Source organism: Castor canadensis, chromosome 12, assembly GCF_047511655.1.
Source record: "Castor canadensis chromosome 12, mCasCan1.hap1v2, whole genome shotgun sequence".
NCBI lineage: Eukaryota > Metazoa > Chordata > Mammalia > Rodentia > Castoridae > Castor > Castor canadensis.
Window position 1 is genome coordinate 107012951 of NC_133397.1, and position 143720 is coordinate 107156670.

The following is a 143720-nucleotide window of genomic DNA, read 5'->3' on the forward strand; positions in this document are numbered from 1 at the left end:
ACTTGCCAAGCAGGCACTGTATTGCTTGAACCATGTCTCCAGTCCACTTTTGCTTGGGTTATTTTGGAGATGGGCATCTTACAAACTATTTGCCCACCTGACCTCAAACCATGATCCTCCCAATCTCAGCCTCCCAAGTAGCTAGGATTACAGACATGAGCCATAGATACCTGACTATTCTCTCAGTTTATTTTTTTATTTTTTAATTTTTTTTATTTTTGGCAGTATTGGGGTTTGAACTCAGGTTCTCATGCTTGCTAGGCACATGCTCTTGTCACTTGAGCTACTCCACCAGCCCATTTTTATAATGGGTTTTTCAAGATAGGGTCTCCCGAACTATTTTCCCAGGGCTGGCTTCAAACCACAATTTTTCTGATCTCTGCCTCCTGAGTAGCTAAGAGCCACCAGCACCTGGCTTCTCTCAATCTGTATTTGATGCAATTGTCTTTAGACTTCTACCTGGGCTAAAGTGAGGAGACCAGCACAACATAGCAGAGTGCACACATGTGCCAGGCTGCGTCATTCTTTCAAAAAGATCACCTGGGCAAATGCTGTGCCTTCCTGCTGTGCCTCCTTCCTTTCCCCTCCCCTTCTCCTCTTCCTTATTCTCTCTCCCATCTTTCTCCTCCCCTCCCCTCCTTCTCCCCATCTCCTTCCTTTATTTTCTTTTCTGCCCTCTCTGTCTTCCCACCAGTGATCTCAAATGCCAGAAGCATTTAAGTGACCTTGGTTCCTGCCCTCCAGCCCTGCATAGCCTAGATAAGACTGAGCAGAAGCTAGGAGAAGCCAGGCTCTATCCTGTAGGTAACCAACATACCATGCATGACCCCCTGAAGCATGAATGAGAGAGGACAGCCAGACTAACAGACACCTTTATTTTATCACATCACAGACTGTATTTGGGACAGGGAGGCGCTCTGGATTATGAAAGGCTTCGTCTGGACTGTCTGATAAAATGCAAATTAGGCTAAGTGCACAAGGCAGGGCTGTCTGGCAGAGTTTTTAGAAGGCAGGTCCTTGCTGCTTCCAGTCTGGGGCCAGCAGTGGGCAGCCTCACTGGCAAGGGGCCTTTGCCCTGTGAAGTGCCAGGCCTGGCTGTGCCCTTGTCCAGATTCCTGGGCCTCTGTGGTATTTGACCATCTTGTGAATTCATTCCCCAGTTTCCTCTAGCATGCTGCTTGGTCTCACACAGGCTCAAGCTGGGACCCCATCTCACCCCACCCCACTGGGTGCTGCCTAAAATTTAGGACAGTCAGGCCTGAATTATTCACTAGGCACAGTAGGCAAGAAGCTTACATTGAAGGGCCCCCAAAAATGCTTCAACTTCTTTTAATGTCAGGGGACAAATAATGAACTTTTGGGGACAAAAGTTAAATTCTTCCCGAATACAATGAAGTCACAAAATATAATTTGAATATTTTTATGAACCAAGCCACACTTACTCCCCTTTCCAACTCCAGGACAAAGTGCCTAGGGTGAAAAGCCACGTGTGTGTTAGGGACAGGTTTTGGCTCTGCTCCCCTCTTCCCAAAACGAAGGGTACTTAGAACTTTAACCCCAGGGGGCAAAATTAAGGCCTGATGTCCCAGGACCTCTGCCCACATTCCTTTCATTCATTGAGGCCTTTCTCAGCTTCTTCCCATCACATTCTCCGGCTCACCCATTCAGGAATCCATAGCAAAATGAGTAAATTCAATATGGTGTGTTCTTCACAAAGCTACATTTACACCAATTAAAGGGCAGCTCGTGTTTCCTGAGATTATGACTTTTTTTTGTTTTGTTTTTCTTCCTTTCTTTTCTTTTTTCGTGCTGCTAAAATAAAATTTACATGAGGACATTGTTTTTCAGTAAGCTCCTCCATGAGGTCTCAACAGACTGGGCTAAAAATAAAAATGGAGTCACTTAGAACTCAAGTTCCAGCCACCAAACTGAAACTAAGCTGTTTATCTGAACTTCTCAGAAATCAGGAGAGAGATAATAGCCAAATTTCCTAAACAGGCCAGTTTGAGCCGGCTGATAATGAAATTTTATCTGCTTTAATCCTTACCAAAAAAAAAAGTAACCTGACGTTAACCACTCAGTTATTTTTCTATTGTTCTGTAATGTTTGTCCATCTCTCTCCTCCTTACAAGGAAAGTAACTTTGCATCAACCAGTGTGCTGTTTTGTTCTTCGTTTCTGCTTTCTTAAGCCTTTCTCTGACTGTAAAACCAACCTCCTCTGCTCAGCCCACTGCTGCCCAATTCTAGAATCACAAATACAGCCACAACACCTTTACATTTGTTGTCATTTTGTCTTTTGAAAACACTAAGTGTCCTTTCTATTATTAAATAGTTCCTGATCATTTGAATGAACGTTACATCACAAAATGTAAAAGTTGGTCATGACCATCCTGTCCCCAATTTCATGGGCAATTTCCTGCTTGGTGAAGTCCCCCACTCTGACAAGCACTGGTATAGACAAGTCACCTGTCTTGAGTCATCTTCTTGGAAGCTCTCTCACCTCTGCTCTAGGCTCTCCCCGCTCTCCCCACCCCACTCCACCCCACCCCCCACCGCACCCCACCCCACCCCCACCCCACCCCACCCCACTCCACCCCACCCCCACCTCCACCCCACCCCACCCCTGCACTACTTCCACCATGATACAGCACTCACTTCCTGTGGGCTCCTTGGTATTTTCTCCTCCATCTCCTCCCCTACACCTCTTCTGGAAGCCAGGATTGCATCTTCCTTCCTTGTGTCTCCTCACTTGGCACAGTAACTGCTCAATCAATCTCGGATGAATGAATAAAGAAATACATTAATTCCCAGAAAAAATTAAGTTAATGGATAGAATTTCTTCAGCTTTTAGCTTTTTTCCTCTCTACATTTTTATTAAATCTTTGGCACCTGTTATTGCTTATTCACTGGCCAGTGCTAGCAGATGACAGAACGAATTAGCAAGTAGCAAATAAATATTAATGGAACCAGACAGAGCGGACGGTGCTGAGTTTGACAGATTGGGTTTTTTTTTTTTTTTTGGACAGGTGTTTGGGCTTATGGTTGTGGTTTTATATTGTATGTTAGTGTCTATAAATTTAATTAAATCTAACATTTTTAAGCGACTTAAGCATAAAGGCGCTAAATATGTAATTTGGTGCTAATTCATTGTCTGTATTTTGGATTTAAATATATCAATATTGCATAGTGTTCTGTACAGGGTTTCAGAATTGATTGAAGGAACTCCATGCTATGAAAATGCTTGTACCTGGAGGAGAGAGAACCACCATCCGGGTGCAAGTTTGGGCTCTGGGGGCAGATTCTTATTGGAATGGGGGCTCTCTGTGGTTGCAGAGAACCTTAAAGAAGCCTGTAGGATATAGAGAAAAGGGTCAGGACGTTTGTATGAAGTCAAGGCAGATTTTCTGCCCTCCTTGCTCCCTTCCACAGTGTGAGAATATAACTGTCTCTTGTTTATTCTTACTGAGGCTTTAGGTGGATCTATCTTAGACATCTGTGCATATTGAGGGTGTGACAAATGTCTAAAACAATTAGTTATTGTTGGATAAGAAAGAGTTATCTTCCATTCTCCCACTAAATACGAGTTTTCCCATGCTCAACTCTGATCATATTACTTAGCTATTAAAAGATGTCTCCAGGCGCCACCATTTCCAACCTAAGCCAACCCTGATTTCTTGGCCTAGTCTCTCGGGTCTCTCAAATCCTGACTCAGTATAACTCTCCGTAGCATTATTTCCCCTTCTTCCTTACACATAGGCTGTGAATCTGTCAAATTGAACTATCACCTGATTTCCAATTGCCTCTACGTTTGTTATTACTATTCCCTAATTTCTAGAACTTGCTTCCTTGATGGAGACACCCCAATTCCCCCAGATGGATGTCTCACTATCTGCTTTGACCTCCTACATCTCTTTCAAGGCACTTAATGCATTCTACCCTCTATCATAGTAATTTCTATATTTTATTATCCTTGGGTTGCAATATAGACACACATATATTTATTGTAAGATATTCATGGTAAGGGAGTTTTATTCATCTGTGTCTAATACGTTGTTCTCATGTTACCCATATTGCTTTCAATTTAATTTGTGTCCTTGATAATGCTAAACTGAATCCTGCATTTATCGTACTGTTGTTTTATGTATCACTCTTCTTCCCATTGCAAATCACAGATGAGACAACACAGAAGGGCACCGTCAATGAGAAAAATATATAACCGTATCTCACATACAGAGAAGCTTGGAGATAGGGAGGCTCCAGGGTTGAGCTGGTGATCAGGAACATCATTAAAGACTGCCTCCTTTAGCCCAGAGGCTAGCCTTGGTCCTGGTCACACTGTGGCTGCTGCAGGTCCTGTTTTGCCACCCAACAGTAGCAAGCAAAAAAAAAAAAAAGAAACCATTCCTTTTATGATTCTCTTTTTTCATCATAAAGGAAAATCTTTACCAGCAGATCGCCTCTCATCTATTATTGGTCAGAATTGCAACACAGGTTTCTGCCTAAAACAATCACTGGCAAAGGAAATGGAACTCTCCTGATTGGCTTACATTAATCAAGATTAACAGCGTGGTTAGGGAGAAAGACTCCGATTGCCCAAGTACCTGACCATCACATGTCTGAACAAAACTGGGTTCTGTGTCAAAGAGGAAGTAAGAAATTACTTTGTTTAGGCAGGAGACTACCAGCTACAATCAATCTGTATTATAGGCTATCAAACCTGGCCGGTCATGAACTGTTGAACATTAGTGAGTAGGATGGCAGACTTTGCCCCTTCCAGGGACACAACAGTGGATACTATTAGTTTCTAGACAAAAATGTCATATCTACTTTCTCCTCAACCTTCTAACATACCCTCACTCATTCTCAAGCTCAGCCAATGACTACTGAGAAAACATAAGCAAAGAAAGTCCATATTCTTCTACCAAATCTACCACGAACTAGTATTTGTGCACATACTCTGCCTTTCTGTGTCTGATCTATCCTTGCTCCAGCTAAGATCCATGTCCTCACTGACCCAGAGGTCCCACCCCCCTCACCTGCCCAGCCAGTCCCCTTTCTGTCTCCTCACCACTTGATGTTCCTAGCTCTACTAGCTCCTTTCCAAAAACTTACAACAACTCTCTTAACTGCATGTCCTTCCACCACTATGGATGGTTTCTCTGTTTTTTCTTTACACCAGAACTCCTCAGGAGGGTTATTTGTAGTTGTGATTCCATTCATTTCTTTCCATTCTCTCCTTCCAAACTTACAGCTCCACTAAAACTGCTTCCTCTTAAGTAGCCAAAGACATTCAAAGGCTGAGTCTAATGGTCAATTCTTGGTCCTCATCATATTTGATTAATGAGCGTATTCAACAGTTGATTTTTTCTTTCTTCCAGAAACACATTCTATACTTGGTCACCACATAGACCTAGGTTTTTGCCTATTGTACTGGCTGGTCTGTCTTTATCACACTTGCAGAGTCACCAGCACTCTGCCCTAGGACTTCTCTACCTATGTTACCTTCTGTGATACTCCCTTTCAAGGGGTTTTGTGTTTGTTTGTTTGGTAGTACTGGGGATTGAACTCAAGGCCTCACACTCAAATCTCATGGTTTATCATCCATACATGATGACTCCCAGTGTCTTTTTTTTTTGGTGATAATTGGGTTTGAATTTGGTGCTTCATGCTTGCTAGGCAGGTGTTCTACCACTTGAGCCATCTATCAGCCTTTTCTTGTGCATGTTGAGTATTTTCAAGATAGGCTGCCCAGGCTGGCTTCAAACTGTGATCCTCCTGAAGTCTGCCTCCCAAGTATCGAGGATTATAGGTGTGAGCCACCAGAACCTGGTTCTTACAGTGTCTTTTCACCTTGAATTCTAAATTCAGACACCCAACTCTCTGCTTGGCATCCTAATTTGAATGTGCACAGGGCATCTCAAGTTTAACATGATTGTACCAATTATCTTTGCTGCATAACAAAGTGAACCTTACTGCCAATTTGGCTGGGCTCAGCTAGATGGTTCTGATCTTGCCTGTGGTCACTGAAGCAGCTGAGGTCCTTGAAGCTGTACCGAGATTGGTTTATGATGTCCTCATGTCCATTTGGCCATTAGCTGAGCCTATTGGCCAGGGCACTTTGTTGTCCTCCATATGATGGTCCACAGAATGGTTTGGGGTCCTCATATGGCTAAAGCAGCATCCTAAGAAAGTAAGCCCCAGTGTGCAAGTCTCAATACATAACTCATTAGGAGATATCAAGGTAATACTCTCTCACAATGTCTAAAACAGAATGCACAGCACCTACCATCCTCTACCCGAGTCTCTCCCCCAAACCTGCTCTACCTACAGTCTTTCTCATGTCAGTAAATGGCTGTTCTATCCTTTCAGCTACTCAGGCCCCAAACCTCTGAGACCTTCTTGAATCCCTCCCTTATTTCCACACTTCCTATTAAATCCATCATCAATCTCTGTCAGCTCTTCCTTAAAAAAAAAACAAACCAAATATCCTGAATCCAATCACGTCTCACCAACTCCTTTTTTACCACCTGGTCCAAGCCACCAACATCTTTAACCTGGATCATTACCTTGACCTTCAACTGGTTTTCCTATTTCTACACTTGACCTCCACAGACTACTGTCAACACAGCAGCCTGAAAAATCCTATTAAAACATTACTCAGATTCTATCACTCTTATTACCTCACTTCCTCCTGTCCATCCTCTTTCACTGAGCTCCAGCTACACCTGGACTGAGCCTCTAGATGTTTCTGTCATATCTGGTGCACTCCTGGCTCAAGATGCTCTTCCCTCAACATACATGGCTTCCTCACCAACTTCAGGTCTATATTCAAAGGTCACATTTGTAGGAAGTCTCTGGCAGCTTTTTAAATTAAAGCACCAGTCCATCTTCCCTCCACTCTCCTTGGTTTTTGTTTTATAGCATTTTCATCATCTGAAATCTCTATTGTCTTTATTTTTGTTGATGTGTTTTCTTTGGTGCGCTGTATATTTTGCTGTTTGATATCGTTTGTTTCTCCCTCGTAGAAAACTGTTCACTCCATGAAATCAGGATTTTCTTTTCATTTCTTTTGTTCTCGTGCTCTGGAACATGACACGTAGTAGGCATCTAGTCATAGTTGTTAAGTGACTGAATTTTCTGAGTATTTACTTCATCTATGTATTTTACCCTGTGTGTTATCCCTGTGTCCCCAGGGGAAAAAAAAAAGCACCACAACAACTCCTCATATAAAGCAGGTGCAATTATTTCCATTTTGCAATGAGGAAAATGAGACTAGATGATTAAAAAATTAACTGAGATCACATAACCAGTGTTGGGAAGCCAGAAAATGACTCCTCAAAGACTTTGACATGCTTAGAGACCTTAGACTCTGCCTCCCAATCAAGATCCCACTAACCTTGTCTTCCTCTCCCCTCTCCACCATGTGCAGGGAGGCACTCTCTGGAATTCCCTTGTCTACCTAAGGAACATTTCTTTCACAAGAAAGGCATTATCTTAAGCCCCTTCCCTGGAAATGTCATCAAATTACCAGGAAAGATTAAACACACAAAGAAAGAAAACTCCAAGCCCAGGACACCGTGCCTAGAAAAATTTTCCACTGAGGATGACTCAGAGAGATGACACAAGAAACTTTATCTATATAATAAGACAACCTTTCTTCCACCTTGCATTCTAGCCCAGAAGTTATTTTAGCCTTGACCATATGGGTCTTGGGGAGACTCATACTTTGTGTGTGACTCCATGCTGTGATTTTTTTTTCCTTCTATGCACGGTAATGAAATTTTATGCTTTTTCTCCTACTAATCTGCCTATTGTTGACTCATTTTGGTGTATCTTTAAGGAGGAAAAGAAGTCTTCTCTTTGTCCCTCCACCTGTGAAAGAGGAAGTATGGAATTTGAGCTCTGATTTACTGGCAAGCAGAAGTCATTTGTCATCCTTATGTTCCCTCATGTCTTGGGTGGTAGAACTTCCATCTCTGGGACCCTCCAATAAACATATTTGTATGGTGTGACCTCTGACAGCCTTGCTGTGTTTCCATTGAGGATGAAAATCAGCTTTTATGAAAAAAAATAAGGAAAAGGAAGAAAAGAAGGAAGAGGAAGAGAAAGAGAAGAAGAAAGAACCAGAAGAGAAAAAAGATGGAGGAGGTGGTGGAGGATGGGGTAGGGAACCATGCAGATCCTAGCCAACAGTAGAGGAAGGACCACACAGCGGGCGCCCTCCACACCCTTCACGCCCTGGCATTACATACGATGTCCTCTTTTTCCCAGGTGGTACACACTGGACTCCCTGGCTGAAAACCAGCTTTTAATAGCAGCTTTTGCTGAGCTTTTGGCACAGTCTCTCTCACCCCAGCCCCACTCCCAGCTCCCAGGTGGCTCTGCCCTTCCCCGGCCCCCACAGCTGGCCTCAGGCAAGAGCAGGCCTCACTCAGATCTGGGGTGGGGCTCAGCAACGCCTGTGAACCCTACCACCACGCAGCTGAAATGGCTCTGCGGTGGGTGAGGATGAAAGGAACCGCTGGCTCTCTGACATCTGGTGGCCAGGAGTGGCTGGGGGAGTTCCTGTCGAATTCCACAGGCTGGACATTGTTGCAACAAAGGCTACTTTGGTCCTGTCATTGACACACACACAAACACATTTAAAGAAAAAAAATGTTTTTCAACAGTCCAGGACCAAGACAGATGGCTGTGGTTGATAGAGTCTGGAGAAAAATAGCAACTCTTGCAATTGGGTTATCATATGAGAAGTCACAAAGAAAGGGGCTTTGTTCTGTTCTGTGTAAGAGCTGCCATGAGGTCCCAGCTGGGTAAGTAGAACTATTTCAGACACATGTGTGAATACTAAAAGGTCTTCTCTCTCTCTCTTTCTCTCTCCCCCTTTATTTTTCCCTTCTTTCCTTCCTTTCTTCCTCCCTCCCTCTCTCCCTTCCCTCCCTCTCTCCCTTCCTTCCTTCCTTCCTTCCTTCCTCCCTCCCTCCTTCTTTCATTCCTTCAGTTTTGAGACAGGTTCTCACTATGAAGCCCAGTTTAGCCTGGAACTCACAATCTTCCCACATCTTTCTCCCAAGTGCTGGGCTTACAGACATGTGCCATGTCTCTTCTTTTCCTTTCTTCTTCTCTCTCTCTGTCTCTTTCCTTTATCTTTTCTTTCCCTTCTGCTCTTTCTCTTCCCTTTGTTTCCCCCTCTTTGGTTCACCCTTTCTTTTCCTAGCTCTTCCCCCTCTGTGCCTCCCTGTCTCTTGGTCTATAAATAGCAAACTTAAGTAAAGGGGAAAAGGGAAAAATGATAGGTCATAGAATATTGTAGAAATTACAAGTGACTTTAGGAAAAGCATGTTGGCATCCATATTTGGTAGTTTACACTGTGAACTTAAAGCCTATGGGCTCCTATTTCCCTTCTATGTCATCAGAAGCCAGAGGAGGCACTGCCACTGGTTAAGACCCAAGGCCCTGGGGAATGGGCTGGGTGTGGGGTTCGAAGATCCCAGGCAGATGGTCTGTGCCAGCTTTTGTGGATGGAACTAAAGAGAGTGATCAGTAATTGTGGTTCTTGGTACAAGTTGAAACAAAAAGTTTGATCTACCTGTTTGGATGACTCACCTACCCAAAGCAGCTAAGGAGAGAGGCAGATGTGGTGGACAGTCTCCCAGATGAAATCTACAAAATGTCCCCAGCAAATGGCTGCTGAAGCTCCCTAGAGCCCCAGGGCTGGAGCCACTCTGCGGGCTTAAGGACATAGTCATCACTTCTGTATCCATTTATTCCATCACCCTAGAATACATCTTATGTTACCCGCTCTGCGCCAGGCACAGTGTGGGGAGATGAACACAGCCATGTCAGGCAGTCTGTGACCTTGAGAATCCAGTTGGTAAAATGTGCATTGAACAGTGAGCCGAAATCAGTGGAGTATTGCCCTGGAGGTCTGTACCAAGCACAGAGCTCTCCTAGACAATTCCTGAAGAATGGGAGGAGAGATACTTCCTGTTATTCCTGCAGGAAGGGGGACTTCCCTAGTTATTGGGCAGTAGGAGGGGGCTTGCCTAGGTAGATACCTGTATATATTTCGAGTCCCATCCAGGAAACCACGTACAACTGGCAACACCAGATCAAAGGAAGAATTAAGACCATAGGGAACTTGGAGAAAGTTCAAGGGGGAAGGGGTGAGAGGGCTTTGTAACATGTTCTAAGAAGTCTGAACCTTATAGACGCAATTGACAGTCTTGGAAGGGTACCAGCTACACTTTAGAAAGGTATACAAGGTTCAAGGGAAGATGGGAGGGAAGGAGATGACCTAAGAGAGTAAGCCAGAAACCATGACAATAGTCTAGAGAAAGGTGACACAGAATTGGTAGGCCACAGGTATGGGAAACGGAAAAGTCTAAAATTAATCCAAAGCCTCTAGCTTATGTGATTGGGTGAAAAGTGATATCTTTAACTGACAGGAAATTAAGGGGGAAAACCCACAGTTTAGGATGAGCTGAGTTTGGAACATGTTTACTCTAAGGTCTGGCACCATCCACATGGAACGAACACTTTAGAAGGGACTGAGCTGAAAATGTCTGCTGATGGAAATAGAAAGCTATGAGCTGAGGGGACAATGGGCCATCCAGAAAGTATGTCACATCACTGTCACCTTAGTCCAAGCCTCCATCATCTCTCACCTGGACCATGCGATCTTTGACTTCTATTTTGCTTCTTTATAGTCTATTTCCTATATAAAAGCTGGATTGACTTTCCTAAAATGTGAAGTAAGCCATGTCACTTTATTCTCCAAGGCATCCAATGGTTTCCCTTGACACAGAATGAAACCCAAGTACCCCTAAGATCCACGTGATCTCGTCTTCTTCTCTGAACTCACCTTCCACCTCTCTCTCTTGCCACACTGACTTTCTTTCTCTCTCTAATGTGCCAAGCTTGCTCCTGCCTCAGGGCCTTTGCACTTGTCCCCTTAGTCTGCAAAGCTCTTCCCTAGCTCTTGATATGATTTTGAGTTTCTGCCAACATTTTCAAGTTTCAACATTATTTCTTTATGATTATTAAGTCTAGTTGTTCTATTGGCTGGCCATCAAGTAATTCCAGTCTCTCAAGGTTTTGTGGGCCTGTTTCAGTTTTCTTTTGTCTCTGCTTCTTCTCACTCATATTGTACTATTTCCTGAGTACATCTGACTTTCGATAGAAATTTCATTTTGGAGTCATTTGAGATTTGGGTGATAGAGTCTTCTTCCTGAAAGGATTGTCCTTGGCTTCTGTCAGGTACCTGGTACTGCTTCCAGTCTGGAACCTCTTTAACCCACATTTTAGGTTCAAGGTCTCTAGGTCTGAAACCTGAGGATGGACTGATTTACTTCTGGTTCCCATTAGCCTCTGTGAGGACCGAAGATCATCCTGGTTTTTCAGAATTTGATTCCAATGCCCTGGTCCTCAGGGAAGCAATGACTTTAAGGGATGGTCCTCTTCTTCAATTTTTTTGTCTGATAGTTCCTCACCATCTTAATTACTTTTTCCACTTGAATAATTTATTAATCTATGCTGACCATGGTGGCACATGCCTTCAATCCCAACACTCAGGAGGTGGAGGCAGGAGGATGGGGAAATCAAGGCCAATCTGAGTTACATAGCAAGACCACAATATTTAAATCTCACCCAGGTATTCTAGTTAACTTTAATGGGAAAGTTCGTCCAATTTCCTGGTGTCACCAAAAATGGGATTCTTTCTTCTCGCAGATCTTCCATGACTTTAGCTTTCACTCATCTCTGTGCATCTGTCCTTTCTTTCTTTTGTGATGCTGGGGACTGAACCCAGGGTGTTGCACATGCCGGGCAAACGCTCTACCACTGAGCGACACCCCCACCCCAAATGTCGTTTCGTCGAAGAAGCCTTTCCTGACCACCCAATAGAAAACAGCCTCTATCTCTGTACTCTGCTTTCTTTTTCTTTTTGGCAGCACTGGGTTAAACTCAGGGTCTCATGCTTGTTAGGCAGCTGCTCTACCACTTGAGCTACTCCACCAGCCCTTTTTTATGATAGATTTTTTTTCAAGATAGGGTCTCATGAACTATTTGCCCTGGAGCTGGCTTCAAACCCCAGTTTTCCTCATCTCTGCCTCCTGAGTAGCTAGGATTATAAGAGTGAGCCACTGGCACCCAGCTACTTTATTTTTCTTCATAGTCCTTGTCACCATCTGACATTTGATTGTATACTTATTTGTTTGTTGTCTGTCTCCCCAACTAGATTTTATTGATCGTTCTTTCAAGCAGTCTTTATTGAGCACATGGTATGTGTTAGACTTTATTCTAAACCATTGAGTACACTCTAGAGAACAAGACAGACCAGATTCCAGCCCACAAGTAACTTAGCTACTCCTGGAGAAGACAGAGACAATACCAGAGAAACAAATCCCATGAGGATAGGAAACTTGCTTACTTTCTTTCTTACCACTTCTGGACATAAAATAATGCTTTAAGTTAACTGAATATTTGTTCATTGTCTTTTCTGAAAAAACAAAAAAAGACTAATGTCTTGTTCCATTGTTATTTTTCAGTATCATTGAATCCCTGGTATTTCAATTATATTGTTGGTTTGCTTTTTTCCTCTCCTCTTAAATATGTAGCATTTCAGGCATGTTAAGGGTTAAGCACACTTCTGTGTCAGCCTGGAAATATAATCAGCATTTATTATAAGACCATTATGGGAAAATATGTTCTGAGTTCCAAATAATTAACTTGCAAGTGAACTTTTGAAACTGTCAGCCAGGCTCGTGTATGTTGGGGTGAGATCTGCCAGTATCTTTGCACTGTTTTATGGGGAGGAGGCACCATGCCAGACAGATCAGGCCAGACAGCCCTGGCGATCGGTGGGGTAACAGATGTCTCAGAAAAAGCACCCCATCTAGAAGCCTCTGTTCTGCTTTAAGCTCACGATAGTTGAGATTCTTAGACTCTTAAATGTGTGGTGACACACCTCTCTCTGTGCAAGGACAGACACTCCGTGATCAAACTCACTTTTCTTTGTTTCTTTCTTTTTTTATTTTTAAGAGGGGCTGAGACAAATTCTTAAAAGTCCTCCACCTGGCCCACAGCATGGTTGAAAGTGGCAGCCAGCCTGGGCCCACAGCCCAGGTGCCCTGGGGCATTGAAAGGAAGAAAGATTGGGGATCAGCCAGTCTAACTCAGAGAAGTCACTCCAACGTGACAGGCACATGGCAGTCAGCCTACTCACAGTTTCTGCCCTTTTTTTTTTTTTTTTTTTTTCCTTCAACATTTAAGCAAAGGGAAGGGGCTCCTAGAAGGAGCCATGAGCGAGAGCTGGGTGTAAGAGAAGGCAGATCCAAGGCTAAATATTTTGGTTAAAAAAAATTAGGATTTGCTAAGAATGGGAACAAAGAACAATTAAATGCTGATGGTCCAGGGCTGGGAAGAATGAACAGCTTCTTGACCATGGTCAAGGCCAAGTTTAGCATCAGCTCATCTGATTCTTTTGATTTAGGTGACCATTGTGTTCTTGTGTAGTTTTACAATCAACCTCAGAAAGGGACTTGGGCAAGGGGGATGCAATCATGAATTTGTGAAGATCTTATTTCAGACTGTTTTCTGTAGCAGTAATGTAACACCGAAGACTGGATGATTTATAAATGAAAGGTTTATTTGGCTCACAGTTCTGAGGCTCAAGAGCACACACCAGTGTCCACTCAGCTCTAGCTGAGCTATATGAGCTATGGTGGAAAGGTGGAAAGGAAGCAGCCACATGCAAAAGACCACATGTGAGAGAGGTTAAGCAAGAGAGCAAGCCAAGGAAGCCAGACTCACTTTGTAAAAAGTGATCTTAAGCCCTTACGAGGGTGGGGCCCCATGACCTAATTACCTCTTAAAGGTCTTACCACCTCTGTTATGCTGGCAAACAAATTTCAACATGAGTTTTGGTGAAGACAAGCTACATTAAAATCATAGCAGAGCCAGGTGCCAGTGGCTCACACCTGAAATCCTAGCTACTCAGGTGGGAAAGATCAGGAGGATCTCAGTTCAAACCACCCTGGGCAAATAGTTACTGAGACCCTATCTTGAAAAAACCCATCACAAAAAGGGGCTGATGGAGTAGATCAAGGGTATAAGCCCTGAGTTCAAACCCTAGTAACTGCAAACAAACAAACAAACAAAAACCCACCGTAGCAGATATAAAAGTTTGGGGTGGAAGAGGTTCTTAAGAGTCACCTGAAGCCAGGTGGTGGCTCACGCCTGTAATCCTAGTTATTCAGAAGGCAGAGATCAGGAGGATTTCGTTACAAACCCAGCCTGGGCAAAGAGTTTGTGAAACCCTATCTCGAAAATACCCAAAACAGAAAAAGACTGGAGATGTGGCTCAAGTGGTAGAGCACCTACCTAGCAAGCATTGAGGTCCTGAGTTCAGACCCCAGTACCACCATCAGCATCACCCTCCCCAAAAAAACCCAGTACTGAAAAAATAAAAAGTCACCTGAGTCCAGTCTCACACAGATATTCAGAAATAGATTCTTCTGGAAACTGCATTTTAAATACTTCCACAGTAACTCATGCACAGCTAGTTTAGGGCTTTCTCATTTTACAGAAGGAACTTGGTAGAGAAGTTAGAAGACCGCATAAGCAGCAGAACTTGCACTGGAACCTGGAATTTCTGACCACTGGTCCCTAGCTCCTTGGTACAATTAGTAATGAGAACAGCCAATGGGTCCTAAAACTAAGTACCAGTCTAAGTCCTTTCCATTTATCACATTATTTAATCCTTACAACCTCTTTTGAGGACAGGTGCTACTTTTTTTTTGCTGTTGTTTTGTTTTTTGGTGGGACCGGGGTTTGAACTCAGGGCCTCACTCTTGCTAGGCAGGTCCTCCACCACTTGAGCCACTCCACCAGCCCTTTTTTTGGTTGGGTATTTTTTGAGCTAGGGCCTCTTGAACTATTTGCCCTGGCTGGTTTCTAACCAGCATCCTCCTGATCTCTGCCTCCTGAGTAGCTAGGATTACAGGCATGGGCAACTGGTGGTAGGCAGGCGCTATTTTAACTCCCTTTTGCGAACGAGGAAGCTCAGGCAAGAGCTTGACCAGAATTAAGTGTCAAAAAGGAAAGCACAGATCTGGGACACAAACCCAGGAATCCTCCTTCAGATCCATTGTTCTCTGTCAGTAAGAAAAGAAGTGAGCACAGCTCTGGGGTATTGTGGAGAAAGGAGAATGTTAGTTGAATCGAATTTTATTTTTCCCTCTGGGATAAATCAGTGCTCTGAGCTCCCTCGGGGCAAACCTAGTCACTTTTCTAACGCTAGATGGCGTCCCCACATCTGAGTACCCACCTGTGGATAAAGTCTTTGGGGACTACCTGCCACTCTGGTCTCAAGATGTAATAGTCACCTCTGTTTTTTTTAAAGACAGATGGTATCCTGTCTAAATATTCCTAGTCTCCAGCTCTGGGGATCCTTGCCTGCGTAGGAGGGCAATCGTCAAGAAGAAAGCTGGCTGTTAGGAGAACAATTGGGCACACACTTTTAGCTTGCTTTTGTCTTGGCTGTTCTTGGAGGTAGGTAGCATTTCAGAGTGTGTGAAGGGCAGTTAGCACCCATTGCTTTTGAGTTGCCCATCTTTTGCTGTCCTTACAGGTGACAAGGGAGAACATGGATGGTACTCTTTTTTTTTCCTTAAAAGTGTAACTGTATGGTCTTCGTGGTTTATAAATTAGTCTCTTGATTATACACACACTGGTGGATCTGGAGCCCGATAGAGCCACTTGGTTGTAGCTTAACCACAAGCAAATTTTGTCCTGGTCCCCATAGCATTTCATTTAAACCCTAGTTCCCAATGAACAGAATTAGGAGGATTAAAAGAAAAATCTGAATTTCCTAGTTCTCTTGAAAAAGAAGGAAAATCAGGCAGCAGGGACCTTCACACTCAGCAGTAGCCTTTGGTTGACAAGGTGCAGTCTTCATGAGGCTGGGCACTCAGCCCACCAAGCTCCCCACGGGGCTCCCTGTCCCTGTGTCATCTGCCTGGCCTCTGCAGGTTTCTGAGTTTAACTTACTGGCAGAGAAGATTTAAGAAGGCTTCAAGACATGCAAAATATCCTTCTGATTCCAGGCCAAAATTCATATGTCAAATGTTTTGTTTGTTTGAGACAGAGTCTGACCCGGCCAGGTAGCCCAGGCTGGCCTCAACTTGGTGATCCTCCTGCCTTTGCCTCCTCAGTGCCGGGATTGCAGGTATGTGCCACCTGGCCTAGCCAAATGTAAAATGTTCTGAAGCAGGCTCCTAACGTTTGGCTGGGGCAGCAGACAGATTTGCTGACTGGGGACTCCTACACCCTACACTCCTTTGATGTCTCTCCTTCCCTTACCACTCTTTCCAATTAAATTGTCCACCTGCTGCCAACCCCTACAGGGACCACCATCAATGCCTCGCTCACACTTACTGCCTTTAATCCTTTCTATGTCTGGAAGTCAGAGGCATTCTTTTAATTGTGCTTTTCTCTCCCTACCCAACAGTTAGCATGGTTCTTTGCATATTGTAGATGTTCCCTAAATATGGAAATTAGAAAGAACAGCTATGCTGGGAATCAGCTGTAACAAATCTGGATGGTGACACATGCCAAAGTTTGGAAGATGTTGTTTTGGCCTTGGGGACATGATTCAAGTACAGAGCACTTGCTAACAAGCTCAAAGCCCTGAGTTCAAGCCCCAGTACGACCACAGAAAGAAGAAAAGAAAGGAAGAAAGGAAGGAAAAAGAAATAAAGCTTGATGTCTCATTGTTTGTGGTTTCCACTAGAATGTAAGCTCCAAGAGAGCAGAGATTTTTCATGACACCAGAAATAAAATGAAGGCGTCAGCAGACAAAAGCTGAGAGAATCATGATTGTCTGGGGAAAAAGAGGTAATATTTAATATGCCAGAGGAGACTTTCAGTACAATAACTTAAATATGTGATAAGTATTCAATTCAATTCAATTTAACTATATATATACGCATACATGTATATATACACATACATACATATATATACATACATATATACATATATATAGTGCAATTATGTATGCAGATCTAACACCAAGAGTTATTTGGGGATAAATGATAATTATAGGGTAGACCCTGCCTTCAAGAAATTTACAGTCAAGGAAGAGGGGAAGAGGACTGTCCATTTATCTTTGTGTCCCTATAACATGCTCTTCATTGCCCTGTATACTGGGACGTTAATTTCTTTTATGCATAAGCGAATTATCAGTGTAGCCTTCCCTCAAATTCTTTTGTTGTCCTACGTCCAGTTGGATAAAAGTCACTTTACAAACCCATATCCCTTTCTGAGTTCTGAAATCCAATTCCCCTTCCCCTTTTGTTTCTTTGGACATCTCAAACTCAAGACATCCAACCTGAGCCTCCTATTTTTGGTTGTTAAGGCTGAAACAGCGTTTTCTGCCTTATTCCTTGTGCTCAACTGGGCATTCCATGGACATCATTCCTCTCTATTCCTGTTGCTGCTCTTGGGTCCTGATCACGTCTTGTTTTCTGGAGTGTTAGCATAGCAACCCCATACCATACCCACACCCAGCCTCCTGGATAACTTCCCCTTCCATCTTCCACATTTAGGCTGAGTGGTGTTTCTAAACTGCACTTAGGAGGAGTGAATCCCCTGCTCCAAACCTTCAGGGCTTCCCCATGGCTCTGGGCTGAAGGTCAAACCCTTCAACACACCATGAAAAGCTCTCCAGCTTCTGGTACCCAATTTCTTCTCAACTCACTTCCTGCCACTTCTTCCTTACAGTCTGGTTTGGACACCACAGAGTTTTCCTGGTCATCTACCTTGGCTACTCTCTCTCCTCTGGGCCTGCAAATGTGTGCTTCGCCTCCCCCCATTCTCTTCCTCTGCTACCTTCTGCTCCTGAATTCTAACTTGGTTTCCCTTTGAGAAGCCTTCCAGGACTTGACCTGACCAACTTCCCCAGGAACACAGGGTTGGGGACCTCACATGTTTCTTCAACACTTCTTGTCCTGCTTGTTTTATCGTGTGTCCCCACTGGACTGCAAACTCCCTGAAGGTGGCACTCAGCCTCAGTGTCTACCCAGCACGTTGTGTGTTTGGTAATAGGGAAAGAATGAAAAAGCACTTGTACGTCTAGGACTGTGAGTTATAAAATCATCGCAGTTTATATCTACGGAGTGTTTTACTGTTTTAAGTGGTTTACTATATGACATGGACGTGCCACATGACCCACATAACAGATGAAGGAAACTGAGGCACAGAGAGGTGAAGTAACAGGACTAACAAGGTCCACAGGCAGGAAGTGGAGGAAGCGGGGTCAAAACCCAGGCTGTTTCCATATTCTACCCTAGAGTGAAGCTCTCTGTGTGTGTGTGTGTGTGTGTGTGTGTGTGTGTGTGTGGCGGGGGGGGGGGGGCGGGGGGGGGGTTTCGCTATATGAACAGATTCCGGTCTTCAGCGAAGGGCTTTGCGTTTGTCCCTTGTCCTTTGCTGACCTTTGGGAAGATACCTGTGCATATTGCCAGCAGGCGAGGATTAACTTTGCATCCGCCAGTTCTTCCCAGACCCTCCAACAGCCGCTCCCGGATGCACAGAGCCTGGGGGTCTCTGGGCGGAGGGAGTGGGCGAGTCGTGGGCGGGACCGAAGGCGTGTCCTGTCGGGAGGGGCGTGTCCTACCAGGGAAGGGGGCGTGTCCTCTCGCCGAGGCCGCGCCCTCGGCCCGCGCTCGCCACGCCGGGTGCAGCGGGCCGGGCAGGAGCTGGAGGGCGGGGCCTCGGGAGGGGCCGGAGCGCGGCTGCCGGAGCCGCTGTGGGAGGAGAAGAGGAAGCCGCGCGTCCCCGGAGGTGTGCGCGCCAGACCCACCGACCGACGGACAGACACGCGGAGGGAGAGGGACCGGGCGAGGTCAGGCTCCGGCGCGACGGGAGGGCGGGCGGGTAGGGGGGGCGGCAGGGGGACCGGGAGCCTGGCCGGGGAGGCGGGGACGGTGGCAGCGAGCTCCAGGTCGGGCCCGGGCCCCAGACCCTTCCCCTGGCCGGTCTGGCGCGTGGTGAGCGCGCTCCGGCAGCGGAAAGTGGAGCCCCAGGCTCCCTTCTTCCCGGGTCTCTTTTCTTTCCAATCAGCGAAAAATAAACACCCGGGAAGGTAAAACAATAGCGGGGCCACCTGGGACGCGGCGCGCTCCGCGCTCCCACGGCTGGGGCGGGGGCTCCCCCGCAAGTCCCTTCCCGATTTGCCCCGGCGGAGGGTGGGGCTCCCCACCCGGACGCCCGGCTCGGTAGGAGGCGACGGGCAATACCAGGAGTGGAGCATTAGGTGAAAGTATTTCAGCAACAATCGAGCTTCCCACCATTGCTTTGCTCGGGGCGGGGAAACTGAGGCGGACGGAAAGGGAGCGACTTGCCCAAGGTCAGAATTGCAAAGACTGGCTGTCCTAGCGCAGGGAAGGGACCCAGGTGTTTGCAGCAGCTCAGCGTTCAGTCCCTCTAGGTTTCGTGGAGGTTGTGTTTGCCTTTGATAAATCCCTCTTGTATTTGTTTTAGAGATCTGCCCACCGCTCCTGGCTGCCCAACTGCCACCCTGCTTCGTGCGTCCTGGGCAGATCTGGGGCAAGTGACAGTTCCGTGACCCACCACCATGGATGGAGACGGACTTTTTGATGAAGAAACCCAAACAGTCGATACCAGCCAGCGTGATATGGCTGTCCAAGGTTTTGACAAAACCCGCCCTGTTCCCGATGGGGAATCCGAATGAGGAGATCACAAACACCTTCACTGGGAAGCCAAGGACATTTCTGTATAATCAGTGGATGAAAGGATTTTCTCAGACCCCGTTTCCCCCCTTTTCTTGAGGATTAATCCACCACGGGCTACAGTTCCAGTGGAAACCACCAGGCACACAATGTAGCAGAAGCCTAGGGCGCCTTCAGAATTGCTTTGGACTCTTCCTTTAGCATAGGGGACCTTTCACACACGCCACTCCTCCCCTGTCCCCAGCTCTGTCCTTCTGATGGCTCCTCTTGAGCCAATTCTCATTTTCTGAGTTAAGTTCTATTTCCAAAACTGTTCTCCGGAGCTATAAATGGGTTGCCAGAAATGAGAGATTAGGTGCTGGGAGAAGAGGAAGCGAGTGTCCTGTGCTGTGCCCCCGTGCTGCCGACATGAAGTGCTTTTTCCCAGTGCTGAGCTGTCTGGCTGTGCTGGGTAAGTGGCGCTGCATATCAGCTCAATCGATGTGAAAGTTTAACCTGCTCGTGGTTCCTGTAATTCTTGTGATTCTTTCCCATCAACGCTAGGCTTTGGGAGACACCGGGAGGCAGCTGGTGTGTGACACATTGGAATACAGAACCAAGAGGCCCATTTCTTAACCAGGGATTTTGTCTTTTCTTAAAGGGAAGCATTTGTTGGCCTGGGCCTTGGGGCGAGGCCCCTCATTTGCATATCTGTGGTCTAGGGACTGAAAGTGGGTTATGGGGTCTGACCAACATGGATGCACCAGTGTTTTCACATTTTTGTTGGTTTGTCTTGATTTCTCATTAGTGACAGGACTCTGACTCTGTGGGTAGAAGTGCACTGATGATGATGTGTTTTTGTTTGTTTTGAAGGGGAAGTGGGAGTGGGTGGGATGGGAATTGAAGAGATGCTTTGTTCTACCTAAGAGGTCAGTAGGCTAAAAGTGTTTGGGGAATGCTAGTTCTCTGTCTCCACACCAAAGAAGCTAACTAAGCTCGTGGTCCTGGAAGGAGGAGAGACTAGAAAAATTGAAACTGCTTGGGAAGGGGTGTGTTAGGATTGATTTCTGTACCCTCAATATCTGAATACTCAGTAGGAGGAAGAAACTGTGGCCCCCAGAAGTGAGCCCTTGCCTCTTTTCTTAAGGATCTTTCATCTCCCCCCATTCTTTTCAGACCACTGAGCCCACCAGAAGTGTGGCACCTTACAACACATCTGAGGTCTGGAATAAACTCACTAGCCAGGATCTGTTGCCTTCTCTTCCCCTATCTCCTCAAATCTCAGGAATGGACACACCCCCTACCGGCTCTGTAGGGGTTATCGTTGCTGAAATGGTGCCTGCATTTCCAAATCTTGGTGTCTTGCACTTAGGGATTTATTCATGCTCTGTTGGCCTGGAGATTGCTTCCTGGCATTGTCCACACCCTTGCAAGAGTTAACAGGTGTGTGGAATGTGGATGGACTTTGGAGTTAGAGGACCTGGACCTGAGTTCCAACCTCAGCCTCACCACGATTGATATAAAACATCTAAGGCTGTTGTAGCAATTAAAGGGTATAAGATGTTCCAGACATCTTGATTGTCTTGTGTAATGTTTGAAACACATAATAAATGCGTTCTGTCAGTGCCTCTCAAGCTTGGGTTACATGCTGGTGTCATTGAGTGAACTTTAAAAAATCTTGATATTGAGGAAATGACTCCAAGCCATTGAAATCAGAATTTCTGGAGTGCAACCCAGGTTATCAATCTTTGGGCTGTCCTAGGTTGCTCCCACGCATGGCTGAGCCAGGGAACGAGTGTGTGAGTTGTAGGCAAGTAGTCCTCCACTTGTGTTTGTATTTGTTATACTGTGTTTGCCATTCACATAGTATCTGGGTTTGAATCAGCTATTAGTGATTCATGTGAATTCAGATGCACACAGAGGACTTTCCTAAGAGGGTTGGGTGTGCAGTAGGGGGGAGTGGCTGACTCAGGAAAGAGGCCTGAATGGAAGGGTGGGGCCCAGGGCAGGAAGGAGCCACCATTAGGAAAAACAGGGAATGTGACATTTCTGTCTTTTGTTTGTTTGGGCTGCTCAAGAAATGTAAGACTGCCTGCTGGTGCCTTGCTGCTCGCTCTGTGGAGTGGGACCAGGCACTGGGCGGGTGCTGCTGTCTCCTGTGCCCCCACCCTCATGTGGAGAGGTACTGTGGAGGAGAGTGAGCATCAAGATATTTTAAAGGAGAGCAGTGGCAGAGGCCAGGCATGGTGGAAGTGGGACATTTGGAACCGTGGACAGGCGTGCTAACGTCTGCTAGGTTCTGAGCCCCACTGGAGGGACCTCCTCTCCTGGTGGCTGTCAGCACAGCAGGGGAGGAGGCCTGGCTACTACTGTCTTTACCTGGGAGGAGAAGGCGTTTGGGGAGGGAACAAAACCCACCTTATTTCCTGCCTGCAGTCTGGTGTGGTCTGATTCATGTGTCAGCATTCTTGCTGTGTAATGTGAACTAATATGTACTGAGAATTTAAAACAGTAAAGAATTCCAAGGTTTCCAGCCCACGTGGGTTACGTGTCTGGAATAAAATTTTGTTTGTAAAAAGTTGGGTAGGGCTAAGTGCTCTGCCAAGTTAGACCGATATATAGATACCAGTCTCCAGAAATGGTAATTTGAGTTAGAAAATCTGTGGCTGTGTGTGGTGGGACACACGGGTGAATCTCTGAGATGTGTGTGACTCTCCCCATCACCATCCCTGGGCTGCTCTTCTACTCCCTTCCCTTGCTAGTGTCTAGGATTTAGGTCTGGTTCCTCTTTTCATTGTCTGCTGGAGTCCTGATCCTGCATGTATCTTTGTCCTGCTCTAGCTACTTGGCTTCGTGCTTGCCCTCTTGTCTTGTTTTCTTCTGTCACAGCTCTGAGTGCTCCACCCAGCTTGGTGCCATTGACTGCTATCACAACTCTTGTTCCAATTCCAAAGCCACTAGGACAGTAATGGATGAAGCCAGGGGGGCAGAAGATGAGTGAGTGAGAGAGAGAGAGAGAGAGAGAGAGAGAGAGAGAGAAAGGGCTGGTCTGAGTGTAAGGAAAGAGAGAGGGAGAGGGTGCCTGCGGCTGTGTCTGTGCCTGGAAATAGCCTGTGTGACATGGAAAGATGACAACAGTGTGGGAGAAGTGAGTGGGATTTGTGTCTGCATGAACAGGAAGAGAATGAGGCGAGATGAATGTAGGCTTTAGACATGGAAAGCTCACTTCAATTTTGTGTGCATGAAGAGTTGGACCTCCCAGACCAGTGCTGATATGGTAAGCAAGATGAAATAGCTTTACAAGTGAGAACTGCAGGAGGTGTGCCGTCTCCAGATCAACACAGGTGAGCCTGTGGATAACCAATGATCCTCTGAGTTCATTCCCCATGGGAGAGAAGTTTATTTCCAGTCTTGGGGAGGTCTCTTGCTTGAACAGATGGGACTAAGTGATCACTCGCTCCCCACCTAGGGGAGAGGCCAGAGGGTGCTTCCAAAAGAGATTGAAGGGAACTTTGATGTACTGATGGGCACAAGCTCAGCGTCAGGACAGTGGTGATGAAAGGCAGAAGAGAAGGAAGAGGCCGAGGAGAGAAGTGAGATGGTTTAAAGCATCAAGGGGAAGTGTCCTGAAGAAAAGGGATGGGCTCGTGATTTATGGATGAATAAACACCGCTGTCCTAGCATTTCCAGAGGTGGCAGGACACTTTCCACTAGGGACCATCTGCTGGATGCTGGAGAAGGGAATTCTCAGAACTAGATTGGCTAGGGTGCCTTTTGCGTTAGTAAGCTTTCTATCACTCTAACAAAATATCTGACATAATTAACTTATAAAGAGAAAAGGTTTATTTTGGCTCCTAATTTAGAGGTTCCAGTCTATGATCCTCTGGCTTTTGGGCCTGTAATGAGGCAGGTCATTATGGTGGAACATATCCTTATTGCCAGGAAGTGAAGGAGAACCTGAGGGCTTCCCAGTACCCCATCTCTTAAAGGTTCCATCACTTGCCACTACCTGTGTGGTGGTGGCTACTGGTGTCCCTGGGGACCTAGCCTTCAATACATAGGCCTGTGTGGGACATTTAAGTTCCAAACAATGGAATCTTTCAACTGTGAGAATCATTGAGTTCCCTCTGGGCACCCAGGGCTGTGTTAAGCTGCACCATCTGATACATTTTTTATGACAGCAAGATTACTATTATTACTACAACAGCGGTAATACCAGCTCTCCTAACTCTTTTGTCCTATCATTCAGTCCTCCAAACTACCCTGGGGTTATTGAAGCTCAAAAGATTAGTGCTTCAGTGTTAGGGACCCAGACTCCTTCTGTCTCGTTCTGTGTGCATGGCCTCCACTCCAAAGACCTTTCAATCAGTGAGGCTGTGCCAGCCCCAGAAATCAGGAAGAAAGAAAGGGCTGGTGAAGGGCAGGCCCTCTTAAATTAAGGACACCTCCTGCACATCACTCTGCTTACATCCCCATTGGCTAGAACTTGGCCAGATGGACATTCTTAGCTGCAAGGGATGCTGGCAAGCATTGTCTTTAGCCTGAGTGTCCATGTGCTGTGCTTGAAACTTGGGGTTCTATTGCTTTAAGGAAAGAAAAGAGAATAGATTGGGAGAACACTTCGTAGCCTCTGCCATAACCATAAAGATTGCAAGTGGCAGAGTGAGGTTTTAAAGCCAAGACCATTTGTTTCCCAAACTCAAGTTCTTTTATCTAAGCAACAGAACCCATTGTATGAGGCCCAAACTCTGGCCTTTAAGAAGCCCTATTGGGAAGGCAAAATGAACCAATAGTTGTTACCTGTGAAGCGACATAAGTCAGCACGTGATGAAACACTACCTGTGTGGTGGTGGCAGTGAGTACTGTGATGTGTATAGACTGTTTGTGTGACAGTCACTTTACTTAGCATAACCTTGGTGTAAAGTGCCTAGGGACTATCTGTCAAGTTTGCTACTGGTGTCCCAGAATTCAGCCTTGATCTTGACACAAAGTAAGTTGGTGTTCGGTTAATTTTTTGGTGAGTGAATGGCTTCACAGGGTAAACACATGTTTTTTGTTCTGTTTCGCGGTGCTGGGGGTTGAACCCAGGCCCTCGAACATGCTAGGCATGGCTCTACCATTGAGCTATATCCCCGGCCCTCGAAAAGTTAATGTTGTTTTCAGATTGGCTTCCTTGATTGCGATGAGGAAACTCAAGGCTAAAGGATATTAAGTAATTTTGCTTAGAGGGAAAGAGCTGGAAGTTAATAGAATCTGATTTTGAGTCCCAGGTTTTTGTAATTGAAGAATTGGAGCCTTTATTCTACCAAACAGAAGTTCTTAACCATTTTTGTGCCATGCATCAATTCTTTTGGCAGTCTGTGGAAGCCCATGGATGTAATCTGAGCATAACATTTTAGAATGGATAAATAAAAATACATAGAATAACAAAGGCAATCAACTATATGAAATATAGCTATCAAAATACTAAAAACAAATTTATGATATAGCAGTATGCCTCCTTAACAATACATCAAGTTAAATAACATCTAACAGTAGTTCTAACAATTATTGTAATTTTGGTATAGTGATGAGTGTAAATGGTATTTTGAGGTATATGTTTCAACTGTGATTTGATATGAAGGTGTGTGATTTCTCTTGTGACGAACCAGGTACTGGAGATACTACTGTGTTGATCACCTGTGTTCATAATTCAAAGGAATGGTTCAAGTTCACTTAGAGGTTAGTGACAATCAAGATATAATTTTTTTCCCATTCAGTTTCACATACCTCCTGAATTCTTTCCACCGACTCTGGCATAGTTCAAAGTCAAGTTCAATGTGGGTGATGTTTGTTGGGGGAGGTACTGCATTAGAGGACTTGGGTTGAGCATTCAGAACGGGCAGATTTTGGATGGGGAAGGCATTGTGTTCCCAATGGAGTCCTGGCAAGGCAGCAGTCACAATGGCAGTGGAGTGACTTTTTAGGGACTGAAGAAGTTGAGGTAGAAACTTTCAGTTTAGGTTGGGATGATGCTGGGCAGGAGAACTGGTTTAGATTATAGTGAATTTGGAATTTGGGTTTAGAATGGGTTCCTAGAACCCAGACTCCTTCCATGGAGCTCAGGCCTGGGAACTGGACTGCAGTGTTCCCCTATAGATGCTGAACAATGACTCCTTTTGACTAGTGTTTTTAGGATCCTTTGGGAGTTCCTCATTTTCTATGAGCAGACACCTGTTTCTTGGCTGTTTCAAAGTAAGCGCAGCTACTTCTTATAAAAGGTTGGTTTTTAATTTAAGGAAATTTAGGACACCTGTGTATGAATGTCCCCTGATTTTCAAAGAAATGAGCAGTTGCATCAAAATCAAGCTCATAGTTGTAGAAAATCACAGGTTGCCAAATTCCCTCATTAAGAACCCTTTATTAAGTGACTAATCGTGATCCATGAAGGCAGGCCTGTAACAAAGACCCTCGCAGTGGACCTCCCTTAGCTGGAATCCTCAGTTAAGTGGAGTTTTGTTTTTATTTTTCAACTCTATCTTCTAAAGGGCAAAAGTCACAGGATGTAGTAGGAAGGATTTGTTCTTGAAATTGGCTTCCGAGCAATCCTCTGCCCAGTCTCTATATCTTCTGCATCTATAATTACAGTAACAGGAGAGAATGGTGAGGGCCTGGGGCCCTGTAAGATCCTAAATCAAAGATTAAATTATATTAACTCTACCCAGGCTGGAAAGTGGTTAGATGCATTTTTAAAAGCTTTGCTATCGGCTTTATAACAATGAGAGTTCAAGCACAGTTTCTGCCTAACCCCGTAATTAAATTCACTGGATGGATACCCTCTTCCCCACCATCCAGGGCATGAGGCTTTGCTGAAACCGCCCTGTCCCTCTAGGAGGTGGAAATCTAAGGCCACCTGAGAAATAAACAGTAAACTGATTTGCAAGTGGCCTGGCAGAGACAGGCATCCTGTGCTCTGAGCATGGGTGTGTATTGGAGGAAAGGAGGCAAGTGTGTTCGTTTTCTGCTCAGCAGGCTGGGTGAAGGGAAATTACTGTCCAGGAGAGGGGTGAGGTGGAGGAATTTGTGAGTGGTCATTTGGGAAAGGCTTTCTGGAAGAGCTGGAATTTGAGGCATTTTTTTAAATACTAGGAGAGTGAGTTTCTGGCAGGATTGTGGGGTAGAGGGCAGTCTGGGCCCAGAGGGTGCTGCTTTGGAAAGATTTCTAGAACCCTAACATCAGTTGGCCTGAGGCTGTAAAGATCCTACTTGTTAAGAATTGGAGCAGTCAGTTCACACGAGGACTAGGATTTTGGGGTGAAAGATTCCAGAAAGCTGGAGGACCATAGATGTCGCTGGACGTGGGGAGTCCAGTGGTAGAGAGGAAGTGTGGCTGCTTGCTCCTGTACAGAAGGCAGAGCTTTTGTGTGACTGTCATAAGGTAACCAGAGCAAAGGTGTTCCCACAAAACTGAGAACTCAGAAAAATTAGCCCAGTCTCCTAGTCCTCTGCTCATCAACTTTCAGACCCCCAGGCTCCTTTTATTAAAGCAGGAAAAAAACAATCTGACTCCAGTTGTGGGCCGTTCCTCACAATACTTCTCTGACTACTGAGTGTGCCAGGCTGGGCTTGTGCTGGTGTTATTTTTGGGTATCAAATCCATTTTTGTTTGTATCAGCCATTGTTTGTATCTGTAGTCTGCTGCTGTTGCTTGCAGGGGAACCTCTGAAAACAGCATCCCTGCTCCACCTGTGGCATTGCTGGGAGCAGTGCTGTGGCAAGAGGCAGGCTTCCAGTCGCCACTTCTCAAGGCTTCTCTGCCCCCAGGAGTCCCACAGTTTGAAATCTTCTGGTTTTTTTTCAAGAGACAGCATTTACTAAATAGTAATTAATCTACTTTTTGTAGGCGATAACTGGTCTGATTGCTCACACATGCCAAACTAGGCTTGCACTCTGTGTGTTAGCTTCTCAGCCCTGCAGCTGTAGCCTGGGACAAGTTGTGTCACTCACTGCCACCTGGTTTGAAATCTTCCAAACCCAAGTGCTGGGTCTTAGAGACTTGGGGTGTCCTAGGTAGTGTTTGCTTTTCAATTGTTTGCATCAGTGACCTCATTTGACTTCTCCAGGAAACACTTTCAGCAGGGAGAGGGAAAGGAGACTGGCGTTGAGCAACCGCCTGTACAGAAGATCAAAACACATCTACCCTGCTCTCGCCTGGGATAGTTCCTTATTTATTTATTTATTTTTAAAGACTTCTAGAGAATGTGTGCATTGTGTAATCAAAACACCATGTTGTACCCCATAAAAAAAGTGCAAGTATCATATCAATCTAAAGAGAGGAAGAGGGGGGTAGAGAAACTTCTAGAGTATGAAAATTTATAACCCCTTAAACATCCCAACAGGAAATCTAGATTTTTTTTACTGGATATTTGATTTGGATTAAGTCATAATTTAAAACAACTAATAAAATGCTTCAGGGTAAAGTGTTATGTAAAAGTGTTATGATGAGGTTGGGTGCAGAGACTCACACTTGTAATACCAGCAGAGAGATGAGGAATATTGTTTGAGGCCAGCCTGGGCAAAAAGTTAGCAAGACCCCATTTCAGCAAACAAGCCAGGCATAGTGGTACATAACTACAACCCCGGCTACACAGGAGGCCTAGTATAGGAGGGTCATGGTCCATGGCTGGCCCCTGCAAAAAGCTCAAGACTTGGTCTGAAAAACAACTAAAGCAGCAAGGGCTAGGGATATGACTCAAGTGGTACAGCATCTGCCTCGAAAGTATGAGGTTCTGAGTTCAAAACCCTAATACACTAAAAAAAAAAGGTAAGATGATGACATATTGGTTTTGATTTAGACAGTAGCTAATATATTTTTTTAAATCTTTCACCAGGCAATAGTAAAGGTAATTCTGGTGTAAGATACGCAGGAAGTAGGCATTGGGTAGCTCAGTGGTGGAGTGCTTGCCTAGCATGCGTTAAGCCTTGGGTTCAATTTCCAGCACTGAAAAAAAAAAGCCAGAGAACCAGAAAGTAAAATTTCAGAGTTTTCCTCTTTGTCCTGTGCCTCTTAATAGAACTTGATATCTATCCTTTAAGGCTTACTATCTGTTCTTCCACACGCTTGCTTCTCTGTGCATATATTCAAGCAATAGACTTGAATATATGCACAGAGGGTTGTACAGGACATAGCGTTAAACATGATTTTAAAGGGGGTGACTTTCCTACTGTTTTTCTAGGCTGATTTGGTTATTTTATAGCTAGATGGAGCTGTGATTTGTGAGCTCACTGGGGAGTGGTCAACCTCACTCAATAGTTATATAACAGAGTAATTTTGTCTGGCTGTATCAGGAGAACAACAGACATAATAAAAAGACTATCCTTACATTTTAATGTATTTAATGAGAACAGTTGACTTGTTTATTCTAAATATTTTCTTTGAAAAAAACACAAATTTGACAAATGGAGCACATTCATATTGTACTGACCATTTTGTCACAATGGTGAAATTAAAATGAAGCCTATTTAAAACTTGTTAAGAGGATAGCCATAAATACTGGGTTTTGTGTCTGACTCAATCAAGTGTTCTTGTTTGTTCATGAGACCGGAAAAACTGAGATTTTCTAGATTTTCAGCTTCCCCTTAGATTGAAGGGGAGTGGTGTAACCTTTCCAGCTGCTTGCTACCAGCTTGACACGCAAGATTTTGATCTTGCCCTGCAGATCAACCACTGCTGAAGAGATTATCATTTGAAAGTGATGGGTTACTTCTTTAGGTTTGCTGCTTTGACTTTCCTAAAATCCCGGAGCTGAAGCATCCTCCTTGGAAGGTTCACCTTGACACTTGAGTTTTTAAATAGCTGCATTTTGGATTCACGTCTCACAGTCAAAGCTCTCAAAACATCAAGTTTGACCTGTCATCCTTTCCGAGACCACTGACGTTATCCCCACTTCTGCTAGAATCTTTCCTAAAGAGACATTTTATCTGTTCACTCAGCAAATGTTTGAGCGCTACAGAATTAAAAGTTAAAAGCATGATGAACATTTTAAGTAAGTATTTTAAATCTTTAATAAAATAGAAGGATTAATTAAAAACACTCGGACACTGGAGCTCTCTCTCATCCCTAAGGTAGGTCTTTTTTTCTTGCTGTCACTTCATCCTTTCTTCCTGTTTTGTTCTCAGCTCTTGAATTGCCAGTACCCTGGGCTGCCCCGGTGGAGGGGCTTTTAGGAGTAAGACCATGAATATCAATGATGGGAAGATGGAGGTGAAGGGAAAATTCCTTCTCTTGAAATTTCAAAAATATCCTGAGTGTGTCCTGTATGTGAGATATGCAAAATGTCCTTGTTAACTTCTGGGATGTTGACTGTCTATGGCAATTGGGCATTTTATACTTAGCTCTGAATTTCTGGAAGCCAGAACAAAAGAGAAATAGACAAATTACACACTTCCCCTCAGATAGGAGACAGAATCCATTCCAGGCTCTCACGGTACTGGGGTTGTGGTGGTAGTGAGGTTTGGCTCATCTTGTACCCTCCCCCAACCTGCCTCACTTCTGTCTGACTCCTCTCAGGGACATATGGGAAGGAGACTGTGAGGACATAGCCCAGGGCTCCCACTATGGCTGGGCTCCTTTTCCAAAGCTGCTATATCACCTCAGTGGGATCCCACTTTTGCCAGGTGCTGTCTGGGCCTGCAAACCTGGGGTTAAACCAGAGAAGGCTTTGATCTTTACTTTCTCATGCGTCACTGTTGATCTCCCAGGAGCTCCTTTCCTCCTCGGGTCCCTAGGTCCCCAGGCTTAAGCTGTATAATGTTCCTGTCTCTCTGTGGGGCCTTCTGTTTCCCTACAAACGCGATTCTCACAGGCCTTTCTGGTTCTCCTCATCGGTTTTGTTTGGCAGTGGTTTTGCTCTTGGTTTGGAGAGGGCTGGTCTGTTGGGAATTCTGCCTCCCAGATGGACCCATTGGTTATCGTATTAGAGGAGTGATTGTGCACATAGATTTGTTTCAGCTTCACCCCCAAACTAGACAATCCTTTATGACACTGTTTAGTGATGATTTGCTGAACAGTTTCATAATGTCTTCTCGTGTTTCAGTACAAAAAGGATAGCTTGCTGAACAGTTTTGCAATCTGTATTCTGGTGTTTCATTAAAGAAAAGCAAGATCCATTCTGAGCACCCTGCCTGCCTCTTTCTTCTTCCCTCTGTCAGAATGGATGAGGGCCTCCAGCTGGGAGCCCTCTGAGCAGTGGGCTTGGGGTGTGTGTGTGTGGGGGAATGTAGACCTAATGTGCCTCTAGACTTGAATTTATTTTGGAAGAATCCTTAAAGGTCTCATGTTTAACTCTCTTATTTTAAAGGTGAATTTATCTAGATGTGAAGGAAAGACTGGTGGTTTTGTGGGGAGAGGAGGAATGAGGGGAAAGACTGGGAAATGCCCCTCACAGAGACTGTGGTGCATGTCATCTTTGTTTTAATTAAAACATTGCATGTTACAGACATTGCCTTTCTTCTCTTCCCCTCACCACAGAGGAGCTGTAATTTCCCATATTTGGAATGTGGGGAGAGCAAGGCCTCATCTGAGGATAAGGCCAGATTCGGCGTCTGCTTTGGGGGAGGTGAGTGCGTATGAGGGCCTGAGGGCCATAGCATTTAGGATGGGAAAATGATTCTTCCATGTGCCTCCTTGGCTCGTTATTCAGCCATCACTCCTCTCTTAGAGCTGGCGCTGTGTCCATCAGGGATCTGACTCTTGTTTTCTCCTGCATGTGTCCCCTTCTGCAGACTTAGAGGCATTCGGCTTTAATCAAGTAGGCTTTTTACTTTGTGATGTAGCTGGGATGACTGAAGTCATGTGGAGGATTTTAAGTAACTAATCTCTTAAGACACTCAGAGCATAAACTCCCCAAGCCCATGGTCATCTTGCCTGCATCTGGGAGATTTGTGAGGCTTTGCAGAAGAGGCTGGATGGGGACTGGCATCCTTCAGAGACACCGGGTGTCCTTCTGGCTGGCGACAGGTTTTTGTTTGCTTTTGGCGTGAGGACAAGGCCTGCTGTTCATTTGCCATGTCAAGAGCATTTAAGATGCTCTGTGAGTGCGACCAGTGTGTTACTAAACCTCCATGCTGGTACCAGAACAATGACAGACCAGACTTGCAAGAAAATCCCATCCAAGCCTGTTCATGTCTCTGCAGGGTGTCCAGGGCCGGCTTCTGTGGAGGGGCTGCAAAGTAGATTGGGGTGTCAAAAGATTGGGGGTCCAGGATCTGAAAGTTTTACATGATTTGCATATATATATATATGCAAATATCTATAAATATATTTATATATATAGGGGGACAGTACTGTTAGAATTCAGGGCCTTGTACTTGCTAGGCAGGTGCTCTACCACTTGAACCACACCCACAGCCCTTTTTGCTTTGGTAAGTTTTTTTTGCGGTATTGGGATTTGAACTCAGGACGTATACCTTGAGTCACTCCACAGGCTTATTTTATTGATGGGTTTTTTTGAGATAGGGTCTCTCTGGACTGATTTTGAACTGTGGTCCTCCTGATCTCTACCTGCTGGATTATAGGCATGAGCCACCAGTACCTGACTTGCTTTGATTATTTTTAAGACAGGGTCTCACTTTTATACCCAGGCTAGCCTGGACCGAGATCTTCCTGTTTATGTTTCCCTTATAGCTGGGATGACAGGCCGAGCCACCACACCTAGCTTTTATTGATTGAGATTGGGGTCTTGCAAACTTTTTGTCTGGGTTTTGATTCACTTGACCTCTACTTCCTGAGTTGCTAGGATTATAGGCGTGAGGTACTATGCCTGGCCTTCTTTGCTTCTAATTTAAATGTGACTTCATATGTCTGTTGTCTGTTGGCCTAAATTGGGTTACACTTGCTCTTCATGTTGTTGTGTTGTTTATTTTTCTATTTCTACCCACTTCTGTTAACTCAGGTTCCTGCTACCAAAGTTATTCTTCCAAAGAACTTAGTATTACTCCAACTGCAGCCTTTGTGACTTTCTCTTGATAGGATGATAAAATCTCTAACAATGTCGACTAATGAGGAAGATTAGTTCAAATTACTAAAATGCCTGAATTGCCAAGTATTTTTCAGGAACTTCACTGTTACTACTTTTACGTAAATACTGTAACTCAAACCAGGCTAATCGAGTGCCTAATAAAGGTCCTTGGGGGACTCGCTTTAGGAGAGAAATAAGAATGATTTGCAAATTAGCCTACCAATTGTTTATGTAAATGGGGTTTCTGAAATCGTAGATTGTGCTTGAAAACTATTTGTTCTCTTAAGCATTTTAAATAGTCCCGATGAAACCTCTGGTCCGCTGATAGTCGATATGCCCAGTAAAGACCTGTTTTGTGAAGACCTAACTCAAACACATCAGCAATGTCAGAAATCCCAAATTAGTGATGCTCGTGATCCTTACCTCCCAAGGCTAGGTTGGCTTTCTCTGCCAGGTACTTCCACAGCACCTGCATTTGTATGATATAACACAAATCACTAAATTTAATGGCTGTGTAATGTGTTCTCTTGTGTGCTTGCTTGGCGTGTCTGATAGGGACGAGACAACCATCTTTGCTAGCCTGGAATCTGTTAATCCTTGGTGTAGTGAGATGTCCACGAAGATGTAGTTTACAAGCTATAGGATGTAGCTTACAAGCAAGCCGTGGTGTCTGTGTGGTTAGTTACAGTGGTGAAGCTAGCCTGTGCATTGCTTTTGTAATGGTTTAATTCACTAGACCGTATGTTTGGTCAGGACAGGCATTCTCTTTGTTTTGTTAGTGATGGTGTCCTGCGTCCCCTCCTCAGCCCTTGCCTAACATAGAGTCAGTGCTAGGTTGAACTGTGTGACATTACCACTTTCCTTTGTCAGATATCAGCAGTGTCATAGGGTTTGGTCTAATAGCTGCTCAGTTAATATGCATTAAACATTGAATCATTGTAATCAGTGAGGTCTTAGCATTTAATACAGTTTTCTCTAGCTAAGAAAATGCCAGCTATAGTATTTGAAAAGAGATTCTGAAACTTCAAATAGCTAGAACCTGTGGTTCTCTGATGCAGACAGGGTGGAAAGCAATCAGTGGGGCCAGGCCCTGTGTAAGGTATATCTCCTATGCCATTCTTAGTACCTTTCCCAGCCCCAGGTGGAAGCATGTGTTTTGGAGACTGGAATGCTGTCAATAGCCCAGAGAACCTGAGAGAGTGTGCTGGAAGGCCCAGGTAGGGCCCTGAAGAGAAAAGAGGGAGAGGGAGGATTGGGACAGCAGAAGGGTCTGTCTCTTTAAGCCTGAGTGATGGGAACACTTACTTTGTCACACAAGTGCTTGCACATTCACATATGCATTTGACAAATTGGTGTGTGCCCACAGAGCTGTGGCTTGAATCTTGAGTGTTTCCCGAAGGCCTGGGTGCTGAAGGTTTAGTTGCTGGCCTGTAGTGCTGTGGGAGGTGGTGAAACCATTAGGAGGCGGGGCCTAGTGGGAGGAAGTTAGGTCTCTGAGGTTGTGCTCTTGGGATATTGGGACCCTAGCTACTTCCTGTTTCTCTTTGCTTTCTGGCCTTCATGAAGCAAGCAGCTTAGCTTCTCCATGCCTTCCCCACCCTGATGTTCTGCCTCACCATAGGCCATGGGGCCACGTGACCATGGACTGAAACCTCTGAAGCCGTGAGCCAGATAACCCTTTCCTTCTTTAAGTTGACTATCTCAGGTATTTTGTCATAGTCATGGAAAGCTCAGTTACTTGCTGGGCACTAACATTCCTCACCGTGAGCCTCCTATGGTCCTGGAACTTCTGTGTGATGAGTTGTAGGCTGTATTGGAGCCCCATGGGAGGCAAGAGGTGAGCTGAGGAGAATCCCCAGCTGGCCTGCTGGAGAAGCCCAGTCTCTGGCTTGAGTCCTGCTCCCTATCTGGGGAAATGGGAGTTGGGCCCAGGCTAGGGCTTGGACCAGAACCACCCAAACCTTCTCTGCTCAGAACTCTTTTGCATCTGTTTGGATTTCATGGCTCCCTTTCTAGTTTGCGTACACAAATGTCCAATTGTGCCACTATATTACAATGCTCAGTATTTTCTCACACCCACGGGATAATTTCTAGTTCAGCTCAATTCCATAGCTATTTGTTGAGCATCCTCACGTGCCAGCACAGGATGGGGGTGGCACATGAAGGGAAATGCAAATACGTGACCTGGCCCCTGCTGGTGCCAGACACAATGGATTGTCTATGCAGTAGCCATTTTTTTTTCCCTCTTCTTCCTGGCAGAGCCAATTAGGTTTGAAGGCACCCTCTACCCTCAACACACACCAGGAAAGGTGACCCTGCTTCTAGCTCTAGGGTACATGCTGACTGATCCAAGCCATCTCATAGCTGAGACAAAGGCCTGTGACATAGGACTGGCCAATGGGATATGATGAGTCTGCTGGGAAGGACCTCTTTTTTCTTTAAAAACAGCGCAGAATAAGGGAAAGCTCCTTCCAACAGATTCTTGGAAATGAGACAGCCCTGTTGTCACCCATGAGGATAGCAAGTTTGCTGGCTATCAGGAAAACAAGGAAAGAACCAGGGTCATTGGTAGCTTAGCCCCTGGAGACTGAGCAGTTCAACCTTCAAACTTTTTGTCCTCTTGATTAGCTGACTGTGTTGGTATTTTTTACTACTTACGGTTGAAGGCAACCTATACTATACATACCTCCCTCAAAAGAGTGTGAAATGAAATTTCTTCTTATAAAACAGTACGATTCAAATTATCATCTAAAACCAGGCTACTCAGGACCAGTGCTTAGTCCTGGGGTAAGCCCAACAGGAGAGAGGAGAGTGTATTGGGGAGAAAGACTCGAGGGAGGCGATGGTTTCTGGAGTGGATCCTGAAGTAGGATTAGGGTTTGCGTAGGCAGAGTAGAAGGGCTTTCTGAGAAGGGGAATTGCATGAGTGAACGTGGCACCCTATGGGAACACCGACATTACGTACTGTTTCCACAGGTAGATTCTAGAGCACCTCAAATTGCCAGTGTAGAAGTTGGCATCTGATTTGTGCAGTGGGAGAAGGATTGTAGGCCCTTGGGCAGGGGAGACAACTAATAAAGCAGACCTTGGGGATAGGAGAAGGATTAAGTTGCTGTCTGTGTACCAACCAGGTTGACTGGAAAGAGAAGAAAGTCAAAGCCTGGTGAGCAGTGTAAGCTGCTGGAGTAATTGAGTTGTAGCCGGTGAGATTTCAATTGGTGTCAGTAGGAGATGGGGCACGGGGTGTGACGAAGGCAAAGGAAGATTATAAAGGGATAAAGTTGCAGGTGGAATAGGTTGGTTGCATGTTGAGGTGGGAAGTGGGGCAAAGCCCCACTGCTGACTCCAAGCACATAAGTGTGATGACTTGGAAAATGACATGCAGTAGAAATTTGGGAGAGGAGGTGGATCTTAGGCATATGTTGTTTGTTTCTTGCCATTGGGGTTTTGAGATAATGACAGAAGATCTAAGTCATGCAACCTTGAACTTACTGAAAATATGGGCTAGGCTTTGGAAATGAGAGGCCAGGGTTTACGACAATGTGGTATAGGCCACAGCTCACGAGACAAGCAGGCACCAAAGTGGGCTGTGCCCTGGTGGTTTTTGTGAGCGTCTGGGTGGCATGTCATCTCTACTCCATGGTCGTCTTCCTTCTCACTTTATTTTCTTCAGTGAGCAGGCTAGAGCTGGCTGGCCAAATTCATTCTGTCTCTAGGACTGGTAGGGTTTTGGAGGCAGGTGTACATCCTGCCTCCCAAGACCCTCAACTTTCCAGGGGAGTGAACCCTATTCATTAGTGAGACAGCTGCTCTCTTCATGGGTCAGCAGCGTGTCAAGTGGCTTGTGGAGGGGAGTGTTTCAGTGGTCGGTGACCACGCCGAGAGTCTCAGTCATCCAGCTAATATGGAGCTCAGGAAAAGCACCAGGTCCCTGACTAGATGAGGAATGAGGTGTCAACCCTATCTTTCATTTTTTCCTACTCTCAGAAGATCCAGAATGTGGCTTTTCTTAAAGACCCAGATGTCTGGAGCTAGGCACTGACTATCCGCACATTCTTTGTTACGGTGGAGTGTCATTTTGTCTGTCTGACTCATACTATTTTTCCTTAGGGCAGAGGACCTATGAGTGCCAGGAGGTATTTGGCATCTGGTTTTCATCAGGCAGCGAGTAGAGTGTGTTTGTGGGTCAGTTTTAAACAAAGCAGAGTTGGAGGCATGGGAAAGGTGTCCTGGACCCTCTCCTGCTGTGAGTGTGAAACCGCACAGCATCCTGTTCTCCAGCTGATACCTTGACTCCACAAATACCCCTCTGATTTGAGACACAGTCCCAGTGTGTGTGCGGGGGGTTGTTGCTTTCTGAGCTTGAAAATTTCGAGACGGAGATGATGGCACCATTTCTCTTTCTAATGGAGAGTTTGAGGTTTTTTTTTTTTTTGTCTCCACTTTTAACAAAACTGGGGTGTTCAGTATTTGTCCCTATTCTGTTCATTTACACACTGTTCACTGTTCACCCTTCTTCCTGCCAGGCCTGGAAGGTCTGGGCTTAATCCCAGGGAGAAGATGATACTGGAGCCATCTGTCAGCCTAGCCTTTCATTTGTCTGTCTGTCTTCCTGGTCATCCATCCATCTGTCCACCCAGCTAACATTCAATAAACAGTTGTTGCTGAGCCAGTGATATGATTTCTCCATCTGCAAGGTCACAGGAGGTGCTCATTGGGGTCACTGGGAGAATGATTTGGAGCCCAGGAAAGCCCTGGGCACAGGGCCGGGCACACGGCACATGCTCAGTAAATGATAGGTGTCATTATTGTTGCCACCCTGCTCGGCTGGCTCCCTACAGGTTGTCAGACCTGGCGTGACCATTTGGAGATTGGATTTATGCCATAGTATATAGTCTCAAGCCTGAAGGCATGACCTTTGGATCACATTGTCACCTCCCTTAGGATTTCTTGCTGTTCATGTTTCAGTCTTGATGAGACCATTGTAATTGGACTCCAGAAATTTTCAGGCCATTGGCCATAATCAGTTCACCACGCCTTGGATGTCTTTGAATGCAAGCACCTTCAGAGCCCTGGCTCTCCCACCACCCTTCAGCTGCACTTTTTTTTGTTAACTGCTGTACACCGTTCCTCTAAGTGTCTCCTCAACTTCAACCCATTTTATTTCCACCCTCCTCTGTGTGCTCAGGTTCTGGTTTTTATCAGTAACGCTCTTCTCTGGTCTGCTTGTAGGAGTTCCTTTGTTTGGCTTTCTCCCTGTACATACAGAGAGCAGCGCTGACGTCATCCCACATCCGGTGCTGTGTCTGAGGTGTCCTGGGGAAAAGCCTTCTTTATCACTGGGTGGTGGGCAGGGGGGACCATTTGGAGGGATGGTTATGTTACCTGAGTTAATGTCCCTTGAAACACAGATATTTAACAAGCAAGAACAGTGTCAGCCAGCAAGATGTCCTGGTTGGATGCTGGCCCAGCCTGGAGGGACCTGAACTTGCTCCCTCAGCTGCCTGTGTCACCTCAGCTGAGCTTTCTGCCTTCCTCGTCATCTCACCATTAATGACTCTCTTGCCTCTGCCTCTGGCAGTCTTGGTCACCTCGATGGTCTTCAAGGCCACCTTCTGCCTTGTTTCAGCTCTCTTACAGTGAGTTGAGGAAATTCTCCTTTCTGTCTCTGAGCCAAGATCTATGGCTGTCTTGGCTGGCAAGTTGCATTGTGCTAAGAGGAACTTTTGCAGTAAAATTAGACATATCCAAGAAGTGGCACCATGAACTCCCAGCCTTTTCAAGTTCCTGGAAGTATTTTGGATTCATCCTCTTTTTTGGCCTCTCCCCCAGAAGTCTCTGCCTTCCCCCTAAACAGAATGAAAATAGCATTTCACCCAAGCAAGTACAGGCAAAGAAAGGTTCTGTCTGTCCCCATGCCTGTGGGAAGTGACAGAGAACTGCTGAAGCTTGTGTTCCATGTCATAGAGCCCCAAGGCTCAAACGTCAGGGGAGCAGATCACAGTGAGTCATAAAAAGGAGACTTTGTCCTGCTTGGGCTGTGCTCTGTGTTTGAGCCCAAGTGTGTGGGAGATGCTGCAGTTGGGAGAAGACACTTGTATGGCCCCTTGTTACGGTGGAGAAAAAGTGGGGCCAAGGCTACATGGGGCTGGCCTTGAGCAGAATGGGCAGGTGAGTACAGTTGCAGTCCTTTTCCCCCAACTTTGTGCTGACCCTGGTCTCGTGTCTGCCCCGCCCAGGCTTCCCTTCAGGTCTGATTGTGCTCAGTCTTTGTTCCTGGTGCTCCTGGGATGTCAGGGCTTTACTGAGTCCTTCAGCTCATCCTGACTCTACTGGCTGGAAGGTTGATGGATCACTAGGATCACTAACTTACGTTGAGGAAGGGACAGATGTGAAGTTATTGAACCCCCCACCCCCACCCCGCACTGCTCCGGGCTTATACTCATTTCCAGCCTCCATTTCATCCTTACAGAAACCCGGTCAACCTTGTGACGCAGCCCCCTGTGCAAATGAGGTAGTTGAGACTTAGCAAGTTCTGGTGATTTCACTGAGTGTTAGCCAGCAGGGCCATGTCTTTAAGCAGAAGCAAAAAGGAACTCAGGATGCTAAGGAAAAGAAATCCAGTACTTTTTTTTTTTTAGCACTGGATTTTGAACTCAGGGCCTCACACTTGCTAGGCAGGCACTTTTACCCCTCGAGCCACTCCACCAGCCCTTTTTTGCAATAGGGTCTCATGGATGGACTATTTGCCTGGGCTAGCTTTGAACCATGATCCTCCTGATCTCTGCTTCTGCCTCCAAAGTAGCTAGGATTGCAGGTGTGAACCACTGGTGTCTGGCAGAAACCCAATATTTTTTAATCTGATTTATTGTGATGTAATTTTTTTTCTTTTTTTTTTTTTGTAGTACTGGGGCTTAAACTCAGGACTTACACCTTGAGTCACTCTACCAGCCCTTTTTTGTGTTGGGTATTTTTGAGATAGGGTCTCACACACTATTTCCCTGGGCTGACTTTGAACCTCGATCCTCCTGATATCTGCCTCCTGAGTAGCTAGGATTATAGACGTGAGCCACCAGCACTTGGCTGTCTCTTTTATTTAAAAGGCTGCCACATGAAGCTGGAAGAGGAACATTAGTAAAGATACAAAGTCAAAATTAGTGAAACAGGAAAACAGATCAGAGCAAATATAAAACAAAAAGCTGGTCTTGTAGGTATTCAGATCTGGCTTCTCTCCCTCACCGCAGTGCTTCTGAGGTTCCTTCCTGTGGCTGTGCATCCAGTTCACTACTTTTCATTGCTGAGTAGTGTTCTACTGAATGGATATACCGCATGTTTTCCATTCATTTTCATTATTTATTTCTATTTCCATTTATTCCATGAATAAAGCTGATGTGACACCTGTGTGTTTAGTGAACATAGGTTTTCATTTCTCTTGGGTAAACAGAAGTGGGATTGTTGGGTTACTTGATCACCAAAGTGGCCTATCTCACTCTCCCACCAGTCGTGTATGAAGGGGACCTGGAACTTTTGACTTCTAACCCAGGGCCTTTCCTTGTGTTACAGTGTCACTAGTGGCTGAGTGTTAGTATGCCCTGAATCTGTCCTTTAACACAGGATATCTGGGAAGGTGTGACCCCTGGGAGTCAGTTGGTGGTGGAGGAGGCTTTTAGGCACACAGAGCTGCCTTTCCCTGAGGGCCACAGTCCACCCATACGTCCTCCTTTGCTAGTCTCATCATTGCTGTCACCTTGGTGCCTTGTCAAGGCATCTGTGGAGTTCCACTGCTGCTGTAAGAGGGCCACTTGTAGCCTGTGGAACACTGGGACAACCCATTCCTGTGTGGCACACTTTCCTAGCTTTCATTGGCTCCTAGCCAGAACTGGCCTTAAGAGACACCTTCTCCCAAGTGACACTGAGTGCAGAAGCCATGCGGCGGTGGGGATGTGTTTGCTGGTGTTCAGGACTGTGTGTGAGGGGGAACATGCTTCATGGCCTGGAGTCCCCTGCTCAGGGCTCTCCTTGATGGACAGCCAGACTGCAGTTTCCTGCCTTGCCTTCCATTTAGGTCCCTTGTGTTTTGAAAGAGCCCAAAGCAGACAGAGGCGCTGCTATCAGGTTACAGTTCTGCCCCTTGTGGAGTCTGAAATGGAGAGAAAGCTGAGGAACACGTGGTGGGATGTACTTTTTTTTCTTTATTTGTGGCAGCATTTCCTGAGTGGGGTCCAGTGGTAATATTAGGTGTTGTTTTGGACGAGGGGCTGGGATGAAGGGGAGCACAGCCCCTTTTTCTAAAGGACTGTTGTCACAACCGAAGTGCTGAGTATAGAAGTTCGTTCTGCAGCATGCATCCTGGGAACAGCCTCTCTCCGAGGGCACACACAGCCTGGGGAATTCACCTGCTGGGCTGGAGATCCTGGCCTTGGAATTGGAATCTCCCCCCCTTCCCCCCATGTCCTGACTTTTCTGTGACTCCTGCTAACTTGATGACCTTGTCCTCATCATGTTAATAGCAATCGTGCAGTATTGGATCAGAAGATTTTCAAATTCTTTGTGTCTCACACAGAAGAATCCATGGCAGGACACGTGGGTATAAATGGAGTTTATTAAAATTTAGGGAAGGAAATTTCAAAAGGATGCATGGTGGGACCAGCTGGAAGCAGAGAGCGCAAGCAGTTCTCTTTCCCGGGTTTGTTTAAAACCTATGCTAACCTATGGGAAGGGAAGAACCTGGTGATTCCCACCCAATAATCAATGAGTGGGGAGAGCATGGGCGATCCCTGGGCTAGGTGAAGAAAGCAACAGTTGTCCTTAAGCTCAGGTGTGGATAACCTACACATGAAAAGAAGGCTCAGAGAAAGAGAGGAATGTTCAACCGGAAATGCCATATTAAGTCATATACTTTCTAAGCGTCCCAAACTTTCTCCAATTCTAGCCTGCCTCAATTTGGCCTGTCTGGACTTCCCATGTAACCTATGTGACAAGCTGTGACCTGGCTGCAGCCACCTGCCTGAGCATGTGCTTGGCTTGGGATGCAAAGCTAGCACTCAGGAAGTCAGTCCCCTGCTGTTCCTCTTCTTATCCTGTCAGTCACTTGTCTGCATCTCCAGGAAGGTCCACGTGGAGAGCATCTCAGGCAGGCCGTCCCCCGACTGGCCTCCTGAGCACTGGTGTGGAAATTTCCCGCTGGCTCCTCAGGCTGACAGTAATAAGTGCAAGGAGAGTTCAGAACTGCCTGCAGTTCAGAAGCCTGCAGCCCAGGACATGGACCATCTCGGGAGTGAGGTCTCTTAAGTGACCCTTCTAAATTGGTTACTCAGTGACCTGGAGGTGGGAATGGAAAAGTAACTGAGCAGGTTCCTTTGGGAGGATCTTTAGAGGAAGGGAAGGACCTGAGGCAAGCATGGATTTAGGAATCACACTTGGATTTTCCAAGCCACTGTTAGGAACTAGCCTTATGAACTTGCACAGGTTGACCTCAGTTTCCCTTTCTGTAAGATGAGGGGACTGAACAGGTAGGTATTAACTCCGGAGCTGTTGGTAGCTTTCACATTGCCCTGGGGAGTGAGGCTCCAGGGAGAAGCTGGTGCACACTGTGCTTTTTGGATGAGAAGTGCAGGCACAGATGGCGCCTTGCAGCCTCTTTGTTCCTGGATGGTAAATCCCTGTGGTTGGTGAATAATTGCTTCAGGAGCAGAGAGGTGGGGGAGTGAGGATCTCAAGTGAAGATGGCTTTGGGACAGATAGGTTCCAGGTGGGAAGATGTTCTCAGGAGACACTATGCAAGGTACCGGAGAATGACCTCGCTAAGCAGTTTTGCCTGGGGCTTGCTGGCAGGCGGTCCCCCTACTGACATCTGCCACCAAAGTTCCCAAGTCCCAGCATGGAGTGTGATGGATGATACTGCAGCAAAACTGCTAGCCCAGAGTAGCTCTGCGCCTGCCGCCTGCCTGATGCCCTTGGGTTCAGGACACCAGCTGACAGCCGTGTGTTCCCAGCTCCAAACCACTGATTTAAATTCTTGTTGAGGATTTTCCTTGTTCTCATTCTCTTACCCTGTTGAGCCAATGTGCTTTTCGCATGACAGAAAGTTTTGTTTGCTGTGTCCCAGATCCTGCTCTGTATTTGCTTTTTTTCCAGGATATCTTTCACTCTGGGGGAACCCTGACCAGCTTCACACCTGCACCCCAATACCTTAAGCAAAGATTCCTCCTTGGCTCCTGTTCTCACTGCCTGGAGGCTTCTGGAATTCTCCTGTTATTAAATCATAATTGCACTTTCACCTGAAAGCATGCAGTTTGACTTACTAAATCATCCCAGATTTATCTCCGCAAATCCCAGTGAACCCCAAGTGACTATTTTTCCCAACTAAAAAAACTTCAGTGTTTTTTTTTTTTTAAATAGGTAGTTTGTTTAAGCAAACAAGTGAGGTGTATGAAAACAAATGAAACGTTCTGTATTTCTTAATAAGCTTTTAGGAGTAAAAACTTACAGATTCTTTAATGGTAATTATTATACCACTAACACTTTGAACAGCTCTAAACATTTTGTTGGGTGCTGCAGTGTTGGATGGGGTCACTGGAAATATGAGGGTTCCAAATTCTTCTGCCTAAAACCAGAACATAGTTCAGAAGCTCTTCTCCCCATCTCCTTTGCCTGGTTTTTCTTTTATCACCTACTGGTCCTGCCTTCTACCTGCGGCCCTTTGCAATCACTGTTGATCTTCTTTGGACATTTTTTTTGCTCTGGACACTTTGCAGCCGTTTTTATTTGAGGTGGGGATTGAATTCAAGGCCTTACCATTTGAGCCACACCCCCAGCCCTTTTTGCTTTAGTTTATTTTAACGGATACAATCTCTCACTTTTGACAGGGGCTGGCCTCAGACCATGACCTTCCTACCTCTGCCTCTTGAGTAGCTGGGACCACAGGCATACGCCACTATGCCTGCCCCCTTCTTTTAATTTTCTTTTATTTTCGCAGCACTGGGGTTTGAACTCAGGGCCTCACTCTTGTGAGGCAGGTGCTGTTACCGCGTGAGCCACTCTGTCAGCCCTTTTAGTGATAGGTTTTATCCAGGTGGGGTCTTTTGTGAACTATTTGCCTGGGGCTGGCTTCAAACCATGATCTTCTTGGTCTCTGCCTCCTGAGTGGTTAGGATTATAGGCGTGAGCCACTGGTGCTCAGATTCTCTTAATTTTCTACTGTAGAGAATTTCAAATGTCTTCAAAAGGGGAAGGAATAAGGAATGAACACCACACACCGTATCGCCCAGATCCAGCAATTATCAGTCCATGTCCCAGCTTGCTTTATCTTAGCTCACTTACTTCCCTACCCTCCTTCCTGTAGTATTTCCAAGCAAATCTAAGGAATGCTTTCTATATTCCCATGTGTTGCTGAAAACTCTTGTCTGTTAAGCAAGAGTTGTTGGTCATTTATTTGCCCAGTTATAATTAATTTTGCAGATAGTGGGAAGGTAACATTTTATCCTCATCAGATTGGTAGAAATACCATCCTCAAGCTACCAGGAGTTGATGAAGAGTTGGGGAATATAAATTGGTACAATAACATTGCAGAGCTATTTGAATACTGCCTGGTGTAGGTGAAGATACCCCTGGGTGACCATGGATAAGAATATCTCAGTGAAAAGTAGTTGGACACAACTTAGAAGTTCATCCACTAGGAAAATGAATAAATTGTGCCACACATGTTGAATAGTTATACAGGGAGCTCTGACATACAGCAGTGGAAATGACACATGCCAATGAGAATTACTCTCAAAAATGTTTTGTCATGTCAAAAAAAAAAAAAGCTGCAAAATGGTACATACGGTGTGATGCCATTTTAAACATTTATAAAATGTGGAACTATATTATTTATGGCTACATCCCCACATAGTAAAGGTATAAAAGTGTGAGAGTGATAACCACCGAGTTGAAGTGCTGTTGTTTTGGGATGGGTTGGGCTGACAGGGCTGGGAAGGGAGTGAAATAGGAACTTGAGCAGAGTTTATAATGCTTTAGCAAGATGTAGGGGAATGTTAGGATTTGGCAAACAAGAATGTGTACAAGTATTTGTTATTTATAGTTTTTTGGATGTTTTAAATGTTTCCTTATTAAAAATTAATTTATGATCAAGATGGTATGTACCTGTAGTCCCAGCTACTCAGGAGGTTGAGGCAGACATTCAAGGCCAGCCTGGGCAACATAGCAACACCCTGTCTCAAAAACAAAAATAAATAAAAAGTGGATAACAATCAGTGTTCATCTTCTAAAGAACTTGAGATGGCCAGTATGGTTAGGTAAGGTGGTGTACCCTTGTAGTCTCAGCAACCCGGGACAGGAGAATTTCAAGTTGAAGGTCATCCTAGATAACATAGTAAGAACCTGTCTTCAAAAAAAAAAAAAGCCTCTGTGTCATCTGATGTTATTGACTTGACTGACGCTCAGAAACCTGGCATCGTTTGTTATCCAAGCCTGAGAAGATGCATATTATCTGCCATCTATGACAGTAGCCCAGTGGACTACTGTCCACTATGACAGTGGACCCTCTAAACTAATGAGTTCCTAGAGATGATCTAGACACATATGATTAGCTAGAAACAGCAAAGTAGCGAAGCCCTAATGGTTTCCCTTAACAAATCTGGGGAGGAAGCATTGCTGCTGCATTTTCTTTTTCCTTTTGGAGAAGGTAAGACAGTGGAAGGGAGAGGGCAGAGCGGGGGAGCCTTCATTGCCTCTGTGTGGACCCCTTCGAGATACAGATTACCTCTGACCCCTGCAGTTGGAGCACACTGGTCTCCATACCTGTGGTTCACACAGAAGTAGGGAGAATGGGTATGGGGCAGACAGAGCTTAAGCTGAGCCTTGCAAAGGAACAGCAAGATTTAGATGGATGAGTGATTGAATAGGTGTTGCAGGATTAAGAGCCCTTCTTTAGCAGGACACAAATGCTGTCCATCCATCCTCACCTCTGCTGCTCCCTCTCTGTTCACGTCCCTTCAGCAGACCCCACAACCCCTCTCTCGGTAAACTCCCATTGTCCTCTGGCTTTGCAGGCACCTGACCTCTCATGTGGAACAGAATGGGTGATGCTCCTTACCTTCCGGACTCCGGTCAAGGTGATTGCCCAGGTGATGCCTGCCCTGACTCCTCATCCACTAGCACCTTAGATGCTTTTGTCTTTAATCTCATACTTGTCTCCCTATCTAGGACTTCTCTGGCTGTTACGCAAGTAGAATGGTTCAGAGTTCAGTGGGCAGTTACTTAAGCCATACGTCTGTGCCACGCTGACCTGCAGATGGGGCTGAGAGAGCTGCCTGCCTCTGATGGCTGTTGTGGAGCTAAGTGTTGTCACATGTGTAAAGTGCTTAGTGGAGGGGCTGGCATGAGTTAGTGGGCATAGCCAGCTGCTGTGGCACTCGGCCCCCCTCAGTCCCCGGTTTTTCCTTCCTCTCTTCCTTTCTGCATTCTTTTTCCTTTCTTTTTCGTTTTCACTTTTCCCTCATCAGTACAGAACGGGTGGATGACACTGTAGGAAACATCTAGAAGTGTGAATGACTAATGGTAAACTTGGGGGCAGTGGCATCAATCTGTCAGACCACAGGGGCTAGCAGGGACCATGCAGCAGAGGTGGAGTGGGGCCAGAGAGTAGAAGCCTTCTGAACTGGCAGGAATACCTGGTATGATTGGTGGTGAGGAGTCACCCTGCTGTTGTTCACTTGGTGATCAACCACTGGGAGCAACTACAAACACATGCCACCTTACCCATCTTTTTTCTTTGGCTGTACTGGGGTTTGAACTTGGGGTCTTGTGCTTGCTAGGCAAGTGGTCTGCCACCTGGGCCACACTCTGTCCCAGTCCAGCTTTCTTTTTAAGAGTATGAATGGGATGGTTTAGGATTTGGCCTAAATTTGTCGCTTTTATTGAGCCTGCCTACTGTGGATACCATCAAGAGGGACTTCCATCTGATATTTTACAGGCAGGACAAGAGCAGCCCAAGTCCATTAGCAGAGAAAGAATGTACCTGAGTTTGTCTTTAGAGCCTTCTTGCTGCATTGGGATCTTGTGGGATTCTGGCCTTGACCTTCCACATTTTCCTAGTGAATTTGATGAAGGTAGGGGTCATGTACATCTGAGTTATTTAAAGTCATCTGTGCGATTTTATTTTGTAGGATGGAACCCAGGGCCTTGCACACATGGAAGGCATGTGCTCTGCCACTGAGCCACCCCCACTCCCAGCATGAATGTGTCTGATTGTCAAGTGAAAAGGGACATTGGTGGGTGTAAATTGGCAAATAATGTGAAAGACTGATGGCCTGGATCTGTTAGAATCTGAATCCTGCTGCACAGGTGAAGGTGGAGGCTGTGGGGAAGTGTGGCGAGTTGTAGTTGACAGACATCAGCCATGCTATAGAGCTACGAATCAAAGCTGTGTCGTCAGCCCTGGAAGAAGGTGTTCTGTTGGTTCCATCCTGGTGAGACCACCGGAGAGGAGCAGCTGTGTGCAGCTCTGGCCAGCATACTTTGAGGGACAGAGACAGATGGGAGCCTGTTTATAAGAAGTGGAGATTGGAACTGACCCATTGAACACAAACTTGTTGAGAGTGCAGGTTCTGTGCATCTCTCTGGAGTTTTGGAGTCAGTGCTAGTGTCCCTTTCCTAGTATGTGCTCAGCCGCTGTCCACTGAGTACATAAATAAGATTATACTTGAACTTCATCAGGACCCTGGAGGCCACTTTCATCTCAAAGAAGGGCTTTCTAGTAGAGCTTCCCATATGACAGTCATCACTGAGGCCATGTGTCTGCAGGTGGGGTGCACGGGGACAAGCTCAGGTGGGTGATTAGGTTTGTAGACCCTGTGAATTCGCTTTCCTCCACAAGATCAGGGCTTTTTGGTGGGGGAGAATAAAAGCGAGTGGGCAAAAATCTGTGATTGGTGAGGTCAGTGGGAGCAAATCTATTTGTAAATGAATCTGCCTACAAACTAAGAGTGCACCCCCACCCCCAAACAATGTTTTTTTATAATTTCTAGATGAAATGCCCTAATTTGAAACCGCATTGAGTAGAATTTCAGTTAATGGTGTGAATTGCAGTCCCATCTGCTCGGCTCCATGGCCCAGTAGATCCGTGGAGCCATTTGTCACAATTTGTTTTAATCCCTGGAAGAAAAATACTCCTGGATGCTGTCCAGAACCTCTCCCAGAGAGGCTGCCTTTGGAATGTGGAGGGAGAGGGTGAGAATGCCAAGGATGGGCAGAGGTGGGGCCTGGGCAGCATGGTGGAAGACAGGGCTCCAGTCTTCCCTCACCAGCTTGCTGGTGACCTTGGGTGAGCCATGCAGCCTGGCAGCCATGGTGCCTGGTGAAGAGGGGACCAGTAGACCCTGTGCCTCTCCAAGGCAATGAGACCGTTTAGTTTTTCATTCTTTCCGCTCATTTTTTGAGCTCCTGTTATATGCCACACTCCATCCTAGCCATCCAGCAGTGCCATTGGTTTTTCTAGCTTCAACATCTAGGATGTCAAGATGGACATCACTGATGTCCATCCATCAGTGTTACTGGAGAGTAGCATTTCTTCAGACATAAGGACCGTGTGTGTGAAAACTGTCCTGCAATCAGAAGTTGCTAGCCTTTGTTGTTGTTGTGCTTGGGCCTGAAATGGGAAAGAAGGCCAATTCAGAGGGCTTGAAGAGCAAGGCAGGAGGGTGTGGACAGCTGACGAGATTCGAGATGCGTACAAAGCACCTTTGATGAGTGAGGGAATGTAAAGCAGCTGGGGCGAATTCTTCCCAGCCAAGGTGGTGGTGCAGCCAGGACTCTGAGGAGATGGCTTTGTTTAATGAGAGGCTGAGGAAGGCCTACAGGGAGAGCCTGGGCTCTGTGGTATGAGGCACCATTGTGTGAGGGGAGCACTGTTCTGTTAAGTGGAGGTGCACTGGGAAAGGGGGTTCCAAGATAGTAGCCAGTTGATTCAACTCACAAGCATTTATTAGACACCTACTGTCTGAAGCACAGAGGGGCACACAAAGATGAGTGGAAGTAAGGTTCTGACTGAAGGTAGCCTAAGTCTAGTGGTGCTAGAAGCTGTGGAAATAAATTTCAGTGTGGTACAGGTACAGAGCTCAAAGTGAGAGGTGCTGAGGAGGGTTGCCTAGTAGAGATGACAGATGACCAACGGGCCTTATCATATGACTGGGCATGGGGTTGGTGCAGGGTGGAGGAAAGGTCTTCCCAAGTAAGAGCTTTGGAATACTTCATGTGGTCGCCTTCTTGTCCTGGTGCAGGTCAGAGAGCCCAGAGCCAGGTGTTCATTTGACTCTTGGAACAATGGGGCTGTATTTCAGTGTCCCCAAAAGATGGTCATTATAGTGTTTGAGGAGAAGAATTCTTGTGCTCCAGCTGCCTTAAGTCTTTTCTGGAACAAAAAGGTGGATGAGCTGTGACTGTGTGAAAGAGAGACCAGGGCTAACAGGTGTTAGGAGTCAGAGGACACAGGGGCAACTCTGTGAGTGAGCATCAAATGAGGGAAGAACACAGACTCCTGTGCACCAGGAGGAGAACTAGGGAGGCCAGCCACAGGGGGGTAGGGGAGGAGCAGGCAGTCTGGACAGACATGGTGTCTTTCTTTAAATGACTGTCTGGAATTGCGGCTCTCGGCCTTGGTCGAGCCCGAAGCCTTAAAACCAATAAGAAATAGGAAGTGAAGTGAGTGAGAGAAGGGGCCTAGACATTTAGGGCTCTGTTGTTTAAAGACAAGTATTCCAGTTATCTCGTGCTGTGTAACAAATTGTCCAAAATCTTAGTGGCTTAAAATGAATCATTATATTCTCTTTCATGAATTCTGTAGATCAGGACTTCAGGAAGGGATTGGCAGGTGGTTCTGGCTCAGTTTCATAGTCAACCGCGGTCAAGTGGTAGCTGGAGTGGTGATGTTGGAGATCTGGAGTTCTGGGGGCATGTTCTCCTCACAGGGTCTCTCCCCAGAACTGGATCTGGGCTTCCTCATAGTATGGTGGAAGCAGCCAGGTGGCTTAGGCAGCAGCACAGGGCTCCGAGTGAAATTCTCAGAGAGCTTGTGGAAGCTGGATGGCTTTTTGTGACCTAGGCTTGAGGTCCCAGAGTGTCACTTCTGCCAGAGTCATAGCCCAGTGCGATTCAAGGGAAGGAAGCACAGAGCCCACCTCTCCATGGGAGGAGGGTCAAAGTCAGTGTCAACAGAGCAGGGAAGGGAGGTGCCACTGCAGTTAGCGTTGGCGAAGACACTTTGGCTGAGGTGAGAAAATAGTATGAGCAGGTGAGCTAGCTGTCTCATGGTGTGACTGTGGGTGGAGGAAAGTGGCGGGCACCACCTAAGGTTTTGTAGACAACCTGAGACCCAGGCAGGAGGCAGGAGAGGAGGCAGCAAATGACTAGCCCAGGCCCCCCGCGGGGATGGAGGAGGAAAAGCAGGAGGTGTTTCTGGGCATGAAGCCAGGCTTGCTGTGGGTGCTTACGGGCAGATGTGAGTGAGTGAAGACAGCACTGGCCAAGACCACGTGTTCTTGGTTGTTTCCTCCACCAGCTTGAGCCACCCCCTCACCCCTGTTCTTTCTTTTTAGATTTTTAAAAACATTTTATTAAGAGAAATTTAAAATTATCTCTGTCTTTTTATACTGTCTCCCTGTTTTACTTTGGCATGTATTTTTATTCATTTATTTTTGAATAGGCAATGCATGCACATGCGTTTAATTGAACATGATAGCAAAGGAAATGTAGACATTGTGAATTAAGTGTGCCTCTTACCCCAGTCTCTCCAGAGATCAGCACTGCTGTGGTTCACGTGTTTCTTTTGAAAATGGTTTTCCACCATTTTTACCTCTTTGGTGTGGACTGCACACACCAGCAGAGCTGATCCTCCTGTTGTTGGCCTCTGACTTCAGGCTCCCTCGCAGGCAGTCCCCTCCAGGCCTATCCACCCACCTCCAGGAGAAGGCAGGGCTGGCAGTCTCAGGGCTAAACCTCAGCCCTGAATTCTGCTCAGAGCTTTTCTGAACCTGTAATTTTAAGTGCTGCTTCTAATTCAAGTCTGATTCATCCCAGATTGTTCTTCAGTTTTGTTTTTTTATGTTCTTTAACCCTGAGATCATGAGTCTGAATTTGTTTTTGTTTCAACTCACACTCACACACAGACACACAATCTTGTGTGTCTGGCACAGGGGAATATATATAGCTAGGTGCTTTGAATACTGTATCACAGAATTAGACAATCTTAGAGCTGAAAGGAGTTTTTTTTTTTTTTTTGGCAGCACTGGGGTTTGAACTTGGCCTCATGCTTGGTAGGCAGGTGCTCTACCACTTGAGTTACTCTGCCAGCCATTTTTTTTGTGATGAATTTTTTTAGAGATAGGTTCTCCCAAACTGTTTGCCCAGGGCTGGCTTTAAACCATGAGCCTCCTGATCTCTGCCTCCTGAGTAGCTAGATTACAGGTGTGAGCCACTGGCACCCAGACAAAAGGGATTTTAAGGATCGTCCATTTTTCTTTAAAAAAAAAAAACAAAACAAAACTTTGGGGGGCATGTAGGTAATTTGGCCCTAGCAAAGAAATGAAAAGATTATCTCCCCCATTCCCCCAAATACCAGCAAACCTAAACCAACTCTGCTGAGCTTTCTGGGGTGGGAAATTGGCCTCCTGAGACTTCAGTTCCCTGAAGCAGGGAGGTGGAGACACACCTGATCCAGCCAAGACAGGAAATCTTGAACCCAGGATGTCCTGGGTGGCTTGGAGTGGGGACAGCAGTGCCATGCCCAGGCCTGGGGCTAACTTCACAGGGACATATTGCAGCTGAACTCTGCGTAATACCCAAACGCAGCTCGTGGAAGGCGAAGGCTTCGTCTCTGCAGTGCCCATCATTGATCTATAGCAGTGGAAGCTATTTTTCTCTGTGAGCAGCCACAAAATTCATTGCTCTACAATGAGCCTGGCAGGGGTGGCTGCAGTGGGGAAGCTCTTACCAGGTCCTAGGCTCTCTTAACTTCTGGAATTTTGCCTTAGCAAAAATAAATCAGTTGCTTAGTAAACACGGCCATGTCGCCAGTCCCTCGCCATGGAGATTTAGGGCTTTTGTAAAGTCCCCCTCTATCTGTTGCCTTTTTTGTTCCTCTGGCATCGTTTTGGTTGTTTTGGGGAGTTGGCCTGCAGCCCTGCTGTGCACTGGGGCAAGGCTCTGTGGGCCTTACAAGTAAGGCAGGTTAATCCTGCCAGACAAGGTCAGCTACAGTTAATGAGGACAGTCTCTTTTTACCCCCTAGAGCATGGACTGCCTTTAATGCCCTCCTTAAGTTTGGAGAGGCAGCAATAATGCCTGCAAAAGTATTGCTGGAAAGAATTAAAACCTAATCTTTCAGCGTTTTCTTGCACACTTGCTCTCTTCTCTGCCTCTGAGGGCTCCTCGTTTCCTATGCTGTGCATAGTTCCACGTTATCTTGAAAGTGGTTTCTGGGATGCTGCTTAAATCCTGGAGAATATGTCACCGTCCATGGCAGTCTGCTGCTTAGGGATGCTGGCCCCTAACCCCAAATCCCTATCTCATGTGACAGTTCTGGTCAGGGGGTAGATCAGTGATGGGCACCGTTTCCAGGTTTGATTACCATGTAGTATTTCATATGTGCAGCTGCAGTGCAGTGCCAGCTGTCAGGGCCCTCACTAATGAGATCATTTTCTTCTTCCCTCTTTTTATTGGGGGCGTGTGCGTGTGTGGTGCTGGGGATGGAGGCCACGCTGTGCCACTGAGCTTTCCCCCAACCCCAGCGGGATTGTTTGCTAACGTGAATGTCTTGTTTGTCCTTCCTCTCTTTTCTCAGTCAGCTGCTCAGTCTTCCTTGTTGGGCTGTGTAAGTTCGAAGTCCCTTGCTTTCCAGGAATGGGCTCTGTCTGTCTCAGTGACTTTTGCTATGTCTTGACCTTTGTGGTATGCGAAGCTCATTGGGAATTTTGGGGTCTATAGCCGATGGTGACTGAGGAGGATTGAATGCCAGGTATTTTAAAGTGGCCTTGAATTAACCGTCTCCTGGCATCTTTCTCAAATCGATAGATAGATTGTCATGGCTGATGGAGGCACCTCCTATCTGAATGCTTCCTATCTATCAGCTGTGTGACCATTGGTCTCTGTCCCCTCCATCCCACCTAGGGTTAGCTGCAAGAGATGACGGTTTTTAGGGGTATATGGCAGGGTGGTCTAAAGGGTTGGATGGACCTGGGGAGTAGGTCTGTGTTGCGCAGTGACCTCATCAGCTTATCTCAGCTGTCACCAAAACCTGGGGCTAGTTTTGGACCACTCCCTGGGCACCCCCAGGTATTCTTGGCTGGTGTCTGTATCTCTTAGCATCTCTTCCACCAGGCAGCCCTCCCTACCCTCCCTGATTGCTATAGTTGAGGTCCTCAGCAGACCTCACCTGGGTCGCTGTAGTGTACTTCTGCCAGGACCCCTTTCCCATCACTCGTTCTAGAACCTTCTTTCCAGTACACAATTTGGAATATATGCTCTGCTATTCATGCTTCTCAGTGGCTCTCTACTGCTTAGGAGCTGAAGCCCAAGCTCTTCAGCACAATCCCTGCACCCTGTCCTGATCTGGTCTCCTTGCCACTGCACTTCTCCACCTCCTATGGAGCCCATCTTGCCCTCACAACTCTGCTCTCCACTGAGATCTTGGATAACCCCCTGTCCCCACCAAGTGGAAATACCCATTCCTCTGAATATATCTCATTGAATCTTTTGTCTTCCTCCAAAGAAGGCACCTCAAATCTTGGCCCAAAATAGAAAGGTGTACCTTGGAAGCCCTTTGCAGAATCTGAGCTGGATCTGCCACCAGGGGGCAGAGGCCTTGAACCCTGGCTGCTTTGTGAGATCCCCCCCACAGCAAATGTTCAAAGCCCCAGGCCTGGATGTGAGGGCAATCTGACTGCGACATCTGTCACCCCATTGATCGCCAGGGTTGATTCGGCTGATCTGGCTGGCTAGGCGGGTGTCCCCTTCCTCCCTCACCGCTCCATGTGCCTCCCTCCCGAAGCTGCGCGCTCGGTCGAAGAGGACAACCATCCCCGACAGAGGAGGACCGTTCTTCGGTCAAGGGTATACGAGTAGCTGTGCTCCCCTGCTAGAACCTCCAAACAAGCTCTCAAAGCCCCAGGCCTGACATCTCTGTTGCTGCAGGGCACTCAGGCTGGATGGGGACTTAGAAACAGCCCTGCACTGTGTGTTGCATCCTTGGTCCCATGTAAGTCAGCAGAAGCTTGCAAACTTCTGCTTTCTCAGGATTACTCAGCCCATCTGTCATTCAGGTGCCTTCTTTGTACCCTGGAAGGATGATTTTCATCAGGGTGCATAGTATCTGTTAATGCCAATTGGAAGAAGTGAGAGAAGTGTTTGAAGACTCAGAGGGGATCAACCTGGAATTGAAAATTCAGTAACTTGGAAAATAAGGAGTTTTTCAGAAAGTGATTAAACAGCTTAAAAAACATAGCCAAATGAGGTCAGACCCATTCAACCAGGCCTCTAAGCAGTTAGAGTCTCAAGTAGAGGGCAACTGAGTAGCCACCTGACATCACCCACCTGTAAAGGTCACCTGGCCAGGCCGGCTCCAGCCAATTTCTGTCTGAACCCCTTCATACAGCTCCCAGTCCCACCTCAGTCCCTTGGCCACATGTCCTACTCCATTTATACCACCTTGGGGTCATTTGCACCAAAGCCTGGCCTCTGACTCCTTTTTGAGTTCTGCAAGGCTGGTGATCTGAGAAACAGACTATGATCCTTTGCCCTAATTGGGCAGGCATCAAGAGTGCAGAATACTCAGAAAACACAAAGTGTAGGGAAAAATCAATCCCTACCACTCAGCCTCCCTTTAGCATTTTCTTACAGACGCTGAGAAAGCCCAGCACTTTTCTGCACATGGGTACAAGTATGTGAGGGTGTTTTTCCTTGCAAAAACGTTTTTGGGACTGAGGTATGTGACTCAAGTGGTGGAGTACCTGCCTAGCTATGATAAAGCCCAGTGTTCAAGCCCGAATACTGCCCCCTCCAACAAAAAGAGAGGAAAAAGAAAACGTTTTAAACTCCCTCAAACTGGAGTTTGACAGCAAGTCACACCCCTAGCCCTTTTTGCTTTTAGTTTTGTTTTTAGAGAGGGTCTTGTTTTTCCTTCAGACTTTCATTTTCCTTCCTTTGCCTCCTAACTAGCTGGGATTACAGTATGCACAACCATGCCTTTTCTTTCTTAGTGGATTTTGTCTTTTTTGGGGGGGTGTGGGGGCTGTACTGGGGTTTGAATTCAGGGCCTCCCGCTTGCTAGGCAGACTCTTTACTACTTGAACCACTCCACTAGCCTTATTTTGTATTGGGTTTATTTGAAATAGGGTCTGAGAGCTATTTGCCTGGGGCTGACTTCTGAACACTATCCTCCTGATCTCTGCCTCCTGTATAGCTAGAGTTACAGGAGTGAGCCACAAGGCTGGCAGTGAACTTTGTCTTACTTTTATGAACTACCCCCATGGTGTATTTCTCATTCTGTCACCTCCTTTTGGAAGGCCCTCCATGCCCCTGCCTGGCTTTGCCCTAGACATCGCTTGGTACTATGTTCCCCAGTTCTCTTGTCTGTGCATCTGTGGAATTAAAATCTCCCTGAGGGGCCGTTGTGTGTGTCTATAATGCACTGAAGTCATCAGTGCACCTGGTAAGAATAAACAGGGGCCCGTTGCCCACTTCCTGTTCAACTGTCCTGTTCAAAGCGTATGCAACCCCAGGACAGCCCACAGATAAGTGCAATATGCCAGAGACTGGCCCGCCCACAATGAAGGTCAAAACCAAGGGGGAAGGAATAGCTGTGGGTTGTTATCGTAAGTATCAGGTGTATGGGAAAAGTCCCAGGAATTTTCAGTGCTCCGCTCTTTATTTGTACTTGAGTATAGACAGCGTGCTCTGTGAGAGACTTTGGCATCTTTTAAGGTGCTTGACCATCCGTAGTCACAGCAGCAGGAGGCCTCACAGTCCCTGCTACTCTATGTGGTTGTATGTTGGGTGACAGTAGATGTCCATCTGCCAGTTGGACCTGGGGGGAGTGAAATGCATATAAAAAATGGCCCCCAAGTCTACAACTTTGGGGAGTGGTTATAAAAAAAAGTTGCTCAGACTTTGAGATTGCTGCCTGGAGAATTTTGCACCACGGGTGACAGGTGTGGGAGGCGCAGCAGCGGAAGGGTGGGGGAAGGGAGCAGGTGTGAGTGGAGCTCAGAAACTGGCCAGGTGAGGGAAGCACATTTGTGGAGACGGAGCAGGGAGGGTCTCCTGAGGAGGGTGGTCCATGCTACACGGCCTTCTGGTTCTGGTCTTTCCCAGGCTTAGTCGTGCAGTGATCCATGCCCTTGGACCGTTCCAAAATCCTACTAGGGGGTCTTTTTGCATTCCTTCTCCATTCCTACCCCACCCCACCCCAACCCCACCACACTCAGCTAGTTGCTGGGGTTCTGCCTTCTGTGCTTCTGCAGTAAACATCCTGTGGGCTCATCCCTGCTTGTTCCACCACTGAGGCCCACTGCAGCACTTCCCAGAGAGGCATCACCAAGAAGGGGGACCATGGTGGTCCCTCCATGGAGTGCGGAGGAAAGTAAGCACAAATGTTTTGCAGTAGGGGCTTTTGAGGGTGGGGCTGCCCCCCATGGGAAACTGCCCTGAGGCTGCTCTGAAGATCCTAACTCAAAGCCTGTGTGTCGCTTAGAAGGTCGGCATCCTGTTTTGCTTTTTATAAAACACAGCCTGGGTGTTGGGAGATAGGGTGGAGGGACGCTGTGTTGAATGGTGTGAGCAGTAGACTGACTTTTCCTGTAGAGTGGCCACACCTTCATCACCAGGTCTCCTTCTTGAAGCCACTTGAGAAGCCCCTTGGGCTCTCTGCCCTCCTCTGCTGCCCAGGGGGGTGACATCCCGAGGCTGCCTGGGGAAGACCCTCTGGCCTGTTTTCTGGAAGGGCTGGGCTTACCGCCTCTTCCCCAGGCTGCTTGGGCATCAAGGGTGCATGAATGGAGCTGAGCCTGTTCCCAGGGGAAGCACCAGGACAGGTGTGCCAGGAGCTGAGCAGTTGTGGGTTATTCTGGACCTCCTGCAGGGAGGGCAGCAGGGAGCTGGGACAGAGACCGTTCTGAAATCCAGCAGCTACCTTCCCACCAGACTACAGATCTGGAAAATCCAGAAATGACCCTTAAAATAGCAGCAGCAGCAGCGGTAGCTTTTGTGGGATGGGTGTGGAGAAGGGGTGAGGTCAGTGCTGGTTCCCATCCATGGTCCCTTACTGGAACCTGTGCTCAGCTGGCGGCTCAGGAAGCAGGACGGGCGGTGCCATGAGGCTGCCCTCTGCAGAAGCAGCCCATTGGCGTTATCTCCGATACCGGATGGAGGAAGAGTGGTCAGGGTAATTACAGGGAGAGCATTTACAGGCAAGTAATATGATCCCACTTTTAATTTCTTTTCCCTCTAGAAAGCAGAAGCAAATATGGGCACTTCTGTTTAGCTAGAAACAGTTTGATTGGCTGCTGCTGTGAATCCAGAGAAAAGGGTCTGTTCTGTGACTGTGGCCGTGGCCTTGGCTCCCCAGGCTGCCTGTCCTCTGAGATGCTTCTTCCATGCCACCCTTGGCATGAAGGGGAATCCTCTGGGTGCAGGAGAGGAGCATGGAGGGAGGCAGGGCACTGGGCATCGCCCCACCTTGTCTGGAGAGGTGTGGAGGGTGATGGCAAACAGTATGTGACAGCAGAGGTGGGACAGAGCTAAACAGCTGGAGGTGTAGTGTTTGGAGCCATCCTGGTGCCCCACATGTCATGGAATGAAAGAGCCAGGGACTTTCTGGATGTGATGTGTGAGTGGGAATACAGCACTTGTTACTTTTGAGTGACAGTTTCCCTCCCTCCCTCCCTCCCTCCCTCCCTCCCTCCCTTCCTTCCTTCCTTCCTTCCTTCCTTCTCACTCCAAGCTTGTGGTGCACAGAGATATGAAACAATTGGTTTGAATGGTGATGGAGAGAGAAGCTGGGGAATTGCCTCAAGTTAAGTGAGGAAAAGACAAGAGATAGGCCTGTAAAAGGAGAAGGACTTACTGAATGTAGCAGAGAGAGAGGGAGGAGAGGGAGAGGGAAAGAGAGATTGAGATAGATCCTATATATCTATTGAGATACACTAATCCTGTGGTGGAATACTATATAGCTGTATAAAAGGAAAGAACTAGAACTGTATTTGACCAAAAACATTGAGGAGAAAAACCAAGGAATACAAATCAGTATAAGAGATGATAATATTCATGTAAAAAGTGTTGCACAATAGCCAGGTGCTGGTGACTCATGATTGTAATCCTAGCTACGCAGGAGGCAGAGATCTGGAGGATTGCAATTTGAAGCCAGCCTCAGGCAAATAGTTCTAGCCCATCACTAGAAAGGGTTTGCTCAAGTAGCAGAGCATGCCTGCCTAGTAAGTGTGAGGCCCTGAGTTCTAATCCAGTGCTGCCATAAAAAATGCTGAATAATACTATATATTTCAATGGTTTATATATATATATATATATATATATATATATATATATATATATACATATACATATACATATATGTGTGTTGTCTAGGGTTAAGAGCCTTGCATTTGCAGGCCCTGGGTTCGATCCCCCCCCAAACCCCAAAAAAGTTCTGGAGGATATATCCCTAAGTTAGCATGCTACTCTCTGAGAAAATGAAGAGGAAGCTGGATTAGTACTAGTGACAGAAGAATTTGAAGGCTTGTAATAATTGTAATTTTAACAAAATTAAGTAAATACTGTAACCTCGATATATATTGTAGTGTTCAAGATGTTTTGAAGTCCTAGCTTGGCCGTCCTCAGGCAGTGTCACCATTTACCAGTAGTGGGTACAAGAGGCAGCGGCTGAGAAGTGGGGACCCGGCCCAGGCTCAGAGCTGCATGCCATGGTCTAGGACAGCCTGGTCTGGCCACTCAGCCATGCAGGTGGTAGAGAGATTGCAGTCGGGGTGGGGTGGGGGGATGTGAAGCATTGGTACTCACACCTTCTTAGAAGTCACATTAATAATTTAGCAATTAATCATCATCTTTAGGCCAGCTCTATTTAGGAGATTCAGAGGAAAGACTAAAAAGATGAATGGATGATATTTTTGCCCTTGGATGTCACACCAGACCAGGCCTCATCTCATCTCCCCTGACGATGAACTTGGTCTCCCTGCTTCAGCCTTGCCCTCTGCTCTGTCCTCCACCTGCCCCAGAGTGATGATTCAGAAGCATGCATCTGATCTGTCTCTGCGTTTACCTCTGGTGGCCTCTTTCTCAACTCCCCGGTCCCAGAGGGAGGGCTTGCCTTTACTAACATGCCCTTCCAGTGCCCTCTTCCACCTGGAACCAATGTGTCCTGCAGTCACGTGGCAGACCTGGGCAAACTCCTTGCTAATCCCTGAATGTGTGGCATGTATGTCCCCTTATTTGATGTCACTACTTCTATGAAGCCTTTTGGGGTCTATTTTCTCCTCCTGAGAGGGCTTAACCTTACACTTTGCACATCTCTGCTGCCATTTCTGTTATGTAATAATAATTAGTTATGTCTTTTTCTGTTGGGAATATCAGATTAGGTTAACACTTCATTTTATTCATCTCTCCCTCAGTTTCTTTCCTGGTATCTGTCACATCATAGCTTCTGGGAAAATGTCAATTGTAAGTGTAGCATATGTATCAGTTATCTTGGCTATGTAACAAATCGTTCCAAAACTCAGTACCCTTAAACAACCATTCTGTAATGCTCACAGAATCCCTGGCCTGGGAATTTGGGTGGAGCACAGCAGGCAAGGCTGGGAGGTGGCTTGCAGGGGAGAATCCATCACTTGTGTGGCCAGCAGGTGGTGTTGCCTGTTGTCTAGGTGCTCTGCTGCCATTCTGGACATGACCTTGGGCTCCCTCACATCATGGCAGCCTCAGCACCACCAGGGCACCAGCTGCAAAATGGAAGCCTCATCACTCTTCATAACCTAGCCTTGCTAGTCACACAGAATCATAATATGCCCAGATCCAAAGGGAAAGGAACTAAACTCTACCTGCCCACTGGGTTAGATACCAGTGCTGGAATCTAACCCAGGGCCTCATTCATGCTAGACAAGTGCTCTACCACTGAACTATTTTCCCTCTTTCTTTTTGGTTTTTGTTTTGAGATAGGGTCTTGGCTAAGTCGTTTAGGCTGGCCTTGACCTTACAATTGTTCTGCTTCAGCCTCCCAAGTGCTGGGATTACAAGCATGTTACCATGCCTGGCAAAACAGTACTTGCTGATGGGAGTGTGGCATAGTCACATTCCAGAAGCAACTGTGAGACAGGAGATAACTGTTACTGTTATGTTTCTGACCCCCCCACTTCCCCTGGTTCCCTTCCTCTTCTCAAGGGACATGTTTGATGAAAATAAGGACCCAGATACAGGTCCTTGTGCCTGTAGTTTGGGAAGCTGAGCCTCAAGTTGTCTTGGCTTTGTGGCTCCTCCTGGATGCTGACCCTGGGTGGGGGTGACATTGACCTAGCCATGGCCTCCTTCGAGGATGTGCTTTCCAGAGGGCTTTGTTTTTCGCTGGGCCAGGCCTTGGTTCTGTGTCTGTAACTTGGAGTCACTAAGAGCGTATGGCTCATAGTTGCTGGGATGGCTAACCTCTTACCACGTGGAGCAGAGCCAGATACAGGGTCGGGTTCAGTAATACTGGCTGTTGCTTGGTGGGACCCAAGCTTTGTGCTCTACCCTGGAACGGGGTCATAAAAGGACCTTTCATCCCATGCTTTCTTGCCTTCCCTTGGCAGAACGCTAACAAATGGAACCCCCGGGTGCTATCACTAATGTGTGGACTGAAGTAACTTCCCGACTGCACTCTCTCCAGAGCTCCTAAGTTTTATGAAGCACTTAGCGTGGTCTTTACTATCCAGCGGTCCCCCTTTTTAACTTGGGGCTATCCAGACTCATCATGGGCCTTCAGGACCAGTTGGGCAAGAAGATCCAGTGGGTGCTTCGTCGCCTGTCACTCATACATTGAGCACTAGGAAAACCGTTAGTCATGTTGCATGTCGTGGAGAAGGTTACTTAACCTTGAAGACTGATTCCTCTGCTGAAAAATGCAGCTGCAAGGCAGTCTACCTCATCTGTGCAGTCAGAATTCCACAAGCAGAGGGATGCAGAACTGTAAGGACAGCGCCCGGCACACTGAAGTGCTAATCACTTCAGTTTTGAAGGTACTGGAGTTTGAACTCAGGGCCTAACAACTGCCAGGCAGGCGCTTTACCACTTGAGCGGCTCAATCACTATAATCGTTTGTTTTCATTTGAAATTACCAGATCCCTACTTATTTTAAAAGTGGGAAAAGTGAGAAAAATGAGGAGACGTTGTTACTCCCGTAACAGGTGAGCGGGAAGTCACTCAGCCGTGCAGCCCAATATCCGTAGTGTTTCATTTGATCATTTTCTAGGCACAGGATTTTTTTTTTTTGTGTGTGTGCCTATTTTACTGCATATACAATTTTATGTATGTGTCTTTAACCCAAAGTCAAAATTAATGTTCCTTTTAATACTCTTGTACTTGCAAAGATTTCTTTCCCCATTTTCAGATTGCTAGTTCACATTGGTAGCGATGAGATGACATCTTCAAATATTCATCTGTTGGTTTTCACAGGATTATTTGATCTCTTTCTCTGTGAGATTGATACTTGGCGCATTACATTTTTCCCACGTCGTAGATAAAGGGCTACGCTGGCATGGCTGAGTCACGTGTGGAATTTGGAACAGAAGGGCGTGCGTGAGCTTTGATGATTATAGCACTGGAAGAGTAGAAGTGAAACTGTGAGGTGGAGCTTTCTGACACTTTGACGTGCTCAGTCACGCATCTTGAGTATAGAAATTGGATCCTGTGACTACAGATGTAGGACTCTGAGCCCAGGCATGTTCCAGAAAATGCACTCACTAACTGCTGAATCATTAGCACCCCTAAAGCCAAGGTGGGGGCATTTTGGACAAGCAGTATCTTGAAAAAGTAGTTAAGTGATACCACGTGTTTACGTGGCCAGGGACCTTCAAACTCCATCTAGACTGACACTGGCCAGGACTTTTATCTTCTTTTGGGGTGTATGAACCTTTTTCCTAGAACACACATGTACACGTGATACAGTTTTTACATTTATCATAAGACCTGAAGGAATCTTTGCTAGTTCTGTATTGGTGCAAAATAATGAATTACCCCCAAACTTACAAACCGAGGAACATTTGTCATCTCACACAGTCTCTGTGACTCAGGAATAGCACCTTAACTGGGTAGTTCTGGCCTCTGGCCTCCCTGGAGGTTGCAGTCCAGATGTTCTGTGGGACTGCTGTCATCTGAAGGCTTGACTGGGGCTGGAGCCCCCAGGGTGGCTCTTGTCACATGCTGGCATGTTAGTGCTGGCTATGGCAAGAGGCCTCATGTGGATCTCTACGTTATTGGGGGAGACGGGACACTTTGTCTTCACAACAGCATTTGGTTTTCCTCAGAGTTCATGATCTGAGAGTGCAAGGCAGAAGTCTCAGTGCCTTATTTTTGATTCACTCTTGGAAGTCACACACCACTGTTCCTGCACCACCACCACCCCACCACCCCCCTCCCCACCCCCGCCCAGTGGCCACACAAGTCAACCCTGTTCAGTGCATAGGGCAAGGTATGGGGCGGGTAGTGCAGAGCTCCATGTTCTGCACTGCACCACCTCTTTTACACCTGTGTGTTCACTCACCTGGAAAGCATCCTGAAAAACCCACTGCTGAGGCTTTTTTTGTGTGTGTGGGGTCTCAGTACATGGGTTTGATTGATTAAGTCATTGTTCATTGGTGATTGAACTCAGTCTCCAGGCCCCACCTGTCCCCAAAGGTCTGGCTGAAATGACCAACCTGTTAAGCAGGGCCAGCCTTCCCTTGAAACTCTCTTGAGTCACGTCATTAGCATAAACTAGCATGGCTTACAGAAGTTCATTGTGCATATCAAAATGTAACATGACGCAGTGAGTTCTCCTCTTGGGGGTGGGATGCCAATAAGCATACCTGAAGATAAAATCAAGGAGAAGAGTTTATAACCTGCAGCAGGTAAGGAGAGTACTGGCTTTAATTCCAGAGCAGTGCCCTCCTCCAACAAATGAAGCTTGGGATTTTTGCAGGGAGCCCATGCATATTCTTATCAGAATGCACTTTGGAGACAGGCACATTCCCCAGCATGGCATGCTTAGCTCCAGGTCAAGGAGCATGTTTGAAAGGTGAAAATGGCTGATGGGAACACTTCTGTTGGTCATAAGGATGGTGGATAAGGAATACTTCTGGGCACACTTAGCTCATTTTTCCCAAAAAAGATTTTAGCTAAAACCAAAGGAAAGGACATTTCAAAGGTACAGTAATATAGGAGTTTGCCCCTAAGGTTGCCTGCCTTTTCTAAAAGACTCATCCAGGAAATTTCAAGGTGTTTAGGAGCTCAGGGCGAAGGGTTGGGGACAAAGAGCAATACAGATGAGTGTGTGCACGCACACACACACACTGTAATGAACACAGAAGAAATTTTATATTGCAATCATGCATTAGTTTTATTTTGGTTATTTATTTATTTACTTATTTTAGTCATGAAACTAGTCCATACTCATTGCGGAGGACTGGAGTAGGAGGAAAATATAAAGAAAATAAAACCCTGGGCATCCTTAGTGCCCGGTATTCTTTCCTAGTCCTTTTTATATAGTTATATATAACACTTGCCCTTTCTTTTTTCATTACAGAAGCAGCATTTGCTTATTGCAAAGCAACCCAAAGAGTACAGAATATCTGAAGTTATTATTTTTTAAAATGATGCTTGCTTGGGAGGAACCTTCTGTTGTAGACTAAGAGGGAAGATGGAAGGGGTCTGGGGACAGCAGGGCAGACAATGTGACAGTGGGGCGTGGAGGGAGAATTAAACTGTTGAGGTTAATTTTAAGTTCTGGGTCAAGATTCACTTCTTAAGAACAGCACTTTTCTGGGATCAAAGGCAGTTTGTTGGGTGGGAGAAAAATTAAGGAGATTATTTCATACACAGGTACAGCTGAAGATGTGTAAAGTATAATCCCCATCGTTACTTGTCAGGGTTATTTATAACTTGCTTCCAGCCTGGACAAGTTGTCTTAACCCTGGTGCCCTGTGTCATTCAGGCCACTTAACACTGTTTACCTTTGTGTGTGTGTTGGGGGGATTTGGGGGAGGAGTTGCGTAAGATCCACTGGCCAATTGCTTTTGAAGATCTGTAAAGAGAATGCACCAGTGGCTCACGCCTGTAATCCTAGCTACTCCGGAGGCAGAGATCAAAAGGATCTCAGTTCGAAGCCAATCTGGGCAAATAGTTCAAGAGATCCTATCTTGAAAATACCCAACACAAAACAGGGCTGAGTAAGTGGCTCAAGTGGTAGAGCACCTGCCTAGCAAGCATGGGGCTATGAGTTCAAACCCCAGTACCTCCAAAAAAAAGAAAAAGAAAAAAGAGAGAGAATGCACCCTGGTTAAACTCATTTTGTACTATAGTGGGCAGTATCTGGTGGGGTTCCACTGCTTTTTTTGGAAGGTGAAAGATAAGCTGAGAATGAAACTTTCTTGACCGAATAATTGTAGACCCTTTAAAAGAGAAGAGCTTCAAGGTGTTGAGCCTTTGTTAGGATGTGTTCTTTCTTTTGAGCTCCTGGCTGGCACCATGTACATAGAGCCATCTTAATGCAACAATTCTTCATCTTGGTCTGCACCTGGCTACAATCACCTGGGAGCTTTTAAAAGTCCCAATGCCAAAGTGGCATCCTCTGTGAGGGGGAGGTGTCCAGGCATTGTTATTTCCTAAAGCTCCCCCTCCCCCAGTGCTCCTGTGGCACCAGGATTGAGATGTAGTTCTTAGGGAGGATGCTGGGTGTCTTACTTGCCACCAGCCTTCTTTGCAACAAATGGGGCATGGTTGTCCCTGTGCTGACTGAATGCTGAAGTGCAGAGGAAATGTGAATGTTATGATTGTAGTTAAATTGTTTTCAAAGTGTTCTGCATTTCAGGAGTACTGCAAACATTTGATTCAACTGTCACAATGTGTGTGTATGTGTGTGTGTATTTAAATTGTCATAAAAAGAGTACACAGAACTAGTGTTATCCGCCAAATTAGAACATACTGAAAATTACTAATGAGTTGTCTTTTCCATGACTTTAAATATAGTAATGAATATCATCAACCAGATTGTGTTAGACTCACAGGCCACGGTGTTCTGTTGATGTATCCCCTCCCCCTGCCCTTTCGATTATTTTTCTGCTTCTGCTGCAAGCCAGGATGGGGTTCTGTGTAAGACTTTGGCAGAAAAGTTTCTGCATAAATAAAGGTTTGTAAGCCGCGGGTCTTTTGAGGTTTGTTATCTTGTAGGTTAGATCAGCTTACTTTGAGGTACAACCTTTCCCTGGACTGGGCTGGGGTGGGTGGGGTGACTCCCACTAGGATTTGAGCTGTGGGCCTGTTAAACCAGGTAGATCTGCTTCAGACAGATGTATGCTGGACCAGACTCCCTTGTCTTGGGGTCAGAAAAGAAGGCTTGGGGTACAGCTGTGGGTGGAGGTAGGCAGCCTAGAGATAGTCATTGTCAGGAAACCAATGAAATGTCATCGAGCAGGGAGTGACCAAGGCCTGTCCTCTGATTACCAGACCACAGAATGTCCAGCCAGTTTGGGTCTCAGACGCTTTTTATGGAGCACTAATTATGAGCTAGCTCTGTGCTAGTTCATGATGTTTTATAGACATTATCTTGTGTCTTTTCCATAACTCCAGGAAGCACAAGTTATTCCCGTCTTGCATAAGAGGAAACCAAGGCTTGGAGATACCCGTTGACTTATCCAACAAGGTCACAGCTAATAAGTGACGAAGTCAGGATTGGAACACATGCAAGTTCCCTCCAAAGCTGCTGTAGGGATTATTTTATAGATTAGGAGATCTTGGTCTGGAGAGGAAACGCAACATGTTCGAGATGACACAGCCAGTTGTGGTCTGACGCATGGTTGCGTCTAAGACTAGAACTCACATGCTTGTAGTACATGGCTGTGCCTGGTCTTCTGCTGCACCTGCTGCTGCTAACGGGAACCACAAAGTTCCCACTCCTCCCACCTTGGAGTGGCTCAGACACAGTCAGTGTTACACTGGTACATTAGTTCGTTTTCCATTTCCGTAACAAATTACTTGAGACAGTGTACTTTATTTTAAGGAGGTTTATTTAGCTCATAGTTTTAGAGGCTAAAATTCCAAGATGGTTGGCTCCATATTTCTGCCTCTGGTGAGGGCCCACCTGACTGTGTCACAGCATGGTGGCATTGTGGTGGAACATGTACAGGAGGAAGGGATCACATGGTGAGCCAGGGAGTGACACTGTGGAGGGGCTGTTCTTGCTCTTTTTATAACAATGCACCCTTTTGGAAGGTAACTCACTTCAGATGTCAGTATTAATCTCTTTCCTAGGCCCTACCCCTTAAAGGCTCCACCACCTCTCACATAGCCACACGGAGGCTTGAGCTTCCAACATGGAAGGAACCCTCGGGGAACACGCTTAAACCAGGCTCAAATAGCAGCAGTTGACATGGAATGAGAAATTAAACTAACTACATTTTATGTTCGTCCCACAAGGGGTGCCATGTGCAGAACACAGAGGAGGTACAGAGAAGTGTCCTTGGAGAACCAGATGTCAGCCGGAAGGTGGGGACATAGGTGAATCAGAGCCCAGAGCTCCCAGTGGCCAGGCTGTCCCTGCTGGTACTGTCCAGTTCCCTACTTTGTCACTTGAGAACCTGGTCAGCTTGGATCTGCCTTTCCCATTCCTCTTTGCCTGTGCTCAGCTTATGCTAGCCTCAGCTCACTCGCAGAAGCTCTGCTCTGCTTCCATTTGCAGAGGGAAGGGGAACATGGAATGCCCCTGGGCGTGGAGCTGGGGAGGGGTTACCATTAGAAAATGAAGAGTGCAGCCCCCAAATAAGGGCCTGACGCCTCTCTCTGGCCATTCCTCTAAGGAAGGAATGTTTATTTCAGCCAGAGGGCAAGACAGTTGCTTTTATGTGTTTTCATCTGAATTTGTGCCAAGGATTCAACTTTTTCTGTTCATTTTATTAAAAACTTTGTAAACAGCATTAATAAATAGATATAAAACTGCCACATAAATGACAAGCAGAGGAACTAAAATGAAATTCACAAGGGTCAGCCATGGAGTAAGTAAGGAAACCATGTCCTTGTGCGATCAAATTCCCATATATGCAAAGGAGACAGTGCTGTACCACAGAGTGTTTTAATTAAAATTTATAAATCACAGAGTGCCTCTGAAAGGGCTAGTAAGCTATTTATATTATTGTCATGTCACACAAATAACAGAGCCTCTGGAGCTCATCACTGCCCGTTTTGCATTTACTCTGAGAAGTAAGCCTGTCCTGTGTGTCTGTCTCCCTCCCCAGGTGTGGTGTCAGCGCAGCGGCAGGTCACCGTCCAGGAAGGACCCTTGTACCGCACAGAGGGCTCCCACATTACCATCTGGTGCAACGTGAGTGGCTACCAGGGACCCTCTGAGCAGAACTTCCAGTGGTCCATTTACCTGCCCTCGGCCCCAGAGCGCGAGGTGCAGATCGTCAGCACAATGGATTCCTCCTTCCCTTACGCCATCTACACCCAGCGTGTCCGAGGTGGGAAGATCCACGTGGAGAGGATCCAGGGGAACTCAGCCTTACTGCACATCACGGATCTCCAGGCCCGGGACGCTGGGGAGTATGAATGTCACACGCCCAACACCGACAAGCAATACTTCGGGAGTTACAGTGCAAAGATGAACCTAGTCGGTAAGGAGACACCGTTTTTGCTTGGCCAGTGTCAGGCTTGAGTCACTTCAGTTTCATACCGTGCATTTGACTTTGCATGGAAAAAAAAACACCAAGACTCTCCAAAGATTTTAAAACATAGCAGGGAGCAGGAGGGAACAAAATATCTAGGTTCACTTGTGAAAAGTAGAAAAGATCTAAAGAAAGTGTTAAGGTTGGGCTAGTGGAGTGGCTTGAATGACAGAGCGCCTGCCTCATAGCCCTGAGTTCAAACCCCAGTATTGCCCCCAAAAAAAGAAAAGAAAAAAACTTTCAGAGGTTAACTTTCTAGGTGATTTAGGGATTTAGGGGATTTGAAAATACAAGGCCAGGGTGTGTTTGGGTGGTGATCTGGAAAAATGACCTGGAAGATAAAGTGTATGACATCAGCTGTAGGGGGTAAGGTAGAAGGTCTCCCCCCACCAAAAAAATGCTGGAATTCAATGGTAATAGATTAATGAGAGAATTGTTACCCAAATGTGTTAATGTCCGTGGGAACATGCTACGGGCATAGGAGAGAGGGAGACAGGAATGAGACTGCTGTGAGGGTCCATAAGTGATTTCACGCTGGTGACAATCATAGTAAATGGTTCTCTTTGGGACTTGAATGGGCTGGGAGAGGGACAATAGCTTGTGACAGAATCTGTCCAGGTGTGGTTACAGTCTTTAATCTTCCTCCCTATAGATAGGAGTTTAGTTAATGAAAACCCAAGCCAGGGACCAAAGGTAATTGCTTTCCTCCCGGGCAGGTTTGGTCTTTGGCAGACCAGGCAATGTCAGAGCATAGTCTCTTCTGGCATCTGTTGCTATCCAAAGGCCTCATTTAAAATAAGCAGCATTCAGGGTGCCCTATATTGGGGTGAAATTTCCTGGACTCCATTGTCCCCTTGAGAGGACGGCCTTTGGACAGGCTCTGAATGCATGGGCCTGCTGAGTCAGGAGAGTGTGGCCGCAGCCCTTGCTCAGACCTCCCCTGCTGGGTGTAAGAACTTGTGAGCCACCAGTCTCCCCTGACACCCCCTGAATGCTGGAGGGGGCATGAGGAAGAGGAGCGGGGAACTCTTCAGTGGGGATGGCCCTGGCCACTGTGGTGCCAATGTGAAAGGGTTTACAATATCAGGGTCGTTCTGTTTTCCTACGCAAGTCTTAATTTCTAGTTTTTATTATTACAATTAAGCAGGGAGTGTTGATAGTCCTTTTATTAACAAAACACTGACCTCGCTTATTTTTTCCTTTCTCTAATAAGTCTGTAGGAGTATGTTAAGAGCCAGAGAGAAAACATTACCCAGTCCTGGTTATAACTGGGGTGCCCTCATCAGACCTGGGGAAAGTTTGGCCTCCAGAAAGACATAAGGGTCAGGGTAAAATTCCAACCACAAGATTGCAGGGCAGTGTCTTTGCTTATCTGAGTCATCCCCATGCTATGCCTGTGGCTTCCTTCCAGTGTGGACCACTTTGATAAATTATGTGAAAATTAAGTTATTAAAAATAGAGGAGGAGGAGGATTTTCTGTACCAAAAAAATACAAAAAAAAAAAAAAAAAAAAAAAAGCCTTCCAAGCTGGATATCGTGGTGCTGCTTATAATCCCAGCGCTGGTAGAATTGTGAGTTTGAGGCCAGCCTGGGCTATATAGTGAGACCCTGCTTCAAAAAACAAATAAACCAACCAACCAACCAACCAACCAACCAAGGCACAGCATTGCAGAAACAAATTAGGGAATGGAAGGAGAGGAGGCGGAGGGGAGGGGAGCATGGGGACACTGTACAGAATGTAAAACTGGAAGTTCTAGGAGCCTTTGCCACCTGAAGGTCATTCCGAGTGAATAAAAGTATCTTGGAGCAATACCACGAGCAATAATAAATCTTAGATCTAAAAGAAAATGATTTTTACACGGTATTTTCAGGGAGTTCATTTATGTTAAACTTTGAAAATACAACCCATGTTTGATCTGAGTGCTATTAAAATTCCAAACAACTAAATGTAAATACCAAAAAAACCCCAAAAACAAGCATTCTTTTACATAGCACAACAGAAAACTGTTTCTGCGTGTGTGCCTTTTGGGGTAGTCTGTGGCCTCGAGTGGCTCCTAAGAGGCTGGCTCTGTTGGGGACACGGTGGCAGTAGTGCCTGCATAAAGTGCAAATCCTGCCCCTGGTGAGGGGAGGCTCAGACTCTGTGGCTCTGTAACCGTGCACTATTGGGACATTCTGTATTACAGTGATCCCAGACACCCTTCAGACCACCGCCATGCCCCAGACACTGCACAAAGTGGAACAGGACCCACTGGAGCTCAGTTGCGAAGTGTCCTCAGAGACAGTCCAGCACAGCCACCTGTCTGTGACCTGGCTGCGGCAGAAAGGTGGCGAGAAGCCAGTGGAGGTCATTTCTCTGAGCCGAGACTTCGTGCTGCACTCCAGCAGCGAATACGCGCAGAGGCAGAGCCTGGGGGAGGTGCGCCTGGACAAGCTGGGGAGGACCACCTTCCGCCTCACCATCTTCCATCTGCAGCCTTCCGACCAGGGCGAGTTCTACTGCGAAGCTGCTGAGTGGATCCAGGATCCAGATGGCTCGTGGTATGCCATGACCCGGAAGCGCTCCGAGGGTGCTGTGGTCAACATCCAGCCTACGGGTCAGTCTCTCTTGAGCCTCCTGTCCCTGTGTTTCACTGGTAGGAGGGTGTGAGGTGCCTTTTTTGGTGTCCATGTGAAGTTAGAGCTGGTCCTGCCTGTGACCAGAGGACACTGAGGACCTATGTACGGAACATAGGTCTGTCTCCTAGACCTGACCTTTTAGGGTCACAGACAGGTACTGCCCAGACTGAATCCTGTTTATTGTCTTGTTTTTATTATCTAGTGTTGTACATTTTTTTTTCAGACAAGAGATTCATTAAAAAACTTGAGACATTTCACAGAAAGCATTGGTAGTTGTATGGCTCTGGTCCATTCCTGCTAGCCACTGTCACTTCTCTGTTTGATGATGTCATTGCCTTCCTCAGGTGCCAACCTGGTTTCATTTGTAGAAGACATTAGAACTTATGAGCCTTCCATGAGAGGTGGTGGAATTTTGAACTATACAGTTTGACTTACATCATTTTTATATTAATATTTCTTTAGTATCTTATCATTTTCAAGATGCTTCATTCCCATATTGCCACAGTCCCTCAGACTTTCTGTGAGGTGAGTGGGGGTGGCCTTCCCAGTTCATAGGTGAACATGCTAAATGCTGAGTATCCTCTGGTGGGGCTCCAGGAACAGTAGGGTGTGTGTTAAAGAGGCCACTCTAGAAAGTTCCAGGTCCTACCATAGATGTTTGCTCAAGGGAAGACCTGGGTAAGGTCCCTGAGGAGATTAGGAGATTTGTGTAGGGCTGGAGCAATGATGATGACCTGGCAAGCTGCAGTCCCTCCTGGCCTCTTTTGGTGTCTCCCATGACCCCAGACTCTACTCACGACTCCTGAGCCTGTCAGGCTTCGAATCAGAGCTGACAGTTGCTACTGACTGCCCTCTGCTGGGCTGGTGGCCAGTGTTCGTGTGGGAACTTGGTTACCTGGCTTTGGCTGGAAGATGGTCACTGAGGTACACTGAGTGCTGGCGAGCCATTGTGCTGTTGGTCCTCTCTGGTGAGGCCTGTGGAGGAGAGGGGAAGAATAGGGTGGGAGGGAGCCTCTGGCTATCTAGTGGATGTGAGAACTTTTTCCAGAGGTTTGGTTCCTGGGCAGAGAGCACTAGATCTGCTCTGTAGGACGCAGGGTTTTTAGAAGCTTCTGGACCTTCCAATATTAAGTCTATTGAAGAGACTTTGGTTCCTATTTATCATGTTTTTTCCCTTCCTGGATGGTTTAAGACCAACTTCAAAAGTCTGGGCCAAATTTTGAGTCTTAATTCTTTAAAATTAGGTTGCATCAATTAATCTTCTTTATTTTAATCTGACCAATTTGGAAGTAGGACTTTTTGAATTTGCCTTGCAAATGTATCCAGACTAAGCCAACAGAGGGAAATTTCAACAAAAAAAAAGTAATTGTCAATGACAAACGGAAGGGCTGAGGTTTAGGCCCTGTGTTCCTGTTCAGGCTCAGTGGTTGCTTCTCCAACTCTGCCCTTCTTTGAGTTCATTTCCGTAAACATTAGTCAGTCCCTATAGCTCTGAAGGTGTGGCAGGAGGCATCAGGAGAGGCAAAGATAAATTACAACATGGGCTGTGCACTTAGGTACTTGCAGCACTGAGAACCAGTGGCCAAGTGGACGGTGCTAAGTGCCGTGAGAGCATCTGTTGAGAGTGTTCTGGAATACGGTACAGATGCAGGTTCTTACTATAGTGAGTTATCCCTTATAGGGACTGTTGTTAAGGCAAGTCCAGAAAATTCAGTAAGTGTGGTGACTTGAGGTATCTCATGTCTCGAGGAGATAGCAGGAAACAAAGCATTAGAGGCACAAAATTATTTGGTTGTTGGAAAGCAGGGAAAAGTCAAGAATGGCAAAATGGTGACTTTTGGATTGAGTGATGGGACAAAGAAGGAAAGGTAGCCTGAAGTCCACGTGCTATGAGATGGAGAAGGAGCCTAATTCTGTGCGCCAGAAGTTTTCCACCTGCTTTCTTGGAACCTTAGCTGCCCCTTGGTGCCTCAGGGTGGCACCTGGGCACGAACATGTGTTCATGCGTACACTGTAAGGGGCACAGCCAAGGCACACAAGGGCCTGGGTGCTTCCCTCTGGCTTCAACCAAATAGTGGGCAGCCAAAGATTTTATACTAAGAAAGGAGAGCTCCTCCCTCCACTCCTCTTGGTGACGTTTGAATACCCCTGCTGCATGCAGATTGGAGCTGGGGGAGAGATTTTTAAGCAGGGGTGATAATCGGATCAGGGATTTAGAAGGAAAGACACAAGGTTGGGTCTGAAGTCAAGAGACCAGGTGGAATATGACCAGCCCGGGCAGTGGCAGTAGCCTGGACGGGAGGCCATGGTTTGGGAGGCAGAGGATGGAAGGAGGAAGCTAACAGGTCCCAGGAGCCCTGGGCTAAGCTGGAGCTGAGGCTCCTGTGGATCTTAGTTGTGGGAGGGTGGGGGCGGGGAGAATGGTAATGAGGACATACAGAGTCCTGCTGGAAAGTCTCAGCCTCCCCACTCATGGTAGCACTGGTTGTCTTTTGTTTTGTTTTAATTTAATCAGGAGTCCATCCTGCAAGCCAGCTCTCAGAGACACTCAAAACATGAAGCATCCAGGGTGTCACAGAACATGGGTGTCTGGAGCTTGGTGCGACACCAAGCTGGATTAAGTGAGGAGGGCCCAGGAAAAGCCCACTGAGCAAAAGCAGGAGTAGACTTGGGGTAGTGGCAGCAGTAAGAGGTGACCAGGAGAGCAGTCCCCAGCAAGAGTGGACAGAGTGTTCAGACATGCAAGAGCAGAGGCAGGAAGGAGGCATCAGGGAAGCCACATGGGGAGGGCGGTCTGGAGGCCGCAGCTGCTCCCTTGCTTATAGTGGAGGTGGAGTAGGATGAACTCCTGGTGCCATTTGCTAGGTCAGTGGCTTGTGGAAGAAGGACCAGAAGCCAAATTTGAGTGAGCTAAAGAGTTAGGGGTACTAGAAAAAGCAAATCGAATTCCAGAGATTTAATTGGGCATAACCAAGAGATTACTGCTCTGCAGAAATGGTGTGGTTTGTATCTTCAACCTGGGAATGTGAAGGTTTCATGGAGCCCTGGGTGGGTTGCGGGGGGGGGGGGGGATTCCCATGGGAAAAGAATCCTCTTTGGCTGCCAAATAGAAGAAAGCCAGAATTGCAGCCTGCCTAGCCTGGGACAAATGGAAGGGCTGAGGTTTAGGCCCCCACACATCCACGGTGGCCTTCAAATGGCTTTTTTAGCATTCATGTCCAGTTATGAATACTGTACTTTGGTTGACTAAAGGGCTAATAACAGAGAACAGATAACATAGGGTACAGTCCCATCTGGGTGTTCACCCAGCAGGCAGCAACGGCAGCAGCTGATATATCAGAGGAGAATCCTGGAGTTGTTGAGTGTGTTTTGCTCTGGCAGGAAGTTTGGGTGATACAGGAAGAAGCAAGGTCACTTGAGAGAACCAGTGTTTGGGACAGGACACTAGCTTGGGTAGGGTGGGGGAAATGATGAACAGAGGGTTATAAAATTGAGCTGGGGTTGAATAAGAGAAACACTGAAATAGCGCAAATGTGACACCTGTGTTTCCTGAGGGACCCAGCGTTCCCACCTGTTGAAAGAGTGGGATCAGGATGGATGAGGCGCAGGTCCTGAAGGTGGTGGTAAAGGCAGAGGGAGGGTAGGTCAAAGGTGATGAATGGGCAGGGGGTTCACACATGCAGTGATCTGATTCTCACCACCATGATCTTAGCGACAGAACCAAAAGAGAGAGGATTCAGGCAGGTAGTGGTCAACACAGGCAGTGGTCACAGCTGCAGCCTCCCACAGCTAGGGCAAAAGTTTCCTCAACCCTCCACTCCTTTACCTTTCCCCTCACTTCTACAATGGGTGCCTCTCAGATGGGGTGACTGTCTCATGAGTTGACGGTCACTATGTACCATTACGTGGAGTGTCATGACACTGTTCTCAGCAACTAGCCCTGCTGAGGAGGGTCTCTACCTCATGCCTGGTTAGACACCAGCTCTTTGAAGACAGCCAGGGTTTCTCAGCCATTTCAGGGACATCTGGCTGTCAATGGAAGTGGATACTTTTCCACTGTGTTGCCTAAAGGCTTGATCTGACAATGAAAACACTGGTTTTCATTTTCCTACGTAATGTTAGAGTTTGTCTTACCCATGTCTTCTTTCCCACCTTCACATGGGGGTAGAGAGAATTTCAGTATATTCATCTTTAAGTATTTATTAGGGTTGGGGTCAGCACCTTGGCTACTCTGTAATTTTGTCACACAGCCTGATAAGAATATTTATAATTGTGTTGCTTCGATAGAGTTCTATGTATCAAGCTAGATCTTTGTGGACTACCATTTAAGTGATATTAGGAGTTCCTACTGGGCTTTGATGGTCACTGGTAGAAAAGCATAAGCTTCAAACAGAGCCCTATTGGTCTAAACTGGGGTAACAAACTCCTTAGACTGTCTGGGTCTAACTGGGACTCTGTGACATTCAAGGGTTGCCTTGGGTCTCAGATAACCTTGGTCTGAGTTGGGTTTTCTCTCAAGGTATGTGCTGTGATGCCTCCCCTGTAGCAGCATCATAGGTAGGGATTTGCTGATGCAGTTTGGTGAGCTGCAGTCCTTTTCCTCCAGTTTTGTTATGTTTTGTTATTTGCTTTCTCAGACAAAGAGTTCACCGTTCGGCTGGAAACGGACAAGCGACTGCACACGGTGGGTGAGCCGGTGGAGTTTAGGTGCATCTTGGAGGCTCAGAGCATTCCCGACCGTTACTTTGCCGTCTCCTGGGCCTTCAATAGCTCACTCATTGCCAGCATGGGACCCAACGCTGTGCCAGTTCTCAATGGTGAATTCGCCCATCGGGAAGCCAGGGGACAGCTTAAAGTAGCTAAAGAGAGCGACAGTGTCTTTGTGCTGAAAATCTACCACCTCCGCCAGGAGGACAGTGGGAAGTACAACTGTCGTGTGACCGAGCGAGAGAAGACTGTCACTGGGGAATTCATCGACAAGGAGAGCAAGCGTCCCAAAAACATCCCCATCATTGTCCTGCCCCTCAGTAAGTAGAAGCTGCTTGTTTGCCATCCCTTGGTTCCTGGTGCAGTGGCCATTGTCACTTAGGAAGAGAAGAGAGAGAATAGCTGCGGGGAGGGTGGGTAGAACTCAGAGGTAAAGCAGAGCTGGAGAGAGCCTCGTACCTCTGCCTTCTCTACCTCCTCTAGCCCATGGCCCACCCTCAGCAGCTGCAGGTCTGCAGAGAATTGGGGTGTGTCTCTGGCAGGAGATGGTTACCACACACCTGAACTTGAGCAGCTTGGGGTGGACCACCAGGAAGTGGTTCACTCCTCTGTGGGAATTAAGTCCCAGAAGTGGGCAGAGGCCCATCTTGAAATCTCACTTAAGGAGAGTTGATATGTAACAGAGGGGACTTTAAATCATAAAGTGAATTATTAGGGATTGGCTTCCTGGGTTTTTCCAGGCATGAAGGTGGGCCTGTCCTTAATTGTCTCTTGCGTATTGAAATTACATTATTAAAAGTCGGTGGGTGTTACAGCACTTGTCTAGTATGTATCAGGCTCTCAGCCGATCCTGGTACCACAAAATAAAGTGAAATCCGGTGGATGGGATCTCTCAGTGTTCCTGGAGGATGCCTTTGAAAGCTTTGGTGTCTCCAGAGCTGCTTGGGTGTTGTTTGGGAGGGTGGGAGCCCTAGCTGGCACCAGTGTTTGAGCATGTTGTATTTCAGTTTTTGTAGTGTCAAGATGTCTTTATTAATCTCTTCTCTCTCATAGTTCTGTTTTTAGTAAAAAGATAATAAAACTTACAATGCTCTGATTTTAAACAAGTTGGAAAGTTTTAAAACTAACCTTTAACCTTTTCTCAGCTGCCAAGACTGTTCTTTCTCTTAGCCTTGAAATGATTCCCTGTATACTTTTATTTACACTTTTATATATGTTTAAGATAATTTCTCTTTAAGTGTGAAGTCAAAAATAGACACAGCAGGCTTGCCACTATTCTTTCTTTTTCTCATAGCAGGATTATTTCCTATGATGCATATTATTTTTTGAACACACACACACACACACACACACATACATACACACACACACCCCACCTTGTGATCTTGAACTTTTGTTTCTTTCACCGTTCCCCTTAATGCCGAGCATGATGCCTTGCACAGAGTAGTGCTTGCTAAGTATTTGTACAATTGAAATAGTCGAGTTGGATGCCCCGTTCTTTATTGTCTTCCTGTCAATCTGTGCTTGCCTTAACCACGGATTCTCTACTTTTAAGTCTGCAACTAATTCCTCCTTGTTTTGTAAGGACAGAGTGAAGGGCAGCTATGCTGTTTGCTTCCCTCTATCTTTTGTACTAAAAGATTTCCCCCAGCCCCTTCCAAGAACTTGTTTGATGATCTGTGGCCTGCTATATTGCTTTTCCAGCAGATAACTGGGTAGTTAAAGTCCCCCAGCACCACCAGATCCTGCCCCAAGGCCACTTGGGTAAGTCTACCAAAGATCGACAATAGTCACATCGGTAATGATGATTATACCTTGGGTTTTAATGGCGCCTTTCCTCCCAAGTGCCCAACGTGCTTCTGCATAAATTATATTCGTCTCTGCTCCTACCTCTCCAGTCCCTGAGAGGCCAACGTCACATCTGTCCTATGAATGAAGATCTCAGAGTAGCGCAGAGACACTACTGAGCCTGCTGTCCAGTTACGGGTCGAGCTCGTGTTGCATTTAGAAATGTTTGCTTCTAACTCCAAATCCATTGCTCTGCGCTTAGCCTGTGCTCCACCGTCAGCCTCCTGATTTGAAATTTCCTTTGTGAGCATCCACTCAGATTCTCATTAGTTCTGTCCCAGTTTTCATGTAATCCAGAGAATCTTACCTTGTTGGCTGCCCTTGTACAGACCTGAGAACCCTTGTAAAGAGTCATACATGCAGTGCAGCACCAGGTTTGTGCCTGTGCCTTGGCTTTTTCCAGGTTTGCTCCAAAGGGCTTCCCTTATGATAAACAAGCCAGAACTTCGTAAGAGTCCCTTGGGGTGAGAGTAGGAGATAGGAGTATTGTCCTACTTCTGCTTAAGACAAGCAAAAGGATTTTCTCCCTTGATGCTGAAGTTGCCCTTTTAAACCTTTTTTTTTTAAAAATTGGTGACAGATGGGATGAGTCTTTACCTAATGAGGAATATCATTAATGATACTGAAAAATAAATACTTCGTCTGATCCTCTCAGTGGCCCGCTCCCGAGAAGCAGGCACTAGTCCTATTTCCATTGTGCATGCACAAAATTGAAGTTTGGACAGATTAAAGAAGAATCCAAAATGACAGAGTTAGTAAGTAATGAACTGGACTCCACAACTGTTCTTTTAACCATGAGTGCTAGAGACCATGGCTCTGCCAGAGCCTCCATGAACCATCTTGGTAGGACTCCTGGGGCAGGTTGCCCTCCTGGAAAATTGTCCGCCACCCCCCCACCACACTTATCCAGACTTTTTTTTTGTGAAACAAGCAAATCCAGACTGATAGCAAGCACACTCTCTACACCAAGAGCTAAATGCTGAGGCTTGGCGCTTGTCTGTGTCTGATTCTGCCTATGGGGAAAATAAAGGGGAGAAAAGATTGATTCAAAGCTTTGTTATGTGTATGTGTGTGCTTCCCTCAGTAATTGGGTGCGCATCTTAATTTGGGATTTGATTGAATTGATTGGTTTAAGGTTACTGTACATGTTTCATGAGTTAAGTGGTGCCCAGAAAATTGGAGCCAAATTAGTTGTGGCACTATACCTTGTGTTGTTTAATACTTATGGGTCTTTTGAACTCAATATAGGTAATTATACAAAATAATTTATATGTATATATTAAGATATCCATGCTGTTTATACTGAGTTATTAGGAATAGTAAAATTAATCGTGACTGTCATGACTGCTTTTTGAAAACATAGGTGATGTATATACATTGTCTCATTTACTGTTTAACCTTTTAAAATTTTTACAATAAAAGGTAGCCTTCTACCTATCATATACAGAAGAAGAAACAAGGTATACGGAATTTCCATAATTCCATTGAGTGAAGTGAAGCTAGTCGAGTGAATGGGCTAGTTAGACTGAGATGAGGAAGGGAGTGGAATCTTTATCCCAAACTCTGCTTGTCAGAGTGTTTCAGGGTAGGGAGCAGAGGAACCCCAGTGCTGAGTGAGGAGAGGCAGAAGGATGGTGGATGGCGAGCTGCCGGCTTGGGTGTGTTCCTCTGTGTTACTGAAAGTATGAAAGCTTTCTCCCCTTGCACTCTGCAAAAGTACGCTATCTGTGCTCCATTTTCATCCACACTCAAGCACACACCATCTTCTAAATACTTCCTGGTTTTTTTCCTACTTCCTATTATTACCCTGAAGACCCCAAATGATACATTCTAGAGGTTCAGCTTTTATTTGACTGCTGTCACCCTGAATGATGGGAAATAGGGCTGGAGCAAGATTTGGGAGTTTTCATCTTGCTGAAACTCCAATTTGAAAGCCCTGAACTCCAGCTAAACAGCTTACCCCATATATGGTGTTATACCCTAAATGTCATGTCATTGTATTGTATTTCTTAAGTTCTACTTAATTTTCAAGTTTTAGGACCTCATTATCCCAGTCCTCTGGTTCCATGCTCCAGAGTGATAGTCAGCAATGCCCAGAACCAGGCAGACCTTATTGCAGCAAGTGTCAGTGTGGTTTATTTATTGTTTTTATTCTCTGAGTTCACTGTCCCCAAACACAGTTCCATTTGCACCCCTCTTCCTGTAGCATCCATGGGGGGGGCACCTGGGAGACCATAAAGCCCCCAGCGTGGCACTCTCTCCTTTCCCCAGAGAGCAGCATCTCCGTGGAGGTGGCCAGCAATGCCAGCGTCATCCTCGAGGGAGAGGATCTGCACTTCTCCTGCAGCGTCCGCACGGCAGCCAGGCTGCAGGGCCGCTTCTCTGTCATCTGGCAGCTTGTGGACAGGCAGAACCGTCACAGCAATATCATGTGGCTAGACCGGGATGGGACTCTGCAGCCAGGCTCATCTTACTGGGAGCGCAGCAGCTTTGGGGGTATCCAGATGGAGCAGGTACAGCCCAACTCTTTCAGCTTGGCCATCTTCAACAGCAGGAAGGAGGACGAGGGCCAGTATGAATGTCACGTGACCGAGTGGGTCCGGGCGGTGGACGGCGAGTGGCAGATCGTGGGGGAGCGTCGAGCCAGCACTCTCGTCTCTATCACAGCTCTTGGTGAGTGGTGGCACTGTTACAGAGGCTGACTTTATCAGGGAAGGGTTCTGCCAGGAACCGATGGCATCTTCCAAAGTTCCATTGAAGGGACTTTTTAGGGAATTGTAGATGGGATGGGGAAAAATGACAGTGGGCAGTAGGGCATCCAGGGCAAGTAACTCCTAGGGTAGCCGTGGGGAGTGATGCTCTAGCCAGGTGACCCCCCCCCATCCTCACCCAGCAGGAGCATGGTCACTGTTCCCATTGAGTGACTGAGTACTGCAGCACATCTCCAGCCCTTCTGAAGGGGCCTTCCCATTGCCATTCAGCATTACTGTGTCTGACTGAATCCTCACCTAGCCAAGAGGCAGTAGTTACTTTCCTCTTATAAGGCAATAAAGACAAAAACAAGCAAACTAATTTGCCCAAGTTTACACCTTTTAAATGACCAAGCCAGAGTCTGAACCCAGGACACCGGCACTCCATCTTAATGTTTTTATCTACACCTCTGTAAGGCCCCTTACTTAAAGAACCCATTTCCTTATTAGCACAAAATGAAAAGATACCTTGAGATTTGCTAAAACCGAAGGATATTAGATTTGTTTCTCATGGGGTAGTGAAAGAGGCTTCTGTCAACTTTTATCTGCCAAATATAATCAGTATATTAAAATTTAAAAAGACCCATCTGCTACTTTGCTGGGAAGATAACTTGTCATGTCAGATCTTTTGTTTATCAGGCGTTCATATCAGTTACCCCAGCAACTTCACAACTCCGAGTGGGACTATGTCACTACCTTCCCATGCTGGTGGCGCTGTCAGAAGACCCAGTAAAGATGGCAGAGACCAAGTCGTCCACTTTCCCACTCTTCTGAGATTGGGATTACATTTGCTTTCTGAAAACTGAATCCCAAAGATGAACTTGCTTCCTGCTATAATCATATAGTTCAGATTTCATGATCCATATCCCTCCCTGGTGGTTCCGACACCGAGCTCGGGTGGCTTAGTAGCTTTATCCTCGGATCCTGGGGCCAGCTCTGCCCCTCCTCCCCTTCCCTCTCCCAGGATGCCTCTGGCTAAAGTCATAAATCAGGATGGCCCTAGGGGTGCACCAGGGATGAGTGTGAGGAAACCCTGGACTGAGGTTGTCTTTTCCATCAAAAATAAACAACTGCAGGCTGGTGAATAACTCAGGCCTGGGATCCTAGTGACTTGGAGGTGGAGATAGGGAGGAGTGTGGTTTGAAGCCATTCTACGTAAAAAGTTAATGAGACCCCATTTCACCTAATAAAAAGCTGGGTGTGGTGATGAGCACCTGTCATCCCAGCTACACAGAAAGCATAAATAGGAGGATTACAGGCCAAGCCAGGCCTGGCCTAAGCACAGGACCCTGGTAGAAAATTAACTAAAGCTAAAAGGGCTGGCAGCATGGTTCATGTGAAAGAGCAGCTGCCTAGCAAGTGCAATGGGGCCCTGAGTTTAAACCCCAGTTATGCAAAAGTAACTAACTAGATAAATAATTTATTAAATAAATTAACAGCAGTGATGCACACAGATTTTCCTGTCAGTACAGATAGGTAGGGATAGGCTCTCAGCAAGTAGGCAACAGCAACAAGGTAGGTAGAAGTGATAATAGAACATCTTCCAGATGCTCAGGGATCATATGACTGCTCAGGTAGGGCAGTTGGGACACCACTGAGTGCTGTGGTCTGTGACCATGGCGTGTGCCCATGTCAGGCCATGACAGCCATTTGCTTGGAGGAGCTGCCTCCCCTTCAGGTGTGAGGCCCGAAAGGTCCTCTGTGGGTCCTGTCCCCCGAGTTCCTGTTCTACACTGCTCATAGCAGCTCGTGCTACACACAGGTGCGCAGTGAGTGTGAGCTGTTTAGTTTAATGTTGAACCTTTTTCAGGGATCTGCTTTATGAAATCCAAATTGATTCAGTTTTCAGCAATTTTTGCCTACCTATTTACAGGCAAACTCCCAAAAATTCATTCTGGGTCTGATCTTTCACCTGTAGAGTTTTAAGTGCTTTCATTTATGTCTATTTTGTTAGGACAAAATACATATTTAACAAAATCTGTACCACGTGCCAGACAAATACTCATTCATTTAATCTTCACATCTGTAATCTTCAGTTACAGATGGGGAAACAGAGTTAGAGAGCAGTTAGGTAATTTGCTTGATATTACACAGCTAGGAAGTAATGCAGCCGGACAGCTGGCTCCAGGTCTGTCTTATGCCTCCATGGGCAAAGCAGTCTCAGAAAAGCCCTGGAGTTGGATCCTTGCAGCTTTGGATCCTAACTCTGCCAGTGCTAGCACCTCACTTATTAGACCTCTCAACGCTGCAAAAAGGGCCGATCAGCCTTCCTGTCCTACAAGGTTGTTTGGTTTAGTGAAATGTGGTAAGAACAGAGCAGTTGACCCCATGCCTGGCACCGGGTTGTGCTCAATTAATACCAGCTGCCGTCACCTTTAAGGTTATGATCAAGGCACTAATGTGAAATAGTATTTCCAGACTGAAGAGATTTCAGGGCAATCATAGTGAGGAGCGAGTGTTGGGGTTGGTGATCATACCCATTCAATAAGGAATATTGAGAGACTCATGTTCCACCAGGACTGCAGAACCTGAATTTAGGACTGTTGTCCACCCTATCTGCTGAAGATCAGTCCCTTCTGCTTTGGGTCTCTCACTGCCTCTCTACCCCTGATTGTGTGGAGGAAGTAGTGGAGAACCTGGTGGCTCCTGGGGTACCATACATTAAAGGGGCAGGTGTGTGGGTGTATCCTCTCACGTGAAGTGAGGGAGGTTGGTATGGGGCTTTTTTCTCCTGCTTTTATGTGGAATCCTGGGCTTTTGAAGAATAGTTTACATGGAATCAGCCCCTTAGAGGGCTCTGGTGTCTAATTTAGAAGAGGATCTGCCACAGATCCACACAAGGGTCTCACTGGGAGAGTGTGGGCTGGGCTGGTGCAGCACAGGGAGAAATGCGTTGGGCCTCTGTGTGGGCTCTTGGAAGCTGTTGGGTTGTACCTCAGCGTGAAACCTAAAGTAAGGGGGCCTGCCTGTGAAAAGAAAGCTCACAGAGACTGGCAGCCTCTCCATACTTGCTTTGCCAGTAGACTCCCTGGCCAATGTCACCCTGCCCTAGAAAAGTCTCTTCAGGTGCCTCTTCTGGTTGACTCTCTCTGCTCTCTCCAGAAACGGGCTTTGCGGTCACAGCCATCTCCCGGACACCAGGTGTGACCTACAGTGACTCCTTTGACCTGCAGTGCATCATCAAACCCCACTATCCCGCCCGAGTCCCTGTGTCAGTGACATGGCGATTCCAGCCTGTAGGCACCATTGAGTTCCATGACCTGGTGACCTTCACACGGGATGGAGGTGTCCAGTGGGGGGGCAGGTCTTCCACCTTCAGAACTCGGACTGCCATCGAGAAGGCGGAAGCCAGCAACAACGTCCGTCTGAGCATTAGCAGGGCCAGTGACACGGAGGCAGGCAAGTACCAGTGTGTGGCAGAGCTGTGGCGGAAGAACTACAACAACACGTGGACGCGGCTGGCGGAGAGGACTTCCAACCTGCTGGAGATCCGGGTGCTACAGCCAGGTACGTGCCATCGGCTCAGAGGCCTCGCCGTGCAGACTTGTGGGTTGTGCGCTTACGGATATGAGACGTGGGAGGAGGTGTGCTTCCATGATAACGAGACATGGGAGAATACGTGCTTACGTGACATGGAACGTGAGGGCGTGCACTTACACGTGAGACACGCGAGGACGTGTGTCTATATGACATGAGACACGGAAAGATGTATGCTTCATGATGTAGGGAGACGCAGGAAGTTGTGTGTTTGCATGCCACGAGACACACAAGGATGCCTGCTTTCATAAGATGTGAGGCTGTGCTTACATGACATGAGACGCACGAGCACGTGTGCCTAGGTGACGGAGAGACAAGAAAAGCATGTATTGAGCTCCATCACAGCGTCTTGTTTCGGAGCTCCTCATTTTGAGAAGTTTCAGATCAAAAGGACATGGTGAGAGTTGTACAGTCAGCACTTGCAGCCCCTTTGCTTGATCGCTGGCTGCTATTGACTCTCCCTCCTGTGTCTTTGTTGTGTTTGAACCCCTGAGAGTAAGTGCTGGACATGAGGACACGTCTCCTCAATACGCCATCATGGAACCCCTAAGAAGGGGACACTGTCCCAGCCACCCACAACACCATATCACACTCTGAGAAGTCAACATTCGTACAGGCCCATTAGCTCCATTTCCCCAGCCACCCTAACAAGACCTTTTATAATGGCTTTTGCTCTTCCCATCCAGGCTCAACTGGGGAGCACATTTCCCATTACTTGTCCTGACTCTTTGCACTCCTTTAGTCTAGAACCTTCCCTAACTTGTATGTGGGTTTGTGTTAAGACACTGACACTTGTGAAGTGTGTACACCAGTTGTTTTGTTACCTCACTTCATCTCTTGCAGTTCTTGCAACAGTTCTGTGAAAGACGTTGCACTGTCTCTGTGTGTGGACAAGGGGACCGAGAGGGGAAAGGAAAAGTCAGTGGCTTTGTCCAGTATCTGCTTTGTGCTGGGTGCCGAAGGGGAGTTATTTTATTAGCGTTCACAGCCCCAGGAAGGATTAAGAGACTAGCCTAAGGTGCGTAGCCAGGCAGTGGTGGAACCAGGATTTGAAACTTGGGATCTTTCTAGACCCAGGTCCTGTCATGTGGGCCAAGTGTGAGTTCCTTTCTCCTGTGGAATCTGAGTCACTGTCTCAAAGCAGAAGATGAGGTGGCACAAATGTGTGGAGTGTTAGTGGGGCTTTCTGCCAACACCTCCATCAGGTACTGCCACTAGCTTGTGGAAGCAGTCTGGTGTGAACTGCTTAGGTTTTTCCCTGGGTCTGTCCTTGTTGCCTGCTGGGTTAGAGACTGATAAATTGAGAGCCCTCTTGCTCAGCCTGTGTGCAGTATAGAACAGGTACCTGCACGGGCAATGGTGAGGGTTGCACCTTGCAGAAACTTCTTTTTCTGAACTCCTTGCAAAAAGTATTTCTTTTTTCCGTGCCTGCTCACACCTATGATTAGTACCCATCCTGGCCCCCTAGCCAACTTCAGATGGCCACAAGTTTGTTTTCAGCAATGTAAGGTTAAATAACAAAAATGTCTGACTTTGTCCTTCCCCTCTCTCACCCTATAACAGAGGCCTTTTTAGTACTAGATTGAGAATAAGCGAGTTGTATAAACGATGAGGCTGTTCCTTAGCCAATTAGAGCCTGAACTTGGGCCGCCAGGATGCTCAGGGAAGAGGCAGTGCTTGAGTGGATGTTAAGGTTAATGGAAGGCTGAGCAGAGATGCCATTTGAAGGGAACCCTTGTTATGAAGATGCTGAGGCACGCCCTTGCCTGCCTTACTGAGTAGAGCATTGGGACTGTAATTGTGCTTTTTGTTGTCTCCTCTGTCACTCAGGGTCGGTGTTCTGAGCAGCAGTGCCTGTCACATGGTTCTGCAGCTGGAGGAGGTAGAGGAGATACCCTGAGACTCTGCCTGTCATTGCCTCTTTGGATAAACCCTTAATATCTGCTTGGAGTCTAAGACCACAGCACCTAAAGGACAAATATGGAATTAGTTCATTGAAAGTTCTCGTTACTTGAATTTTGATTAGTTTATGTTGGGACTTTAGGCAAACATGGACAGAAATCCTACAAAGTGCCCTTGGGTGTTAAACTCTGTGCTCAGTACTTACATTTCATTTCTAAATTCATCCCACAATCTGGTCACATGGATGATTGCTCCCCCAGTTTGCTAACGAAGAACCCAAGGCTCATGGTGTTTCAGAGCCTCGGCCAACAACCTAAGGACAGAACTGAGACTTGAGTTAAAGTTGGAATGCAGGTCCCTCTGACAGCGTACATCTCCATTCTCCATTATGCTGTATTGCATTAGTTACTTTTGCATAGCCAGACCAAAAAAACAGAGGGAACAACTTGAAAGGAGAAATTCCTTACTTTGGCTCATGGTTTCATAGGGTTCAGCCCATGGCAGCTTGGCCCCGTGCCCATGATGGGGGGTAGAGCGTGATGGCGGCAGTGGCTTTCGGAGGAATAGACTCTTCACCTCACAGCAGAGAGGAAGGCCTTGGAGACAGGTATAGCCTTCAAGGCACGCCCCCAGTGACGTACTTTCCCCAGCAAGGCCCCACCTCCTGAAGTTTCCAGAGCCTCCCAGAACAGTGCTACCAGCTGGTACCAACCACTCAACACATGAACCCGTGAGGGTCACTTTGTGTTCAAACCATAACAGATATTATCGCCTCCTGGTAGAGAATCACTGGAGGCTTGGGATATCCAGGATCTTCTCCAAGGACGGTCTTGATATCTTTGTACATCGTGTTATTTCTGTTTGCATTTTCACTGAGAAGTGCGATCAGGCAGCGGCTGGCTCTGGGGACTTAGATGCATCCCTGGACTGGGGCTGTCCTGAGGCCTCTGCTTAAAGGTGCACAGTAATGCACTCTCCTGGCCCTCTGGAGGCTGCGAAGAGCACAGAGAGGTGCCCGAGGCCGCACATGACTCCCAGGGTGGCTGGAGCACCAGGGAAAGTGCATTCCCCTTAAGTGTTGCTCTCTTCTCTATAAAATATTTATGCATTTAGCACTTAATATTTTCCAAGAAGCTTCACGTTCCTTCTTCTCTTTTCCCTAAATGCACTGGTCGGTACTGGTTCCTTTATTGGGGGAAAACTACCTGAGGACTAACTGTGTGCTGGAGACAGTAGGGAACACTAGTGCATTATTTCACTAAGTCCTCACTACACCTCTGTGAGGAAGGTATGCTATTCCCATTTCATAAGTATCAGAGGTTCCAAGAGGTGCTAACTTGCCCACCTCAGATGAGCAGTGAGTGGGGAGGTTAGGATTTGAACCTAGGTGTACCTTATTGAAAAAGCAGTTGGGGTGAGGAGACTTTAATCTTTTTTTTGAGGTCATACAGTTAGAAATTACTCCTTTTTGTGTTTTCCTTTTTTTTGGTGGTGGTATTGGGATTTGAACTCAGGCCTTGCACTTGCTAGGCGAGCACTCTACCAATTGAACCACGCCCTTAGCCCCCAGAAATAATTCCTTTTGCATTCAGCTCATGGCATCCTTTACAAAAGAGGGTTTCTCCTTGTAGGTCACTGGTGTGGATGAGTTCTCTACACTAGTTACCACTAGTGACTAGTGGTAACCATGGCAACACCAACTGCAGCTGATATTTTTTGGGCATTTCCTATGTGGCCGTCACCATCCTGAATGCTTCCCATCTAATATCTTAGTTCTTCCTTAGTCAGTGAAGTGTGGGGTGGGGCGGGCAGACAACACTGCTCTCCTCCATTTATGTGTGGGGATACTGCCAGAAGGCAAATAAGTTGCCCAGTGATCCATAATAAATGGTGCAGCCAGAATTCAAATCTGGACAGGCAGTCTGGCCCCAGAGTCCAAGCCCTTAATTTTATTATAATTATTTTACAATTATAATTATTATATGATTTTGTTATATTTATTTTTATTACATTTATTTTCTAGGCAAAGTACATATTTTTACTTATTTACTTAATTTTAAAATCAAGAGTCCTTTGGTGCACGTGCACACACTGGGGATTTTGCACCCAGGGCCTCGTGCACGCTAGGCAAACACTCTGCACCCATCCACACTGCAGCACACATGTTTTTAATTAATGTATCTTCTCCCTGTTTACCACACTGATTTGCTGATCCTTCGTTTTGCTTTGTAGAAGTTGGGGTTGCAAAGTACATAAATAGGTCCTAGTCCCTCAAGACACAGGCTTCTGATGGCATTAAAGGTTCATTTGAGCTTGTTCAAATTCCTTTATTTCTTCTAACTTCTGCCACAAGGTGGCACTAGGACCTGGGGATAGCAGAGTCCCCAGCCAGTGCCAGCCTCTTTCCTTCTACCCTGCATGTATAGCTTGCCCCTTCAAGCATGGACTCAGCCCCGTGCTGGCATTTTCCAAAATAATGTCCTCCCCCTCCCACTCTCCCATTTAAAGAGTATTTTGTCAAATATTCTAAGAGAATCAAATAGAAACCCAGGGACTACTGACTTAACTCAGGCTTCCCCTCTACAATGTCACTTCTAGCAAGCCTCGGTGTGATGCGTGTGGTCTGTGCCCAGGCCAGTCCCTGCCAGAGCCACCTGGTATTTGACTCCTCAAGCCCTGTGGTTAGATGGCACAGTCAGCTTGCTGTAGATGTTTGTCATTCCCTGGTCACGTGTCCAACTCCATCTGCACATCCCTGAGCAATCCTCGAGGAATAAACGCTTCTCCCTTTCTGTCCTTTATTTAGCTTCTCCTGGCTCCCACTGATCATATCGTCTGATCCCCAGGGTGCATTTAGGCAAGACTTGTAGCCAGTTCAACATTCTTAATCAGTTCTTTTTCTTTAATTGTGAAGCATCACCTTGTTTCTTTCTGATTCCCTTTAGCTCCAAAAACACTGTCCAGTTACCGCTAAATACAGAAGCCATAAGAGAAATGTCAGCACTCATTTTCCAAATGTTTATGACCCTGTCTTGGTCTGGCTATTAAATATTGTACATTAAAATTGACAAAGCAATAAACAAGCTTCCAGGAGGACAGCCTCTGGTGGCAGAAAGCCGACTCGTTGGTGGGTTTATTCTGCTGGGACCGCACGATGGGTAGTCCAATGAATATTTAATACCTCCTGGGTGCTGCTAGATCTGTCGTCTTTTATTTCTTATTGCTGAGCTGGCGGATTGGGTTGGCCAAGAGCATTTTCTTTGATTTTTATGCGTCCAGGGCATGTGAACTGGCTGTCCTGTCATAGTGGAGTAGGTGGCTAGCTGTCCCATTCCTCAGAGGGCTGGCCCCTGCTCCCTTTCCAGGCTACCTGGGCTGCTTCTCCTCCTTCCATCCCAGGCTGCTGCCTGTTAATTATTTAACAAACTTTCATATAGTGTTTTTTTTTCCCCTGTATGCGCAGCACTGCTCTAAGCACTTTACAAATATCAACTATTTTGGCCCTCATCAGTCCTATAAAACAAATACTATCATCCTAAATTTACAAAGATGTTTACCTGAGGTCATACAGCCAGTTTTGTAGTAGAGCTGGAATTCCTGAGCAACCATGAGCACAAGAACCCTAAGAGGAGCCCAAGCCCTCTCTCTACACCTTGGCCTTATTGTCATGGTGACACCAGTGCACTTGTTACCGGTGTCAAGCAGCAGGGGTCACTGCTCTGTCTGTAGACAGGTAGGCAGGATAGGGCATGTCCATCTCCAAATCCAGTCCATTGTCCTACCTGCTCACACCTCTGTAAGCATGTTTGAGCACCTTCTGTGTGCATGTACCCTGCTGCAGAGAGGGTGTGTCATGGTTCCTTATTGTGGGCTGCCTGGAGAGGGTAGCAGACCGTGAATGGATGCAGTAAGGCCTTACAGGTGTGGCAGAGCCAGCATAGGAATGGGTACACAGGAAGGATGGGGGTCACCTTATGTGATAGTTAAAAGAAAGGGTGGACCAGATGGCCTGGGCTGGAATTCCAGCTCTACCACATAACTGGCAGTATGACCTTAGACAAGCGTCTTTGGCAGTTTGGTGACAATAATATCTAATTCACAGGACTGATGAGGACCAAATGGTTACTATTTGTAAAGTGCTTAGAATAGTGATGGGCATATAGGAAAAATGGCCTATATGAAATTGCTAAATGAGTAATACCTTAAATGACTTTAGATCATATGTAGATCATATCCTTGTTTTTAATAACAGTTTGCAATATTTATTGCTCTGATATGAAATTTATAATCAGTATAACATCTCTAATCACATAATCCTTAAAAATGGTTATGTTACTACTTGGGAGGTGGCAAACGGGAGGATCAAGGTTCAAGTCCAGCCAAGGTAAAAAGTTACTGAGACCCTACCTGAAAAATACCTAAATCAAAAAAAGGGCTGGGATTGTGGCCCAAGTGGTAGAGCACCTGCCTAGCAAGCACAAGGCCTTGGGTTCAAACCCCCTTCCCTGCAAAAAATGGTTATATTATTGTAATGGTGAGCTAAAGAAGGAATTTTTTTTTAAGTAGTTTGTAATAAGATAGTGTACTTCAGCACGTATGTGCTCAGGGCCGGTGCTACTAGCAGGTACAGTGACAGTCCTTGCTGTGACTGGCAGAGGCCTTGCTGTATGTAATAGTGCCCTTACATATGGAGTGACACCGCTGCCAGAGACCTGCACCCAAACAGCACTACTGGCTGGGACGGGTTTCTGAAGTCTTGAGAAATTCTGATGAAAACAAAGGAAAATCCTTTCTTGATTGACCTGGAATATGTTAAAACTACGGAAAAAAATATCGTGTTGAGCCTTTAATTCCAACACCTGGGAGGCTGAGGCAGGAGAATTGAGACTTCAAGGCCAACTTGGGTTATGTAGTGAGGAGACCCTGAGGGAGGGAGAGAGGAAGGCAGGCAGAAAGGGAGGTAGTGTTCGATTGTATAGGGTTGTCCCGGTAGAGTTTTACAGCCGTGGCTGACTTTGATCTATTAGATATTTGTCCCCCATCTCCAAACCAGAAGGCTTGCCTCCAGACTCCCATGATGCCTACGTCTTGGCTGCCCTGCTGAGAATAGCAGAGGGCTGTAAGAGTGGGGAGCCAATTGCCGATTTGGGAGATTTCCCTGGCTGGGCTAAGGCAGCAGGCAGGAGACGCGTGTGCAGACCAATTGTAATCGTCTGAGAAAGAGGTTGTTAGGCGCTCTGTAGGTCATGGCCCTGCAGAGAGAGGACAGGGAGCCAAGGGGTGTCAAGGACACAGGCCCCTCTGACTGCATGACTGACAGAGGCGTTTATGCCTGCTTCCTGGAGAAATAGGGTGGGGCGGTCCCTAGCAGCTCGCTCTTCATTCTCTCCCAGTCTCTTGGTTGACTTGCTTCCCTCCATTTGAAATATTTCTGCACACAGCCTCTGGCCTCTTCTGTCCCTGACATTACTGTCAGTGATCTTTGTCCTCCTCCCTCCTGCTTTTCCCTCATTGTTCATCTCTCCTGACCTGCTCCCTTCTGCTTTCTGCTTGCACCACTGTACAGAAACCACCATCCCCAGACTTCCCAGTGACCACTTCACCTCCATACCTGTGGCTCCTCAAACATGAATGTGCACCAGAATTGCCTGGAGGGCTCATGAACCGACCAGTGCTGGGCCCCTCCCCCAGAGTCTCTGACACAGTAGGTGCTAGCAAGCTCCCAGGTTACTATGCCATAGACCCACAGATCCCACCCTGAGTGACACAGAATTAAGTACAAACCCAGAGCCCTTCAGTCTGGCCAAAGCTCACCTTTCTAACTTCATCCACTGGACCTGACCATTTGCTGTTCCTTGATCACAGGGCCCAGAGAAGTTGTCATCTTGGTTCAGCTGAGCATCTAGGAGTGCCCTTTCATTTTCCTTCTCCATCTGTTGAACACCTGTTCATTTCATTTCTCAGAGCCTTGCTTAGAGGTCACAACTTTTGAAAAGTTTCCTCTCTTATCACAGGATTAATTATCCTTCATCACCCACTTATTAATTTGTTCAGTAACAGTTGGGTCACTTTGCCCTTCGGGTGCTTAGAATTTTTGCAGAAAGAGAAGACCTTCAGGCCAGGCGCCAGTGGCTCACTCCTGTAATCTTAGCTACTCAGGAGTCAAAGATGAGGAGGATTGTGGTTCAAAGCCAGCCTGGGCAAATAGTTCATGAGACCTATCTCACAAAAAACCCATCACAAAAAAGGGCTGGTAGAGTGGCTCAAGGTGTAGGCACTGAGTTTAAATCTCAGTACCACCAAAAAAAAAAAAAATAACAATGACCTTCAGTGTAAAACAGCATGTAACAGAGTTCCAGCAGAGTTTAAGGGAATCCTTTACTAGTGGAATAAATGCATTTTGTGTCTGTAGACACACACCAACTGGAATCCTAAGTCTGGGCTGGTTGGTTAAGGAAGAGCTGCTGTTCTTCACTGCCAAGGTCCTCTGTCTTTCTGTCTCTCACCTTGATGCTACCCTCTCCTGTATTACCAAACACAGTCTTCAAGCTTTGATCTAAAGTCTGGGATGGAAACTGTCCAGCTGCAGAGATGACGGGGCTGCCCATGGAGGTGGCTCCTGCAGACAGAATGAGTCCTCATCCCTTCTGGCCCTTTTACCCTCCTGTTGGGGTCTTGCTTCCTCTTGCTGATTCTCTGTTGGGGATTAACCATGTTGCAGTCCTGAGTTCTTTACATGTATTACTTAATCCATTTCCCCAGGCAGCTATCTATGCCCAGGATTTCTCAGGCTTTAAAGCTATCTGAATCACCTGACTTAGTGGACCTGAGAGCTACATTTCCGTCAAGCTGCCGTTCTACAAGAAGACTGGTTGTAGAAGTACAGTTGCTCATCTGATACTGAGCTTTGAACTTGGGACAGACAGAGAAACCGAAAGGGAATGCGAAGAGTCAAATTTGCTGAGTGCTTATTATAGACCAGGGCTGTGTTACACTCTTTCTATAGACTATGTTTAATCCTAATGAATGTGTGCCGTTACTGCTCTTATTTGCAGATGAACACACCTCGGTCCTCATTGGTTTGAGTCTTCTAACACTGGAGGGATGGGAGGCACACAGACACACATGTGCACACGCACACTGCCCAGGGCAGGGCCGTGGCAGGCTCCTGAGTGCTTCCTAACTAGCTGTGGAGCCTCCAGTCTCCACTGGGCTTCAGGACAGGTCCTTCACACCCCTGAGATGTCAACTCGTAGAGTACGAGTTGACCTCTTGCCCACCTGTCAGGCGTGCACCAAATTTCAAAAGTGCTTCGCTTTCAAGTTCTTTGACACTTCACAATATTTTGACGTGGAAAGGCAAAAAAAAATGAAACTGCTTTGAAATATTTCTCTTCCTTGGATTCTCATTCTCAGACCATGTGACTGAACTGAAATTGAGTCATAGGATTCCAGTTTTAACATATGCGGTTACTATAGCAATTGAGGTTTCCTTAGTAACAGTTGCAAAAATAATCTGGCCCCAATTAATAATACATTTTAAAGCTCCTTCTACTCTACACTGAACAACCCAGCTTTTTTTTGTTTTGTTTTGGCCAAGAACCGAAGAAAAATTCAGGTGGTGGCCTTTACACTGATAGAGATACTGTTTGCATTTGATGAATTGGGTAGAAAGGAAAGAGAAGGGAACTGATGACTTCAAGTGTGCGGGAATTCAACGGGCAAGCTAATGCCAGTCCAGTTTCCAGGGCTTGGGAGATTCAGTCCAAACGCTGCCCTAGATTCCCAGTGTGCCCTGGAGGACTTTCTGTGATTGGAAGGAGAAGCCAGAAAACTGTGCTTGCTAACAAAAAGATGAAACCAGAGGGTAGGACCTTCTCTCACATGGAAGCTGGTGTGTTCTCTGTGGCTTGAGATTGTGAATTCAGAGATCCTTGGCGAAGAGGAAATCACCTTATGTCCTCAGAGGTGCTTTTGTGTAACAGTGCTGGGATAGAGCCACACCTTAGCTGGCTAATGCTTCACATCCACCTGAAATATTGGTATTTCCAGGGGGACCAAGGGGCAGTGTGGCTTTCAAAAGTTTTGACTCCTTCTGGGACATGTGCTGGCTTTGCATACCCAGATCTAAGTAAGCCAGTTGGCTAGAGCTGGCAGGGCGCCCCAGGGTCAGGGCCGGAGGACTCCGTCCTGTGTCTCAGTGTAGCTTTTGCTCCTGCAGCTGGACTCTGGCCTTAAGAAATGAGACTTTCAGGTGCAATGGCTCAAGCCTGTAATCCTAGCTACTTGGGAGGTGGGTGTTGGGAGGATCGTGGTCCAAGGCCAGCCTAGGCAAAAAGTTCACCAGGCGCCATCTCAACTAATAAAAAACTGGGTGTGGTGGCACACTCCTGTCATCTCAGCTGTGTGGGAAGTGTAAATAGGAAGTGTAAATTGCCATCCAGGCCAGCCCAGGTAAGAAAGCAGGACCCTATTCAAAAAATAAAAGCAAAAAGGGCTGGGGGGCATGGTTCAAGTGGTAGCGTGCCTGCCTGGCAAGTGTAAAGCCCTGAGCTCAAACCCCAGTACTGGAAAGAGAGAAAGGAAGGGAAGGAAAGAGAACAGTAGGGGAGGAAGGGAAGGGACTTCCCAGAAGGGGGCTAGGACAGGTCAGGATGCACAGCTGGAGGAAGCCCAGGTTGATCTCCCTGTGTGGGGTCTTTCCTTGTCCTGAGATTTTCTCAGCTGGAGGAAGCCCAGGTTGATCACCCTGTGTGGGGTCTTTCCTTGTCCTGAGTTTTTCTCAGCTGGCAAAAGACACGAGTGGCGGTAGAGTGGTGCTTTTGCTATCAGTTCCTTAAGAGAAACTTAGAATTACTTCTTTGCCTTTCCTTTTTTTCTCTCTGTTTTTAATTGGGGAGGGGGAGTTAGTAGGAAAAAACAGAGCTGAGTATATGATCAAGTGGGTGAGGTCACAGATCACCTTCATAAGATATATTTTATTAGACCATGGCTTCTCACCACCTGAAAGGTGAACATCATCATTAATTAGCAACCAGGGCGGTGCTCTGGAGTCTGCCCTCCCTGCTGTTTTTGGAGCAGGATGGCATGGAGAAAGAGGAGACTGCTACTGGCTCTGCTCTGTCCCTTTGCTCATCATCATCTTCTCAGCCTTCCCCCACCCCAGAAAGACCCTCCCCGGGACCTTGTCATTATCTGCTACCATAATTCTCCAGCACGCTCTCATCTGCTCACCCACCCCACACGTGTTTCAGCAAACATTGATGGAGTGCTTTCCAGGCCGGGCTCTGTGCTAGACTCTGGGGGTGCATGGATGAGAACACCCACTAGCAGTGAGTGCAGGGCTGAGACTGTCTTAGTCTTTAGGGTACCCCTAGCACTTGGCAGCCTGTAGGAGAGAGAGTAGGTGCTTGGAAATACTGGCTGATTGAGTGGAAAAGGACCGATCTCTGTCCTTGAGAGCTCACTATCTAGGGTGGAAGGGAGGGTTAAGAAGAAATGGCCTGGGGTATCAGAGGGTATTGAGCAAGCCACCTAGTCTGGGACAGAAGTGAGGGGTGGGGAGTGCATGAGGAGAGAAAAGGGTCAGGGTAGAGAGGTGGCAGTGGAGCTGGGCAGAGCAAAGGCCAGAGCTCAGGGTAAACTCATGGTGGGGAGCAAAGTGTTTGGAGGCAAGTCCTGGGAGAGAATTGAGGACAGGTGGGCAATGGGCCAGCTCCTAAAGGAGCTTTGTGCTAGGAAAAGGAAAAGACGCGTGTGGTGACACACACCTGTGGTCCCAGCTACTTGGGCAGTGGAAATAGGAGTATCAGCAAAACAGTCTAAATAAACAGAAGGAGGTGGCTCAAGAGGCCCTGAGTTCAATCCCTAGACTATGATAATAATTTTTAGAACCTTTAGAACCTTCAGGCAGTTGGGAGCCATTAGACGTAAGCAGGGCCAGGCTTTGTGCTTCTGCTGCCTGGCCCTGGGTGGCAGGAAGAGCTGGCAGGAGACAGAAAGCAGGTGAGGACCTAAACCAGGGTGTGGCAAGGAGGAGATAGATGGAGGGGAGTCTCACAGTGAGCCATGTTTTAGAGGAAGCCCCTGTAAGTTCCTTGGGAACTGAGCCAGGCAGCACCAGGTTCCCATCCTCGAAGTAAGGTTGGGATCAACCAAGTTTCTAGGACTATGTGACCGTCTTCTGAGCCACTCCCTTTCCTTTGCAGTGACAAAGCTACAGGTGAGCAAATCAAAGCGAACCCTCACCCTGGTGGAAAACAGGCCCATTCAGCTGAACTGCTCCGTCAAGTCGCAGACCAGCCAGAACTCGCACTTTGCCGTGCTCTGGTACGTCCACAAGCCCTCGGACGCCGACGGCAAGCTTATCCTGAAAACCACACACAACTCGGCCTTTGAGTACGGCACATACGCCGAGGAGGAGGGCCTCAGGGCCCGGCTGCAGTTTGAGAGGCACGTGTCCGGGGGCCTGTTCAGCCTCACCGTGCAGAGAGCGGAGGTCAGCGACAGTGGCAGCTACTACTGCCACGTGGAGGAGTGGCTGCTGAGCCCCAATTACGCCTGGTACAAGCTGGCAGAAGAGGTGTCAGGGCGCACAGAGGTCACCGTGAAGCAGCCAGGTAAGGCAAGCGTGTGGCCATCCTGCTCTGTTGCTTGCCTGCAGACTCTGGGGCCAGGCAGGGCTCTGCTGGGCATTTGTGATGAACTGTCCATAAGGTGCACCCTGGATGTGGGTGCCACCACATAAGCTGTCATCCCAGTGCCCTGTAGTCCTTCCACCCACAGTGGGTCCTGATGCAGACGACACACTCCCAAGAGCATCTTTGACTGTGCTTGCAGGGACAGCTCTCTTCACAGAGACGCTGAGGGCAGCAGAAGCATCAGGGCAGAGTCTGGGTCTCTTCCTAGGTGTGAGTCCTGACCTCACACTGGCTCCATGCCGTATCTGGAATCCCTGCCTGGCTTGAGACCCAATCACCCTCAGCCCCTCTCTCACCCCGGGTAGAGTCCTTCACCCTGACAGGTGGCATCCAGCCTCTGTAGGAGCATGTGCAGGAGAGTGAGCCAGCCTCTGCTTCACTAGCAGCAGCCTAAATTATTGAAGTGTGTCTCCCTGTCATTTCCCTGTCATGTTTTAGATCGGCCCCTAGAACAACCCAAGATAAGGAGGGTCATTTCCTTCCACCATGTGAAGGCTATGCTCCTCCCTATCCCCTTCTCTTCACCCCATGACAAAGACTTTACTCAGCACCACCTCCACGAAGTCTACCCTGGTTTTTCCCATATTATCATGTATCCCTTAATACGCAGAGTGTAATGATTATCTGCATTTTGTTGGCACTACCCTGGAAGCATCAGGACAGGTCTGTCTTTATGTCTTCTGCTGTGGGCACGGCCTCCTTAGTAAGTATTGGGTGACTAGGAAGAAAGTGGTTAATTCCTTGAACACCATAGAGTACGGCCCTTACACTTGTTATTCTCCTGGTCTGGAACAGGCTGGCCTCTGAATTTGTTACTTGTCTCACTGTGACAAAATTCCTGACAAAAACAATCTAAGGGGAGCCAAGAGTGATTTTTGGCTCATGGTTTTGTAGAATTTAGTCTGTGTCACTTGGTTCTGTGTTTCTGGGGGTAGAACATCATGCCAGACAGGAAGCAGAGAGAGAGAGGGAGACAGGAAGAGGCCAGGGACAAGGACCCGCCCCAGTGACCTACTTCCTCCAGCTAGGCCCCACCTCCCGAAGTCTCCGAAACTTCCCAAAATAGTGCTCCTCTCTGGGACCAAGCCCCCAACATGAGCCTTCTGGGGACACTTCATATCCAACCATAACAGACACTGATGCTCGTTTACCTAGCACTTTCTCTGAGAGCTGTTCGAAGGCCGTTTTCATTTAAATAGCACAAGTCACTCTGATTTCCCTTCTCCAGTCTCTTCACAGTCTACATCACAACTCATTCTTTCATTTACTTATTAATACGTAAGCGATCACAAAGCACTTACTCGTGTTTATAATTATAATCCACTTATCAGGTACTGTATCTTGCTTACTCATATATAGTCAAATATAACACGTATACTTACTTATGTAAGCATATACATCTTTGTGTCTGTTGTCTGTTTTTCCCACTAGACTTAAAGCTCCCTGTGTGAGCACAGGGATGGTTTCCTTCACCATCCCTTAGTACCTAGGCAGGAATCAGTATTTGTTTAGTAAGCCAGTGGGTGGACACAGAAGTGCAGTTGTGGCCTGGCCAGTGCTGGATGCAGTAACACTGTTCCCCGCCTCGTCTGAGGACATTGGGAGTCCTGGGATGTTCTCTGGCTGCAAAACCTCGACTGGAGCATTCAGCAGGAAGCCCTCCCTCTTCTGACACTCTGACATGGCTCCTGTGGGCGTTTCCCGTGACCTGTGTCCTGACTGCTGGCCTTGGGCCTTTGAGAATTAAAGTCTACGCAGTGTTCTCTGTCCCTGTGCCTGGCTGCTTCAGTCCTGGTGACTTCCTCAGCAGGGAGAACCTTACCTTGCCTTCCGCATCTCCTCTCTAGCTAAGAGATCTTGGTGGATCCAATTTATCAAGGCAATTTCCACATCTGGGCCTAAGGTCAAGCTGAGTAGGACAGTGCAGAAGGACCATAAGGATCCCTGTCAACACATTTAGTGACATCTCTGTTACTGTGGATTTGAACATTGAACAGAAAACTCGTAACACATTGATTAAAACAGCTTACTTAAATCTGGTTCAGATTTTTGGTTTGCATCTTTATCTTTTTTCTGGTTCTTATTCTACTCCCCCAGCATGAGAAAGCATACACAAAGCCTTTGAAAATTAAAAAAGAGAGAGAGAAAAAGAAAACACAATGAGTTTAATAATAATCTTTCAGCTCAAAGATAAGCAGAGTTACCATCTTACAGGTATATTGAAGAAGAGAGTAACTGTTTAAAATACATTTTCTGCTATTTTTTAACCTTTTAATTCTAACAGCAGTCTAAAACATTTCAAAATTATGGAAATGTGGAAGGTAAAGGATGAAAGTGTCCGGCTTTCCCCCTCAAAAAACTGAGGGGTGTTTGCCCAAGGTGCATTTCAGATTTTAGATCCCTGTGGTTCAGATGAACCCATGAGGGACCTTGCTGAGTGTGCAGGCATGTCAGTGGGGCATGTAGAAAAATCACGGCATTTCCACACTGAAGAGAAGTCTTTAGTGACTTTTAGTGAGTTTCAGACCATCTGTCCTGTCATCTGTCCTTTGCTGATGTCAGATCCATTCTCTTCCCCACCTGGAGCTGGAAGTGACTCTGTGGGCCAGCCATGGACATACGAACTTGGCTTTCCTCACCAGTTCTTTTGTGGTTGACAGTCCAGCTGTTGTGACATCAGTCACCTCACTGTGAGGGGGGTTCTCAACTGTACCCTCTTCCCAGCCACCCCATCAGTCAGTGTGTGCTTCATGGGCTGTCGTTGTTTGGATATGTACAACTCAAGTCTGCCTTTTCCCAAGCCTCTGAACCCAGGGGGACAGCAGTTCCTGTAACACTGGACTCCTTGTCCCCTGGGCACTTACACAGCCCAGGAACGCAGCATGCTTAGGGTAGCACATCTGAGAAATGTGTGTGTTTCTCAGACACCCGGAAGGCTCCTGTCACCCCTCCATGGAAGAATGCATGTGCATTACATGTACGTGGCGACATCTCTGTCCTCTCTGTTGCAGACAGCCGGCTGAAGGTCAGTCAGGCCCAGGGCAACCTGTCGGTCCTGGAGACCCGGCAGGTGCAGCTGGAGTGCGTGGTTGTGAACCGTACCAGCACGGCCTCCCAGCTTGGGGTGGAGTGGTTCGTGTGGAAGCCCAACCACCCGGAGCGGGAGACTGTGGCCCGCCTGAGCCGCGAGGCGACCTTCCACTATGGCGAGCAGGCCGCCAAGAACAACCTGAAGGGGCGGCTGCACTTGGAGAGCCCGTCCCCTGGCGTGTACCGGCTCTTCATCCAGAACGTGGCCGTGCAGGACAGCGGAACCTACAGCTGCCACGTGGAGGAGTGGCTGCCCAGCCCCAGCGGCGTGTGGTACAAGCGTGCCGAGGACACCGCCGGGCAAACGGCCGTGACCGTCATGCGACCAGGTGAGGCCTCAGGTCCCCGGCCTCCACCCTTTGCTGGTTCCCCTGGAAGTGTGGTATTTTAGCCTAGTAAAATGAGTTTATTATTTAATCACTTGCAATTAAATTGATGAGCCTTTTAGGACACATTTGTATTCAGAATTGTCAGGTTTTTTTCTTGTGAATGGAAGATCATGTATCTAGCCTAGGGCAATTTATTTTCTCTTTTTTTTTACATTTGATTTTTGAATTAGCATATGTTAATAATAGGGGATTTCATTGTGATAATTTTATATTTGTGTACGGTGTACCTTGAACAGATTCACATCCCTCCCATTACATTCTGGTTCCTTCCTCCTCTTTTTTTGACAGCACGGGGATTTGAACTGGGTGCGTCATGCTTGCTAGGCAGGTACTGTACACTTGAGCCACTCCACCAGCCCTCCTTCTCTCTTTTTTCAAACAGCGTTTAGTGGCTTTCACTATACTGTGTTTATACTCTTCACCCCTCCCTGGATTTCTTAATGAGAATAAAAGCTAGCAATTAATTATTACAAATCATAGAATATTTTCTTCTAAAGAATATATTCAGATCTGGTCAAGTAGCTAATACACAAAAAAGAAAATCCTGAAACCGTAACCACGTGATCAAAAAGTTAAACCTCTGGCTTTCATTGGAAAAGGATTCTTTAAATAGAATTCTCCAGGTCCTCTCTCACTTGCTAATAATTTTATTGGCACTAATGACTGTGGCCTTTTGCTCACCTGTCCCTGTTGCTGTTTCTGAGGTACTAAATGCACCTAATTACCAGATGCACTTGTCATGCCTGTAAACACCTCGTTAGGTCTTTTGCAGTAACACCTCATTCACCCACATCAGAGCACAAGTCCTCAGGCCCACGAGGACATGGAGCAGTGCTGGGTCTGTGGCCTCTGTCCTGTGACATGTGACGCTGCATCTCATTTATTTTCTAGTATCCTGGTGTTCGCTCTTGAGGTCTTTGTGCTCTTGGAAGCTTTCGTGTCTGGATTGAGCCACTCTTGTCTGGGGTGGCAGTTTGGAGTCTCATGGTTGCGCTGAGCCCCAACACACTTTGAGAGGTGAACTCAACCCTTGTTTCAGGAATGGGCATTATCACGGTCACATGTGTCACCTAAGCTGAAGGAGAAGTCACCTCTACTTTGAGTTACTCATATTTTCCCTTGGGCTTTTACACTTGTATTTAGTTGCTGGTTTTTTGTTTTTGTTTTTGCTTTTGTTTTTTAGCTAGTCTGGACACTGCTGTTTGTCTTTTCCTGGAGGTGAAATTGTAGAGAATGACAGGCGTTTGCTCTTCCCCAACTGCCACCCAGTTTGACCTCATTGCATGGGGGCCTGGTGGAGTAGGAGGAGACTTTTTTTTTTTTTTTTTTTTTTGCAGTACTGGGGTTTGAACTCAGGGTCTACACTTTGAGTCACTCTATCCCTTTTTTGTAACTTTTTCAAGATAGGCTCTCATGAACTATTTGCCCAGGCTGGCTTTAAACCATAATCCTCCTGATCTCTGCCACCTGAGTAACTAGGATTACAGGCGTGAGCCACTGGCGCCTGGCATGGGGGGAGACATTTATTGAGCACCAGCTATATCCCTGCCAGAGTTAGGAGACATATGCTCAGTCTTCCTAGCAACCCCGAGTGGTAGGTTTTACTAGTGAGAAAAAGGAATCCTGAGGGATTCTGCAGCTAACAAGAGCAGGAGGAGCAGCCACGAGAGTTTCCTTCCTGCCACGCACATTGTATGTCCCCACTGTGGCCCTTCAGCCTGGGACTCTGCAGACGCTCCAGTCTAGATCTCCCTCCCTGACTTCCTTCTGTCTGTCTGTCTGCCCCTGTGTAAGTTGATATACTTACAAAACATTCAAAACAGAAAAGTATAGTTGTGAAATGTTACCCAAAAACCTCATTCCCTATAGCCATCTGCTACTAATACTCTGGTGTGTATTTTTATCTTTGCCTTATGTCTTCATCTTCCTGCTGCCTCCTGCTCTAAACAGAGTCCAGACCACACTGTTTTTTTTACCCACTCAGTGTTCTTTTATGAGCATTGAAAGCATAACGACCATTTTTACTGACTGCATAATATTCATCGTGCAGATGTACTTTAAAGATTTGTTCTGAAGTGTAAGGTGAACACATAGAAGACTTAAAATAGTGTGACTCGGAGATGTTAAGATCATTAACATCTTTCTGTTGCTTGGGAACAGCCATTCTTCATAGAATAAAATAGATAAAGGGCTCCTGTGTTCGATGGAATTATAGTTAAGTAAATTAGCATTTGTGCTCAGCTCACAAAACTGGAGAAGAGAGAAACCACCCACAGCTCAGGAGGTAGAGGTCAAGGTGGCAGCCAGGGGAGCAGTTGGTATGAGGTGGAGAGGTCAGGCTGAGACAAACATCTTATCCTTAGAAAAGGAGAATGCTGACATCAGAACAGGGAAAAGGACTGGCCAGTTCTAGAAGAGACAGACACAGGGAACCACTCGTAGAGGGAGGGAGGACATAGAAGATGGAAATTCACTCAAAAAACTTGCATTGAGTCATTAATACACAAGGCTGTAGACAGGGCCAGAAGCCATGGCCAGCCATTAGGAGAGAAGAGAGCAGAGGGAATGTGGTGGGGAAGGGGGCCTGGGGAAATTAAGCATCTGACGACGGTGTGACCATGTGGCCCCCTTGCTATGATGGGTGGCATTGCACATTGGCCAGGGTCACCTCCTGTGATACACAGCCAGTTGCAGGAGCTTTGGAATATTGTGCCAGACACTGGAAGAGAGGAAACACCAAGGTCCTTGGTCAGTGGTCAAGTTCTCAGATGTGAACTGATCTGTGGACTGATGGCCATCCTGCCATTTTCTGTCCTTGAGCACATTGTCCTCCCTGCCAGAGCTGGCAGGGAAGTTCTGGGCCTTCCTGTTGTGTGCACATTGAAATTCCAGATGATGGGGGATGTGGAGGAGCTCAGCAGAGCCCCACAAAAGCACGAGGAAGCCCAACTTTGGGTTCACCTGTGAGCAGCATCGAGCCAACGTGCTGCCAGTGCTTGGGAAATGCTGCTTCTGGTTCCATCCAAGTCGAATCTGATTCGCCATGTCTACTGTGAACGTTACATTGGATCTTTGATGAACATCTCATAAACACAGCCAAAGGGAGTTAGAACCTACCACAGTGAGTCAAAACTAAACACAGCAAAAATCTCAGATGACGGCCTATCTGGTGGGGTCTGTGACTTTCCTGTCCTGAGTCTCTCTCTGTGGTGACCGTGTCTCCCACATGAGTTGGGAGCACACTTCACGTACGCCTTTCTGAGAGGTTCACACTCAGGGAAAGGCCCTTTGGAGCCTGTGGGTCTTTTAGCTTCAGTCCCTGGGGAGGATGTGCACACAGTATAAATTCCAGAGTTCCCGAATAGATCCATTGCTTCCTTAGGATTACTATAAAAAATTGCCACAAACTATTTAGCACACAAGAAATTGATTCTGACACAGTTCTGAGGTCAGAATGAGGGTGTCAGCATAGCCACGCTCCCTGAGGAAGAGGCTTCCCTGGACTCTGTCAGCTTCTGCCTCCCCTCCAGGCATTCCTGGTCTGCACTGTAGTGTGTCTCCAGTCTGTGCCCCCATGTCAGGGGCCTTCTTTCTGTGCATCGTCTCCTTATGAGAACACCAATTGTATTAGTCTTCTTGGTTGACATAACAAAATAACTCAGCTGGGGGCTTAAGTGACAGACGTATGTTCTCAGGGTTCTGGAGGCTTGGCAGTCTGGTCTGGTGTGGTTGGGTTTTGGTGAGGGCCTTTACTGGCTTGCAGATGGCACTTTCTCTCTGTATCTGAGCTTGGCCCCACATGGTGGAGCCTGGACAGCGAGCTTTGTCTCTTTGTTTTCTTATAAAACCACTTATCCTACCAGATTAGGGCCCCACCCTTCTGGCCTCAAACCTTCATGACCTCAAAAAGGCCCTCTCTCCACATACAGTCACACTGGAGTTTGGATCTCAGCCTGTGAATGTGGGGACAATATATTGCACTTTGTGCCAAACTCAACCCAGGGTGACCTTGGCTTGGCAGATTACACCTACCAATAATCTCTCTCCAAGCACAGTCACATTCTGACGTTCTACGTGGACGTGAATTTTGAGAGGGACACTATTAAGGGGTCATCCACAGTGAGAACCAGTGTCCCTCCCTGAAGTACTACATGCAGCCACATTACCAGCTTCTTGCAAATTCTTCCACAGATATTTTATGCAAATGTAAATAGGTATGTAAGAAAGAGATTCTTTTCTGTGAACGGTGATAAGTACAATACATCGTTTTCTTGACTCTGTTTCCACATGTCTGCACGTCACCCGTGTGCCTTTCCAATGGACACTCAAAATCCAGTGGGTGGATATTTTTACTACAGCATAATATTGGGTTTGTTTGGGTTTTTCTGGGTGGTACTGGGGTTTGAACTCAGGGCCTCACACTTGCTAAGAAGTCAGCCTCTCCTCTCTTCTTTGTCCCCTGTCCCTCCCTAGATGCCGCCCTCCAGGTAGACACAGTGGTCCCCAATGCCACAGTGTCTGAGAAAGCAGCTTTTCAGCTGGACTGCAGCATCGTGTCTCGCTCGAGCCAAGATTCTCGCTTTGCTGTGGCCTGGTATTCCCTAAGGACTAAAGCGGGAGGGAAAAAGGACAGCCTTGCCGTGGGAGAACACGAGGAGGAGGAGGAGGAGGAGGAGGAGGAGGAGGAGGAGAACGACCCAACAGAACGGACAGTCCTGCTGAGCGTGGGCCCAGATGCAGTCTTCGGCCCAGAGGGCAGCCCCTGGGAAGGCCGGCTGCGCTTCCAGAGGCTGTCACCCGTGCTCTACCGGCTCACAGTGCTGCAGGCCAGCCCCCACGACACGGGCAACTACTCCTGCCATGTGGAGGAGTGGCTGCCCAGCCCTCAGAAGGAGTGGTACCGGCTGACGGAGGAGGAGTCTGCTCCCATTGTCATCCATGTGCTGGACACAAGTGAGTTTCCCCATAACGGAGGAGGGCTGTCACCGCTGACTCCAGCTATGCCTGGGAGACAAATTCAGAGCTCCACGTTGGGCTAATAAGCAGTTTTCCTGATTGTCGGGAATATCTGTTAGTAGATTTGAAATATGGTAGAACTTGTGGGTAGATGAGTGGTTCAAGTGGTAGAGTGCTTGACTGGCAAGCCCAAGGCCTTGAGTTCAGATCCCACCACCAAAACAATTAAAAAGAGATATGGTGGGATTTGACGTTCTAGTTCATGTAATTGACCCTCGACTGCCCAGGCAAAAAGAAAACAAAGCAGGAATAGGAATTAAAGTGATAATATGCCCTATAATCTTTCGGATAAGGCTGATGTTCCACCTGCCTATTTTTGGTAAGAGTTCCTGGTGCAAGTATGTCCTGAGATGTTACTTTGTTCCTTTTTTGTGTGTGTGTGGTATTGGGTTTGAACTCAAGGCCTACACCTTGAGCCACTCTACCAGCCTTTTTGGTGATTTTTTTTTTTTTTTTCCGAGGCAGAGTCTGTAGAACTAATGCCTGTGATCCTCCTCATCTCTGCCTCCTGAGCAGCTAGGATTATAGCATGAGCCACCGGCACCCACCATTTTTGAACACTCAGTCTCATCTCTCCTCAGTGAATTAGCAAGGCTTCACATTCCGAACAGGAAGAAAGACAGTGAAGCCTGACTACACCTCACTGTCTGTCCTTTTCTTACATTTCTGGATCGCTTTTATTTTGGAGGTAGATGAGATTTAGGTGGATTTTGCCTGGTTAGTGGGAAGGACCAGCCTTGAAGGGCAGTGAGGGGTGAGAGGCACAGAGCTGCAGCCCCATTACTGCAGAGTGACCCTGAACACAGCACTCTCGCTCTGAGCAGACAGGAGGAAAGACTTACCGGCTTGAATTATTTAGTCTAAAAAGGCACTCTGACAAAATATGAACTATATCAGACTCAACATGGTGTTTGCTCTAGTAGAATTAGCTTGTTATGCAGAAATTTTAAAATTTGTTAGAATTGTCAGCTTCTTTTCAGTCAAAACATTTTTTTTGAACTAGGTGGAGGCAGGAGGATTGTGAGTTCCAACCAGCCTGGGCTATAGAGTAAGACTCTATCTCAAAAAACAAACAAACAAATAAAAAAAAACCCAGCAAAAATACCAGTTCACAGTCTTGCTGAGGCTGTGAGTTTATCATTTCTTTCTTTGCCTTGATCCCCTCCTTGTTAATGCTACATTTAATGAAACAATATGAAATTGAAATCTGGTAGACCTAAAGAGCCTAACCATCAGCAGCTTCATGTACTTTGCAAATCTAACAAGTGAAAATTTCTGTTAACTCCCCCGACCCCATACTGGGGATTGAACTCAGGACCTCGTGCTTGCTAGGCAAGGGTGAATGAGCCACACCCCCAGCCCCTTTGCTTCCAGGTTGTTTTTCAAATAGAGTCTTGAGCTAACTTTGCCTGGGCTGGCCTTGGAACTTGATGCTCCTACCTCTAGCTGGGATTGCAGGGCTGAACCACCACACCCCAAACGTGAAAGAGGAGGTGTTTAGAGCACATGTTATATGTCTACTTGTGGACACTTACAACTGTTAAGCTACAGAGGGATACATATCATTCAGCAGCCCTGTTTTTCAGGGAAAGTGTAGGCTTTCAGAGACCAGGCTCCCAGCAAGGTCAGGTGAATTATAGAGCAGCCCCTCCTCTGGGTACCAGGGCTCCTGGTTTCATTCTTTTCCGTATCGAGCCATAACTGCACTGTGCCGCCCCTGACACGTTGGGCACCATCAGTCCATAAAGGCGGTGATCCCATTTACCAAGAGCACCACTTGTAGTACAGCTGCTCTTAGGAGCCGACAGGAAAGCAATGTTCCCTGAGAAGGGCGTTTGAAGCAGAACTAAATGCAAAGGGGCGTGTGAAATATAACCACCCAGCAAGTTCAGACTGAACTGCAGTCAGCCTCGTTACCGTCCTAGACGCAGTCAGGTTCACGGTCGGTACGCTGCACTTCATTATTATAAGGCTTTCCAAGCAGAAACAAGGGCTCTCTCTGGAAAGTGGAAACATGGCGTTGTTTGACCCTCTAGCTGTGAAGGGGAAGTATTGTGTGTGCCCTTAGTGGGAGCAGGAAAGGCAGGGCAGCTGTAGCGGGGGTCTTCGGGAGCAGGTGTGGGCAGTCCAGGCTCGAAAACCTCAGCATGTTGTCTCTTGTGTCCCTCCCAGGTTCCACCCTCCAGTCTCTCATCTGCTCCAATGACGCACTCTTCTACTTTGTCTTCTTCTACCCTTTCCCGATCTTCGGCATCCTCATCATCACCATCCTACTGGTGCGCTTCAAAAGCCGGAACTCCAGCAAGAACTCTGACGGGAAGAACGGGGTGCCCCTGTTGTGGATCAAAGAGCCGCACCTCAACTACTCCCCCACTTGCCTGGAGCCCCCTGTGCTCAGCATCCACCCAGGAGCTATAGACTAAGCTGGTGGCAGGGGTGGCATGCCCCAGTGGACATCAGCCATGGAGGAGCTGTGGCTCCCCTTCGCTGCCTGTTGCTCTGTGATTGGACGGTTGGCAGCAGCCAAATTCTGCAGGACTGGTGAAGAAAACCGTCAGACTTGGACAGTCCCCCACCGGTCACAGAGACGACTGCCTCCAGGTGGCAGTCTTGGTTCCTTAGCTGTTTGCGCCCAAATGTCGTGACCCTGCCATCATAGGCTTCTAGTTTGGGGTTTTGGTAATGTAGTGAGTAGCTCCAGGTGCCACTCCTACCCACCAGTTTATCTAGTGTTCTCCGATAGATGTCACAGGGGTTCTTTGTAATGTCCTCTTTTAAAATCCCTTTGGTTTACCCCTTTTGGATTCCATAACCTTGTGGACAAATGTCTCTCATACACCACCGATGGCAAGAGGAAGGACTGCTTTATAGTAACAAGGGATCTCTTCCAAGACTTTTTGTTTGGGCACATTTTGAAAATGCCACACTTGTGGATCAAAATACACCCAAACATTTTTTTTTTTTTTTTTACTTTCTTAACAAGACTTGAAAAATGTGTGTAGCGTGGGCCCAATTTGTATCTTATCTTTTCCCTCAGCTGGAGTTGTTGGAACCACTTTATAGTCAAGACGAAAGCATCGAATTTTGCTTCAAAGAACTGTGTATGTGCCAGAGGAATCCTGTGTAACCCTATTAGGAGGGAATGGTGTCTGGCCAGCCTATCAGTCAGGGAGGCCAAAAGGCCTTCATCCCATCCTTGTCAAAAGATAAGAACACTGATTTCTTTAAATAATAAGTCAAAAGGTCAAATAACCCATGATTTCCTAGCTGAAGTAGTGGAGGGCTGCAGCCACCAACCTCAGATCAATCCAAGCTAGTGATTTGAGAAGGAAGGAGAGAAGGCTGTTATTGGCCTGATCTGTTCTGCAGGTGCAGTGTCTGATGGCTGTGAGCAGGTGGCTTTGACTTCAGGTGCTTTGCCAGACTCTTAAGGGAAAGTGTCCAGGGAGCCTGGAAGGAGGACAGTCCTGAGCTGAGCCCAGGGGCTGAAGCAGCCACTGCGTGCCCGGTGTAGGGTGCTGGGCCAGCCGGTGACAGTAACAGGTGAGATGGGGTGTCCAGGGCCTAGCGGTAGGGAGCCTGGAGGCATTCTGCCCCGGAGGTGTAGATGTCTAGATGTCTCTTCCTCGTTCTGATGATATCTTGGTTATTCTCTCTCTCCACATCTCACTGCCATGAGAATATCATCCTGGACGATATTCAGCTAGACATAGCTCTTTGCAATCCTTGCCATTAAGTCTGGTGTCTTGGCACACAGCTGTAATCCCAGCCCTTGGAAGGTTGAGGCAGGAAGATCAAGAGTTTGAGATTAGTCTGGACTATATATCAAGACCCTGTCTCCAAAAAAGAAAAGCATATAATCCTTGCTGTTTTACCTAGCCTGAGCAGTGAGCACATGCCTGGATCTTTCTTTTTAGTGGTTTTAGCTTTCTTGGTTGGTATTGAGTTTTCAGTGTTACTACCCCAGTGGTCAGTGTCGCCACACTCTTGGGCCAGGTGCTTAGCTCCTCTGAAACATCCCCGGTTGCAAATAGTTCCTTTTGCTCACTCCTTAAAGGCATTTTGTACCCTTGCTTCCCCATATTCTGCTGGCCACGTGTGCCATCTCCTTTCCCCAGTTGTTGGGGGGTCCCATTTGGAAAAAGTCACCAAGGATGCTGGAACTAAGTCTTAAGAAGAGATTCCTGTGAATGCGGTTCTGAGAATGGACAGACTCCAAGGGAGAAGGGTTTCCCAGGCCCCATGAGTATGGGTGCTCACCAGGGCTCTGTGGCTGTGTGGGCAACAGGGGCTGCTCAGCCAGGACCCTCCAGTGCTCTCCTGTGAGACAAGGTGTAGGCTGTGCCACTTTCATCCCACTGGTGCCTACCATCCTGATTCTCACTAAGGCTGCAGCAATGCATTCGAGGTACAGAACTGGCTTAAGTCATGAAGCAAGAATGTCTTTTGCCCTGTTTCTTCATTTCAGGGGTGCAGGACGTCAGTGGGAAATTGGGTGACTCTTGATTTTTAGGTTGAGTCCACGAGGGAAGTTGACTGACTTTTCCTCTGAATGGAAGGATACCAGAGGGCTGGCCGGGATTAAAGACTTCAGTGTGAACTGGGTCACAGCTGTAGATAAGTAGATGCTACACATAATTAAATGTGTGACGCAAGGACAGGAAGTTTGAAAGGAAAAAAGAAACCGAAGCCAGTATTTTAATAATTGCTTTTTCTGTGTATTTTCTATAGGACTGAGGGATACCATCAAAGGCTAAGCTTTTTTGAGCTTTCTATGAAAAACAAAAAATAAAAAAAACCCAGAACCTTCGTTCTGTGGCCATTTCTATGGAAATGTGGTGTCAGGTGAGTGGTGATGGTGCTCTCCAGTGGCTGCGAGCCCTCATTGCACATTGTCTGCTGGACAGTTTGAGTTCAGTGACAAATTGAGTTCAAGAGGAAAACTGCTGGATACTGTTATGTACACCTACAATGTTGCATTTGTGAAAATCTACACTGTGCTAGGAGCATCCCAGGAATGGATATGACCACACCCTCGTTCACCAGGGTGTTTCTGTAGCAAGTTTTCATATTTTTTTGCAAACAATGGTTTCTCTGCGTTAACTGTTAAGAAGAAGAAGAACAAAAAAAACAGATGGGGTAAGAAAACGACCCATGCATGATGTAGAGAGCTGTTGACTTGGTTTTGTTTTTTTTTTTTTTTTTTCTAAAAGGAAAAACTATTTGTAAGATGTTGCACTAAAACGTTTTATATACACTTGAGACCTGTAGTAAATTATGTTGACAATATGGCTGTTTGTGTTTTCTGGAGTCTCCCTTCCTCCTTCCCCTTAACCAGTCACTTTCCTTTATAGGACTATACTGCAGTGGCCTGGGGTTCTGCCCTTGGCACTGACCTGCTAGGCTCAAGGTTCATGAATTGCAGCCCCACCCCCAGCTTAAATGATGTTTTGTACAGTTTTTTTTACATCTCTTAAGACATTTTATTGCCATGTGCTAAAATGTCCTAGACCATGCCTCTACCCTGTCACAACTGTGTTGCTCCTGGCGCCATGGACGTGCATCAAACCTGGGAGCTGCAGAACTTAAGCCCTCTAGTGCTCTTGTTTTTGTTGTTGTTTATTTGGGTGGAAACAGGATGAGGGAGACCTTCCGGGCCACCGTGGTCTGTACAGCACAGCACCACACCGTCCTTCTAAAAATGGTATAGTGCGCCATGACTGGGAAGTGGTCAGTTAGCAGGCACTGGACATCTCGGTACAGCGAGGCCACACAGCACACCAGGCTGTGTTCTGCACACAACATAGATGCTGTGAGAGGCTTCTTGTGTGTACAAACAGAAGAACATCAGAGTGATGGAGCCCATGGCAGTCATGGACCGGAATCCACCTGTGATTCTTTAAAATTCCCAGAACGTGCAGAGGGGAACGAGACAGAGGGTAAAAAGCAGAAGTGGTGCTTCCCTTCTCTTCCCATTCCCTTCCCTTCTTTTCCCTTCCCTTCTCTCTCATTTTCTTCCCTTCCTTTTCTTTTTCTTTAATTAAGTCCAGACTTTCCAATGCTTTCCTCTGCCCCCCAGCCCCGTTTTCTGCATCCTTATCAACTTCTTGCAGCTGCCGGCTTGGCCAGTAGCTGAAAATGTGACTGTTTATCCCTTACCCACAATGGTTCCATGTTAAGTATTATTTTTGCCTAATTTTTCTCCCCCAAATGCTCTCTTCCAGGAACTAAATTATAAAAAAAAAAAGGGGGGGGGGTGGTTATTATGGAGTAAAATGACCCCTTTCTGGGCCCTTTGTGAAAATCCACCCAGTGTTTAGAAAAATGAAATGAATGTAGCCTCCCCATGAGGTATCCATGAAAAGGCTGATTTGCATAAATGCAGGATTAGAGGCCTGGTCTTGCTCACCAAGTTGCAAGATTTAAGCTTCAGAGGAGTAGTTCAAGGGTTTGCCAGAAATTAGAGCACAGTAGAGTGAGGTGTAAGGAAGCTGGCCGAGTGTGCTGTCATTTCTTACTTTCTCGTCCAGGATTATCCACAGTGACAAGAAGCTAAAGCTGGACCTCACAACTGAGGTCCAGGATGAAAATATCCAATAGTCCTTTTAGTGGCAAGTTCTCCATATGTGAAGGGAGCGTTTTGGCTGGCTTCCCTGTGTTAAGGGGAGTCTCTGATCCACTTTGGATTTCTGAAGTCAGCTGGACCAGGCACACAAGCACTTGTTAAAATGCTTTGTGGAAGAACAGCATTTACCTTTAATGGAAGGACTGGCCCTGCTCATTGGTCTGAGGAGAGCGCAACCAAGAATGACCTAACAAATCACTCCTCGACAGGTCCCTGGAAAACTGTGACCTGACCTGGGGTACTTCCCCAGCCCGCAGTGACATCCGAGCCTGCTCCTGTGTGAAAGGGCACACAAGGAGGCTTGGGGCTTACTGGCCTGGGTGGACTCCCAGTGCTGTCCCCTACTGTGGGTCCTTTAGCAAGTCATTTACTCTCTCTTAGCCACAGTTTCCTCCTCTATAAAAATAGGGTCAGTAATAAAAGTAATTCAAATAGAGCTCCCATGACTCATGCCTGTAATCCTAGCACCTCCTCGGGAGACAGATGGAGAGGATGGAGGTTCAGGCCAGCCTGGACAAAAAAGTTTGCAAGTTTCCATCTCAAAGGAAAAAGGTGGGTGTGGTGGCATGTCATCCCAGCCATGGTGGAAAATGTAAAATAGGAAGCTCTCAGTCCAGACTGGCCTGGGCAAAAAGCGAGACTCTTATCTCCAAAATAAACAGGAAAAGGGTTGGAGGTGTGGCTCAAGCAGTAGAGCTCCTATCTAGCGAGTGGGAAGCCCTGAGTTCAAATCCCCAGTACAGCTAAAAAACAAAAATCCAGGAACTGCATAACAGCCTGATTCACACTGAGTACTCAATGGCTGTTCTTCACAGATGATTTCACTTTTTGGGCTACACCCTGCATCTGCCTTTGTTCCCAGGATCTACAGGTGACAAAGAATGTCTTAAGGCAGCAGGCTTCATAGGGCAGGACATTTGTCCCAGAAATTTCACTGATAGTGATCCCTTTTAAGACTTTGTGGCTAATAGTTGGGGAATTCCTGTGGTATGGCCCAAGTGTCTTGGTGACTGTGTCCCTAGCTGAGATGCGGGAGACCATGGCGATAAAAAGGCACACTTCCACTCGGCTGCACAACTAGCACCTTGCTTTGGTGAACGGAGATGCTCACCTGATGAGTTTCTCTTCCTCCCTCTGCGAGGCAGGGGCAGGTCTGCTGATGTGAGGAGTGGGTGTGAGAATGGTAGATCTGGCCTGGGATCTGGTGAATTCCAGAGGAGACCAAGCCCATCAAGAGGAAGCAAGAGGGAGAGTGGTTCTAAGTCCCTGATGCTGCCTGGGTTGGATGGGCTGGACAGATTTGGGAAGACAAGTCATACAGGATATAAGCTCCCCACACTTCCTCCTGGGGGAGAGCCCAAGAGTTGAGATGAAGAGTGGAAAACAAAGGTTGGACGCCCCATTGCTGGGTTAACAGAGTATTGGGGTGACACTCAGGCTTAAAGACACGTTGGCACATGCTGAGCCCCAAGAATGGGGGAAGAAAAAAATTTAATAGAGGAAGAAAAGAACAGGGCATCAGATAACCACACAGGATCTAGCAGCTGTCTCAAATGTCCCCTTTCCTTCCAACCATTGAGGGAAGAGCAAATCCTGTGCAGTGTCCCTTTGTTAGGATAACTGGCAGAAATAAAGCGCCTAGCTGCTCCTGCTGTGAGAAAGCGCGGGAGGCAGGAAGCGCTTCCGCCCTGTTCTACTGTCACCTCCAAGGGGCGCAGCCTTTGGGGAGGGACAGCACCCCGACCCTCCAGCTCCTGAGTTGCCTCCATCATGCCTGGAGGTGCGGGAGAATGAAGATTAACCTGGTTTGTAAAAAGCCAGCCACGGGGCTTACGGACAGAATGGCTACAGAAAGCGGGGCCTGGGGACGCGGGGGACGCGCGCGTGGGGCGGCGCAGCCGAGGAGCCGCTTGTCCCCTGGCTGTCCCGCGCTCCAGGGCTCCTGCCGGGTGGCTGCTCGGGTCCCCACCGGAAGTGGGAGGAACTCAGCTCCCGGGAGCCTTGTCTGCTGTCTGAAAGTTGTCATTCTGGTCCTCGCCACGTGCCCTCGGGTAGCCTGGAGGAAACCTTGACCTTGGGCATCCGACTCCTGTTGGGGAGCGTAGGGCTGGGCTCCCGCGCTCTTTGAAACTTTTCCTCTCCCTGGAAAGTCTGCCCACAGGCCCAGGCCTGCTCACCTCCCACGCGCGGCTTCTCCAGAAGGGTGTGACAGGTGACCAAATGACTTCGTCTAGCCAAGGACCTAAGTGGACCCCTCCCTCGCCCAGCATAGCTTGTCCTCCCCTCCAGCTCTTCAGAACTGAGATGCCAACTTGCCAACTGGAAGGGGACAGGACATTGACCCAAGTACTGTTACTACTGGTCTTCTCTTCCCTCCAAATCTCCCAAGCTGGTGTACAGAACTGTGCCCATCCCTTCCCATCTAAATCGTCATGACAGCCCATGACATAGATATCCTGGTCTCCCTCTTACTTCCCCTCCCCAACCCATCCCTCCCACTCAAGCCACAGCCAAGTCCCTGGAGTACAGCAGGAAGCCACTGGCTGTGGCTCACCTTCAGGGTTGCCCCATTGTCACTCTTCTGTGTTCATCCATTCATTTGTTCAGCCAGGGGGAGCACGGTCTAGAGAGAAGGAACGGAGGTGTGATTAAAAGTACCTACATTGCAACGGCAGGATATGTGTGCGGTGGAAGTGCAGAGGGGAAAATTGACATCTTTCAGGTTTCAAAAGATGGGAAATCAGGTACCTTTTGTGAAGCAGTGACTCCATCACAGAGAATGAGTGATGGGGCACTCCTCCAGGCAGCTGGTCCCATTCCCGGACACCCTGGACACTGTTAGCTATTTGTCACTGTGACAAATGTCTGACATAAAACAGCTTAGAGGAGCAAGGATGTATCTTGGCTCCCTGTTTCAGAGATTTTAGTTCATCGTGTCAAGGAGGGCATGGCAAAGCAGAGCAGCTCACATCATGGTGACCAGGAAAAGAGAGAGAGAGAGAGAGAGAGTGCTAGCTGCATTAGCAGCCTTTGTCCTCTTTCCCTTTTCATTCCATGAAGTCCCCAGAGATGGGATGGTGCTACCCACATTTAGGACAGGTCTCCTCCCCTTACTTATTCCTCTCTGGAAATGTCCTCATGGACACACCCAGAAGTGTGCTTTCCTTGTCTTCTAGGTGTGTCTCAATCCAGTCAAGTTGAGAATCAAGGTTAACCATCACAGTCACCAGTGAAACCCAGCTTACCCATCAAGCCCTACATTCCAAGATTCTTTCAACAGTCCCTTCCTGGTGGTCTCTCCCACCTACTTCACACATTCATTCTAAGGTCATCTCATTCAGCAAGCATGTATTTAGAATCTGCTCTGAAGAAGCCTTCAACTAGAGGCAAGACTAAGTGGTGTGGACCTGTCAGAGGTGAGCCTTCTGGACACTGAGCCTACCTCCCCAAGGAAGCTGACAAACACAGGGTGAACTGCCCTGGTGATGGACCCAAGCTCTGGACCTTGGCTCCCCCAACACCTGTTATGAACTTGAACTTGTATGTAGCTCAGTTTCTTCACCTTTGAAGAGCATCCTGCTCACATGAGAGAAAAGATAGTAATGTATCTGCTTCATACGATGTTATGAACAGCTGTCGTTCAATAAACATTGTCAACTGTGTGTCAGAAACTAGGGTGCGGTAAGATCCAGCTTAAAGCTCCCATCATGGTGGGGGAGGGTGACAATAAGTAATACATAGATGTTGGACAGTGGTAAAGTAAATACTAACAGAAATTAACGAGTTAGACCCAGGAAGAAAAGGAGAGACGGTAGCTTTTTTTTTTTTTAAAGTTCTGTTTTTATTTTGGAGCATTTAAATCCATTCTAACAGTACATGAAACATTTGATACACTGTTGTGGTTTGAATAGACATGTTCCCCAAGAGGCTCATGTGTTGAAGGTAGTGGATCCAATCACTGAGGACATTTCCGGAGGTGAGGGTAAGGCCCCTAAATGTGGATTGTGGGTGACACCATCGAATAGGCAGGGGGGGCGGGGAGGTCATGTTGGGACAAAAGGAGAGAGCCCGCAAGTGCAGTCTTCCTTTGAAATGTCCCCTCCAGGTGTTTGTCACAGTGAGAGAATTCAACACTCTTCTGCTTGAATCTCATTAGTATTTATTTTATAAAGATTCTGGCTGCTGGGCAGAGAGTAGACTGTAGGGAGGGGGCAAGGCAGGTGCAGAGAGGTAGGTACAGGGAGGCAGATGCAGGGAGGCTGGGTTAAGGAGACCCCAGAAGCAGTATGGATAAGGAATGAGTGGAGGCCAGTGCCAGTGACAGAGGCGGTGGGAAATAGAAGATTGTGGATGTTTGTAGATAGAGCTGGCGTGATTCAGTGCTAGCTTGCCTAAGTGGATGGAGTGACATGAACAGGACCTACCTCGTGCTGGACAGGCAACAAGAGCTCACAAATAAGGACTGTCTTACTATGCTTTTAGCAGAGGCTGTCTCATTCTGCTGGTGTTAAGCCTTTACCTTGCCAACTCTCTCCTCCACTAGATTAAGTTCCTTGTAAGCAAGAACCATGTACTTTCATTTTTTTCCCTTTCATTGACTTGGATAAGTTTTGCCTTTAACAATATAGATTGTTCAATCTGGACATTAGATAATAAAAAATATTGTCAAATATTTCTCTACTTGAAGTCATCTCAGCCCCACATTACGTGAGACTTGTTTACACGCTTTGCTGCATACAAAATTCAGATGGTCTGTGTTTTTATTTAGGAAAGGTCATCCAAGTCAAATAGCATGGTGTGTTTTTACCAGAGAACTAGACCCAGTGTTGTGATAGAGTGTAAATAACAATAGTTGTCATAAATTAAGAAAACACTCTTGTTAGGTATTGTGCTTAGTAGTGTAGATTTTTGTTTTGTTTTGTTTTGTTGAGATGGGATTCTGGCCCTGTTGCCCAGGCTGGCTTCAAATTCCAAGGCTCAAGAAATCCTCTTGCTTCAGCCTCCAGAGTGGCTGGAACTGTAGGCATGCGCCACCAGGCTGTCTGTTGCATTAGTTTTGTTAGGTAAGTTTTATAAAAGAGGAAAACAGAGCTGAGGCAGACTAAATACCTTGTCCAAGTTCATGCAGCAGGTAAGTGACAACACAGCTCGAGCCCAGGTCTGTGCGAGTCAGAATCCGTGTCCTTCTCTGCTCTGTTGTATTCCCAACCCAAGATTCAATAAGCAACTTTCTGAAGAATGGTACAACCATAACTGACTTCCTATATATTATATATATATGTGTGTGTGTGTATGTAGTCCAATATAATTTTCATAAGCATGTGACAATATCCAGACAGCAAAATTATTAATCACATAAAATTATATTCAGTACCTATAATCTATAATGGGGGATTTCTTTCGGTCATTGAATTGAGAATGGGGATTTATTTGTGCAGTCATTATCAATATTTCCTATATTGACTCCCTCTAGACACCCCACTTAACTCCTAGGCACTTCTGCATAATCCCAATAACATTACAAAGTCTGTGAAAATTAATCCCAGAATTTACCTCACTTCTCCCCTTACTCTGATTCCCCCAGCTATCACAAGAATGTCATTTTTGAAAAGCCCAGTTTCACTCGCTGCCTTGGTTACTGTGTTTTTGGTTTGATGTGGATGGGTAGTCCTCAGAAATGTTGAGACTTTGAGTCACTTTTTAAGAACTAGACTGAGGCATTTGTCTTTTATTCCCCTCCTTGTTGTTCTAACGTTTCCTTAGTAAATCCAAGGCCTTGAAGTTAGCTGTAGGTTTTTCTGAATAACTGCCCCCCCACCCCCCGGTAGTGGTACTTGGGTTTTTCTATGCTTGCTAGGCAGGTGCTCTACCACTTGAGCCACGCCCCCCAGCCCTTTTTGCTCTGGTTATTTTGGAGATAGGGTCTTGATTTTTTGCCCAGGGCAGCCTGGACCAGGATTCGTCATAGCTGAGATGACAGGTGTGCATCATCACGCCCAGCTTTTCTCCATTGAAATGGGGTCATTTGCCCAAGCTGGCCTCCCACGCAGCTGGAATCACAAGCATGTGCCACTGTGCCCAAACATTGGTTAAGACGGGGTCACACAAACTTTTTGCCTTGAACTGCGGTCCTCCCTATCTCAGCCTCCTGAGTGAGCCAACAGCACTGAGTTTCGTATGTGCTGTCTGATTTTGAGCTCTTCTCGGTTGCTTCTTCTTCAATGCAGAAGGCTCTTTGACGCTCTCATCTATAGGGTGACCAGAAGCCTGCCCCTAAGATTCTGGAGTCACAAATCAAACCTTCCGTCTCAGAGCCGTGAGGATGCAGCCTTTTCTCCTTTCCCACACAAATTTAGCTTTGAACATGATGTGCGAGTGCAAGATAACGAGGCTGACCCTAGAAAGCTATAGGGAGGCCACAGAGCAGTTTCTCTTTGGTAGTTTCAATGCCTGCCCACAGGTTTGGCTGCCTTCTAGGCACAGTGTCCCCTTCTCTGACCTGGTCCTTTTTAATGTCTTTCCTTTGAGCCCTTTTGCCTTCCCTTTCTCAATAGCTGCTAGTGCCCATGCTGGAGCTTTCTTAGTCTGGGCCCAGGGCTCACAGGGAAACCAGTGCAAGTGAGGGGACTTCTTGTCTGGACTCGGTGAAATAAATGGGTGCCCAGTTGGGGCCATTTGTATAAAAGTTTTGACCTTGCTCTGTTCTACCTACCAGGTGTCCACTGGAGGGAACCAGATTGTTTTCCCAGGCTTGATCTTAGGAAGCAAACCCTCTTGGGATCCTGGTGATCTCCACTTCCTTTTCGTAATGTCCCCCCAAAAGGCCATTGAGATTAGGGCCTAAATTTCCATTGAGCTCACTGCTCTATATTCTCATGAGCTTTTCTCCTATGTAACGATTAAAAACTAGAAGAAAAACAAGAAGTTTAATGTACACATTCAGAAAATAATAAGCAATTCAGACTTATAAGAAGCTAATGAAAATGTGCCATCCTAAATTAGTTGCAGTAGAGTTTCCCAGCTATGAACTGAATGTCTGGAATATGGCAAGGGTTTTATAGGACTTTTAATAAAATGATCAAGAGTGGTCTGAAATACCCTGAATCACGCTTTGGAGAATGGATTTTAAAAGACTCACAGTTTTAAGTAGCTCCAGTAAGAACTGCATGCCCAAGGCAGGCTATAGATGTCTACCATATCCTGCCTAAGGTGGCAACTGTCAAAGGTAAATGTGGTCTTTGAGTGCCAGGCAGGTGTCCTGAAAGACCAGGCTAGATCCACGCTGTCCAAAAGAGTATAATGTGGGGCATATTTTAATTCCATACTTAATCTACTCTATCCACAATATTTTCATTTCAACAGACCATTAAAATAAAAATACTAACAGGAAATTTTATAACCCACTTTTTCATGTTAAGTCTTCGATCTGGTGTGTGTTTTACACCCTCAGTTCTAACTACCCACGTTTCCTCCACTCCCAGCTATGTGGGTCCAGCAGTTACTGAATCGGGCTGCACAGATCTGAAGGGAAAGGAGAAGGCTTTCCCTTCAGTCGGGAAAGGAGAAGAACTTCCAGTGCAAGAGCAAGAGATATAAAGGAAGGCATGTCAGCTTGCTACAAGATAGGAGAGTACAAAAGGAAGTTGATTGCAGAACTGACAGTTTGATTCTGGATGAGCCATCCAAGAGGCAGATCAGCCACTGCAGAGTGTGATTTCTGGATCTTGGGGACCAGGACTTGCTGTCTGGTGGGAGACAGATGGATTTGGTCTCAGTCTGAAAGGGATGGAGATAGGGAAGCTGTGCTAGTGTGGCTCAAGCCAGTAAATCTCTACCTTTAACCATCAGAGAACAGAGAAAACCCCATATGGGACTGTCTAAGGAAAGATGGAGGATGACCCCAACCGAGCCACTGTGGTCAGCTCTACAGTGAGCCTAAGGTTGGGCACCAGCTTGGCCCCCGACTGGGTGACGGGCATCGGCCTTTGAACCCCCCTGGGTCCAATTTCCTCACCTGTGACCTGGTGGATCTTACCTTTGGGATTCTCTTCCCCAGGTCTCTCAGGCTCACTCCCTTACTTTTTCTGGGCTCAGCTCAGATGCCACCTGTCACCTTCCACACTCAATAACCATCCTCCTCCTCATTAATATCTACCACCCCCATACTCTGCTTTATTTTTCTCAATAACACTTAACCTCTGTTTTGTTTATCGTGTCCTCTCCCCCTTCCTCCCCCTCACAGTAGCATAGACTCCAAGAGGACAGGGATTTTTGTCTCTTTTGTTACCTGCTCTGCCCTGACTGCTTATGACATTGGAGGGATTCCACAAACATTTGATAAACAAATACAGGAATAATAACTACCTCGAATAGTTGAGCTGAGGATTAAAATGAGTTAATGTGTATAAGGCTCTTAGCTGATGTTTGTGCTGCTGTTGGCGTTAAATATTATTATTGGGGCTGAGTTACCTTGGGCTCATTGCACTGGACTTATTAACGACACTGGAGTGTTGATTCCTAGTTTGTGTCCTGGTGTAATTGATAACTGAAGACACCAGACCAGGAGTTAAGAGTAAAGCGAGCACAAAGTTTATTGAAAGGACAGCAAAGCATCCTACAGGTGGGACTGAGTGAAATAGCTAAGCCAAAACATGGCTGAAGTCCAGGAGATGACACAGGGCACTAACTGGCTACCTTGGAACCACATTTGTGATTGGTTGGCGTCATTAAATCCGACCACCTGTCCTCATCAAACTAGACATTCCAAGATGGTCTGGTCGGCTTGTCCTGGTCTTGGGGCTGTGTTTTGTTAGTTTGGTTAGAGGTTTGTTATTTCTGTGAGAAACCTCTTGTTTCCCCCGCCCCTTTTACATGTCTGCTTCTAAAGTGCCTCTTTCCATCGAAAATGGGGTCACCTCTGTCAGTGCTCCCCTTTACATTAAGAGTCAGGTTAAAGAATCAAGCTGCACCAAACTGGCTTGAGTGAAAAAGGGCTGTGTTCCTTTTCTGTAGTGATCTACACGCCCGGTGAGCATACGCCCAGAACTGGGACTGACTAACCTGGAATTTAGTATTTAAAAGGGCAGATCGTGTTCTGTAACTGTGTCTGTAGAGAAAGACTTAGCTGTCCAAGTGACCACATGCTCTGACCCTCCAGGAGAGCCTCAGGTGATGTGCGCTGCAAGGCAGAGTCATAGGAGGCACAAGGACTAATTATGTATTAAGTATGTCCTCAGATTTCTTTTAAAAAAGGACTAGTCAAGATTCTTTTAAGCCTCCAAAAGTTTAAAAAAAAAAAATTCTGAGCTGGGCGCTAGTGGCTCACACCTGTAATCGTAGCAATTTGGGAGGCTGAGGTCTGGAGGATCACAATTGGAGGCCAGCCTGGGCAAATAGTTTGCAAGATCTCATCTCCAAAATAACCAGAACAAAATGGACTGAAGGTGTGGCTCAAGCAGTAGAGCACCTGCTTTGCAAGCACAAAGCTCTGAGTTCAAACTCCAGTCCCACAAAAGAAAAGAAAAGAATGGAAAGTCTGATCAGGCTGTCACTGATACAAAAAAAATCTTCCTTCTCTTCCTTGTGCTCTCTATGCCTAGGTCTCATCCAGTGAGTTCACCCATGGAGAATGCCTTGATGTCAGCCTGACTCACGGAAGAAAAAGAGAGAAAACCTGTGACAAGTCAGTTCCACGAAGACAATATGCAGACTCAAGGGTGTGCGAACTTCACAGCAAGTTTTTATGGTGATTCCTGTTTTGTGGCTGGGGAGATGTAGTGTATGGAGTTTTGGGAATTAATCTGGGCCTTTCTGGACTCACAATCTGGGCATTTTCTCCTCTGTACCCTGGCATTGTGAGAGACTATCCCTGTGGTCTCTTTGCTAATGTCACATCGTGATCACAAAACACTCATTCATTCATCCAAGGACTGGGATCTTTGAGAAAAAACTCACTCCCTGCATTAGTCAGTTCTCATTGCTATGACAAAATACTTAAGCAAAACAACTCAAGCGAAGAAGGATGCATTGTGGTCAGGGTGTCAAAGGTTTTAGTTTGTCATGGTGGAGAGGGCATGTCAGGCAGAGAAACTCATCTCATGGTGACCAGGAAGCAGAGAGAGAGAGAGACAGAGACACACAGAGAGAGACAGAGAGACACAGAGATGGAGAGAGAGAAAGACAGAGAGAGAGAGAGAGGATGCCTATGCCAGTGGCTCCCCCTAGTTTCCCTTTTACTCCATCTGGGCCCTCAGCCTGTGGAATGGTGTCTCTCACATTCAGGGCAGATCTTCCCCCAACTTAGTTAATCCTATCTGCAAACTCCCTCAGACACACCACATCCAGAGCCGAGCTTTACTAATCTGCTTAAGTTCACAATCGAGATGAACCATCTTGCTCTCCTTTCTCCTGTTCTTTCTTCATTGGAAATTATCTTTGCAGTAGCCTGCTTGAGGGTTAGCCTTGAACTCCACAGAGAAGACTGCGATGGGGAAGAAAGAGCTGATGTAGTCAAGCAGATAAGGTAGAAGCTGACAGTAGGCTGAGAGGTGGGCTTTACCAATTTTATTTTTTTTTTATTTTTAAAGAATAGATGTAATTTTATATCATAATAGTAATATAATATTTGCCTTAAAAATAACACATGTGACATGTATGGAGTAATAAATGAATTCATACGTGGAAATCTCACCATTACCATAAAATCAGTCTTTAACTGCTTTTTCTTTTGTTGGAGGTACTGGGGTTTGAACTCAGGGCCTCATGCTTAGGGTAAGCAGGCACTTGACTGCTTGAGCCACTCTGCCAGTCCTAATATCAGTCTTTAATAGAAACCACTGTTAAAAATTTACAGTCTCTTCACAGTATTTATATATCTATAAAACTGGGAGTATATTCATTTGTTTCTTTATAGTTTTTAAAAAGACAATCAGTCTACACATATTGTTCTATGACTTTTGAGTCTAATGTCAGGAATTTCCATAGATCCAATAGTAAAAGAATAGTCTATCCTTTCTTTTACAAAATACCTACATAGTAAATTCATTGCATAGCACTAGATTACTGAACTATTAAACTAGGTGTTTTCTTATTACTACAGGTCATTTAAAAATAGATACCAGTGTGCACATATCTTTATGTTGTTTGTACTCTTGCTTTACTCTTTATGTCCAGAATAAATGCAATCCAGATCCTGCCATCCAGTGAAAACACATCCTGCCATATTTCCTTTCAGGCTCCTTGAGGGCACAAATGAAATAAGTTTGTGCATGTGTGTATGGTTAATCCTTCTTACAGTGAAATTTCTTGCACCTTTTCCTGTTGTGTCAGTCATATTGGCAGGTAGTGCCTTTTGTTCAGCTGAATCTCCATGCATTGCCTCTTCTTGGAGTTATGATGACATCCCTTCTTGGTCTTCCTTCCCCTTCTCAGGCCACTCTGGGTCTCCTCTGTCAGTGGGTCCCCTCCAGTCTGCCTTTGAGGGCATGTCCAAGTGTTACTTTCTCTCTTCATTTTCTCTCCCTAGGTGAAGGCCTTAGGGCTCCACTGAACTTGCTACAAGTGTGGTAACTCTCAAATCTCTGTCCTCCCCCATGGGCCCCAGACCAGGTACCCAGCAGCCCCTGGGCATCTCCACTTGGATTTCTTACATACTTCTCACACTTCCATCGTGAAGTGTGAACAGCCTTCACCTGTTTCCTGCTGTGTTCCCTTTCATAGGAAGTGACGTCACCCACCTAGGGGACGGCCACCTGACCTCCCTTTCTGAGCCCTCTAGTCTTGCCAACTCTACCTTCCAGATGACTCTTGAGTCACTTTTGCTAGTGCAGGACACCTCCTGACCAGGCCACCAACGCCTGCTGCCCGAGACATTGGAGTTCCTCCTGACTGGCCTCTGACTGTCTGGTCTTACTCCTCCCACCAATCTTCCACACTGCTGCCAGAAAAGATAGAAATTTTGACTCTGTAAAAAAGATAGAAGCTTTGTATGGAAAAATATCACATAAGGAAAGTCAGTAGGCAAAGGCTGGATTTGTAAAAAATGATAGTACTGATAACAAAAATTTATACTATATAGAGAGTTATTAAATTTTGACAAGAAAGGGACAAGGAACCCCACAGAAAAAATGCAAAGAAATGAAAAGACATTTCTCAGAAAAGAAAATACAAATCATCCACAAACAGAATAGATGTTGAAATTTCCAAAGGTCAGGAAAATGCAAATTCAAATAACAACGAAATGTCACTTTATATCCAGCAGGTAAATGTGAAAAAAAATTACCTAATGCTGGTAGGATTACAAAGAAAATGTGACTCAAGCATTACTAATAGAAATGGAAATTGCAAAAGTCTTTTTTGTCAGCAGTGTGGCAACTTCTATTAAAACAAAAAAATCTATTTTTCTCTTTGGTTTCACATGCCTAGGGCATAGTCCCATAAATCTGAAACATTAGATACACAAAGACACATATGCAGGAATTGTTACTGCAGTATTGCTGCAGAAGACACAGGTAGGGACAAAAGGAATGTCCACCAGTGCTCGTGGCATATTAATTATGATCTTACCTTGGAATATTATGTAGCCATTAAAAAGAAAAGATATACCAGTTGATACCATGAGATATCATAGATGAGCAAGACAGGTTGAGGAGAAGTGTGCATAAGACCATTTTTATTAGACAATGGCTAGTCCCTTATATATCTATGTATTATGTATGGCACACATATGTTTCTGTGACTGCAAAATCACATTTATACTGCATTCATGTACAATTTCATGTATGTGTCTATGATTCATGTTTTTACATATATTTTTAGAAGAAAGAATTAATCTTGTTTTGTCACTGTCTTTTTTGAAGGACAGTGTCTGACATCCTAGAGGGCTGGCCTCTGCCTCAGTGTCCAGCCCTGCTCCCAGTGCTTCTCTCTGGCTGTTGTCCCTCCTGCCTTATGGTCTTTTTTTTTTTTTTTTTTTTTTTTTTGCAGTACTGGGGTTTGAATTCAGGGACTTGTGCTTGCTAAGCAGGTGCTCTACCACTTGAGCCACTCCACCAGCCCTATTTTTGTGATGGGTTTTTTTGAGATAGAGTCTCTCAAATTATTTGCCCAGGGCTGGCTTTGAGCCACAATCCTCCTGATCTCTGCCTCCTGAGTAGTTGGGATTACAGACATGAGCCACCAGCACCAGATGCTGCCTCAGGGTCTTGATAGTTGGTCTCTTGGCAGAGACCCACCCCACTATCCTGGCACAGCTGCTGCCCTCTCTTCGGAAGTCAGGGGAGTCTCTGCATGCCTCCTGCGTTTCCAAAGTATATGCTGTCATCAACTCCTGCCCTTTTACTAAGTAGCACTTACACAATTGCTGAGCATTTGCTAATCATTTGTAAAAAGTGTGCCTCCCCTGATGGTTACTTGAAGCAGGTAGGAACTGTGCCTGTCTTGTTCTCAAAGAATGGATGCCCCGTAAATGTTTTGAGAGTGAATGAATGCAGGACTGTATTGGTCTGAGGAGAACTGGCCAAGAAGCTAGAAAATGAGTGTCTGGTCCCTGCACTGCTGGAAATGTGCTGAGAGATACTGAGCAAGTTGACATGCCTCATGGCACCTGCTTCCTCACCTGTAAAACTCAGTTACCAACACCTACTGCACTTAGAGGTGGACAGGGCTAAAAAGGGACCCACTAGGACATGACGCACAGGCAGCAGAGTAAGCGCTCAATGAAACAGTCTTCCCTTTTGGCTGGTGCTCGTCATTTCAACAGCAGAATGGGGGTAACTTGGCTAAAGAATTTCAAGAGTTTCTTCCATGCTCAAAATTACTATGATTTTTTTTTTTCCTGAGTCACTGTCTCCCTTTTGTCTCTTCTTGTTTCTCCATGCTATTAGCTTTGTTCCTGACTTCTTTCTTCTCCTGGTTCCCAAGCTTAGTTGCCATCTCATCTCTTGGGAAACACAGACAAAAGCCAGTGTGGCAATTCATGTCATACCTTCTACCAGCCATCCACCCACCCATCCATCCATCCATCCAACATTTTTGAGCCTCCACCATTGTGAGGTGATGGCCTTTTGGACTCTCAGACCACTTTTTTCCCTCTGCCTGCATATGTGCGCTGTTGACTGTGTGTGATTAGGTAACAGAAGGGCACAGGCACCTTTTTAGGGCAGTCCCCTTCATTAAGGAAGATAAGCTCTAAACATCCCTGCAAATAAGCCAAATGAGGGATATTTGCTTCTTATTTGAAATTACTGAACACACTTACCTACAATTGCTCTATTTAATATCCTTTGTTTCTTCTGTGCTCTGACAATTACCCTGATTGCTACTAGGCAAAACTTCAAGTTTCAGTTTCTTGTTAATGCTAACCCTAAGTACCTACTCTACTCTTTTAAGAGGAAAGTGAGGTCTGGAACAAGGTACATTAAGCCTGTTTGGGGTTATCAAAAATATCCCAATCCCATGCCGTTAGGAGATGTGTAACGAGCAGATTGGTGTGAAGAGGGGGAAGGCTCTAATTTAAGGCACTTTGGCCAGGTCTGTACGGTGCGCATGCGCACTGGGAGTGTGCCGTCACTCCGGCTTCGCTGAATGGAGCTGGGCGGAGATGCTCACAACTGGCTGGTCGAGCAGGTGGAGCCAACTACAGGGCGCCACTGCACTCCACCCTGATCCTTGCGCTGTCATTCCCCTTGACTTGCTTACCAGTCCTTGCTCCCAAGCTCGGTGAAGCAAGCCAGAGGCCGGGCAGTCACCCTCAACTCCTCTCCCCCTCCCCCCGACATCCAGCCACTAAGGTCTGTTGCTGTCATCTCTCAAATGCACTCTAAGTCTGTCCTCTGGCCTCCTCAGACGCCCTGGTCTCCTCTGTCCCAACCATGGATCTGTCATTGACACAGCATTGACTCCATTCTGGTTTCTTTCCCTCTCTCTGTGGCCCCTGTCAACCATTCTCCATCAAAGACAGAATCTCTGCTGAAGCTTAAAGTAAGTCAGGCTGGGATGTGCCTCAGTGGCAGAGCACTCGCCTAGCATGCGCCAGGCCCCGGGTTCCATCCCTGGCATCATATATACACAGACAAAATCACCACACCAGTGCTGTGTCAAGAACCTTTCTGTGATTTTTGTCTTGCCATTAGGATAAGTTCAAGCACTTCAGGTGTCTTACCTGACACCCCCCAACACACACACACACACACACACACACACACACACACACACACAGGACAGTGACCTGGTCCTTCTGCCTCACCCCCACAGTCGCCTCCCCCCCCCCACTTCATCCTAGCAATTTGGAGTTGCTTGTATTTCCTCGCTGTCCCCACCCCTTCACCCAGCTGGCTCACTCCTCATTATTCCTCTGTGACTTTGTGTGTTCTGTATCAGTTTCAGCATGACTCTCTGGGGGAGGCCCTGTTGGATGGCTCCCCTCTCTGCAGTCCTTATGTGATGGAGCTCCAGAGGGCCTGGAGCCACCGGTGCTGTTTGCCACTCTGTACTCAGCATGGTATACGGTATGTGGCACATGTTTGGTGCTCCACAGTGTAGATCCATTTCTTGTATGTAGGCAAGCCCCAACTACCTATGAAAGAGTAAAGCTTTCTAAAAAATGCATTTCTCACTAGCGTCATGATGAATGCCTGTAGTCCCAGCACTAGGGAGGCTGAGGGGAAGATTACTTGAGTCCAGGGGTTCAAGGTCAACCCGAGCAACTTAAAAAGGAAAAGAATGAAACAAAACAAATGTATTTCTCGTCACTCTCCCATGCAATGCCATCCACCAAAGTGGTCCTCAGCAGAGTCAAGCACACACTTGTGCCCTACTCTTCACTCTCAAAACTATGTGCTAAATAAACCTCCTTAAAAACAAACAAACAAAAATTTTTAAAGGAGGAAGCTTTACACAAAGTGTTCTTAACTTCCTGTACTCTCTGTCAGTTGCTTATCAGCCTGGCACAAAAAGTACCTGATGAATAATTCCTATCACTACATTTAAGTGTTTTCTTCAAAGAACATCTTGTTTTTCATTATCAACAATGTGAGGTTTTTCTAACTGATTTTTTTTCTCCTAGGTTTCACCAGTTGTGACTCTCTACTGTTATTTGGGACTGTGAACAAGAGAGCAACATTCCAGTCATCAAGCTAAATGCTTTCTAAAGAGGTTGTGTGGAAAACACCCAAGCAGATGAAGTTAGAGGAAGGGAAGAAAACTGAGGCCCAAGCCTTCCCACCTTCTCAGGTAGGGTGCAATACTGTATCAGGTAACCTCGCTGTCTTCTATTTGACATAACCTAATGAAGATGAGAGTAGGAAATTAGCCCCCAGTGTTCATCAGGTTCTCTCTTTTAGGGGTCAGTGACTATTCCATAAACAGATTTGTTTAAAATGGTAAATCTCCAATTATTTCCAAAGACTTGCTTCCATCTTGATATTTGTTGCTCATGTGGCCAGATCATAACTTGGTTAAACTCGGTACGCTGCTTGTTCTGGGGTGGCAGAAAGACATATGGCCCTGCAGAGTCCCACACTTTTCATTTCTGATCACTGAGGTCACCCACATCCAACATTTCTCCAGCCTATGCAGTTGCCCACAATCCTAGCACCTGATTTTCCTCTCCTCAAACCTCAAATGCCTTCTCCAGACTTGCCCCTCTGCTGATGGCTTTGCCACTTGTTCCACTGAAGAAGAGAAGCAATCAGGAGATTTTCCAAAGCTCTCATACCTGCTTCCTTCTCAGCAGTACCTGAGCCCTACATCCTGGAATGAAATCAAGGTTCCAAGTGCTCACCTGAGACCACTCTTCCACTTGGGCCCAGGGTCCCCCTCCTCTTCCCATGCTCAAGAATGTCACTCCAGGAAGTCCTTATAGTAACTTCCTCCATGCATTGATGGCTTTTTCTCAACAGCCCAAAAGTATGCTATTATTTATCATAAAGATTCTCTCATGATCCCTCTACCCCTTCAGTAGCCACCACCCACTTTCTATCTAGAAAGTCTCCCAAGAGCAGTCAGTGTCACTCTTCCCGACCCCTCTGTAAGCCCAGGCTAGTCTCCTCCTGCCTTAGCCTCTCGAGTGCTGGGATTATAGGCGTGAACCACCACACCTGGCTTCTTATTCACTTTTAACCCATTCCAGACAGACTCCTCTTGATCTCCTGGTTAATAAATGTCTGGTCCAGTCTCAGTCCACCTCTCCTGAGATCAACTCTCAGTGGCTTTGACATAGCGGATCCTCCCTCCCCCTGAAACTCCGTCTTTATGTGGTACTCAGGACACTCAGGTCTGGCTTTCCTTGAAAGTCTTCTAGCTCCAATAGGACTATTGCTACAGCTGCCAGAATTTTAGCCTCCTTCAAGTTGCTCATAATAGACCAGACTACTAGTCATATTCAAAATGACACATAAAAACAATTACATTGTATTGGGAGCATGGCTCAAGTGGTAGAGCACCTGCCTAGCAAGTGGGAAGGCCTGAGTTCCATGCCCAATTCAGTCAAAAAATCATATTAATTCAGAGTGTGCTCTTACACAAACAATCCTTTTGCCTTTTTTCCTTTTTTTCTCTTAGTGGACTAGTCAGCTAGAATTCTCCAAAGATAGACTTAGATCTTTTTATTCTTGGGCAAATTACAACAGAGGTCTGAAGCACAAACACCCTTGTTTCTTTATGTCCCTTACATCCCTTCCTTGCAAGTTACCAACACAAAGTCCAAACTTCCCTGTCACAAGTGCCAGAAGCCTGAATTAGTTCAAATGAACCCAAACACTCAGAAAAGCCTCCAAACCAGGGACCCAGATATCTCTGATAGACAAATGGCAAAGGCCTGAGTTAGTTCAGATGAACCCCAAATGGCCCAAAAGAGCCACCAGACAACAAGGGAAAGGAAGAGGAAGGCCTGAGGTGTACCCATCGGGGAGAACTCCCCAAGTCAGACTTCAGGGCCCCTTCAGTCCAAATGCTCATTGTCCACCTCACCAGATATGGTAAAAAGCAGCCGATGCTGGCCAAAGTGGAGAGAACAGGTCCTTGGACTCAAAGTCATTCCGGCAGCTTCGAGTGACTGTACTACTTGTCAAAGCTGAAACTGGAGTCTTAGGCCCCAGGCCCAAATTCCAGGGGTTCTGTATGTCAAGTCAGGCCACTTGTTCCAACACTCCAAGTACAGAGATGAGTAGTGGTGAAGTGCAGAGGAAGGAGGTTTATTAAAATGGTATAGACACACCATGGGGACAGGCAAAGTAAGCACTCAATCCATCTTTGGGATACAGACATGAGCTTTTGGTTAAACACAAAAAGAATTTGGGACAGGGGGCGAAAGGTGTGTATAATTACTAAACAGTCCTGGATAAAGTATGGCCTGGTTGATCACTGTCACAGTCCTGGTTTTGAGAGGGGTTTTGGAGAAGTTGTCGTCACTGTCATCACTTGAGAGGAGCAATCTGGTCAGGATAAGCAAGTCGTCATTGCCTGGTGGGTGGTCTGTCCTGAGGAGGCTCCACTGTTCCTTTCCTTGGGGGTGGTTTCCTCCATCCCTCCTTATAAAGATGTCATTGATCAGTCTGTCCTTCCTGGATTCCAAGGTGGCTGCAAGGTGAATGGCTCAGAACAATGACAGATACAAAATGGAGGCAGGCATGCCAAGCTTTTCTCCTGCTTTTAGTTAATTCATGGACCCAAGTAAGGAGTCAGTGCCTTTCAGCAGTTTTTAAGTACGTGTTATAATACTAAATCTTTATAAAATGTCATCAGATGTGTGTAAGACTATAAACTGTCTTAGGAATGAAATAAAGTACACATCTTCCTAGCTTAATGCTGCATAACTAATACTTGCTAGATGTGCCTGTACTAAGTCACATGGGCAGAGAGAAAATATGAAAGACTGAGAAGAGCTGAGGCGTGGAAACTGATCCAGATGCCACAAGAGGCTGGCATCGTTTTAGGTGCACTCAACGGGTGCTTTTGGGTTTTCTACTTGGCAACGATGGTGTAACGAGACAACTACAGAGGTTGTAATGGCGTAGAACCCAATCCTGGCACTTCCACATTTCCTCTCTCTCTCTCTCTCAATCCATTTGATATTTACAATGACCTTATAAAACATTCCCTCTTACAGATGAAAATGAGGCAGATTTAGGGCACTTTCTCCATTTGTAGAACAGGGCCCTGGACTGGAACTGGAAGGTTTCTTTTCTTATGTTAATGAGATTTGAACTCAGGGCTTCATGCTTTTTTTTTTTTTTTCATTTTTCTTTTATTATTCATATGTGCATACAAGGCTTGGTTCATTTCTCCCCCCTGCCCCCACCCCCTCCCTTACCACCCACTCCGCCCCCTCCCGCTCCCCCCCTCAATACCCAGCAGAAACTATTTTGCCCTTATCTCTAATTTTGTTGTAGAGAGAGTATAAGCAATAATAGGAAGGAACAAGGGGTTTCGCTGGTTGAGATAAGGATAGCTATACAGGGCATTGACTCACATTGATTTCCTGTGTGTGCTTGCTAGGCAGGTGCTGTACCATTTCAGTCACACCTCCAGCTCTTTTCTCTCTGATTATTTTTGAGATAGGGTTTCACTTTTTGCCCAGGCAGGCCTGGACCTAGATCCTCTTATTTTACACTTCCTGCTGTAGCTGTGATGAAAGGTGTACCACCTCCTCCAGCTTTTTTCAGGTGAAGCGAGGTCTTGGAAGCTTTTTACCTGGGCTAGCCTGGAATTGCAACCTTTCTATTCTATGCTTCCTGCTATAGCTGGAATGACAGGTGCACCTCCATTGTCCAGTTTTCTTTGGTTGAGATGGGTTTCAAAAACTTTTTGGCTGGGTTACCCTAGAATCATGATCCTCCTGATCTCAGCCTCCCAAGTAGCTAGGATTACAGTGTGAGCCACTGGTGCTGGGCTTTCCTTGGAAGTCTTCTAGCTCCTATAAGAGCTGTGACCCAAGGTCACACAGTCAGCCAGGGCTAAAGGTCAAACCTCCTGGCACCTGGTCAATGGTTCTTCCTTTCCTGTCACATGTTCTCCTGGGGAGCCGGGCTTTCTGGAGCTGATCCCTTACCATGTGGGGCATTGTGCTACAAATGAGTGCAGGGACTTTTTGACACCTCCTAACTTCAGGCCATCCCTCTCCTTCAGGGTGTTAAGCTGTGACTCTGCAGGCTGTAACCATCAGTTCGTGTATCGACGGTTATCTGTAACAGCTTGTTTAAGCCTCATCAAAGTGCAGTGTAGCAGGGACTCCAGCTCCTCATCTTGGTGAGGAGCAAACGTATATACTGAGTGATTAAATAGCTCCTCCATGGTCAAATGCTTCTTAGTAATAGATCTGGACACTAACCCAGGCACTCAGGCTCCTGAGTTTGTTCTCTTAAACACCATAGCATTCCTTCTAGAGATGAGCTGAGAGATGGATTCATATGTATAGGGTGGAGAAAGTACTTTGAAGACAGTGTTCCTGAACTGATCAATCTAATCATTCATGTCTCATTCGGCTAGTAATGTCTGCCCAGCCCTACTTACTGAGACCACTTGAGCCACACCTCCAGCCCTTTTTGCTCTGGTTATAGGTCTTGTCTTATGCCTGGGGCCAGCCTAGATCACGATCCTCCTAGTTAAGCTTCCCTCAGTAGCTGGGATGACGAGCATGCACCACCACATTCAGCTTTCTTTCTGTTGAGATGAGGTCTCATGAACTTTTTGCCTGGGCTGTCTTGGTACCTTGATCCTCCCAATCTCTGCCTAACCTAGTAGCTAGGGTTACAGGTGTAAGCCACTGGTGCCAGGCTTATTTTTTCTTTACTTTTGAACCGAGGGCCTGAGACATGTCAGGCCAATGCTCTGCTCTGGGCTGTATTCCCCAGAAATATAAGAACCTGGGTTTTCAGGTACTCTAGGTAATTCTCAGACACAGTAGAATTTAGGGAGTGTTTCTAAGAAAGGAAGCTGAGTGACTGGCCTATCTGCACAGGCAGTCATGAGTGTCTGCGATACTGACAGCAGGCATTTCCGGATGGTTCTGGGACATGTGGGGTTCCTTGGAAGTCTCCAGGGGAGACTGTGAGAGTAGAGGGCAAGTTGAACCAGAGGCTTTAGGCTTTCTGATTTTGATGAGCAAAAGCAGCTCCTCATGCATTTGATGTGTTGGCCTGACACGATTTAATTTGAAGAAAAATTTCCAGCGCTTAGAAAATGATCAAGCATTCTTTTAGTTACAGAAAAGTTTAAGACATTACGGAAGGAATTACATGAGCTAAATTAAACCTAAAAACCAAGGAAGCCCCAAGTAGAAAAGGGAAGTCAGTGTGTGACTCTGGTCTAACAAGCCAGGTTGAGTGCATTTGTTTATCTGAGCAAGAAAGAATTCAGGAGGGAAAGCGGGGTGGGGGGAGGGGGTAGATCAATTAGTCATTTTTATTTTTTATATTATTAATTAGACTTAAACATTCCTTTGTCTTAGAAAATATCATTTTTGTTGTTTTCTTTGAGACATGGTTTCAGTAGCTGGGATTACAGAGTACACCATCACTCCCTGCCTTATTTGCAATTTCTATTATCTTTTTTTATGTTATATACTCAGTTTACAAACAAAAGGATCAGAGACTGGAAAGTGACTTATTAAAACATAAAAGGTATGAAAATAGTAAGTGCTATAAGTAAGGATAATATAACCAATAAAAATAGAGAGTATTGCATAGTACCCAATGTGGAAATGGAATTTGTTGTGTTAGCAGATCAAAGAACTTTATTTGATCCTGTTGCTTTTTGGTTTTTGGTGGTTTATTTTGTGGGGGGGGGTGGGACAGGTGTTTGAATTCAGGGATTCATGCTTGCAAAGCAGGCACTGTACCCCTTGAGTCACACCTCCAGTCCATTTATGCTCGGTTATTTTGGTGATAGAGTCTTGTGAACTATTTGCACAGGCTGGCTTCGAACCATGATCCTCCTGATCTCAGTCTCCCACGTAGCTAGGATTACAGGCATGAACCACTGGCACTTGGCTTGACCCTGTTTTTTTATAGAATTAAAAAAATACAGAAGAAATTTAAGGTGATTACATATTTGATTATATTAAATGCTTAGAGGTTTTGTAGGCTCTGATAATGGCACAGTTCTGCTTTCTAAATAATCCTTATCCTTTGGACTACTTTAAATACTTAAGTTGATGTAGTTATGGCTTTTTGAATTTGTGCTCCCTGGAGTCAGACAGCAAGTAGGGTGTACACCTCTTGCTTCATAGCAAGGCGGGGAAGAGGAAGGACAGAGCCCTTAAGGATCACCCCAGAGTGGTACAATTGCTCCTGATCACAACCCAGGGCCACACTGAGTTCACGCCCACATGGAGCTGACTGAAGCTGGGAAATGAATAGTTAGCTGTGTGGCCACGTGCTCAATTAAAACACAGACTCTATAGCCAAGCAGAAAAGGAGGATCAGCTAGAAGAAAGGAGAGATGGACCGTTGGAACATTTACTCCAAGAATGATGACAATAAGCCCCACACCAGTGGCTCATGCCTGTAATCCTACTACTCAGGAGGGAGAGCAGAAGAATACTGGTTCAAAGCCAGCCCAGGCAAACCGTTTGTGAGACCTTATCACAAAAATACCCAACATAAAAAAAGGGCTGGTGGAGTGGCTGAAGTGGTAGAGCACCTGCTTAACAAGCATGAGGCCCTGAGTTCAAACCCCAGTAGTGCCAAAAAAACAAACAAACAAAAAAAACAAAAAAAAAGGATGATAATGACAATTTTGCAGTTGGTTTTTAAAAACCTCTTACAGTTGTGCAATGTGTGTAAGTAGTGCTGCTCTGAGCGACAGCTCTGTGGGTTTGGTCTGTCCTTTGTCTTCAGGGACCAAATCCATTAATTACAGATTGAAACTCATTTTGCACTTTTCTAGACTAGACACTTGTACCGTAGTTTACTACTGAAAGAACATGATTTGTACTGTTTTAGAACACATACTCAGTGGAAAAAAATGAATGCTATAAGTAATACAATCAAAGGTTCAGTTTTTCTGCTTTTAATCACCTGACGTACCTCCTGGGGAATTCAGCTAATTGTATTTTTTTCTTTCTCATAGATTGTTGAAGGCTCAGACTGTACTTATAGCAAAACTATTTGTCATCATTGAAATAGTGATCTTGCTGTTTAAAAAAGGTATGTGTGTTTTCTAAGGAAATTAACTTCAAACATAATTTGAAATTTTAGACATTTGAAAAGAAACAGAACCTTTTTGGTTTTGCTTGTTGTCTGGGGTTGCTGCACTGCCCGGTTCCCCCCAAAGATGGTGCATCGCCCTAGGTGGAAGGAATCCTGAGTCACCAAGAACTTTCCAGGTCTGGGCACACAGCCTGGAAGTCCTGGGACCGGTTCCCAAGCCTCCTTGTAACTGTGCTCGTTCTGTTTCAACCTATAACTATATGTCAACATTTAATTATACTTCAAGCCAGATTTTGCCAAAGACCTCTTTCTCTCGGCTGCCACTTTTCCTAATTTCTGTGTCTTCTTGCCAAAGTGGCACTCCCAGGTAGGGAAGGAGTTTTGTTGAGTTGGGTAGCTTGAAGTTACCCTGGTTTGCTACTACTACTTTCCCAGGCTTTCTCAGTCCCCTAGAGGGCTGGTGCAGGCCTTCACCTTGGAGAACTGGTGACCTGTTCCCAGTCTGGTCTTTGCTATGACAAGGACTCCTCCTAAGTCCCAAAGGACATCGTCCAGGCTGTAAATGTTCCTGACACTCCAGCTGCTTTCATGTCAGCCTTCACCAAAAGGAAACTTCTGTAAGGTGACAGCATCTAGACTCCATGCCATTTCACACTTGGGTCTTGTATCAAGTTCGCAAAGTAGAATTCATTTCCCCTAGACCTTCACAATGCAGTATGGTGGCCACTAGCCACGTGTGGTAATTTAAACATAAAATTTAATTTAAAATCCAGTGGGAGGGGAAGGGTAAAAGAAGGAAGTTAAGAAGGTGAATATGGCTGATATACTTTCTATACAAGAGTGAATATAGAATTTTTAAACCAGTTGAAATCACTAAGAAAGGGACTAAAGTAGAAAGGTGAAAAATAGAAGGCATGAACCAATTCAAATTATAATACATATATACATGGAAATATCACACAGAAACTCCCTGTACAAACAAAACGGGGTGGGGGTGGGGGTGGGGGTTGGGGTGGAGGTGGCACAATGTATACACATGTAAAAACGATAAAATAAAAGGAGGTTAAAAAACAAAACAAAACAGAGACCTGGAAGGTAAAACAGGTCCTGTCTGGGGGTTGGCACCAGTGGGAGAGGAGAAAATCTAAGGAAAGGGTGTAGGAGAGTGAATATGGTGGAAATATTTTGTACTCATGTATGAAAATGGAAAAATGAGACCTGTTGAAACTGTTCCAGGAATGTGGGAGGGGGAATAAAGGAGAAGGATGGAGGAGGTGAATTCAAACATGATATATTATAATAACCTTTGTTAATGTCACCATGTACCCCCATACAACAAATAATAATAATACAAATAATAATTTAAAATTCAAGGCTGGCAGAGTGGCTCAAGTGGTAAAGCACCTGCCTTGAAAGCATGAGACCCTGAGTTCAAACCCAAGTACTTCCCAAAGAAAAATAAATAAATAAATAAATAAATAAATAAAGTTCAGCCACCAATCACACAGTAGTCACATTTCAAAGGCTCGGTAGCTGCACGTGGCTGACATGGCAAACACCCAAGTGTAGAGGAGCTCCCACAGCACAGATGGTTCTGGTGGTCAGTGCTGAGACTATTCTGAAATATTGGTGCTAGAAAGTAATCTCGTAAGGACACTGTTTCCGTATTATTGTTGAAACACCATGGCGATCCCCTAGTAATCAATTATTCATCAACTGTCTCTCCTCCAAATAATTCTATAAAAAATTAGTTGAACAAAGTATTGAGGTATTACCCAATGAGAAAAATGTTTGAGAAGAGCAAATGTTTTTTCTTTTTAAAGGTATTTTAAATTTTATTTTTATTTTATTATTTTTTTGGTGGTACTGGGGTTTGAACTCAGGGCCTTCACACTTGCTAAGCAGATGCTCTACCTCTTGAGCCGTACCGCCAACCCTTTTTGCTCTAGTTATTTTTAAGAGAGTATCTTCTTTTTGCCAGGCTGGTCTGGACTGTGACCCTCCTAATTTAGGATTCAAGTGTGAACCACCATGCCCAGCTTTCTTTTTCTGTTGAGATGAGGTTGTGCAAACTTTTTCTCTGGGCTGCCATGGAACCACGATCCTCCCAAGCTCAGCCTCCCAAGAAGTTTAGGATTATGGGTGTGAGCCACTGGTGCTGGGCTTCCCTTAGAAGTCTTCTAGCTCCTACAAGAGCTATGACCCAAGGTCACACAGTCAGCCTGGTCAATGGTTCTTCCTTTCCTGTCACATGTCCTCCTGGGGAGCCGGGCTTCCTGGAGCTGATCCCTTACCATGTGGGGCATTGTGCTACAAATGAGTGCAGGGACTTTTTGACACCTCCTAACTTCAGGCCATCCCTTCTTCTGCGTGTTAGTTGAGATCCACTTGAGCTCCACATTCTGTTAAGCACTCACTCTGCGGGATGTACACGTCAGTTCATGTATTTTGTAAGGCATTTTAATCCCCAGATAGCGGTATTACAGTTAATCATCTATTTAACAGGTTGATCTCCAGAAACCAAAACCATTTTCTGCTCAGTGTTGTTATGAGTCCGTCACCAGGATGCCTGAGCTAAGCTGGGTTGGCTCTGAGTACGAGTAGAACTTCAAAACAACAGATTGATTTAACTTTATATAAAAAGTCCATTCTATGAAGAGTAAAACCTGGTCAGTACTGTTAGTCCTGGATAACCTGGAAAAACATATTCTTAAAAACAATTCCTTCCACGAGGACCTCGACTTTAAAGCTGTTCACTGAGAAGTATGGGGCCTTTGGCACAGGGCCTCGGGCGAGGAGGGCATGGGACATGGACAGTCCCCTGTGAACTGGACTTTTAGTCCACGGCCCGGATCTATGCTAGGAAGATGCTTTTATATGAATGAAATAGCTATATACACATGTGGGAGCAGAGTCATAGCTCACAGAATGGTCACCATGAGCCACAGTTGGCTGTGCTATGCTGTGAACATGCAACACACAAGGGGTTCTGAGGAGTCTAAAAGAGTGTGCAGTTTCTCACTAATCATGTTCATATTGATAACTTGCTAAAATGATGATTTTTTTGCTACTTTGGGTTAAATAAAAATATATTACTAGAATTTCCATCAAACCAGAGAAATGCGAACTCACGGTCAGAAATACCATGAATTATAGAAACTTGAGGATGTCACATTTTCTTTCAGATCTTAGTTTGTGGACTGAGACATAGCCACAAGAATAACTTCTATTAGACTCTTCTCTGTTCAGACAAAAAGTGAGCCAGGGGATCTTGTCATTGTGGCAAATACTCTTAAGATGATCCATCTCATTTGAGTCGCACAGCTGGTCAGAGCATTGGGCAGAGTTACCACTTCAAGCAAATAACGGGATGTAAGGTGGTACCGACTAAGGGATCTGAAGCTGGGCCAGGGTCCTGTCCCAGTACTGTACCGCCTGTCCCAAGGCAAGATTGTAAGTATGTCATCTGCCCTACCCAAGCCAAGCCACTTATCCCAAACTTTGTGCCATATCAGCAGAAAGCTACACAGTGCTCTGTAAAAAGAAGGGTGTAATCCTTCATGCCTCCCAACCCCATGTCTCTTGTGTTAGGCAACTTTCCATCATTCTGACAAAATGCCTGAGGTAATCAACTGAAAAGGAGGAAAGGTTCATTTTGGCTCAAAGTTTCAGTCCATGGTGGCTTTGACCCTGTGACTTTGGGCCTGTGGTGGTTCAGTACATCATGGTGGGAACGAATTGTGGAAGAGACCTGTTCGTGTCATGGCAGGCGTCATGGCAGCTGGGAAGGAGAGAGACACAGGAATGGACCAGGATCTCAATATCCACTTCAAGGCTACACCCCCTGATTTCCTCCCACTAGGCTCCAGCCCCTGAAGGTTCCACACCTCCCAATGGTATTCCAGATTGAGCACCAAGCCTTCAACACATGGACCTTTGACGGACATTTAAGACCCAGACTGTAGCACCCACTCATCCGCTTGGAACCCTAAGTAATTTAACCAATAATCAATGACAGAGTAACATAATCAGAGAGCTGGCTATGACCCAACAGGGCTATTACCCACTCCCCAACTCTTGGTACATAGGATTTCCAGTGACATTCTATCTGTTGGTCTGACTCACCAGCTGCATGTTCTCTGTATGAGGCACACTGACAACTGTCTCCTGTGGGTAAACTGAGTACCCAGACCAAAAGGAAAGAAGCCCCCACCTCTCAACATCTCCCTTACAAGAGAGGCATCTCCCTATAGACATGCATGTCACCTAGGTGAGCTGTGCTTGTCCCCAAGATTCTTGCATGTCAGCTGTACTTTCATCAGTGTCATGTCACCAGGGAAATGTGAATGCAAAAGAAAGAGTTACTGTTTCTGTAAGAACTAGGTTGCCAGTGTCAGGAAGACTTACTAAAGGACAGAAGCCAAAATAAGATTAGTGTTGAATTGGGTGCAGACAAGACATCTGAAAAGATGGAGGGGAAGATAATGTTATAGTGTACCCTGGTACTAAAAATGCTTTGCATGTAACTGAAAGTTCTCACTCTACTCTGTAGAAAATGAACTTAGATCTATGACAGCAAATATGGACATACACCTGAATTTAGGTACTGTCAAATCATTGGAGATTTACCCCGTCCCCTTTTCACTGTTAGAACCACTATTGCCATGATTTTGCATGTCTTTGTGCACTTGGGTATTATGTGGAATAACAGTTGAATTTTTTTTCAGTTGAGTTCAGTACTGGGGTTTGAACTCAGGACTTCACTGCTTGCTAGGCAGGATGGGATGCCACTAAACTGCTCGGGTAGGGCTCTATGCAATCCTCCTGTCTACTGCATGAGCCATTCCACCAATCCTAATAGTTGCATTTTTAAACTTTGAAATCTTCACTATGTTTGAAAATGACATGATTATTATAGGTGGTATGTAGAATTTAATTCCATTTATTAAATAACATTTTCCTCATATTTGAGATTTCTATTTGAAGAGATTTCAGTTCCTTTATAATCTCAGAAATATCTTAAATATTTATTATTAGGGGATTAGATTAATAGTAGCAGAGCTCTAAAATGTTAAAAATTAAAAATGTTTTGAGCATATTTTTATAAACAATCATCAGTACTACTTTTTCCCAGCATTAAAATTTTTTTTCTCCCACCCCCAGTACTGGGGATTGAACCCAGGGCCTTTCAAATGCCAGGCAAGCACTCTATCACTGAGATAACATCTGAGCCCTTTTTTACTCTATTTTGAGATGGGATGTCACTAAATTGCTCAGGCAGGGACTGCCTGGGATTACAGAGGTAAACTACCTAGCCTGGCTAAAACTGGATCTTTTTTGTGGGATGGGGGTGGGGAACAGTGCTGGGGTTTGAACTCAGGTCTTGAGCTGGCTTAAAACTGATTCTTAAAATAGGGGAAGGGAAGAGGGTGATGTCGGCTGGTCTACAGTTAGATAGATACCGCACAGTAGGGATGCTAGATGACAATGTGCTGTGTATTTCACAGGCTGGAGGGAAGAGGGTTTGAATGTTTTTACCACAATGAAATGATAAATGTTTGATAGGTATTTGTAACCTGACTTAAACATTACACAACGTGTAGATTGTACTCCACTAATTAAAGTACAGTTTGTATGTCTTTATGTATCAGTTAAATTTAATTCAAAGAAAAACTAGTTTCTTGCTAAAAAAACCCAAAACTTATGAATTTGGAAATTGTAGACAATGCATTAAGGGTATGACTGTTTTTATAAAAGACAAGGTGGGACAGAACTCCAAAAATAGATTTATTCTCAATGAAAAGACCTTGCCGCCATGTCAAAATTCTGGTGATGGAATGTACATTTCTGTTTAGGCTGACGACAACATTGGACATACGTATACATGATTTAATGCATGTCATGTTGTACTAATACGTAAACGTGATCACACATCTTGTGTTGTAATTTCTGTGCCATTTTCTCTTTTCTTCCCCTTGCATCCCCTCTCCTTTCCTCCCTCCTTCTTTCTTCCACGACTGTCCAGTCAGCCAAACCGTGACAATGTGGTCTGGATTCCTGCCATATTTTCCTCCACGTGCATGGGTGTTGAGTCACATACACACATTGGATGTGACATTATTTCTTTAAAATGTGCTAATTTGGACTGGGATGTGGCTCAAGTGGTAAAGTGTCTGCCTAGCAGGTACAAGGCCCTGTGTTCAAACTCCAGTACAACAAAAGAGGGGGGCATAATTTTGTACCCATTTTCTGCCCTTGAATTTTTATTTCCAGCTATTCTATACAAATCCCCATGAATCACCTGGTATATCTCCAATTTGTTATTTTTGATATCTGCATAATATCCCATGATATGTCAACCTATTCAACAATTCCACTTTTGAAGGACACTGGCTTCGTTTCTAGGTTTTGTCCATTTCTCACCATGAACAATGATGCATTATACGTCCTGTGCATATAGCCATACATCCTGGTGTTTTTATTTGTATGGGGTAGATTCCCTGGAGTGGAAATGCTAGGTCAAAAGATGTGTGTATGAATTGGGCTGGGCAGTGTAGCTCAGTGGTAGAGTATTTGAGAGAGAAAGAGAGAGAGAGAGAGAGAGAAGAGGAGAAATAAGGGAAGGAGAAGAAAAAGAAGGAAGAGGAAGGGAAGGAGAAAAAGAAGCATCAACAGGCATTTTTTAGAGTTTTGGTCATTTCGACAGAAGTAAAGAAATATCTCATTGCTACTTGACTTTACACTGTCCAGATTACTATCCTGAAATCTTTTCATATATTTTTATTTTAATTATCTGGACTTGCCCTTTTGTGACTTCTCTACTTGCACAGCCTTTGCCCAATTTAAAAAATAATTCACTGCTTTCATTAATTTTCACAGTTAGAGTTTGCCCAATGGCTTCCTTTCTCTGTCCTGTTGGGGGTGAGACTAAAAATGTTATATATTTTGATCTATTGCTCCCATAAACCATTTGACATGAGCAGAATAAATGAGAGTTGCAAAGGGCTAGAATAAAATGGTACAGAGGAAGTTAGGACACCAAAGCAAAAGGAAGGATGTGATAGGAAAGTAGGACCTTCTTATTTTTTCTGTCTTATGGAAAGACAGATACATTGTGGGCTGTGTGGTACACTGGTTGGCATGTGGTGAACAAACACAGTAAAATCATATTCAAGAGGAACCCACATACAGGCATGCACATGCACACACACGCATACACGCGCGCACACATGACATTCACTGAGCATTTGCGAGGTCCTGGCACGGTGCTAAGTGAACTGCAGCTGTGTCTCTCCCACCATGAGTAGGTCACAACACTAGTCCCGGGCACCAGTGACGAAACAGGGTGGCAGAACCAGTATTTGGCTCCAGTCTGCCCAATTCCACGCTCTTAGCTGGAGGGGTCTTAGCTTAGTAGGGACTGGGCCTGACGCTGTCAGGAGCAAACAGTGGAGACTAATGTGACATTGAAAGAGCTCTGGCTGAGACTGGGCTCCCAGCTGGGCCCAGCTGGGGTAGAGAGGGAAGAGGGAGGAAGCAGGAGGGTAGAGCGAGAGGATGCTCAGGGGATGCTCAGCCAGGAAAAGTGACTCGCCCACCCTACATCACACCACACCTCAGCTGCCTCCCTGGCGAGATGAGTGTCACAGCAAGTTTAAGGGTGAGTGTATTTCAGGAACTGTAGCTGCTATTGACTCAGTCCCAGAGGGAGAGAAAGAAGGCCCTCTTCTCACAGAATTCCCAAATGCTTCCACTGGTACTGCCACCTCCTCCCCTTGCCCCCTCAGTCTTTGGGTGCCAAGGATCCCTTAGGACAAGATATAGAAAGGCCTGGGGGAGCCACCTGACATGACCCAGAGTTGAGAGAAGGGAGGCCCCTGGGGCCACAGGTGTGGGGTCTCCAGCTGCCCCTCAGGCTCCACTGTGCACCTCCACAAAGTCAGCACGCTTCTGGAGCCTGTGCCAGCTGCAGAGCCATCTGTTTCCTTTGCCCAGCTCACAGGACAAGTGAAAGCATTAGAAAACGTGGAGGCCCAGCATAAGTTTGAAGGTTGATAAAGTTGTAAGCCTTGGCTGACCATAGCAAGCAGTGGAGAGTCCCCTTGCCGGGTGGGGGGGGGGGGCGGGGGGGGAAGGTGACCTGGCCCACTCCAGCCAGAATGAGGGAGAGGGCTCTTATACTAGGCCCCCCAAGAACATGGGGGTGTGTCAGATAGGATTACATAAGACAAGGGGGATTTCCAGACAGCTCCCAGCAGGGGCTCCCCAGAGCACTGCCCCACCCTGCCATGTGCCCCAATACGCATCTATGGGGCAGTGAATAAAGCTAGATGGTGTTGGATTCAGCAGACCAAGGCTCAAATTTCGGTCCCGTTTATGAGTGGACGTCAACCCCTGACTACAGCAGAATTAACAGTGCCTGCTCACCACAGTTCTGTTTTTATTATTCTATGAAAGAGTTGGGCAAAAGCACAGAGCAAATCACATGTGAGTGCCTGATAGACGGTTGAAGCATTTGGATGTCACAGAAGACAGATGACATCTGTAAGAATTCCACCAAGTACCGTGGTACTCTCTGAATAGACCTTCAAAACACTTCCACTCCGAGGAGTTACTGTGTCCTATCACCCCGACTTTCCAATCAGGCACCTGGTACTCAGACAGGGTGAGAAGTCTACCCATGGTCTTACCTTTTGAACTGAGGCCTGACACTGAAGTCTGGCCTTTGTGTGACACAAAACCACAATCTGTTCAACTCTGTAATTATTTTTCTTGCTTGCAATGCAAGAAAGCCTCAAAGGTATGAAACTCATCCAGGTTAAGTTTCAAGCACAATCTGATATTATTGTGCTGTTACTCTGCCACAAACAGTTGTGTGACTCAGTCACACTGTCATTTTTCTTTCTCTTTCTGCTTCCACCCGCAGACCTGTGTTGGAGAAGCATAAAGACATAGAGACTGTCTGATTCAGCAAACTCCACAGGTGAGGACACTGAGAACCAGACACCCAGTGCGAAAGTCACCTCCTCTGAGGTCTGGCTCCTGTGGGCCAGCCTGTGCTCTGTCCTCAGGAAACACAGCTGTCCTCCTTCTCTCTCTCTTTCTCCCTCCCTCTCCCTCTTCTTCTCCCCCCCCCCCCCCGCCCCCGCATTCTCTCCTCTCCTTTCCCCTCTCTCCCTCTACCCTCCCTCTGTCTTTAGAACTGGGTATCAAAGACACAGAATTAAGGCTAAAGAAGCATCATTTTCTTTTGAGCTGTACAACTAGTCATTGCAAAGGAGTATTTCCATGGAAAGTCCAAAATCACCCTTTTGCTAGAAAGAAAGTGGAGGGGAGGAGGGGCACAACCTCGAGAGTTGACAGTGCCTCGAATGTGCGTAGTGTTCTAAGCCAGGTCTTTTTCTACCCAGGCCTTCGTCCCTTCCCCATTCCCCTGTGTCAGCCATTCATGTTCTCCAGCTGGTGGCTGCCATCCTCTGTGCTTCCTACTGCCCCAACTAGCCTTCTGCCATGGGACCTGGGCCTGGTCCCAGGGCCAGAAACCTCCCACAATCCTTCAGCCATGATCATTGGTTCCAGCTCTGTCTAGCTCTCTCTTCTTGTGAATTTTCCCATTCCATAGGATGTACTTGAGATTCTGTTCTGTTCCTACTCATAATGGAGTAGGAAATGGCTCAACCTTTGCCACACCAGCTCTTCCACTGGCTACTGACTAGCTG

At 46.3% G+C, this 143720-nt stretch overlaps 1 protein-coding gene across 3 annotated transcripts; it reads left to right on the top strand.

The window, feature by feature from the left end:
- The first annotated feature begins 18757 nt into the window (after positions 1–18757).
- Igsf3 (immunoglobulin superfamily member 3) lies at positions 18758–109518 on the top strand. 3 transcript variants are annotated; one of them, XM_074050676.1, is made up of 12 exons: positions 18758–18905; positions 19544–20203; positions 67244–67621; positions 69859–70269; positions 74929–75318; positions 76703–76762; positions 79118–79519; positions 82699–83103; positions 95243–95653; positions 98746–99153; positions 103687–104166; positions 106402–109518. In XM_074050676.1, exons 2-12 carry the CDS (start codon positions 20161–20163, stop codon positions 106650–106652), a joined length of 3639 nt encoding a protein of 1212 aa, XP_073906777.1. In that variant the 5' UTR covers positions 18758–18905; positions 19544–20160; the 3' UTR covers positions 106653–109518. The 3 variants fall into 3 exon arrangements, with proteins under 3 accessions (XP_073906777.1, XP_073906779.1, XP_073906778.1); XM_074050677.1 differs by lacking the exon at positions 18758–18905 and adding an exon at positions 19174–19409; XM_074050678.1 differs by lacking the exon at positions 76703–76762.
- The last annotated feature ends 34202 nt before the right edge of the window (positions 109519–143720 follow it).

Excerpts from the sequence above, each read along its gene's own strand:
- Igsf3 (XM_074050676.1), top strand. The coding sequence starts at position 20,161 with ATGAAGTGCTTTTTCCCAGTGCTGAGCTGTCTGGCTGTGCTGG. Across the intron at positions 76,763-79,117 it reads CCTGCCCCAAGGCCACTTGG|AGAGCAGCATCTCCGTGGAG; the intron begins GTAAGTCTACCA and ends TCCTTTCCCCAG. Across the intron at positions 104,167-106,401 it reads CATCCATGTGCTGGACACAA|GTTCCACCCTCCAGTCTCTC; the intron begins GTGAGTTTCCCC and ends TGTCCCTCCCAG.